This window comes from Bos grunniens, chromosome 1, assembly GCF_055505025.1.
Source record: "Bos grunniens cultivar Pamir isolate PY7600 chromosome 1, Bosgru_T2T1.0, whole genome shotgun sequence".
Taxonomy (NCBI): Eukaryota; Metazoa; Chordata; class Mammalia; order Artiodactyla; family Bovidae; genus Bos; species Bos grunniens.
This window is the reverse complement of record NC_141165.1, coordinates 22,132,581-22,274,986: the sequence shown is the minus strand read 5'-3', so window position 1 is coordinate 22,274,986 and position 142,406 is coordinate 22,132,581. Positions and strand designations below refer to the sequence as shown.

At 49.7% G+C, this 142,406-nt stretch overlaps 1 protein-coding gene and 2 pseudogenes across 3 annotated transcripts; all 3 read left to right on the top strand.

Annotated features, from left to right (window-relative positions):
- Nucleotides 1–41,293: 41,293 nt before the first annotated feature.
- On the top strand, nt 41,294–132,340 carry SLCO2A1 (solute carrier organic anion transporter family member 2A1). Of its 3 annotated transcripts, none has more exons than XM_086316112.1 (14): nt 41,294–42,125; nt 87,291–87,428; nt 92,180–92,342; nt 109,710–109,937; nt 110,974–111,072; nt 112,905–113,041; nt 115,216–115,294; nt 115,787–115,951; nt 117,425–117,614; nt 119,216–119,381; nt 121,911–122,074; nt 126,175–126,239; nt 128,651–128,774; nt 129,655–132,340. In XM_086316112.1, exons 1-14 carry the CDS (start codon nt 42,030–42,032, stop codon nt 129,773–129,775), a joined length of 1,935 nt encoding a protein of 644 aa, XP_086172238.1. In that variant the 5' UTR covers nt 41,294–42,029; the 3' UTR covers nt 129,776–132,340. The 3 variants fall into 3 exon arrangements, with proteins under 3 accessions (XP_086172238.1, XP_086172246.1, XP_086172257.1); XM_086316120.1 differs by having other exon boundaries at nt 41,705–42,125; nt 117,521–117,614; XM_086316131.1 differs by lacking the exons at nt 41,294–42,125; nt 87,291–87,428; nt 92,180–92,342; nt 115,216–115,294.
- LOC147379114 (KAT8 regulatory NSL complex subunit 2 pseudogene) lies at nt 56,096–56,955 on the top strand (annotated as a pseudogene).
- LOC147379113 (KAT8 regulatory NSL complex subunit 2 pseudogene) lies at nt 57,746–58,554 on the top strand (annotated as a pseudogene).
- Nucleotides 132,341–142,406: the final 10,066 nt, after the last annotated feature.

Sequence of the window (142,406 nt, the reverse complement as noted above, 5' to 3'; positions counted from 1 at the left end):
CTGTGGGCAGCCCTGGTAGGGTGATCCCAGACACAGGCAGGATATCCATTCCTGGCTCCAGGCCCTCCAGTTTATCACTCTGATGCACGTGGGTGGGTGGGGGGTTGATCAGACCAAGCACTGGCCAATGGGACGTTCTCTCCTGGGACCATGATTCTCTAACAGAGCTGTTCAAGGGCTGAGCAAACGTGTGGACTTAAGGCCTCTTGGGTTGCCGTGGAGTGACTGGCTCAGAGGCAGCCTGGCTCCCCAGGCCTCCCACTTGCCTTCCAGCCTTGCTGCTCTGTTGCCAGTTAATGCAATCTCATGGTGTGCCTGGGGCCACAGCACTTTTGTCGGCACCAATGGTGAGGAAGGCCCATGGGCCACCTTGCTTGGGGACTTGCTTGTGAAGCAGTCTGGCTCCTCAGAACCTGGGAGTTTTAAAAATGTTTAAAAATTAGTTTCTTAAGTAATACATAGACATAAACCTTATACAAAATTTGAAATGTGTAATAAAACACAGTAAAAGTGAAACCTCTCTCCCACTCCAGCAACCCCACCCCATGCTGCCAGCATCTTTGTTTCCCCCAAGGCTAACCTGCTGTGCTGTGCTTAGTTGCTCAGTCGTGTTGGACTTTTTCCGACCCCATGGACTGTAGCCCACCAGGCTCCTCTGTCCATGGGGATTCTCCAGACAAGAATACTGGAGTGGGTTGCCACGCCCCGCTCCAGGAGATCTTCCCAACCCAGGGATCGATCCAGGGTCTCCTGCATTGCAGGCAGATTCTTTACCAGCTGAGCTACACATCTATTATTATGGTGGCTTTTAAAAACTTATTTGTTTTGTTTTTTTTTCTTTTTTTGGATGTGGACCAGTTTTTAAAAGTCTTTATTGCATGTGCTACAATATTGCTTCCATTTCATGTTTTGGTACTTTATTTCTTGTTTTTGGCTACTAGGTATGTGGGATCTTAGCTCCCCTACCAGGGATCGAACTCAAAAATCCTGCATTGGAAGGTGAAGTCTTAACCACTAGACCATCAGGGAAGTCCCCACAGTGGTCACAAATGGAATCCACCTACTCATACCCTGCTTTTCCCCACTAATAACACCTTAGAGTCTCATTGTTTTGGATGGGAAGGAGGAGCTGGGTGCTTTTACTAAGGAACAAAGGTCACTTAAGAGATTTGTTTGGAAGTTTTGGCCACAGCAATCAGAGCAGAAAAAGAAATAAAAGGAATCCAAATTGGAAAAGAAGTAAAACTCTCACTGTTCACAGATGACATGATCCTCTACATAGAAAACCCTAAAGACTCCACCAGAAAATTACTAGAGCTAATCAATGAATATAGTAAAGTTGCAGGATATAAAATCAACACACAGAAATCCCTTGCATTCCTATACACTAATAATGAGAAAACAGAAAGAGAAATTAAGGAAACAATTCCATTCACCATTACAATGAAAAGAATAAAATACTTAGGAATATAAAGAAACTAAAGACCTATATATAGAAAACTATAAAACACTGGTGAAAGAAATCAAAGAGGACACTAATAGATGGAGAAATATACCATGTTCATGGATCGGAAGAATCAATATAGTGAAAATGAGTATACTGTCCAAAGCAATCTGTAGATTCAGTGCAATCCCTATCAAGCTACCAATGGTATTTTTCACAGAGCTAGAACAAATAATTTCACAATTTGTATGGAAATACAAAAAACCTTGAATAGCCAAAGCAATCTTGAGAAAGAAGAATGGAACTGGAGGAATCAACCTGCCTGACTTCAGGCTCTACTACAAAGCCATAGTCATCAAGACAGTATGGTACTGGCACAAAGACAGAAATATAGATCAATGGAACAAAATAGAAAGCCCAGAGATAAATTCACGCACCTATGGACACCTTATCTTTGACAAAGGAGGCAAGAATATACAATGGATTAAAGACAATCTCTTTAACAAGTGGTGCTGGGAAAACTGGTCAACCACTTGTAAAAGAATGAAACTGGAACACTTTCTAACACCATACACAAAAATAAACTAAAAATGGATTAAAGATCTAAATGTAAGACTAGAAACTATAAAACTCCTAGAGGAGAACATAGGCAAAACACTCTCTGACATAAAGCACAGCAGGATCCTCTATGACCCACCTCCCAGAATACTGGGAAAAAAAGCAAAAATAAACAAATGGGACCTAATTAAAATTAAAAGCTTCTGCACAACAAAGGAAACTATAAGCAAGGTGAAAAGACAGCCTTCGGAATGAGAGAAAATAATAGCAAATGAAGCAACTGACAAATAACTAATCTCAAAAATATACAGGCAACTTCTGCAGCTCAATTCCAGAAAAATAAATGACCCAATCAAAAAATGGGCCAAAGAACTAAATAGACATTTCTCCAAAGAAGACATACAGATGGCTAACAAACACATGAAAAGATGCTCAACATCACTCATTACAAGAAATGCAAATCAAAACCACAATGAGGTACCATTTCACACCAGTCAGAATGGCTGCGATCCAAAAGTCTATAAGCAATAAGTGCTGGAGAGGGTGTGGAGAAAAGGGAACCCTCTTACACTGTTGGTGGGAATGCAAATTAGTACAGCTACTACGGAGAATAGTGTGGAGATTCCTTAAAAAACTGGAAATAGAACTGCCTTATGACCCAGCAATCCCACTGCTGGGCATACACACTGAGGAAACCAGAATTGAAAGAGACACGTGTACCACAATGTTCATCGCAGCACTGTTTATAATAGCCAGGACATGGAAGCAACCTAGATGCCCATCAGCAGATGAATGGATAAGAAAGCTGTGGTACATATACACAATGGAGTATTACTCAGCCATTAAAAAGAATACATTTAAATCAGTTCTAATGAGGTGGATGAAACTGGAGCCTATTATACAGAGTGAAGTAAGCCAGAAAGAAAAACACCAATACAGTATACTAATGCATATACATGGAATTTAGAAAGATGGTAACGATAACCCTGTATGTGAGACAGCAAAAAGACACAGATGTATAGAACAGTCTTTTGGACTCTGTGGGAGAGGGAGAGGGTGGGATGATTTGGCAGAATGGCATTGAAACACGTATAATATCATATAAGAAACTAATCACCAGTCCAGGTTCAATGCAGGATACAGGATGCTTGGTGCTGGTGCACTGGGATGACTCAGAGGGATGGTACGGGGAGGGAGGTGGGAGGCGGGTTCAGGATGGGGAACATGTGTACACCCATGGCAGATTCATGTTGATGTATGGCAAAACCAATACAATATTGTAAAGTAATTAGCCTCCAATTAAAATAAATTTAAATTTAAAAAGAAAAAAGAGATATGTTTCAAGGTGAAAGCCTGGCTCTAGGGGACTGCAGGAGGGGAGCTGGGTGCAGCCTGTGAGATGCTAGGTGGATCTTCTGGCACCACTGCCTATTTTCTGTTGGGAGAAATCATTTTGGAGACTTGACAAGGGCCACTGAGTCAGCTCTCATCCAGGTGCCTCTTTTCTGTGTATGTGTGTGAAAGTGCAATATGTATACGCATGTTGTGTGTGTGTGCTGTGATGCTGGCTGCACATGTATTTCTGACATCCACCACCTTATGCAGGGTGTGACAGGGTGGGGGAGGTTGGGCCTTATTCATCTTCTAGCACCGAGACAGGGCCTGGCATAGCAGGTGCTGGAGAAACCTGGGGTCATTTTTTCCTGGCCCCCAGCATGAAGCCTACACTTTAGCCCATCTACAGAATCGATTTCCAGCTTCTCAGTCCCTGCTCAGGAAACCAGTTTGCTGTTTCTTATATTGTTTCTTTTACCTGGAATATCCTCCCAAGTTCATGATCGCTTGTGGAAGTTGAGATCATGCTCTCTGGCCCTCCTTCTCTGGAATGATTTTCCTGACCAATTGGACCAGCCAAAAGCCACCAAAGGCATTCCTCTGTCTCACACAGAACCACCCTGAACCCTAACACTTTCACACAGTGACCCTCCCTGACCCTGCTCCCAATCCTGACACCGACACCAGTGGCATGATGTTATATGTGTAGATGGAACGTTCTTCGCCCAGGCCTGTGGCTTCCGATGACACCTGGAACCAGAGGGCTGGGACAGCCTGGGGCCTCATCCGTGGATCTGTGGGGAGCCATAGTCTTTGCAGCTGGGAACCCTTGGCAGGTAACTTCTCTTTCTCACTATCTCCTGGCTAATCTCTTTAAACTGAGAAAGAGGGAGGTGGAGACCGATGAGGACTTGACCCACAAATCCCCATGATGCAGGAGGGCTGAGCGTTCTCCTCCTGACCTGTCTGGGTGCTGGTTCACCTGGGGATTGGCGGTCCCTGGCCCCATCAGCTGTGGGCAGAGGAGAGGAATCACAGCTGTCTGGGGCTGCCCTCAGAATTCACTCACCTAATCATCACTTACTCAGCAGGTATTGGTTGAGCTCCTGACATGGATGGGGATGGTGGGGATAGAGCTGTGAACACCACAATGTCCCGCGCTTGAGGAGTGGATCTTCAGGGAGGGAGACCACCAACACACAAGTAAGTGATGAGCAGAGAGCGAAGGTTAAGCAATGCTGTGAAGCAAATAGAGGAGGAAACCTGGGTTTGCAGTGGGGTGGACACTGGCAACTGTCAGGATGGTCAGGGAAGGGCTCTCCGATGAGGAGACGCCTGAGCAGGAACTCGAAGGAAGTCAGGGAGGCCATGTGGGAGCAGAGGGAATGGCAGGCTGTGCCAGGGGGTGTTCAGGGGAGAACAAGGGCCCCGTGTGCCTGGGAGGAGTGAGCCAAGTGGTAAGAGAGGAGGCCCAGGTGAGTATGCGGGGGTGGGAGCACAGCATACAGGCCACAGAAAGGACTTTGAATTTAACTCCTTGTGAGCTGGGAAGGGTCCTCTGGACTCGAATGTTCTAGAAGAGTGACATCAGACTTACATTTTAAAATGACCTTTCTCCGGGTGATAGTTTGTAGAGGGGCCATAGCAGAAGCAGGGAGACCAGGGAGGGGCCACAGCAATGACTCGGGCAGGAGACGGCGGTGCTTCAGCCAGGGTGGCGGTGAAGCTGATGGGAGGTGGTCTAGTTCTGGACAGATGCTGAAGGAAGAGCCAGAAGATGCTGTGGGAAGAAGGGAAGTCCTGGAAGGAGGAGACAGGGAAGGCACTGAGGTGTTCAGGACAGACCTAGGACACCCCCAACCTTGCCGACTGGCTCAGCAAAACAAACCTTCTCCAGAATGGGCTTCAGCATCTTCTTAATGGCTATAACTTGTGGGGGTTAGAGACCCAGGTTTGAGGAACACAAAGCCTTGCTCCCCTTTGGGATCATGGTGCAGGGGGCCTCCTCATAGGTAGGGCGACTGAGGGGCCCTTGCTTTCACTCCAACAGCTTGACCAAGCCTGGCTATTCTTTGCAGGAAAACCATGTGCAGCAAGTAAACCCATTTGTCACATTTAGAGCAAATTCTCAAATTTGATACTGGAAGATAGCTTTTAGTAAATCATTTTGGTAAAGTGATGCTTTTTGCTGTAAATAAACAGCCCAGCCAGGCTGGTCTCACTGCAAGATGTGACAAATTCTGACCCCATTGGCCATTGCTGTGGGAAATGGCTACTCTGTGTCCTTTCAAACAATAGAGTTTGCAGAAATGTAAACACCGCCTTTTTCCCTTGGTGTCCTGGTAGGACACTCCCCTCCCCTCTGCCAAGGTTGAGTAGCTTTCCCAAGGAGGCTCTTCACCAAAATTAAAGGTCAGGGCTGAGCCTGAACCCTAACTGTCATCCCCCCTCCCCCCGGCTCCTCTTCAGCCCAGTAGGACTCCAGCTTTCAAAGAGGAAGTGGGGAGGGGGCTTTGTGAGTCTGGGCATCAGTAAGTTTTGGGGTCAGAAAAATCCTCAAGTGTCTGTGTCTCTGGACACTGCTGCTTAAAGCTTTGTTCTGGGGAGTGCCTTCCAATAGACTGCCCCCACTCCCCACATAAGGCCACACCAGGGCTGGGCTGTGAAGAAAGACAAGGACCCTCGAGTCAGGGAGGCAAACAGGGGTCCTCCAATGGCCAGTTCTTACCTGCAGGCTGCGGGAATTTGCAGGAATCATGATGGTGGTGGCTAACACTGATTGTGTGTTTGACACTGTTCTAAGCACTTGGCATAAATGATACCATCTAATCCTCACAACTGCCAAATGAAACACATGATACTGTGGTGCCATATTGTAGTTGAGGAAATCTAAGCTTGGCGAGACGAGGTACTGAGCCTGAGGTCACATGGTCTAGGAGTGGTGGGCCCAGAGTGGGAGCCCTCATGGCACAACTCAAGACCCTGCATGGTGACGGTAGCCAATAGTCACTGGCCCTTCCTCCAGAGTCAGGTGTCAGGAGTAAAATCACCCTAGCTGAGAACCACTGCCATCTATTTTGATTGTACCAGATTAAGAAATTCTGTTTCACATGGAGAAGTATTTGCAATTGTCAAAAGTGTAGTTTTTGTTTTTTAAATTAGCTCTCTTGCTGTTCCTAGAACAACCTTTAATTAAATAAAATTCTTGCTTTGAGATCTGTACAAAAAAATGCGTTCTTGCAGCAGTCCAAGTTAATGTGTTGGTAGTTTTCAATGTACTGAAATTTACATGTAACACATTTGTGTGAGTGTGTTGTTTTCACTACAATTTTGATGAACAGGAAAATTTTCATGTTAAAATACATTCAGACCAAATGTTGGCAGATCCTCTAAGTCTTTCAGAGGCGGGTTCAGAGAGGTTGGTTTCACATTGGAAAGCAGCCGCAGCGAGAAGCAAGGATTTGACGACAATGCAGGTCAGGCAGGAGAGCAGGGTCACCCTGAGGCTTCATTAGACAAATCCTGCAGGAGGCAGGGAGGGCGTGTGGAGGAATGGGTCCAGGCAGGAGAGGATCCAGAATTGAGGGAAGGAAAATAAGACTGATTCGGGCAGCAAACAGAAGAAAAAGAAAGGCCTCTTGCCCCATGCGGTTCTAACAAAGAGCCCCCAATTCTCAGTGACGCAGGGCCAGGAGGTTAAACCCAGAATAATCATAATGAAAACAGTCTGTTTGCACCATTTTATGCTTCCAGAAATTCCCTGGAGTGAGTCCAAGGTGGAGAATCCCAGAGGAAGTGCTGCTTGTTGGAAGTGAGAGGGGGGTGGTGGGAGGGAAGGAGGACAGTGTTCCCAGGTCCCAAGGATTCAGGGGAGCCAACAACTCTGGGGATGACAGAGTGAGGGGCACCCCCGCAGGCCGCAGAAACAACAGCTGTCTTAAATGTTCCAGAAAACATATTCTTTCCCTGGAATCAACTTGTTCTCCCTCCTCTGAAAATGGGAGCCAATTTCAGGGCTCCCTCCTAGGAAATCTGCCTTGGATGCAGGGGGACAGCTGACCTTAGGCCAGGACTCGCAACACAGCAAAATACAGCAAACCTGACCAGGGGCGGGATACCCACCCTCTGGCAGTGTCCTGAGCTCCTGGGCAGTCCCGGGAAAGAGGGAGACTGGCCCCGGTAGACAGGGGGCCCTTGAGCACATACTGCCCCCACTCCTTTTCCAGCCACTGTGGGGAATTTCCTTCTTGGGACAGGGCACTTTCAATGTGTCAGAGTTTATGAGATGTGGTCCAGCTCTTCATTTCACAGACGGGAATCTGAGGCTGTGTGTGTGACTTTTCCAAGGTCACCCGCCCAGGCGTCCTGACCACCAGCTCAAGGCTCTTCAAAACCACCACTTCCTTTTGGTGGAGTTGGTGACTGGTCCAGAGCCTCTCGCTTTGTCATCCAAAGACACACAGACATCCTCTCCTGTGTCTTCTGAGAAAGGGTGAGCGCGTGAGGGGGCGTGTCCTGGCCCCGAGGGGAGAGCGGATGGATACACTCCCATCGCTACGTGGCTGACTTCTTCCCGGCAGGACAGACCCTCAGCTGGGTGTTGGGTTGAGGTGAGGGCTAGGGAAAGGGTTAGGACTGGGAGTGTGGTGAGTGTTGAGAGCCTGGCAGTCCCTTGTGGGATGAGGAAAGTCCTTGGAGGACTTTGGGTGGTACCGAGTGGAAGTCAGTCTGGTCAGAGAAGGCCTCCTGGGAAAGGGGGCCCACAAAGGATGCTCAGAATGTCAGGTGGTGAAGAAGGGCCTGGGACGACGCTCCCACAGAAGGAACAGGGGCTGAGAGGCTGGAGAACAAAAGACGTGCTTGGAAAAGCTCAGGTAGTCCGTATTGAGTCCAGGGCAGGGTTTACTGGGGAAACAAATAGCCGCTAGACATATACTGAGCACCAGCTGAATGCAGGTGCTGTGCTAGATGCCAGAGACAAAGGTAGTTGAGAGTTTACCAAGAGATGTTCTATTCATTTTCCCAGCACACGTACAGAGGCCCTTCTCTTGGCATACTCTGTGGCTCTAAGGAAGAAACTGTGGTCTTCACTCTCAAGAACTCACCACGGGGAAGGCTTCAGGAGCCAAAGGGCTCTGGGAGCTTCCTGGCAGCGGTTCCTGCCTCCTTCTAAATTCCCAGTCTAATCCTAACTCTTGCACACACACCTCTAGGGGTTCTTAGCTGGGATCCTTGTACATCCCTGCCCTACCCACCTGGGAGTCTGTGTTTTCCCCTCCCATCGAGGATTCTCAGAGGACTCCCTTAAGAACCACCAGCCCCAGTGCAAGCCCATGTCTTGGCTTGCCAGGAGGGTTCAGAGCCCAGTTCATCTGGAGAAAAGAAACCCAGGGCTCTGCATTTCAGGATGAGGGGTGCTGAGAGTCTTCAGACCTTGCTTGGCCCCTCAGGCAGCAGAACCCCAGTTTTGCAGCTTCTCAGCTCCACGTTGAGGGCTGTCGCTACCTTAACTCAGTATCCTCCCCTTGGGTGACTGGAGCCTGATAAGAGGCTCACCTCGCACTTGGAAAGCACCATACAGTTTCCCGTGACCTCAAAGCTTTCCTTTGGCATTGGCAGAGCAGCCATGGTTTCCATGTCACAGATGAGGCCACTGAGGCTTGGAGAGCGCGAGGCTGGGCTTCCTCCAAGGTTGATCTTCTTCCCACGCCCAGGCCTTGACCTGAAGCCCCCGCCCCTTCCAGCTGCCCATGACTTCCCTCCCAACACAGGCCACAGAGCTCTGTTCCTATGTGACGGGGGTGAATTCCAAAACCAACTGTGAAGTTTCCTGAAAGGAGCTCCAGGGCCGCCAGTTTCAAGGGCTGTGGCAGGGCCCTGCCCAGGAAGCGCTGAGCCAGTACTGGCCGGGGTATGCTGTGCTGACCCTGGCCTCAGGGGCCTTCCTCTCCTCATTAGGGAAGGAGGCTGGGGATGCTGAAGGAGACCCTTCTGGGAACCATCCTAGGGGAAATGATTCTCCTGCTTGGCCTGCCCCATGCTGGGCCACACCTACCCTTGGCTTTAGCAGGGCTTTGGCACTGGGAAGAATGGGACTTAGCTCCTGGACCTTGCAGGGGGCAGAGGTCAGCACATTCCAGGGTTTGGCCTTTCCGCCTCCATCAGAAAACTCACAGCAGAAGGAAGGCCCGGGCCTCCTGGTCTGCTTGGAGCCGACAGTGGACAGGCAGTGGGGACTAGCGGCCCCCTCTCTGCTGGGCAGAGCTCTTGGAGCTACTTGGCCTCTGCTGAGCAGGAACTGAAATGGGAGCCTCCCTTTGCAAGGTGCTATGAGGCCCAGGGCCCCTGCCTGCTCCCAGTCCCTGAGCCACTCTAGGGAAGGGCGTGTGTCTCTGCTGGTGGACAAGACACACTGCTTCCGGTCCCACCTGCCCTCTGGACATCCTCAGCTGATCTGAGGTGTCCTCTCTTGAGGCACACAGGCTTCCTCTGGCCCTCACAGCTCTGCCCCCTCCCTCCTCTGCCTGGAATAACCTCTCCTCCATCTTCCCCTGGTGACTCCTGCTCTTCCTTCGGCCCCAGCTCCCCACTCCCTTCCCCAGAACCCCTTTATGGATCCTGGAATGGTTGGTCCCCTGTCCTATGCACTGACCCTTTTCTTCAGAGCACACATGCCTCACAGTCAACTTTAATGACCTGAGGTTGACCCACGGACCTCCTGTCTCCAGGCGCAGGAGGATTAGGATAGTGCCTGCCTCTTGTGTGCCTGGCCAGACACAGTGAAAGCTGCTCAACTGTGTTTATCAGTTATGTCGAATATTCTAGCCACATGGGGGTTTCTGGAAGATACTGCCATGAGGCCTTGCACACACCTGGAGTATGAGGCATCACGCATGGCCCAGAGAAAGCCCTTTAGGACAGGGCAGGTGGGAAGTGTGGGCTCACACTGACAGGCCAGGGTGCGGTGCCAAGGTATAGGGCTGGTGGGGCAGTTAGTCCAAACAGGACAAAATGTCTTTGCAGAGAGAGGGGAGCCCTGGGGAAAGGGCAGTGACCAGCTGGGGATGGCCCAAGGCAGATTTGCTCAAGCCTTCGTGCCCCCAGGGACCACCGAGGAGGCAGTGGGTCCACATCTGGTGCCATCTTCTCTCTGGAGCCCACTTTCCTCTTCTGTAAAGGAGGGACCTAGCTGATGGGGTTACTGGGAGGTCAACTGAGGGAGTGTTTGCGAAAGGCGAGTCAAATGTCACTTTGCTTTTTCCTTTTCTGCAGCACCTCTGGCCAGAGGTGAGGCCCATGGAAAGTGGTCGTAATTGTCTGGGTGCTTGCCCTCCTCTGACACATACTTTTTGCCAATATTGCAAATATTGGCAAGGTAAAGGGAGTTTTCCTTGCCCATTCAGTTGCTCTTCCCAGGGCCCAGGCACTGTGTGGCCACCAGGCAGATGCAACAACACTCTGCCCTTGGAGGACCCACTTCCCTGGGCTCAGGGATGCCAGACCCCTGGAAGGGGCAGATGTTTTGTAGAGAGCTGGCCCTGACCAACTGCCCAGTGGGAGACCAGGGCCCCGCTGTCACCACACTCGTTCTTTGGAGGTCTGGCCGGTCCTTGACTTCCCGTCCCTCTCTGCAGATCTCCAGTCCAGACTCTGGAACTCCAGGCTCCTGTGCCCAACTGCCCCGGAGCCTTCCCCGTACGAGGATGACTAGACAGGTCACCTAAGGCCTAAGGCTAAGCTCATGAAGCTCCCTGACCCTCACCTCAAAGTATGGCTGCCCCAGCCTTCCAGTCCTCAGGCCGCAATCCTGGTGGCCCCTGTCTTTCCCAGGCCACACCCAGCCTGCCCACCAGCCCTATCAGTGCTCCCTTAAAACAGATGCAAAAATGCGTCGGTAGTGGCAGAAAGCAGACTGGAGTTTGCCTGGAGTGTCAGTGAGGGAGACAGGACAGAGGACCATGAGGAAGCTTCTGGAGGCGATGGGAAATTTTTTTAGCCTGATTTATTTGGCTGTGCCTGGTCTTAGTTGAGGCATGCAGGATCTTTAGTTGTTGCCTGTGCCCTCTGAGTTGGGGCATGTGGAAACTAGTACCCTGACCAGGGATCGAACCTGGGCCCCTGCATTGGGAGTGAAGAATCTTAGCCATTGGACCACCAAGGAAGTCCCCACGTGATGGGAACGATAAGTATCCTGACTGTGGAGCTGGATGATGGGATGTATGTGTGTCAGAGCTCACCCAACGCCACTTCATGTAGAGTTTAATAGATGCTACTTATACTGTAATAAGGCTGTTTCTTGTTTATTAAAAAACAAACAGATGTTTCCAGTGACCTCTGTGAGATCCTGGGCAAGTCTCTTCCCCTCTGTTACCCTCAGCTTCCCCGCTGTAAGTTGAGGGCCTCTAAGAGACCTTCCAGCACGACCTTCATGAACTTCTATCCACACATCTCCTTAGAGGCAGGGCCCACCCTCAGGGGAGGGCATGAGGCTGTGTGGCCCAGGTCTGTCCAGCACTTTTCTGATCCCAGCTCAGCTCACCAGCTTTCCCCGCATAAGTGGCTCAGACCAAGTCATTGACTGGGTAGAGGTGGAAGCCAGGAAATAGGGCCAAGTCATGTAGGAAAACAAGGAAGTGAGTAACTCTGTGACTCCACAACTGCCCGGGCTCCTCTCAGGCCCAGAAAACTCCCAGAAGGCTGGAGAGAAGCATGGAAATGTTATCAACATGTGCATTTGTCAGGTGGGGAAACAAGCCCAGAGAGATGTCGTCTCTCAAGTCTGCTGAGTTGGGACATGGCAGAGTTGACGAAGAAATGCAGGTTGCTGCTAGCTAGACTTACTGTGGTGACCATTTGCAACATAAACAGATATTATGTTGAACACTTGCAGCTAATATAGTGTTGTATGTCAATTATACCTCAATTAAAAAAATAAACAAATGCAGGTTGCTGGACTCCTGATCCAGTGCTCACATACAGCCCCCTCCCCTGAGGATCAGAAGACATGAAGTTCATACCTGGATTCCTGGGCCTCTCTAAGCTGGTTCCCCAGTGACCACGGGCTCTGCCTTTGATGTTCACAGCGGACTGTACCCTTCTGTGAGCCCCATGTCTGGAGGGTTCCCATTTGGGGCAGGGGATCAAGGGCTCAGAAACCCAATCTGAGGGGCCTTGACTGAGCTGGCTGGAACTGAATGCCCCAAAGAATTGATGCTTTTGAACTGTGGTGTTGGAGAAGACTCTTTACAGTCCCCTGGACTGCAAGGAGATCCAACCACTCCATCCTAAAGGAAATCAGTCCTGAATATTCATTGGAAGGACTGATGCTGAACCTGAAACTCCAATACTTTAGCCACCTGATGTGAAGAACTGACTCACTGGAAAAGACCCTGATGCTGGGAAAGATTGAAGGCAGGAGAAAGGGACGACAGAGGATGAGATGGTTGGATGGCATCACCAACTTGATGGACGTGAGTTTGAGTAGCTCCAGGAGTTGGTGATGGACAGGGAAGCCTGGTGTGCTGCAGTCCATGGGGTCGCAGAGTCAGACATGACTGAGTGACTGAACTGACTGAAACGCCCCACATCTATCCATCCATGGGTGATTCTCCAACTGCTCTGTGAGGCTGACATCATTAACCGTGTTTTACTTCATTTACTAAAGGAGAGATCTGATATTCTGAGCATGGAAGCAGCTATCTCTGGCCCCGGAGAGCTGCTCACTGGGGACACCAGGACTGGACATTCCAGAGACTTTCCAAAAAGAAGGAGGCAGAGATGGGGAGAGGGAGAAAGAGCAACAAGAGCAGCAGAATCTGTCAGCATCAGGGCCATCTTGTCCACTCCACTGTCCTATTAATTGGTATCCCCTCTTCCTCTCTGTTCCCCTGCCAGGTATTCTCAACACAGCAGCTGGGATCCCACTAGAAAGCGGTCAGACCATGCCTGCCTAGTCTGCTCAGAGCCCTGCTGAGGTCCCGCTTCTAGACCAAGCCCAGGTCCTGGCAGTGGCTGTGAGCCTGCCCCCGGAGGCCCTTTTCCGCTCCGACTTCCCCTCCACGCCGTCCTCACCCTCGTCCCTGCCTGTCTGGCCACAGGGCCCCGTGCTGTCCCTACGGAACACCAAGCACCCTCCGGGCCCAGGGCCTTAGCACTTGTTCTCTCTGCTCAGACCTTCTTTTCCAGGCATCCTCATTGTCTAACTTCTTCCTTCCCGAGTCTACGCTCCAGAAACCTTCCCTGAGCACCCTGTTCAATACTGCAACTTCTTCTCCCCAGCCCAGTGTTCCTGATCACCCCCACTCTGCCGCATAGGACTTACCACTTTCTAACATATATTACAATTTGATTGTTGTTGTTTAGCCAGTCAGTCGTGTCTGACTTTTTTGCGACCCCATGGACTTTAGCCCACCACGCTCCTTTGTCCATGGGATTTCCCAGGCAAGAATACTGGAGTGGATTGCCATTTCATCCTCCAGGGGATCTTCCCGACTCAGGGATCATACCTGTGCCTCCTGTAAGTCTCCTGCATTGCAGGCATATTCTTTACCACGGAGCCACCAGGGAAACCATAATACAATTTACCTATTTCCTATATTTATTGTTTGTCTCCCTCTGGACAACTCTAGCTCCATAAACACAGGGCTCAGTGTCTCTTTTGTAAATAGATTAAACCCAAACAACTAGAGTGGCACCTTGAACAGTGCCTGGCATGGAGCAGACATCTAATAAACACTTGCTGAGTAACTGAATTTGTTGAGGGTTGCTACCCTTGAAAGATAAGGGCTTGTGAATCACCCTTTCCTGGTTTCACTGCACCCTTCCAGCACTGACCAGCAGCTCAGTTTTGCCTCCTTAAGCTGCCATTTCTCATCTATGAAATATGATTAATTTTTGATATAATACATATGAGGGGCCTTGCAGAGCGCCTGGCTCACACCAGCTGTGTGAGAGCCAAATGTAGGGAGAAGTGACTTTATTTAGCAAATAAATGTTAACTAGAAGAAGCTCTGGCACATTAAATAGGACGAGGAGCCTGAAAGCCTGCAAACTTGACTTGGGTGTTAAGCTCTTATCAGAGGAAATATTTTCTTCCTTCCTTGAAGGGAAATGTTGTAGTCCCCGAAGCAGGGAGTTTGAAGGAACAGTGCCAAGGAGTGAGGAGCCCAGTCTCAGCCCAGAACATTCACTTCCTGGCAGGGGGCTTGGGGACACTAACTTTAGCTCTCATGACCTGTGTTCTCATCTATGAAATGAGATGAGGATGCTTCTCTGCTGACTCCAGGGGAGGTTATAGGGTTTGAAGCAGAAAGCACTTGTGAAACACCCGGTGGGAAACATGGATTGCCTTTACGGAGGGAGCACCCAGATGCCATCAAGAAGTAGATGCTTGCTGCTTGGGCAGGTGTTATAGGCTGGGCTACACCATCTCACATTCACATGTTGAAGCGCTGCCCACAGAACGTGACCATACTTGGAAGTAAGATCTGTAATGCTGTTGTCCAGTCACTAAGTCGTGTCTGACTCTGCAAACCCATGGACTGCAGCACGCCAGGCCTCCCTGTCCCTCACTATCTCCTAGAGTTTGCTCAAATTCATGTCTGTTGAGTCAGTGATGTCATCCAACTGTCTCATCCTCTGTTACCTCCTCTTGCCCTCAGTCTTTCCCAGCATCAGGGTCTGTTCCAATGAGTTGGCTCTTCACATCAGGTGCCCAAAGTATTGGAGCTTCAGCTTCAGCATCAGTCCTTCCAATGAGTATTCAGGGTTGATTTCCTTTAGGATTGACTGGTTTGATCTCCTTGCAGTCCACGGGACTCTCAAGAGTCTTCTTCAGTAACAATTTGAAAGTATCAGTTCTTTGGTGCTCTGTCTTCTTTATGGTCCAACACTCACATCTGTACATGGCAACTGGGAAGACCATAGCTTTGACCATATGGACCTTTGTCAGCAAGTGACGTCTTTGCTTTTTAATGTGCTGTCTAGGTTTGTCCTTGCTTTCCTTCCAAGAAGCAGGCATCTTCTAATTTCATGGCTGCAGTCACCATCTGCACTGATTTTGGAGACCACGAAGAGAAAATCTGTCAGTCTTCCACTTTTTACCCATCTACTTGGCATGAAGTGATGGGACTGGGCCCTGATCTTAGTTTTTTGAATGCTGAGTTTAAGCCAGCTTTTTCACTCTCGTCTTTCACCCTCATCAAGAGGCTCTTTAGTTCCTCCTCACTTCCCGCCTTTCAGTTTCAGTTCAGTCGCTCAGTCATGTCTGACTCTTTGCGACCCCATGAATCGCAGCATGCCAGGCCTCCTTGTCCATCACCAACTCCTGGAGTTCACCCAGACTCACGTCCATCGAGTCAGTGATGCCATCCAGCCATCTCATCCTCTGTCGTCCCTTTCTCCTCCTGCCCCCAATCCCTCCCAGCATCAGAGTCTTTTCCAATGAGTCAACTCTTTGCATCAGGTGGCCAAAGTATTGGAGTTTCAGCTTTAGCATTATTCCTTCCAAAGAGATCCCAGGGCTGATCTCCTTCAGAATGGACTGGCTGGATATCCTTGCAGTCCAAGGGACTCTCAAGAGTCTTCTCCAACACCACAGTTCAAAAGCATCAATTCTTCGGCGCTCAGCTTTCTTCACAGTCCAACTCTCACATCCATACATGACCACTGGAAAAACCATAGCCTTGACTAGACTTCCTGCCATTAGGGTGGTGCTATCTGCATATCTGAGGTTGTTGATATTTCTCCTGGCGATCTTGATTCCAGCTTATAATTCATCCAGCCTGGCATTTGGCATGCTGTACTCTGCATATAAGTTAAATAATCAGGGTGACAATATGTAGCCTTGTTGTACTCCTTTCCCAATTTTGAACCAGTCCATGTAGAAGCCTAACTGTTGCTTCTTGACCCATGTATAGGTTTCTGAGAAGACAGATAAGATGGTCTGGTATTCCCATCTCTTTAAGAATTTTTCACAGTTTGTTGTGATCCACATAGTGAAAGGCTTTAGCATAGTCAATGAAGTGTAAGTAGATGTTTTACTGGAATTCCATTGCTTTCTTTATGATCCAGCAAATGTTGGCAGTTTGATCTCTGGTTCCTGTGACTTTTCTAAATCTAGCTTGGACATCCAGAAGTTCTCAATTCAAGTATTGCTGAAGCCTAACTTAAAGGATTTTGAGCTTGACCTTACTAGCATGGGAAATGAGCGCAATTGTCTGGTAGTTTGAACATTCTTTAGCACTGCCCTTCTTTGGGATTGGGATAAACATTGACCTTTTCTAGTCCTGTGGCCACTACTGGGTTTTCCAAATTTGCTGACATATTGAGTGCAGCACTTTCACAGCATCATCTTTTAGGATTTGAAATAGCTCAGCTGGAATTCCATCACTTCCACTAGCTTTGTTCATAGTAATGCTACCTGAGGCCCACTTGACTTCACATTTTGGGATGACTGGCTCTAGGTGAGTGAGCACACCATCGTGGTTATCTGGGTCATTAAGACCTTTTTTTGTATAGTTCTTCTGTGTATTCTTGCCACTTCTTCTTAATCTCTTCTGCCTCTGTTAGGTCCTTACTATTTCTGTCCTTTATCATGCACATCATTGCGTGAAATGATCCTTTGATGTCTCCAATTTTCTTGAAAAGATCTCTAGTCTTTCCCATTCTATTGTTTTCCTCTATTTCTTTGCATTGTTCATTAAAGAAGGCCTTCTGTCTCCTTGCTATTCTTTGGAACTCTGCATTCAGTTGGGTATATCTTTCTCTTTCTCCCTTGCTTTTCACTTCTCTTCTTTCCTCAGCTATTTGTAAGGCCTCCTCAGACAACCACTTTGCCTTATTGCATTTCTTTTTCTTTAGGATGCTTTTGGTCACTGATTCCTGTAAAATGTTACGAACCTCTGTCCATATTTCTTCAGGCACTCTGTCTACCAGGTCTAATCCTTTGAATCTATTCATCACCTCCACTATATAATCATAAGCCATTTGATTTAAGTCATTGCTGAATGGCCTAGAGGATCCCCATTTTCTTTAGTCTAAGCCTGAATTTTGCAATAAGGTGCTGATGATCTGAGCCACAGTCAGCTCCAGATCTTGTTTTTGCTGACTGTATAGAGCTTCTCCATCTTCAGATGCAAAGAATGTAATCAGTCTAATTTCAGTATTGACCATTAGGTGATGTCCATGTGTAGAGTTGTCTCTTGTGATGTTGGAAAAGGGTGTTTTCTGTGACCAGGGTGTTTGCTGTGAAAAGAGTGTCTGCTTACAGACCAGGTCTGTAAGGAAGTAATTAAATTAAAAAAAGGTCCTTAGGACCATTCTAATCCTATATGGCTAGTGCTATAAGAGGAGGAATTTTGGTCATGGCCACACAGGGAAGGAAGACCATGTGAAGATTCAGGGAGAGGACAGCTGTCTACAAGTCAAGGAGAGAAGCCTCAGAAGAAACCACCCTTGCCGTCACTGTGACCTTGGATTTCTGGCCTCTAGAGCTGTGAGACAATAAAGTTCTGTTGTGTCAGCACCCCATCCTGTGGAACTACAGTTACAGCAGCCCCAGAAAACTAAGAGAGAAGGTCTGGATGAGATTCATGGAATGTTAGGAAGCCCAGGAACTCACTTCCTCTCCAACTTAGAACCCCTCCCCAAACCTACAACTGATGACGACCCCAACATCAGTCTTCTGGGGCCCTGAGTTCACCCGCTGCCTCCCTGGGTCCTGGAGTTGTCCAGTTGAGTCTCTCAGGGAAATATTCAGTGATTTAAGGGGAGTCCTGGTGGCACCATGGGGCTGCTCTGGGCAAAGACCCTCAGGAATACACCCCATTGAGGTTTCAGGAGGAGAGGTGTCTGGGAGGGTCTTGGTTACATTGACTGAGAGGGGAAGGGCAGCCTCTGCTCACCTTTTTCCTCTTGGCAGTGCAAGGAGAGCAGGTGCGTGTTCGTTCTGGAAAGGACTGGCACCACCTAAGGCCCTGTGCCCACCCACTCGGCCCTCTCATGCTCCTAGGCCCTGCCTCGGGTGCTGGGCTGTCGGGTTTGGGAGAACTGATTGTGTGGAGGGATTCCCTCTGGGCAGAGATGGCTCAGACCCCTCCCATGAGAGTGCAGGGCTCTGGGAACCTGTCGTCAGATGGTCCTCACTCCTCTCTGAGGTCACTTCCACTGGGGCAGCGCATCTCCAGACCCTCCTCTCCTGTAGTGGACTAATTTAGTCATGACATGCAGTAGGTCCACTCACCTCCCCCAGAATCACCCACCTCTGTCCCCGTTCAGATCCCACACCCCTTTAAAGTGCTTCTGTCAACAATGCAGGCTAAAGTCAGGGGACTGAGACCCACACATCAACTTTGTGAAGGTGGACCCTCTTGGAAAAGTTTCCAAGTCAGGTGCTGGGCTAGGAATCCTGTAAAACCTTGGTAGAAAGTTGCCTATTTCTGCTGCAGAATAAGAGGGGGGAATCAAGGTTTTTCTTGCCAAGCAAGGCCACTGACATGCATTCCTTTAAAAAATCGAGGTGACTGTGAGTGTTGGTCTGTTGTCGGGTAACTGTCAGCCTGCAGCACATGGTCTGAAGCCATCTCCTCATTTGGCTCCTGACTTAGGAAAACAGGAGCCTGAGGCCAGGCCAACATTCCCCCAGCCACCCACACCCATGCGCCCAGGCCCGTGGGGAGAGAGGTCTGAATTCCAGCCCCACAGCCTCGTGCCTAGCTGCTGCCTGGGCTGAAGGAGACTAAAGGTCAGTCATTCTCGGTCAGTTCAGGGCACAGCTCCCAAGGAGATGGCTGTTCTGGAAAAGCCCTGCTTCCGCAGTAGCTGCTAGCATGTGGGGTTTCAGATCCACAGGGAATACTGTTTGACGTTAGGCAGAGTCCAGAATCCAGATTGTAGCTTTGGGTGTGAATATTCCCTCCCACTCAGTCATTTTCAGTGAAGGATTTGGGACTTTTGCTCCTTCTTTTAAGCTTCTCTATAAATACGGATATTTTCTAACAGGATCTGGACCACACGCTGACATGAAGTCTGTGGCCTCTAATGTTTTTATGGAAAGGATCAAATTGAAATGGGCTGCTCCTGACAGTCCCAAGGGAGGGTGGCTTGGTGGCCTGTGCTTGAGGGTGTTATGGGCTGAGTGACCCGAGACCCCCACCTCTGTCCTCTATCAGTGGAGGAGGCTCCTGGGAATGCAGATGACTGAGGAGCTGGCCCGGGACCCTCCACGCCTAAGTGCCCCCAGAGGCCCCTTGATGTGGGCGGCCTTCTGCAGCCAAGGCTGAAAGGTCCCAGGCGAAGGAAGCTGCCTGACCCAGGGACCCTGCCTGCATCTGCAGCCACGACGCTTAGCTCACTGAACCTGCTGCCAGGGAGTTTCCTCTTTGTTGCCTTTAAATTAACATTAAGGCAAAAAACTCATCAAGAATGTTTAAAAAGATGTTTAGGGAGTTTCCTGGTTGTCACCACCATCCGCTCTCCATCCCTTCTGCTTTGGCTGCTTGATGCACTTGGAATGCCGAAGGATGCTCCAGGAAATCATAAAATCCTGACTAGTTTTTGTAGATACTCAATTATGCTTACTAGATGAATCTCACCAAGTCAAGACAATGAGAAATATGTTCAGAAAAAGTTTCCAATAACAATATTTGAAACCACACTGGACAACCTGGGGTTGGTAGTGTGTCTTGCCCCGTCCCCAGGGCATCTGAGAGTGACTAGCTGTCCTGACCACAGCTAAGCGCCTCGCCCCAAGGCATCTGCTCACTGTGGGAAGGAAGGGAGTGGAGCATGGGTCCAGTCTGGCTGAAACTTTGCTCGTTTTACTTTCAGAGTGGTTCCGCACTGGCTAGAATCTGACTGATGCTAAGGGTCCCCTCTCGGAAGTTTTAGATAGAGACACACAGAGTAGGAAGCAGAGACAGACAGACAAACATCCAGAGACGGGGGAAGTCATCTCAAGAGAAAGGCAGATCCACCAGGTCGAGAGCCACAGACACCAGCTTCTGGGAGTGGCATTGCGGGGCCTCCTTGGTACGTGGACGGGCCCCTGACCTCGGGGCTCACGTCCCAGCCCAGCACTCACTAGCTGCAGGACTTCAGGCAAGCCACAGACTATCTCAGCCTCACCATCCTCTTTGAATGGACAGTGACGGGAACTCCTGCATAAGGCTGCTGTGAGCGCCCCTTGATAACACACACTAGGCGTCTGGTGCTGTTTCCGGGATCCAGGTGGGGCAGACACTCTTCTTAGGGTTAAACCCAAACTCAAGTCCCAACTGCAGGACACTGCTGTGGTCCTGCCCATGCATCTCTCTCTGGCCCTCTTTTCTTCCTTCCAATGAACAGCCACCATTCCAAATAACCCGAGTGTCTATGTTTCTGTGTTTCTGACAGCTTGGAATAGCCTCTCTAATACAGAGATAAGAAGAACCGTATTGATTTGCTCCAGAGTCCAGGTAGCCAGGATGCCAGTTCCTCCAGCACTGCATGTTCAATGTGTGGGAAAAACAGCTGGCAGGTGTTGGCTTGGCCTTCGAAGGGCGGGGTCTCAAAGGGAGTGCCCTTTGAGTCAGTGCAAACAGAACCAGATGCAGTTATGGGGCCCTGCCCAGTTGGTTGAGCTCAGGAAGGTGGTGGAGACCATTCCTAGATGGCAGTGGAGGGAGGGGCTGGTGTCCCTGCCCTGTGCACAGAGGAATAGCCACCCAAGGGCTTGATAGCCATCAACAGAGAGGCCCTTGCACCTGTCTGTGTACTGGGCATGAGCACATGTAGGGAGACTGGATATGCAAGAATGCAGGGTTTCCCAGATGGCACTAGTGGTAAAGAACCCGCCTGCCAATGCAGGAGATGCAAGAGACGCAGATTCAATCCTTGGGTGGGGAAGATCCCCTGGAGGAGGACATAGCAACCCACTCTAGTATTCTTGCTGGAGAATCCCACGGACAGAGGAGCCTGGTGGGCTACTGCCCATAGGGTCACAAACAGTTGGATGTGACTAAAGTGACTTAGCACGCACAGGGTGCTCCGTGTCTGTGCTCGTGAGTGTGCTTCTGCCAGGATGGGTGTGTGAGGGCTGAGCTGGGGGAGGGGTGTGTGCAGGCTTGTGTTTGGGGAGAGCTGCGGGGGTACCTGAGGACAGGTCCTGTGCACAGGTGTGAGTTCTGTGACAGCCACATGCAGAACCACATGCTCGGTTCTGTGTGCGGCTGGCATGTGGGGAGACGACCCTTTGTCAGCTCAGGGTTGGGTGGAGCAGCCATCTGGCTGACAGGGCTATGATGACAGCCTCTACAGGGCTGTGTGTGCCAGGAAACAGAGCCACGCAGGAAGTGCGACGGAAGACAGGAATGCGGAAGTCACAAAGGTTCCTCTGGGTCTCATTTCAAGGGACACGAAGCGACCTTTGCCTGCCCCTTTGGGAGGTTTCACTTTTCTTCCCGTTGTTTTCACTTTCAGACTCCCCTGATGAAACACCGGGGCAGGATGGTGGGACAGCTGTGGTGATGTGTGCCCGGCTCAGGTGCCAAGGCTGGCCATCCTGCGTGGAAGCCACATGCCTGGTCCACACCAGTGGCTGTACTGGGCCAGCCTGGTTGACCCGACATGAAGCTGTGACTTCCCAGAGCACATGAAGGGGGTCTCATGTGTTGCTGTGAAAATAGCTTCTGAGAGGAGACATGGTTTCTCCAAAGAACACGGAGTTGGTGCCAGAACTGGGACCAGACCCGCTGTCAGGCTGTGGTGGAAGGCACCCGGCCGATTGGCCAACAGCAGGTAAAGGCAGGAGCTGAACCCCTGACCCATGTCCTAAGGGTCTAAATCAGACCATGTATGTGGCTCCTTTCAGCCCTGTCCACTCCGGCTGTGTGGGTACCGCTCTCTGTGGTCGCTCTGTCACCATCCTCACTGCCCCCTCCTGCTGATGTGCCAGGCAGGCCCCAGTCACTCCCACTTGGGCCACACTCACCCAACAGCCTCTGAGGTCCCCTCAAGACTTCTGCCAGGATAATAAACCTGGGCTTCTCAGCTCTAGTCTCCAACCCTTCAGACAGACTCCCCCTGCCACTCTCAAGAGGGTCCCTTCTGTGTGGCAAGCCAAGAGCAAACCTGGACTTCTCTCTGGTGGCTAGCCTCCCATGCCACCTTCCACTTATGATACTGAGCAGAGCCCTGTGGGGCTCCTGGGCACAAAGCCTTTCTGTGTCCACTATTTCTTTGGTTATAGGAAGCAGTTTTCACTCAGCCTCCAGGACCTTCCTGGGTTCCAATGGACAGATTTCAAGCAGTTACAAATTAGGGAAGGGAGAGTATGTGAGACTAGTGAGAAACAGTTAAGAGCAGCCTTGGGGCAAGGTCCTGATTCCCCATCAGTAGATACACCACAATATATTTGAGCTATTTTGCAGATACTGAAACACCCTCTGGGTGGGAGAAGTCAACAGTTAACAATGGTATGCTGCCCACAAACATGTAGATCCCAGACCAGTTGGAACCAGAAAGTTGATGATGCCGACTCCCGCTCACCTCCACACCAACCAATGAGAAGAATGTCCACAAGCTGACCATGTCCTCTTTGAACAATTACTGTAAAACTTCTCACTATTGTCTCCCAAGTTGGGACAGATGGTTTTGAGGGCATTGGCTTGCTGAGGGCCCCTTTGCCTGGCAAAGTAAGAAAGCTATCCTTTTCTACTTCACCCAAAACTCTGTCTCCAAGATTCAATTCAGCACTGGTACACAGAGAAGCTGAGCTTTCAGCATCACTTGGGGTCTGCCTGACTTGCCCCTGCTCACTGCCCTCCAGGGCCTTGGGCTCTAGTGGACAGTCATCTGGGCTCTGCATTCTCCAGAGTGCCCCAACAACAACAATGCCACACACATGTGGGAGCACATGGTCCCCAGGTGGCCGTGTGCTCCCACAGACACCATGCATCCTTAGGGAACACCCCCTCTCCCAAAGCACTGCTTGCCCCTCTTCTGGCCCTTGTGAACCAGTCCAGCTCTGCCTGAGGCTTGCTTTCCTGGCTTCTTCTCCTATCATCTCTGGGGTCTCCATTTGGGTTGTGAATCTATTAACAAGCAGTGTCCTGATGGGTCCTTGACAGTCCTCAGGCTGGAGTATGTATGTTCTCCATGTCAAATAAAATAATGGCAGTCTTTCTCCAATTAACAGAAAAAATTCATAAAGAGAACTCTCTGTTAAGTCCTGCTGCCATTAAACTTTTGACATCTGTGACCTCAAAAAGAAAAAAAGAAAGAATAATACATTCGACATAAAGCATCTAGATTCTAGCATCAGTTTGCCACCCTTAATCTTCACATTAAATTTGCTACTGTTTATTTTGACCCCACTGACATATGTCAGAAGTGAAATGGTGGCATGGGGACCCTCCCACACTGGTGGAATGGATTCAGTGGGCCCGTCCTCTCAGAAGTCATTCAAGAGCAGCTCTGCTGTCACCTGACCGGAGATACGCCTGGTCTCAGTGTCTGGGGAGGCCTGGCCAGGTGGATGCCTGTCCCCAGCACCTTGACTTGATCCAGAAAGGCCCTCAGACACCTAGTATGGCGAGTTGCTAGATTTAATGTGTAAAAATAAAGAGCACACAGTTCAATGTGAATGTCCAGTTAACAATGAATAATTTTTTAGTACAAGCGTGTCCCATGAGATATTTAGGACATACTTATGCTTAAAAAAAAAAAAAAAAAAAAACCAAAACTGTTGTTTGCTGGAAATTCAAATTGAACTGAGCATCTGGCATTTTTCTGGAGAACCCTAACCTGGCACTTACATCTATGATGTGTGCCACCCAGTGTCAGAGACTCTGCAAGCAGCTTGTAACCGGCAGTCAGAACTGAGCTTGGTCAATGATCCATGTGTGTGGGCAAGTGGAGGCCTCTCCTGGCATAATGCCCCTCTCTGGGGTTCTAGAAAGTGCATACAGCCTCTAGCCTATCTTATGGATGCCCAGATCCTCAACCCCCCCAGAGGTCACTCCAGCATATCTGTTTATGCAGTGGTCACCAAACACATTGTGCTCTGGGTGTATGCTTCCATCATCTTTCTTGCTTTTCTTTCTCTTCTTTGTGCATTGCTATAGATTGAATTGAAGAAGGAAATGGCAACCCACTCCAGTATTCTTGCCTAGAAAATCCTGTGGACAGAGGAGCCTGGTGGGCTGCTGTCCATAGGGTTGCACAGAGTTGGACATGACTGATGTGACTTAGCATGCATGCATGCATAGGTTGAATGCTGTGCCCCTCAAATTCATATATTGACACCTAACCCTGACAGTGATGATATTTGGAGGTGGGGCCTTTAGGAGGCAATGAGGTCATGAAGGTGGAGCCCTCAGGAATGGGATTAGTGCCCTTATATGAAGGACCCTAGAGAGCCTCCTTTCCCCTTGTGAGGACACAGTGAGAAGACGCTGTCCACGAACCAGGAATCTGCCAATGCTTTGATCTTGGACTTCCAGACTCTAGAAGTATGAGAAGTAAATTTCTGTTGCTTATTAGCCTCAAACTATGGTATTTTGTTATCACAACCTGCTGCTGCTGCTAAGTCACTTCAGTTGTGTCCGACTTTGTGCGATCCCACAGACGGCAGCCCACTAGGCTCCTCTGTCCCTGGGATTCTCCAGGCAAGAACACTGGAGTGGGTTGCCATTTCCTTATCCAATGCATGAAAGTGAAAAGTCAAATTGAAGTCGCTCAGTCGTGCCTGACACTTAGCGACCCCATGGACTGCAGCCTACCAGGCTCCTCCATCCATGGGATTTTCCAGGCAAGAGTACTGGAGTGGGGTGCCATCGCCTTCTCCGTATCACAACCTAGACATCCTTTTTTTTTTTTTTTTTTTCTGAGCACATTTTTTAGAAAGGAAGAAGGCATCATGGCAAAAGCCCTCAGCTCAACATCATAAGCACAATAGACATGGAGAGCATCTCTGTGACTGATTCCCATGTGAGCTCAGAGCTGGACATTGTCGAGGTTAACAACACTGCTGTACGTAGCTGTAAGTGAGATAAACATGTTTTCTCTATTCTTCATCTTCAATAGCATTTCCAAACCTTCTCAATAATACTTGTGGATTGGAGATATACAAATAGAATCAACATTTATTGAAAAATATTCAGTATTTGAAACTTAGATTAATTACTCACTTTTCCTCTGAAGAGTCACACTTTAGGCTGGTGTTTACTCATACACTTGTAAAAATACTTTGGGATGATTGCTCCCAAAGCCAATGTCTGCAGCAAGGTCTGCCCCATGACCTTGCATGGGTTTCTGGGGAGGTGTCCACGCCCCAGTCAGCCCTGGGAGGGGTGGAGGACTGGGTTCCTGCCCCTCCCCAGCTTCGAGGGGCAGCAATCACATTTCTCTCCACATCAGTCTGGGCTAAAATTGCTGGCAGGTTGACTCCTATTTCTTTTTGTCATGAGTTCCCTGAAGATGCCAGGTCATGAAGTGCATTGGATGTTGACAGGAGGAGTGGGAGAGAGTGGAGCTGGACAGCCTTTTATTTGTGGAGGCAAAGGGCCAGGATGGGAGGGTGGTAGACCCCGGTCTTGGCTGAGTGGTGAACAGACTTCCTGCTTGCTGTGCTCCAGGGCTCTGCTCCAACAAGTCACTTAGGCATCTGAGCCCAGAGAGGAAAACCTGGGCTCTGATTTTGGGTCATATGGCCCAGTAGGGCAGCGCAATCCAGCCTCATCCAGCATGCTCCATGTCTGCCTGGCTGGCCTCGGGGGCAATAGTTATCTGCTAGAGCCACATATGGGGAGTCTTCTTAGGCCAGGGGCTGGAAGTCACACTGTCCAAGGAAAGGAGCACATTCGGTGGGGGGCACTTGGTGTGAGTTTAGCCACATGGACTTTAGCATTTTTGTAAATGGCTATAAATTTTTTTCTAACTCATTCAAAGCTAGAAAAATGTGACACCAAACTCACCAGTAATCATTTATGATACTGTGACAGGCTGTAGAATGATTTCTTTAACCTCTGCCACATTGTCACATTGTGTGGCTATTTGATGAAGATGGCTTTGTCTGCCCAGCAACACTGTGACCTTACGGGGAGGGCTGTGTGGTGACAGCTTGGTCCATAAGGGGAACCAAGCATGAAAGAAGCAGAGTTGAGCGAGATCTTCCCAACTCTTAACTCCAAAAAGCAGGTTTATTTTACAAGTTGGAGATCAAATCAATTCATTAAAAACATCTTTCATCTGCCTTTTATTGACACCTGGCTCACCTCCCTGACTCTTCTTTGTTCTTAGTCCTCGTTTGAGGCCCCAAATCTCCTGAGGCCTGAGAATGCAGGGCGCATGTCACGAGGAATCTACAAGGGGAGAGACACCTGCACAGTTGCCAGGAGACACCTGCCCTGGCAGATTCCAGGAGCTGCAGATCTCCAGAGAAGGAGAGGCAGCTTTATGTTCATTTAGGGGGCTGCCATGGGCTCGCTCTGTGGTGTGGCTGCTGGAGGGATGGCTGGGTTGGCTGAGTGCACAGGGAGCCCATGGTCAGGGATTTTCATGTGTGTGTTGGTTCCATGTTCCATGTTCCCTGGCAGGATGAAAGAGGATTTGTTTTATGCCCCATCTGAGAACTTTAGAAAGGGAAAGATGAAAAGAAACAGGAAAAACTCAGTTTAGATGAGAGCAGCCAGGATCGCGTCAGATTTCTTGGAATGAACAGATTATCCTGGAGTGAACGCATTCATTCACTCAACAAATATTTATTGAGCATCTTTTGAGTGCTAGGCAAGGATCCAGGGACTGTTCTACAGGCTCTAGTAAACTGTGGCTGTTTTGAGTGATTGAGTAAGATCTGGGTCAACCCCTGCCTCAGACACTTCATACATTCATGAGCACAAGCACGTCAACCCTCCTTCCTATGCAGATATGATCAGCCCATGCTGCTGTGGGAAACAGGCAGACCCTTGGCAAGGGCCCAAGGTGAAGTTCGTTTATTTGGCCCCTTGGGCAGATGCAGGGCAAAGAGGAAGGAGCCTAGCAGCTCTGAGGCTCAGCCCTGCGGAATGACCCTGGCCTCGGTATTAAGCTGTCCTTATGTTCCTATAAGGGGATTCCCTGGTGGCTCAGAGGTTAAAGCGTCTGCCTGCAATGTGGGAGACCCGGGTTCGATCCCTGAGCTGGGATGATCCCCTGGAGAAGGAAATGGCAACCCACTCCAGTACTCTTGCCTGGAGAATACCATGGAGGGAAGAGCCTGGCAGACTACAGTCCACGGGATTGCAAAGAGTTGGACACAACTGAGCTACTTCACTATGTTCCTATAGCAGGAACACGTGCATTCTGTTTCCTCTTTGGGGGACATCTGTCCTGCTTGGAGAGTCCTCTGACTCTCAACCCAGAAGTGGGTGCTGGGGATGGAGCTCAGGGAGTCAGAGGAAACTGAGGGAGAATTCTGAATGCAATTACTAGATAACATTTTTTAGGTCTCTGTAGAAGTATGGCTTGATGTGCTCTTAAAACACGAAAGATGGGGCAAAGAGAAAATGCAGCAGAGAAAAGAAAGGCCTGAGTCTGACCTGGGAGCAGGCAGAACACCCTTTGATGGGCATCCCTGCCACTTACCTCCACTTTGAGCACCAATAATGACCCTCAATGCCTATGTTCTGTTCTTTAGCCACAGCAACAATGACTAAGAGTAAGTTGGAAAATGAGCCAAGAGTCAGTTCAAGCCAATGTCAAAGGCCTCACTGCTGTGAGCTGAGCCCAAGTGGAGCCAGAACCTTCCCCAGCTTGGGTGGCAGGGGCCCACTTTGCGATGAGCCTGCTATATTCACTGAAGGGCTCAGGCCAAGGCTAACTTTCCTCTATAAAGTGGTGGTTCTGAAGCGTGGTCTGTGGACCAGCAGCAGCAGCATCACTCAGGAACTTGTAAGGGATGCAAATTCTTGGCCCTTCTCAGACCAGCTGCATCAGAATTTCCCCTGGGTGTTTGAGGAGTATTTACCATGAGGATGCCAGGAGGGAGCCTGAGAAGCAGTTAAGGTGGGGACAAGGGAAGCAGGAAGGGGTGGTGTGTAGACTGGACTGAGAGCAAATTCCCATGAGTACATGCTCGAGGCTGTGGAGAGCCTGCCAGGATCAGGCATCCAGGGAATAAGTTAACAAGGTCCCTGGTGCTCTTGTCAAGAGCAATCCATTGTGATGGTGTAATCCCCAGGCCAGCGTGCAATGGATTGAGAGAAAAATAGAGACAATCTCAGGAAGCTTGACCATAAAAAAGGACAAAAGACAGAGCAGGGGCAAGAGGAAGCCAAGAGGTGGGTGATTGTTCTGTTATTAATGTCGGAAACATGGACACATAAGCAAATTTGCTGAAGGAAGAGGTTCAAAAGAGAGAGTTGAGGCTGCAGGAGGGAGGGGAGCAAATCTGAAGGAGCAGATTACTGCCCAAGGGAGCAGAAGGGGATGGACTCAGGGTGCAGCCTAAGGGTTGGTCACTCTTGGTCAAGGAGATGGATAGCCCTTGCTGGAAATTCTCTGGGTTCTAAGCTAGAAGGAGATAGAAGCAGGTGGGGACAGAGAAATGGGAGAATCGAAGGTGTTAACGCGCTGTGTGATGGTGAAGTGTGAGGTCAGCTGCAGTGGGATGTGCCAGCATAGAGTGTGGGCGTTCCAGGGGTGCAGCAGCGCCCAGTGGAGGGAGGCAAGGAAGGGGCCGAGGGGGCCTGGGCTGGATGTCTGAGCTTACAGGAGGCAGGGCTCAAGGAACAAAGGCTTGGAAGTGGCTTCAGGGACCCAAGAGAAAGCCTCCAGCTGGCCCCATGGCCACCACCTGGCCTTGGATTTTGGAGAATGAGCAGCTTTTCTCAGGCAGTGCATCCTGAGGGCAGTCAGTTCCACAGGATGCAGGTGGAAGGAGCAGAGGAGCAGAGGCTGAGCAGGTGGGGAGTGGGGACCGCAGACCCAGGGTTCAAGGTGGGCTAGGCTGGGCTGAAAGGGGTGGGATGAAGGGAGCAGTTGGGTCTAAGAGGAAACATGGAGGGCTCTTGGAATAGGGGAGGAGGAGGATCTGACTCCAAAGACCTTGAGTTTGGGGCCATGTCCTGGGCCAGGGTGGGAGCCTAACTGCTGGACTAGGTAGACACAGGCTGAACCTCAGGGGCCCAGAGGTTGCCAGGGCCAGCCAATGCTCTTCAGGCTTTGAGCCTGAAGGAGGTAGCAGGGACGAGGGGGCCGACATCCCATTCCCTGAGTCAGCAGGACCCATCCCCACCAGGCTGTGATGTCGCCTTTGATGGCCTCTTCTCTCACTCTGCCCAGATTAACCCATCCCAGTGCAGCTCCCACCTTCTCCCCAAGCCTTCCCTGATCACCGTGATGTATAGTTTCATGTACATGGACGCATGAACAAGATCATATGCCAATCAAAGAGTTATCACCTATGTTTTATAAGGATGTCACTATAGAGTATGGGCTTCCCTGGTGGCTCAGTGGTAAAGATTCCATCTGCAAGGCAGGAGACACGGGTTCGATCCCTGGGTGAGGAAGATCCCTTGAAGGACGGCATGGCAACCCATTCCAGTATTCCTACCTGGAGAATCCCATGGACAGAGAAGCCACAGTCTGAAGGGTCACAAAGAGTCGAACACAACTAAGCCACTGAGTACACATGCTGCTGCTGCTGCTAAGTCGCTTCAGTCATGTCCGACTCCGTGCGACCCCATAGATGATAGCCCACCAGGCTCCCCCGTCCCTAGGATTCTCCAGGCAAGAACACTGGAGTGGGTTGCCATTTCCTTCTCCAATGCATGAAAGTGAAAAGTGAAAGTGAAGTTGCTCAGTCGTGTCCGACCCTCAGCGACCCCATGGACTGCAGCCTTCCAGGATCCTCCATCCGTGGGATTTTCCAGGCAAGAGCACTGGAGTGGGGGAGTACACATGCAGTATGCAGTATATCATATGTATTATAAATGCTTAAAAATAGAAATGAAAAAATATAAGAAAACAGCTACAAATAGAAGTTGGGATGTATTCTGCCTGCTCCTTAAAAGATGACCCAGCATCCCCAGGCTGCAGACATCCCGCTTTGAGACAATAGGGCTGCAGTGTGAGCTGCTGGGGTGTGTTGATATCTCAGATTTTCTCCCTGTGTCTCCTTTGTAAATAATAATTGTGTCATGGGCATAGTAGGTGGTCAGTAAATATTTGTGAAAGGGACAAAGAAACAAGTGACCCAGGAAGGTTTTATTTTTTTAATTTTTTTTCTTTTATTTTTTTAAATTTTATTTTATTTAACTTTACAATATTGTATTGGTTTTGCCATATATCAAAATGAATCTGCCACAGGTATACATGTGTTCCCTATCCTGAAACCTCCCCCCTCCTCCCTTCCCATACCATCCCTCTGGGTCGTCCCAGTGCTCCAGCCCCAAGCATCCAGTATTGTGCATCAAACCTGGACTGGCGACTCGTTTCATATATGATATTATACATATTTCAATGCCGTTCTCCCAAATCATCCAACCCTCTACCTCTCCCACAGAGTCCAAAATCATCCCACCCTCTCCCTCTCCCACAGAGTCCAAAAGACTGATGTATAGAACAGGAAGGTTTTAGAATAGAGGCTGTGTCACATCATGGCCAGAGGTGTGGACTTTGGAATCAGATGGATTGCAGTTCAAGTTCCAGCTCTGCCCAGCCCTGACACTGAGGGCAAATTCTTAGGTCCCCTGGACCTTGATTTTCTCCCTGGCGAAAGGGGCACAATGCCCAGAGTTCCCTGTAGGGTGCTGTGGGTTGGAGCTCACCACGAGGGGGGCTACTGCCAAGCAGCGGTGTGACATGAGCCCCCTGAATAGCCAAGCTCTCATAGGAGGGCACAGGGTGGGTGTGAATTTCGGCCAAAGTCAGTGACTGGAACTTGAGCGCCAGGGGAAAGTGGTCAAGGCAGGACTGAACCAAGAGTAGCTTCCCTGATGTTGTTCCAGACAAAGGATTGGTTTGTTTTCAATTCTGAAAATGGTACTTATGGAAAACTGCTATGTGACCAAGCGATTTTCTGTTTTTTTCTTTAAATAAAGCTTATTATATTTGCTTCATTATAAAGCAAATTTATCAAAGGAATGAGAAAGATGTAGAAAAAATGAGATGAAAAAACTCACGTTTCCACCACGGAAAGATCATCTTTCTAACATTTGCTGTATGTTTAGTCTTAAAAAAATTCTATACCTTTTGAAAAATTGTGAATATTATATAAATACATATATGTGTGTGTAATCTATAAGTTTGTCCTATTTTGTATTTGACATTATGACATAGTGTTTTCCTCATTATGACAGATTCTTTCTGAGCATGAATTTTAGTGACCATGTCCACCCCTGGAGCTGTTTCCCCATGTGTTTATGGAGCCTCTGCAGCTCGGCTGTCTCCTCCGGTGGTGGGCAGTCCAGCCTCCATCCTTGTGTCTTCAATGGGCAGAGCCTGACTCCAGCATGGCATGGAGCTCCGTGGCACATGGACCCAGCAGCAGGATGAGGTCTGTGTTCAGAAGACGCAGGTGCCGAACCACACTCACCTCTGACCTTTACTCCTCTACTTCTTCCAAGTAGTAACCACGAGACCTGCCGAGCAAGGCAACTTTGAGGTTATGTGAGATTCTGGCTCTGAGGCCGCTCTCTGAATTGCCTGGTGTTGTCCAAACCTTGGTTTATTGGATTCATCAGCGTACTTTACCTGTGAGCAACAGGAAGCCAAGGTCAACACAACTGCCTCACAGACCTGCAGAGTCCAGATGCTGAGGTCCAGTGGGACCCAGAGCCTGAGGGACACAGTCACAAGCCTCAGTGACCTTTGTCCCACATTCCTGCTCCTTCAGTGGCCACATCCTGGGACAGATTCACCCAGCATCTGCGCCCTCCCCCACCCCTGCATCCAGGAAGGCGTCCCCACTGCTGGCAGCCCCCGAAGAAAGCATGCTCTCCCGACTGCTCCAGCAGAGGCCCAGGCCCCATGCCCTCTGCCCCAGTGGGGCCCACCCACCTACACTCATAACCTGAGAGTGGGAAGGGGGGAACCAGGAGATGTGGGGAAGGCTCAGCAGGAGATGTCCACTTCGCTGGCCATCACTCCTGCCACTGTGGCCAGAGTGAGGTTCTCAGAGCACCTCAGTGTGAGGGAACTGTGGATCTCCCGGGTCTTGGGTTCGAACACTCCCGGTGGCCCTCCTCCTCCTCCCCCATTGGCTTCACACGGAAACAATCAACATTCTCTTCCCGAATTCCCAGCAATGGGGCCACACCCCCCAGCGCTCCCGCCTGGTGACCCATGACCAGGGAGGAGGCCTCACGGAGAGGAGATCACTGGAAAGTGACCTCATCAGGTGACTCAGCACCCGAGGAACACAGGCCAGGGTGTGTTAGGGACCCCAGCCCAGTTGAAGGACCCCACAGAGCTCTAGAGGCCCCAAAGTTACCGCTGAGAAATCAGAGCTGTTTCTTCCTGGAAGGGTGGGGGCGGCAGAGGACAGACTGGGGAACTGTCAGAGGAAGGGTTGGCTGCATCAGGTCAGGTGCCCCAGAAGGCCCAGGTCTGTTTATCTGGGAGGTAAGGTGTGATCAGCGCACTGGGGGATCCCAGGTGTGGTGGGGGACTCTGCAGACAGCAGGGCTCCTGTTCTGTCTCCCGGGGCATCCTGCTATCTCCGTGTATTTGTCCTTGGTCCCTGCCCCGAAAGCTCACAATCCACCTGATATGGGGTCCGTCCAACAGCACAGAGGGTGTGTGCACAGCCAGGTAGGACCCATTCCCTCTAAGAGGAGGAGAAAGAAGCAGGCCTCAGAGAACCTTTTGGAGCCCTGGTGGGTAGGAGGGGAAGGAAAGAGGGAGCCAGAGGCCTTTCTGATGAAGAGGCCCCAGATCTGGACAAATACAGGAGGAGGAGATTTGGGTCAAGAAGCAAGACTGATAAAAGAACCGACTGCCTTCAGAAGCCAGGTGGGAGCATGAGGCCAGACCTTGACCCAGAGCCTTACAGGGAGCAGAGGAGGATCCAGTGCCCCCGGGGGACAATCAAAATTGTCCAGGCTGGGTGGGAACTTTCAGAAATTGGAAAAGTGCTTAGCACACCCTCCGTCGGGGCTCCCGTGGATTGACCCTGCTGTGGAAAATGTGAAGATTCAAGGAGAGGGCGGGGTGAGGACATGTCTCTGTGTTTGTGTTGCAGCCCAGGCCTCCAGCTCCCAGGCAGGGGGTGGTGGGGGGGTAGAATTCCAGGGCGGGGACCGGGACGCCCAGCTTCTCCTAGTGCACGTGGAGGGAACGAGGCGACGCTTCAGTGGGGAGAGTGGAGAGGGGACCTGGGAGGGTGCCTCACTCTGCGGTGCCCAGCTTCTCCTAGTGCACGTGGAGGGAACGAGGTGACGCTTCAGTGGGGAGAGTGGAGAGGGGACCTGGGAGGGCACCTCACTCTGCGGCGCCCCTCCTGGATCCCCAACTCCATCCCCACCATCAGGAGAGGGGGGGCTCCAGTTAAGCTCCTTAGGGACAGGCAGGTTGGGCCTTTCATGCCTTCAGCCACCTCAGGCCTGGGTGACAGGTGACCCCCCCCACCCCGCACGCAGCTGCCACAGTGGGGGCTGGATTAAGGGTCTCCTTGGAGAAGGAAATGGCAACCCACTCCAGTGTTCTTGCCTGGAGAATCCCAGGGACGGGGGAGCCTGGTGGGCTGCTGTCTATGGGGTCACATAGAGTTGGACACGACTGAAGTGACTTAGCAGCAGGCTCCCTCTGGGAAGACATTTCTGGAGAAAGGAGGCCTCCTAAGGAGAAAAGCAGGGAACAGCTGAGGATGGAACAGGGCCTAGGAGGGAGCACTGCTGAGCTGGCAGAAAACAACCACGCTACCAGTGATGATTGTATCGAGGGTTGTATCGAGGGCTTGTGAGTCCCGCTCACTCCTCATGCAGCTCCGAGAGGCCGATGCTGCACCAAGAGGTTGAGCGACTTGCCTTAGGCGACACAGCCAGTAAGCTGACAGGGCAGAGAGAAAAAGGGGTCCCTCTCTGGACCATACAGGTGCGGATCAGCTCTTTCTGGGAAGGTGCCTACCCGAGGCCTCTGACCTACAGTTCTTTCTCCAGAGCTGGGGGAGGGGAAAGAGCTGCAGATCAAGGCAGCCACATCACCTGGCACCCGTGGGTCAGCCTGGAGGTGTCTCTCTGAGTTCTGGGGCTCTGTTTGAGCCACTGGAAACAAGAAAGACCTTAGGAGGTCCCCAGGACCTGGGTGGACTTTACAGCAAGTCGGGCCATTTCCCCTGGGGGCCGGCCACCCTCTGCGGGAGCCAGGAGGGATGTCATTGGTGAGGAGAAGAGACCTAAATGGTAGAAATATAGCAGGAGGCATAATTTTGAATATCACAGAGAAAAATATCTAGCAGTGTTCAAATGACACTGCTGGCCATCAGTCCTAAGGCAAAGAGTTTTTTTGCAAAAAGTTATCCATCAAGTCTCTGTGTATAAAAGACAAAAGTTAGAGACACCCCCAACATTCAACAGCAGTGGAGCTTATATAACTCCTGGCTGTCCACACAGCCATTCAAAGAATGGTGACAAGCCCCTCGCAGCATGGAAAAATGCTTATTGTAAAAAGTAGGAGCCAAATAGTACACTGTGATTTTTCTAGGTGAAAACATGCTTATTGGAAAGAAACAGGAAAAATAGAAAAGTCAGTAAAGGTTTAATAGCGGTGCCAAATGATGGGTGGAGTAGAGTTCAAACACAGTTAAATTATTTTTGAAAGACTATAACCTAAAGATTAACAAACAGTTCAAAAACAAATGCCATGGCAAAGAGACAAAGCACTGGTTTTCTGGTTACTTGGCAACATCCATAGGACAGGATCCATGGGCCTGGGGCCCTCGCACGGCAGGATCAGGAGGTTGAGGTGAAGTCCGTGCGCTGCAGGAGGCTGGCTGGTGATCACACAGGAGGACTGGCTGTGATAACACCGCCTGGGGACAACCCGAACCTGGCTGGATGGAGCACAGAGGATGGGGGCCAGCTGGGGCTCCTTGCCCAGGGGGAGGAGTGCAGAGTCAGGGCTGTGGGGGTCTCTCTTCTTCCTGCCTCTGCTGAATCTCCTGCCATACCTCCTCTCAAAGCAGCAAGTAACCTGCACTGGGTGAGCCCCAGAGCTGGAACGACATCAGGCCGTGAGAAGCCCTTCCAGGAAGAAGGCAGACATGCCATCAGTGTGCCCACCCTGAGCAAACACTGGTGTCCCACAGGTAACACGCAATGCAGCTGGGGTCCCAGGAGTGGGACACCCTGCCCCTCCCTCTCTTTGCTGCATTTTCCCGTGGGGAGAGGGGAGCAAGGTCAGCCCCGAGTGAGGCCCAGGTGGGCTGCTGCAGGTGCCGCAGGAGGGAAGGTGCGGGTAGAGAAGAAAGGCGTGAAGGGCCCTCAGAGCTGGACTGAGAAGGATCCCAGTGGCCCCAGGCTGTGCTCAAACCCCCACTCAGGCTGGTGTGCTGCTGGCAGCGGAGGTCCTGAGGGGGCAGGGATGGGTGAGGCCCAAGGTGGGTTTCAGACCCCTGAAGGGCCCTCTGGTGGGGGAGGGGGGAGCAGGGGATGCACTTCGGAGCTGAGACTCTGCTCTGAGTGGCCAGGGTTTGAATTTTGGCTCTGCCACCTACTGGTTGTGTGGCCGTGAGCAAGTTATTTTAACCTCTCTAAGCCTCAGTTTCTCCAAATATGAAATGGCACTAATAAAAGTAACTCCTCTTATTGGGTTGTTCTGAGGATTAAATGAATCAGCTTTGTGCCAGTGCGAGGCAAGGACTGTCAACGCTGAGCGTTTGTTCAATAAAAATATAAACTAGTGGCCAGAGCTTCACAGGGGACTAGGTTGCCACACCAGAGTCAGTTGGATGCAGAGATACCCTGCACCTAGTGGGGTGTGTAGTCATTGGGGGACCCCTGCCCCATCCCAACCCCACCCCACCCCATGCCCATCACCTTGGCACACAAGGAGCTAGGTGGGCGATGAAGTGAAGTGAAGTGAAAGTCGCTTAGTCGTGTCCAACTCTTTGCAAACCCATGGACTACACAGTCCATGGAATTCTGCAGGCTAGAACACTGGAGTGGGGAGCCATTCCCTTCTCCAGGGGATCCTCCCAACCCAGGCAGAGTTAGCCCAAAATCATAGTTAAGTCCAAACTGTCATAGATCTCCATCTGTGGCTGCAGGAGTGGTGGGTGTGGCCCGGGGACCGATAAACACACCAAGGGGCCCCTGGCCACTCAACAGTGACAACAAGGCCGACTAGGGAGGCCTAGGGTAGGGGGTGGAGGCGGCGGAGTGGAAGGGAGGGCAGCGGGAGGGGGGAGCCTGGTATGCAGGCAGTAGCGGCTTGGAGGCCTCTGGAGCAATGAGGCCTTCCCCAGTCACTGGGTCTTTCTGGGATTCATTTCAGCTCAATTCCACTTAATAAACATCTTAAAGCTACAGGATATGGTTGGCGAAGAGAATGAACACAGAAGCTTTGTCCCAAAGGGCTCACAACTGACTTAGAAGAAGAGACCAAGCTCAATCTTGCCAACCACCGGCGCCCACTGGGCACCAGCAACTCCCACACCAGCACTGGGAAGTTAGCACGGCCTCATGCACACTTACAACAGCCGGGAAGGGGCACAGAGGCACCGAGAGGTGATGCAGGCCTCTTTATTAAAGTAACACAGCTTGTGAGGAGGGGCAGTGGCGTTTATGTGTGACTCGGGGGTCTGTGCCCTCAGCAACACATGTATCGTCTCCACTGCTACCTGTGATAATAAAGGCAGGAGGAACACATGGAGTGTGTTAGGAAAGAGCTCCAAGCCTCAGTTTATTCACCTGTGAAATGGGCACAATGACCTTTAGTTTCCTTTAGTTCTATTGTTGTTATGGGGGCCCAGCACAGATAGTAACAGGAGCCACCCTTGAAGGGCAGAAACCAAGTGCTACAAGGCAGGGGGAGGAGCATGAGCCAAAGCCCGAGAGGAACGTAACTGCTCCAGTTTCAGGCGGAGAGGAAGTTTCAGGGCTAAGATGAGAAGCTGCTTGGCTCCTTTGTTTTTCTCCTCCCCTCTGCACCCCTAGAGCAAGTTCTACTGGCCCCTGTTTGCACTTTCTCCCTCTCAGGTCTTCCTCAGGCCACATAGTCTGGCCTCTGCTCGTATCACCCATCACAAACACTCCTGCCAAGGTCCTACTGCCAGTCCAATGGCCATCCTTGGATCTTATCGTCCCTCCTCAGCATCCCAGGCATGCTCCTGACCTCCTCCTCAGAACACTGCCCTGGGGCTCTATCAACATGCGGACGTGCGTTCTGGGGTTTGCTCCTCTCCATGTTGGACTCTTCCCCTCTGTCTCCTTTGCTGGCTTCACCCCCTGTGCCACCTGGGTGTTGCTGGGGCTGCTCCCGGACCTACTTCTCCAACACATGCTCACCAGGAGACACATCTGTTCTAGAGGGTTATCCACTGCCTCCATGTGGATACCCAGCCCCCGAGCTCTAGCCCAGCATACCCTCTGAGCACGGGACCCCTGTGCCAAACTGCCTGCTGGATCTTTTCCCTGCACTAACTCCAGGCAATCTGAACTCAAATGAGCCTCAGGGACTCACCACATTCCCCCAATTGCTGCAGCTCCTGGGCCCCTCTTCAGCACTCGGCATCACCAATGCAGGTTGCCCAAGTCAGACCCTGGGAGTCATTCCTAACATCTCCCTCATTGACACTTGGATGCCCAACATCTTTTGTGCCTTTCCTTCTTCCCCAGAATCATCCCCATTGCTGCAGAGCTCCTGGGATGTCTTCCAGACTGCCCCACTGCACACTGACCCAGCTGCCCCATAGGCCCAAGTAAAATGCAAACCAGCATGGTCACTCTCTGTTCAGAAGCCTTTAAAGGCACTCTATTATGTTGGGCAGAGAAGGCAATGGCACCCCACTCCAGTACTCTTGCCTGAAAAATCCCATGGATGGAGGAGCCTGGTGGGCTGCAGTCCATGGGGTCGCAAAGAGTCAGACACGACTGAGTGACTTCACTTTCATTTTTCATGCATTGGAGAAGGAAGTGGCAACCCACTCCAGTGTTTTTGTCTGGAGAATCCCAGGGACGGGGGAGCCTGGTGGGCTGCCATCTATGGGGCCGCACAGAGTCGGATACGACTGACGCAACTTAGCAGCAGCAGCATTATGTTGGAAATAAGACCTGCACTTCATTGCATGCCACTCGGTGTTCCACCTTCTTCACTGCACACCTCTCACTGTCTTCTGGTCTCAGTTCCAGCCAGGCTGAAATCATGGAGTAGATTTACCTTCCTTCACTCTAATCCTCCCGATCCTTACAGACCCTAGGGCTCAGCTTGAAAGTCACCTCCTCCAGGCAGCTTTCTTGTTGCCCTTCTTTTGTGTTCCCACAGCCAATGTACGCAACAGCTCTTTCGCTACGTTACGCTTATGCGTTCTCTTCTTGCTCCCCACCCTGAGACCTGAGAATCTTTGGAGTCAGGAACTGTCCTTGCGCTTTGTTTTTCTAGTGCTGAGAAGTATTTGCTGAAATCACAGGATCTGAAAAGAATCTTAGAAACAGACGCTGAGGGTGTTCTTTTAGGGGAAATGGGTTACTGTAGACACTGAAAGGAAGCAGTCAGATATTAACTACAATTCTTAGCCTCCTTCTAATGGGTGACCGTGTGACCCAGTTTGGGCCGACAAAATTTAAGGAAAAGTAGTTGAGCATGCCGGAGAAGGCAATGGCACCCCACTCCAGTACTCTTGCCTGGAAAATCCCATGGACGGAGGAGCCTGGTAGGCTGCAGTCCATGGGGTCCCTAGAGTCCGACACGACTGAGCGACTTCACTTTCACTTTTCACTTTCCTGCATTGGAGAAGGAAATGGCAACCCACTCCAGTGTTCTTGCCTGGAGAATCCCAGGGACGGGGGAGCCTGGTGGGCTGCCGTCTATGGGGTCGCACAGAGTTGGACACGACTGAAGCGACTTAGCAGCAGTAGCAGCAGCAGCAGTTGAGCATGCACAGGAGAGATCTGCTTCCCTGATGTGATCACAGCCCCTTCCTATTTTCCGTATTCCACCTCCTCCCTGGAATTAGGAGAGGAAGCTGGTAGAGGAGCCAGCCATGAGGACAAGAAAGTGAAAGTGTTAGTCGCTCAGTTGAGTCTGACTCTTTGTGACCCCATTCACTGTAGCTCTCTAGGCTCCTCTGTCCATGGGATTTTCCAGGCAAGAATACTGGAGTGGGTTGACATTCCCTTCTCCAGGGGATCTTCCCAACAGAGGGATCAAACCCAAGTCTCCTGCATTGCAGGTGGATTCTTTGCCATCTGAGCAACCAGGGAAGCGCACCACACTAAAGAATCTTGAAGGGACCTAGGTCATGATTCTGGACTACCTACTAGCGTCTTCTTGTTATGGGAGACCAGTAAAACTCATTTAAGTCCCAACTTCAGTTAGCCCAACTGTTGGGTCTCCACTACATTTAGGTGAACTCCCCCTAGGAAAGGTAGATGATGGCAGATAACCATCTGTGGGCATCTGAATAGACCTTTCCTTTAAAGATGATGCTAGTCCTGAGAATGGGCAAAGGCAAGATTAATGGAGGAGGAAAAGGTGGGGTTGGAGAGGCTGACCCTGCCTGGGATTCTATCAGAGGACCACAGCAAGGCCTCACTCAATGTGTGAGGAAGATGCTCTAGTGATGCAGCCCTAACATGACCATAACCTTGACCTGGGCCTTCTCTGCTAACTGCTTGGTCTCACTTGTGAAATGAGGCTGTTAGAATAGATAACTTTTCAAAGGTACAGCGCTATAAGTCTGGACTTTGGAGTCAGGAAAGCAAGGTCCATGTTCATGGCTTACTAGCTATATGACTTCCAGGCAGTCTTTGTGGTTGACCTCATCATCATCTGTAGAATCCAGGTTATAACAGTGCTAATAACTGTTGGGCTAATGCTGGGGTTCTGTGGCGTCACATCTGGGAGTGCTAGCAGAATGCCTGGTGGAGTCCGCCATGGCTGCTAGAGCCCAGTGCCCAACACATGCTGAGTGCTCTGTAGGGGGCCATTTTTGTGTTTCAAATTCTCCAAGCTGGCTTACTAACCACTGACGTTTCGTGTTTCCTCTGGGTCTGGGCCTGCTGCAGGGCTCCCAAAAGCCTCTCTGGTTGACTCTTGATCTGTGGGTGAGAGAACTGGCCCAAAGCCACTTACAGTCCAATGGCTTTTCCTCCAGCACTCTGTGCTGTTGTGTCCAGGGTCCTGGGGCCACAGGTGGAAAGGAGAAGCCCCTGGACACAGACAGCCCAGACCAGGCCCAGAAAGGCATCAATCAAGCCTTGGGTAGAAATAAGAGACCTACTTGGTCCATCTGTCCTGTGGCTCCTGTCTTAGCCAAATCTCCCTGGGAATTGAGGAGCGTCTTTTCCTGGGAATAGGTGGGAGGGGGGATGTGTGTGTGTGTGGGGGGTGGCTTGAAAACGTTGGCTCTTCAAGAATGACAGGAATTAGGCAGCTGGAAAAACACCTCCAGAACTAGATTTCTTAGTGCAGCTGCTTTGGGCAGAACCTTCTTACCCTTCCCTTGGAAGTCTCACCTTCTTTCTCTTTCCAGCACTATGTATCTTGGTGGAAAAAATCTTAGGGAAAAAAAATTAAGCGTCTGTTCTATTCCAGCCCTGAAAAGGAGATCAGTGGGTGTACCCCGTTTGTCCACGGCCCCACTCTCACCGCTCCTCCCGACTCCCACCCTCTTGGCAACACTCCAGGCCAGAGCGAGCCAGGCTGACACTCGACAGCACCTCCAGTTTACCTTGGCTCGGGTCCAGCCCGGGGCGGCCCCCACTTCTCCACCTTTGTTACCCGGCCCCTCTCTAGTGCAAAGAGCAGTTTAAATATAAATCAGTCCTCGACACAAACAGAGCCTCAGCGAGTCTCAGAGCCATCACCGGAACTGAGAGCCCAGGTTTTCGGCGAGTGCAAACAAGCAGAGACCGGCTCTGTAAATCTCCCAGATCGCATCGGGAGGGGCGCGGAAGCTCCCCCTCCCTTCACAAACTTCGGCTCCCCTCCAACCACCCTGGCTCCCGTTGGTTCCCTCAGCGCCCCTCGCCCCCGCCTCCTGTCTTCTAGCCTCGTAGCCCTGCCGATCCCTTCTCTGGCCCCCTCGAGTCTGCGGGCCCGCGGCGCCCACCCTGCCACGCCAGCGCCCCGGGTGCCCCCACGCTCTGCAGCCGGCCGCTCCCCCTGCAGACCTCCCTCTCCCCGGCCCGCCACCCCCGCCCCCACCCTCCGGCGGGCGGGACCTTCTCGAGGGGCGGTCGAGCCTTGCGGGTCCCAGCCCAGCTGCGGACGCAGAGACAACTTCGGCCGGAAAGAGGTCAAGCGCCGCCGGCCACCGCGTCACACCTGTCTGAGGGGGCGGCGGCGGCCGGGCGGGGGCTCGCAGCGCCTTTGACACCGAAGGGAAAGAGGGAGGAGGGAGTGCGCGTTTCATCATCGGCGGCGGCGGCGGCCACTTATAAAACTTCTAGGCGCGCACCCTCGCGCTCAGTCTCCTCCGGCCACCGACACGGCGCCCGCCACCCGCTGGCCGCCCGCCCCAGCCCAAGCGCCCCGGCCCCGCTCTCCCGGCCTCCCGCCCCGTGCTGCCGCCTCCATGGGGCTCCTGTCCAAGCCCGGCGCGCGCCAGGGTAGCGCCGCCTCTACTGGCCAAGCCGGCTGCAATCCCCGCTCTATCTTCAGCAACATTAAGGTGAGCGGAGAAGCGGGAACGTCGAGCCCGAGCCGCACGGGGCGCACCGTCGGCGCGGTCCCGGAGTCGGTGCTGCAGGCGCCTGGGAGGCGCTGAGGGTGCGGGCGCCCACCCTCGCAGTCCCTCGGTCGGTGCTGCGCTCCCCAACGCATCTTTGCGGACCCCGCACCTCGGGCAAGGGGGCGCCCTGCCAGGCAAGCCGGTGCTGGCCGTGTGTGCGTGTGCGTGTGTGCATGCGTGTGTGTGCATGTGTGTATGCATGCGTGAGTGTGTGTATGTGTGCGCGTGCGCTTACTCACACGCCCTCCTCAGGGTAGGAAACGGCGATGCAAGTTACCTGCTTATTGGGCCAGCTCTATTCAGGTAGTCTTGGCACTAGGGTAGGGAATTGCCCAGTTCTTTGAACAAGAACATCTCCGGGACACGGTTTTGGGCTCCTGTGACAGTTACTTTGTTAAGGGCGTGGGCTTGGAAGTGCCTGGTCTGGCGCCTTGAGGGAACAGGCTGTGGTCCCTCTGAGATGAAGATCAGAGCCCGTTTCAGCTTGAGTGGGTGGCAGAAGAGCCATTCTCCACTATGCTTTCCTCGTCCCTGAGGGCGGCAGCCAGCGCGTGGGCTCTGCTACCTGATCGGGCTGCTGCCTGCAATGTTAAGAATTCCCCCGAGGCTGGCAACCTACACTGCAGCTCTTGGACCAGCTTTCCAGGTCCGGAACTAGCCCCCGGAAAGCAGCGGCTTTTGGTCTATGCAATAAAGTCTAGGCAGGTGCCTGGCAAGTTGTGGGGAGTGGGTGAAGAAAAGCTGGGTGTAGGCAGTTGTGTGGTGAGGTTGCTTTCCTCCACTCACAGGTCCAAGAGGACTGGAATGGTGGAATCCACACTCAGGCTTTTTTGCCTCTTCTGGGAGGGCAAAATGCACCTCCTGTGGTAAGGATGTGGGAGGTAGTGGAGCCCAGGTCAGGTTTCCTTGGAGTCAGGGCAAATGGTGCAGACAGGTTGTTTATGGCAGTCACACAGTCAGATTCGGGGTGGTAAAGCCTCCAGTGGTACAATTAAGGGGGACCCAGAACACACGAAGGGAGGATAAAGGTCTCTCTGGGCTGGTTTTGTGTCCAAAAGAAAGGGATCTGGAGGTCACATTGTTAGCAATAGAGCTGGGCTCCCCACTCCTGCTTCTCTTCTTTCCCCATACCACACTAGGCTGAATTGATTCCATGGTTGGATGTAAGTAAGACAGAAATTTTGAGAGAGTTTAAAATAATACTCAAATCTCCTCACCTTTGGCCAGACCCTGATGAGAACACTGTGTGTGGTTTTGGTCCCATCATTTTAAGAAAGTTTAGAAAGGTTTCAGCAGAGAATTGTGGAAAAATTTGGTGTTTATAAATTAGGAATTGGGAGGAAAGGGCCAGAGTAATCATCAGGTGGTCTGAAAAGAAAGAGGCCCAGAAGGGAGCCAGACTGAGGCTAAGTCCTCTATTTTCACCACTCGTAGTGTTGGGAGCAGGAGGGACAGCTCATAACCAGGGTATCCCCAAATGAAATTGATCTGTTTAGACCCGCCCTGAGTCTCTAAAATAAATGAGTTTATGGCAGCAGTTTCTTTGAAGATCTATAAAAATAAGATAATTTATCACATGCTGATGATTTAGTCACACGTGCCCGAGGCCTGGGCCCAGGCCAATTGGCCTCCTTAAGACTCATACCAGTTAAAAGTTTTTCTGATCTCTGAAAACCAGAATTTTTTCAATCATTTCCTCTCTTAATCCATAGTAATTCTAAGGCCAGAGTTAGGAGCAGCTTCCACTTAGCTTCACTTACCAGCTTGAAAACAGGTAGGAAATTTGATATCTCAAGGCAAATCTGGGGGCTGGAATTCCATTAGTTAAACTCCCTGAAGCCTTTTCTTCCAGGGGACATTGCTGACATGTGGGGGCTTTGCGATTTGATGAGAGATTTCCTCCTCCCAATAAGAAGGTTGGTGGCTGCCCTGCACCTTCCCAGGGGGTGTGGACTGCACATGTCTTGTGACATGTGTGATATGAGAGGAACAAGGGACACCCAACCTAAGGACCCATCATTTTTCCAGGTTCCTCATTGTTGGGACAGATTGACCAATAGGCTTTAGGTGTGCACGTGTTTAGACGCTCAATCATGTCCAACTCTTTGCAACCCCATAGACTTTAGCCCGCCAGGCTCTTCTGTCCATGGGATTTCCCAGGCAAGAATGCTGGCATGGGTTGCCATTTCCTCCTTCAGGGGAACTTCCTGACCCAGGGATCAAATCCTCCTGCACTGGCAGACAGATTCCTTACCACTGAACCACATGGGAAGCCCAGTAGGCTTTATGACATTCCTGCAATACCCCACATACCATATGGGTTGGGAAAAGGCATGAAACAAGGGGACTAAGACCCAAGCCTCATGCCATCCCCTTACTTAACTAGGTGACACAGGAAAGCATTCCTGAGCCTCAGAGTCCTTAAGTGAAAAATACTGGGTAATATGAACAATGCCTACCTCCCGAGGGCTGGTAGGGGAGGGCTTCCTAAGAATTATGTGGAAAGAGGCAGAGGAAACAGCTTTGTAAATCATGCTGGGCTTTCTGGTATTGGCATCACTGTGAGGTCAGTTCTTGCCTCAGCAAACAAGACTCAGCATACAAACGTCATTTCGGATCTATTATTCCACCAATTACACCTCATTCTGTGAGACACAGTTAATAGTTAAGAGAAACTGCCGTTTATAATAATAATATCCCCAAAATAACAATAGTAGCTAACAGCAACGGATCTGTCTGAATGTACTTGAACTATGGAAATAGTTTACCCACATGCAATCCTCATTACAGCTCTATCAACTTTATACTGTTACTGTTCCCATTAGTGATGAGGAAAACAAGGCTTTGTGAGGCTGGTCTCTTGGGTGTGGATACATAGGAAGGGTGGTGTGTAGAGGAACCAGGAATCTGAGCCTCCGGAGTCAGAGCCCCGAGCCCTAACCCCTGTGTGCCTGGCCCTGTCTATTGCACGGTGCTGGTTAGCTCTGTATAAGCACGTGGAGATACCTTGGATGTACTTATTCCGAGCAGTCAAGGGTTTCCCCAGACTCTGGTGACACATCCAGTTGTAACCAGTGGCTGCAGCTCAGATGTGTAGAGGCACTAACAGGTTCAGATCTCTTCATTCTCCCTGGTCTCATTTCAAGAGCCTGGTGACTCTCAGGCGTGGGGTGAGTTTTTGGTACCTCCTTCTGCAGGAGTCAATACAATTGTTATTTACTCTGGAGAGTCACTGTTGCTTCTGACTTGTGTGCATGCCTGCATAATTGCTCAGTTGTGTCCGACTCTTTTGTGACCCTGTGGACCGCAGCCCACAGTGTTAGTGAACAAAATCTTGTCTTTCGCTGCCCACTGAAGCCAAATAAAAATTACAGAGACAGAGTCTGGAGGATATAAAAAGGTGGCTTTAATCCTCAGCTGGCTGAGAGGGCAGCATAGTAGGCTCATGCCTCAAGAACTGTGCCATCCCTCCTGAGGAGGGGCCTGGGGTTTATATGCAGTTAAGGGTCAGTGATGAGGAACAAAGGTGTTAGGATCTTGTCATCTTCCCTCTTGCCTTGTTTCAAAAATAGCCGTAGGCTGGCTTCAGGTAGCCTCTGGCAGTCTGGTGGCCCAATAGTTGGGTCCATTGTGTATTTTTACTTGGGCCTTCTTTCTGATACAGAAAAACTTCTGAGGGTTGATCTGCCAAGAGAGTGCTATAAAGGTGAACACCAAATACAGGATGTAATTGGCATAGAACCAAAGGATAATAGGTGCAAAATGTAGCTTATGCAGAATTTGGGGGCAGAAAACCAAACTTATTTACAGACATGCAGAGTTAGGGGGCAAAAAAGCAAGCTTAGTTACAGAGTACAGATTAGGAACAGTTAAAAGTAAAAACTAGGAAAGTTTGGGACTGTTCACTGTTCTCTTTATCTTCTTTGTTCTCAGGAAAGAGAAAGAAAAACTCATTCCTCATTTTTCCTTTTCACTGCAATACCAGGCTCCTCTGTCCATGGAATTCTCCAGGCAAGAATGCTGGAGTGTGTTGACTTTCCCTCCTCCAAGGGATCTTCCCATCCCAGGGATCAAACCCGCATCTCCTGCATTGGCAGACAGATGCTTTAGCACTGAGCCACCTTGCTTACAGCATTCTTTTTTTTTTTTTTTTTTAACATGTAATGCTTTTTAGTAACATAAGGCTAATTAGAATGTTACTGAATACAAATTATAAACACATGTTTTTAGAAATAATTACTGTGTGTATTATATTTTTTAAACTTCTTTTCTTATTAAATAATTTTTAAATTAAGAAGTAGAGGACCTGCTCCGGAGAAGGCAATGGCAACCCACTCCAGTACTCTTGCCTGGAAAATCCAATGGGCGGAGGAGCCTGGTAGGCTGCAGTCCATGGGGTTGCAAAGAGTCGGACACGACTGAGCGACTTCACTTTCACTTTTCACTTTCATGCATTGGAGATGGAAATGGCAACCCACTCCAGTGTTCTTGTCTGGAGAATCCCAGGGACGGGGGAGCCTGGTGGGCTGCCATCTATGGGGTTGCACAGAGTCAGACACGACTGAAGCGACTTAGCCGCAGCAGCAGAGTACCTGCTCACCAGCTATTGTCAGGGGGAGCAGTTCAGCATCCAGAACTCCTAAGCTTCAAATTAAGAACAGGTTCATTCAATGTTTATGGGGCACGAGTCGGGGAGGTGAGGGGAAATCTTGGTGGCTAACATATCCTAGCAACCTCAAAGAGATCTGTTGCTTCTTAAAATGAAACTTTTGGAGCCAAACTGGGGTTATCTTATAGAAGGAGTGGTTGATTTGGTAATTGCTGCCCACGAACTTTCACGCCCAGGGTCCCAGCCTAGCGAAATAATGGCTGTCCTGTCAGTGGGGGTGAAAGGCGGGGGAAGAACAGTGGGAAGAAGGAGATTTCACAGCTGGGCCTGAGTGGCTCTGGTGATTCCCCCCCCCCAAGTGAGGGAGGGGTGCTTTGTTCTGGCCTGTGTCCATAATGTCCGGAGGCTTCTGATCCCCAGCCGTGGGGCAGCAGCTTGGGCCTAACCTCTCAGTTTCCAGAGGAAAGTGCTACATCCCCACAACCTGCAATCCATGCCTGGGGAGACTCTGAAGAGAATCCCCTGGGCCAGAGAATGCCCTCATCCCCCTATGAGTTGACATGCTTTCCTTCCTGGGCTGTTTCTCTGACACAAGGGACAGCATATGTTATTCTCTCCAGGGTGTCTATCCCCTGAGAGGCCCACCTTGCTCTGCTTATGGGTGTATTGGGGGTCGAGGAGGGAGAATTATGGGACTGGGTGGGGTGGAGGTCAAAGGTTATTCAGATCCTTTCCTCCTGTGATTGTGCCTCAAGCCCTTTCCTGGTTTTCATTTTGTCTCCTGGTGATGAATTTAACAAGTGGAAAGTGAAAGTGAAATTCGCTCAGTAGTGTCCGACTCTTTGCGACCCCATAGAGTATACAGTCCATGGAATTGTCCAGGCCAGAATACTGGAGTGGGTAGCCTTTCCCTTCTCCAGCAGATCTTCCCAACCCAGGGATCAAACCCAGGTCTTCCACATTGCAGGGGGATTCTTTACCAGCTGAGCCACCAGGGAAGCCCAAGAATACTGGAGTGGGTAGCCTATTCCTTCTCCAGCAGATCTTCCCGGTCTAGAAATCAAACCGGGGTCTCCTGCATTGCAGGCGGATTCTTTACCAACTGAGCTATCAGGGAAGCAAGTAGAAGAAGGATTTATTTTGAAATAATTACAGATTCATAGGAAAAATGGTGCTGAGAGGACCTATGTACTTTTTACCTGGTTCCTTCCAAGGGTTTCACCTTACATAGCTGCAATGTAAGACCAAAAATAGGAGAGTGAGATTGCAGTAATGTGTGAGTATAGTTCCAGGCCATTCGATCATGTGTACAGGTTTAGGGAACTGCCATCCCTCTGCTTTAAGACTGTCCCATTGCCACCGAGATCTCCTTCTGACAACCCTAATGTTCTCTAGCACTGTAACTTTGTCATTTTGAGAACATGATATAAATGAATCATGAAATATGTGTGTGACCTTTTGAGACTGCTTTTTTCATTCAGCATAATGCCCTTGAGATCATTCCAAGTTGTTCCATGTATCAATAGTTTGTTCCTCTTTATTGCTGAATACTGTTCCATGGCATGGATGTTATCATGATTTGTCCAGCCATTCACCTACTGAAGGACATCTGGATTGTTTCCAGTTTGGGGCTATTACAGATAAAGCTGCTATGAACAATCATGTATAGATTTTTGTGTGGGCATAAATTCTCATTTTGTTAGGGTAAAAACCCTAATGCTGGGAAAGATTGAAGGCAGGAGGAAAAGGGGATGACAGAGGATGAGATGGTTGGATGGCATCACTGACTCAATGGACGTGAGTTTGAGACAGCTCTGGGAGTTGGAGATGGACAGAGAAACGGCGTGCTGCAGTCTCTGGGGCCGTGGAGTCAGACACCACTGGTCGACTGAACTGAACTGAAAAACCCAGGAGTGCATTTTCTGGGTTGCATGGTGGTTTCCTGTTGATTTTTTTTTCTTAAAGAAACTGCCAAACTATTTTCCAGAGTGGGTATAACACTTTACATTTGCACTTGCAAGGTTTGAGAAATTCAGTTCCTCTACTGAATTTGATGTTGTTACTGTTTTTTATTTTAGCTATCCTTTTTTTTTTTTTGAAAGAATTCCTCCCCTACAGAAGGGCACTGCCTTCTGTAGTGAAAATAAACTGGAGGACCCCATTTTTATACAACAATAGAATGTCAACACTGGCCAGAACCTCCTCCAAATGAAAAAGGGACCCAGAGAGGGGTGGTGACCCCTGCAAGGTCTCAGGGAAGTAGGAGTATTTTAGCTGTTTGAATTGGTGTGTAGTGAGATCTCAGTGTGGTCTTTATTTGCCTTTCCCAATTGGCTGGCGCTGTTGAACATCTTTTCATGTGTGCATTTGCCATGTGTATACCCTCTTCAGGCTTCCCTGCTGGCTCAGTTGGTAAAGAATCCGCCCACAATGCAGGAGCCCGAGGTTCAATCCCTGGGTTAGGAAGATCCTGTGGAGAAGCAAATTGTAACCCACTCCACTATGCACGCCTGGAGAATCCCATGGTAGACAGAGGAGCCTGACGGGCCAGAGTCCATGGGGTTGCAAGGAGTCAGACACGACTAAGCGACTAAACAGCAACAGCAGCAATACCGTCTTCACTGAAATATGTGTTCATATATTTTGTCCCTTTTCTTATTGATTTTTGAATTATTGTTTTGAGACTTTTTTTTTTACATAAATGACATACAAGTCCTTCATCGGGCATATTGTTTGCAAACATTTTCTCCCAGTCTGTAGCTTTTCATCCTCTCAGCAGAATCTTTCACAGAGAAAAAGGTTTTGATTCCAATAAAGTCTAATTTATCAATTTTTAAACTTATGGATCCTGCTTTTATTGTTGTCTAAAAACTCTTCACCAAATCCTAACTCAAAAAGAGAAATCCTGTGTTTCTTCTAAAAGTTTTATATGTTTTTTTTACATTTCAATCTGTGACCCATTTTGAGTTAATTTTTTGTATAGGTGTGAGGTTTAGGTCAAGGTTTCATTGTTTTGCCTGTGGTTAGGAACAAATAAATGGTTCCTACACTGTCTATTGACAAGACTGTCCATACTCTACTGGATTGCCTCTGGGTCTTTGTCGAAGATCAGTCGGCCATACTTGTGTGTGTCCGTTCGGGCTTTTCCATCATGCTTCATTGATATATGTGTTTATCTCTCTGCCCACACCACCATGTCCTGATTACTGTAGCTAAACAGCAAGTCTCACTGTCAGGTTAAACTTGACTTTCATCCTGCAATGGTATGATTACCAAATCTTATCACCCACTCAGTTTCCCTTCTCCTTTGCCTTTTACGAAGACTTAAGAGCAGATTCAAAGCTTGCTTTTAGTAACTGGATGGAATCTTATGTATTTACATGCTCCAGCTTTTCTTCTGGCTTGAGCTGAATGGTTGTCTTTTCCCTTGAATTTGATTTTTCAGTATATGTTTCTAAACTTTTTCTATTCGTAATAACAGCCCCGCAAAGGAGGTATAAGCATTTCCATTTCATGCTTGAAATCTAGGTTCATCCAAGGCCACATATCCAGTCAGTGGCAAAGCAGGAATTCCCACAGGTGTCAGCTCACTCCAACCCTCTCCTTCCCATGGCCACAGAATGCCTCTCAGTTCCAGATACTCTTGTCCATGAGCATTTGGGTCTGAGCTTAGTGATCTCTGAGGTCCTTTTAGGTTCTCAGATTCCCACCTCATGCTAACAAGTTGCTGATTGAGATGAAACCAGGAGTAGGGCCAGATGGATCTGAGCTTTGCTGGCAGATCTGCTCTCAGTTCAGTTCAGTTCAGTCACTAAGTCGTGTCCGACTCTTTGCAACCCCATGGACTGCAGCACGCCAGGCCTCCTTGTCCATCACCAACTCCCAGCGTTCACTCAAACTCATGTCCATCGAGTCGGTGATGCCATCCAACCATCTCATCCTCTGTCGACCCCTTCTCCTCCTGCCCCCAATCCCTCCCAGCATCAGAGTCTTTTCCAATGAGTCAACTCTTTGCATGAGGTGGCCAAAGTACTGGAGTTTCAGCTTCAGCATCAGTCCTTCCAATGAACACCCAGGACTGATCTCCTTTAGGATGGACTGGTTGGATCTCCTTGCAGTCCAAGGGACTCTCAAGAGTCTTCTCTAACACCACAGTTCAAAAGCATCAACTCTTCAGTGCTCAGCTTTCTTCACAGTCCAACTCTCACATCCATACATGACCACTGGAAAAACCATAGCCTTGACTAGAGGGACCTTTGTTGGCAAAGTAATGTCTCTGCTTTTCAATATGCTGTCTAGGTTGGTCATAACTTTCCTTCCAAGGAGTAAGCATCTTTTAATTTCATGGCTGCAGTCACCATCTGCAGTGATTTTGGAACCCCCAAACATAAAGTCTGACACTGTTTCCACTGTTTCCCCATCAATTTCCCATGAAGTGATGGGACCAGATGCCATGATCTTTGTATTCTGAATGTTGAGCTTTAAGCCAACTTTTTCACTCTCCTCCTTCACTTTCATCAAGAGGCTTTTTAGTTCCTCTTCACTTTCTGCCGTAAGGGTGGTGTCATCTGCATATCTGAGGTTATTGATATTTCTCCTGGCAATCTTGATTCCAGCTTGTGCTTCTTCCAGCCCAGCGTTTCTCATGATGTACTCTGTATATAAGTTAAATAAGCAGGGTGACAATATACAGCCTTGATGTACTCCTTTTCCTATTTGGAACCAGTCTGTTGTTCCATGTCCAGTTCTAACTGTTGCTTCCTAACCTGCATACAGGTTTCTCAAGAGGCAGGTGAGGTGGTCTGGTATTCCCATCTCCTTCAGAATTTTCCACAGTTAATTGTGATCCACACAGTCAAAGGCTTTGGCATAGTCAATAAAGCAGAAATATATGTTTTTCTGGAACTCGCTTGCTTTTTCCATGATCCAGCGGATGTTGACAATCTGATCTCTGGTTCCTCTTCCTTTTCTAAAACCAGCTTGAACATCAGGAAGTTCACGGTTCATGTACTGCTGAAGCCTGGCTTGGAGAATTTTGAGCATTACTTTACTAGCTTATGAGATGAGTGCAATTGTGCGGTAGTTTGAGCATTCTTTGGCATTGCCTTTCTTTGGGATTGGAATGAAAACTGACCTTTTCCAGTCCTGTGGCCACTGCTGAGTTTTCCAAATTTGCTGGCATATGGAGTGCAGCACTTTCACAGCATCATCTTTCAGGATTTGAAATAGCTCAACTGGAATTCCATCACCTCCACTAGCTTTGTTCATAGTGATGCTTCCTGAGGCCCATTTAACTTCACATTCCAGGATGTCTGGCTCTAGGTGAGTGATCACACCATCGTGATTATCTTGGTCATGAAGATCTTTTTTGTACAATTCTTCTGTGTATACTTGCCACCTCTTCTTAATATCTTCTGCTTCTGTTAGGTCCATACCATTTCTGTCCTTTATTAAGCCCATCTTTGCATGAAATGTGTTCCCTTGGTATCTCTAATTTTCTTGAAGAGATCTCTAGTCTTTCCCATTCTGTTGTTTTTCTCTCTTTCTTTGCACTGATCACTGAGGAAGGCTTTCTTATCTCTCCTTGCTATTCTTTGGAACTCTGCATTCGATGCTTATATCTTTCCTTTTCTCCTTTGCTTTTCACTTCTCTTCTTTCCACAGCTATTTGTAAGGCCTCCCCAGACAGCCATTTTGCTTTTTTGCATTTATTTTCCATGGGGATGGTCTTGATCCCTGTCTCCTGTACAATGTCATGAACCTCAGTCCATAGTTCATCAGGCACTCTATTTATCAGATCTAGGCCCTTAAATCTATTTGTCACTTCCACTGTATAATCATAAGGGATTTGATTTAGGTCATACCTGAATGGTCTAGTGGTTTTCCCTACTTTCTTCAATTTAAGTCTGAATTTGGCAATAAGGATTTCATGATCTGAGCCACAGTCAGCTCCTGGTCTTGTTTTTGCTGACTGTATAGAGCTTCTGCATCTTTGGCTGCAAAGAATATAATCAATCTGATTTCGGTGTTGACCATCTGGTGATGTCCATGTGTAGAGTCTTCTCTTGTGTTGTTGGAAGAGGGTGTTTGCTATGACCAGTGCATTCTCTTGGCAAAACTCTATTAGTCTTTGCCCTGCTTCATTCTGTATCCCAAGGCCAAATTTGCCTGTTACTCCAGGTGTTTCTTGACTTCCTACTTTTGCATTCCAGTCCCCTATAATGAAAAGGACATCTTTTTTGGTATTAGTTCTAAAAGGTCTTGTAGATCTCCATAGAACTGTTCAACTTCAGCTTCTTCAGCGTTACTGGTTGGAGCATAGGCTTGGATTACCGTGGTATTGAATGGTTTGCCTTAGAAACGAACAGAGATCATTCTGTCGTTTTTGAGATTGCATCCAAGTACTGCATTTCGGACTCTTTTGTTGACAATGATGGCTACTCCATTTCTTCTAAGGGATTCCTGCCCGCAGTAGTAGGTATAATGGTCATCTGAGTTAAATTCACCGATTCCAGTCCATTTTATTTATTTATTTATACCTAATAGCTCCTTTTTATTTATTTATTTTAATTTTATTTATTTATTTATTTTTTAAATTTTATTTTATTTTTAAACTTTACAATATTGTATTGGTTTTTGCCAAATATTGAAATGAATCCACCACAGGTATACATGTGTTCCCCATCCTGAACCCTCCTCCCTCCTCCCTCCCTCCAGTCCATTTTAGTTTGCCGATTCCTAGAATGTTGACGTTCACTCTTGCCATCTCCTGTTTGACCACTTCCAGTTTGCCTTAATTCATGGACCTGACATTCCAGGTTCCTATGCAATATTGCTCTTTACAGCATCGGACCTTTCTTCTATCACCAGTCACATCCACAACTGAGTATTGTTTTTGCTTTGGCTCCATCCCTTCATTCTTTCTGGAGTTATTTCTCCACTGATCTCCAGAAGCATATTGGTCACCTACTGACCTGGGTGGGGAGTTCCTCTTTCAGTATACTATCATTTTGTCTTTTCATACTGTTCATGGGGTTCTCAAGGCAAGAATACTGAAGTGGTTTGCCATTCCCTTTCCAGTGGACCACATTCTGTCAGACCTCTCCACCATCTAAACTGCCCGTCTCGGGTGGCCCCACACGGCATGGCTTAGTTTCATTGAGTTAGACAAGGCTGTGGTCCGTGTAATTAGATTGACTAGTTTTCTGTGCTAATGGTTTCAGTGTGTGTGCCCTCTGATGCCCTCTTGCAGCACCTACCTCTTACTTGGGTTTCTCTTACCTTGGGTGTGGGGTATCTCCTCACGGCTGCTCCAGCAAAGCGCAGCCACTGCTCCTTACCTTGGATGAGGGGTATCTCCCCAGGGCTGCCCCTCCTGACCTTGAATGTGGAGTAGCTCCTCTCGGTCCTCCTGTGCCCACGCAGCCACTGCTCCTTGGACGTGGGGTTGCTCCTCTTGGCCTCCGTCCTGCTCTGAAACCTGGCAAAAGAGGAGGATGTGGGCTCGTTGGGTTGTCTGCAATTAATCCCAGCTCTCTTTGTTTAGAGGACCTTGATTCCCTGGAATGGATTAAATTTGATCAGGAGTGATGGATGAAACCAAGGCCCAGAGACTCAGACTACACTGCAGGCTGGATGGATGGGATGATGCTGTGCAGTGATCAGCCCTCTCACCATCTCCCCGGCCTCGTCACCTTGCTGGGTGGAGGTGCAACTGAGGCTGTGGGTTGAGCAGAGAGCACCAGCTGGGGCAGTAACCCGAGGACTGTGACCTGTGGGACACTCAGTCTGGTCAGCATCGGCACTGACCCCTACAGGGTTGACCTCTGCCTCTAGAAATGTGGGAACATTAACCCTTTCTTGAAGATTTAGTGTGTACCCAAGTCCTTTAGGACCCTGAGAGTCCCGATGATGAGTTTTGTTTACCCAAACATCAGCCTTAACTATATATGTTCTGAAGTGTGTCCCATCCAACACCCTTGGGAGGTGCTGGCCTGGAGCACAGAAGGCCTCAGTTAAAATGCAGATGGCACCAGGGGAACTTCAGTAAGCTAGTGGCTGGCCCTGAATTCTAAAGGAGTGACCAGATCTCCACACTGGAGGAGGACAAGGGGATGAAGGTGGGCTCTGGAGATGTGGTTTAACTAACAGTGATTATTACATTTCTGTGGTAGTTGACATTTTATCCTAGAATCAAGTGAATTTTATATTTTTCTCCCACACAATGTATCTGTGTGCTTCCAAATAATATGTTGTGTCTACCTCCAAATGTTGTAGTAACGCTGATGCTCCAGGAAGCCACACCATGTTTGGCTCAGGTCGTCCAGATGTGACCCCAGGTAAAGTTTGGGAAATGATACCCCAGGCCTCAAGTTAGAACTGGTTTATGTGATTAACTCACTCAGCCGGCTTGTTGGGCATGGAGGGAACGATACCTAGGAAATGTCAATGGGACAGGTATGGGGTGCAGATGCAGGCAATTCCTGGGCTAAGCCCATGGGACACCCCAGGAGAGGAGCTGGCTAGAGGGTGCATGAGGTCCCATGGGCTTCGGGAGAGGGGGTGCCTGGTTGGGGGCAGACAGCAGGCAGCAAGGGCCACACTGGTCCTGCCCCACTGGCTGCCTGAGAGATTGCAGGATGAATTAAACTGTTTTAGAAGTCCTTCCTGCCAGAGTCCAGGCCCTTATGAAATTGCCCTGCTTTGCCTTCTATTCACAGTGCATTTGAGGGAAGTGGGGGGAGCTAAGCATCACTCGCTCACAAGCCTGTACAGCATGTCTACGGTGGAGGCACGTCCCCAGACGTCACTGGTTTCACTCAGCTCCTTAAGAGGCCCCCATGTTTCCAAGAAACAATGATCTGTAGCGCCCTGCCTCTCAGTGTGATGCACGGCCTCAATTTGTGTAGGACCGAGGGGGTTCCCAGCATGTAGACTTTCAGTTTTTTTTATATATATAAATTTATTTTAATTGGAGGCTAATTACTTTGCAATATTGTATTGGTTTTGCCATACATCAACATGAATCTGCCATGGGTGTACAAGTGTTCCCCATCCTTCAGTTTTAAAACTGAAGATGTTCTGGGCAGATGGGGATAAGTTGGTCACCCCACTGCCTCCCTTGCTGTGACATTTTACAAGAATGGACTTCCAGCCCCTGACTATAGGGTGGGAGAGGAGACTATGGCAGGTCAGGGATGGTACCCAGGATGGAAATAAGCCTCACGGCAGGAAGGAACTGGAGGCTTCCAGGAGAAGACGGGTGGTAGGGCCCACTTCTCCCTCTTGTTTGTACGTGGAAGTCCTCCGGTCTGGCCCTGCCTTCGTTGCCCGTTATGACTTGTACAACATTTTAAACTTACTGTGTAGAATCCATACAAGTAATGATAAACCTGAGCTATAGAAACACAGCGCCAGAATGGAGCGGCGCAGTGGCAGAGGTTTCGGTATGACCAGGATGCAGATCCACATCTTGCTAACCGATCGAGTGAGGATCACCCCAGTGCCCAGGGCTCAAGAGCCCCTGTGCTGTTCACTCATTCATCGCCCATGCTCGCAACCTTATCTGGTGGGGCAGGAGTTTTGCTCAGCATATCCTCGAAGACAAGAATGCGCCTTGCAAGAGGCGAAAAATGGAAAAAGATGTCCCAGTGCTGCCCTAAAGCCTGAGAAGAAAGATGGGGTGTCCTTCTGTGCTGAACATGCCCGTGGGAATGCCCTGGTTCTTCATGCTCAAGCGAAGAAGACCAGTCCAGGGCTTGTGGGTGAAGCATTCTTGTGCCAGCTGAGCTCACATGCTAGGACAGAGCTGGGTCTTAGACTCCAAAATGTAGCTGCAGTGAGGCCAGCCAAATTTCGAATGTGCTGGCGTCTACATAGCTGAAGAAGTGGCCTTGATTATGCCTGAGAAGCTTATTTGTTTGCAATTTTTGTGCACTGACCAGGTCAGGAAGCAACAGTTAGAACTGAACATGGAACAACAGACTGGTTCCAAACAGGAAAAGGAGTACGTCAAGGCTGTATATTGTCACCCTGCTTATTTAACTTATATGCAGAGTACATCATGAGAAACACTGGGCTGGAAGAAACACAAGCTGGATCAAGATTGCCAGGAGAAATATAAAAAACCTCAGATATGCAGATGACACCACCCTTATGGCAGAAAGTGAAGAGGAACTAAAAAGCCTCTTGATGAAAGTGAAAGTGGAGAGTGAAAAGGTTGGCTTAAAGCTCAGCATTCAGAAAACAAAGATCATGGCATCCGGTCCCATCACTTCATGGGAAATTGATGGGGAAACAGTGGAAACAGTGTCAGACTTTAATTTTGGGGGTTCCAAAATCACTGCAGATGGTGACTGCAGCCATGAAATTAAAAGATGCTTACTCCTTGGAAGGAAAGTTATGACCAACCCAGACAGCATATTGAAAAGCAGAGACATTGCTTTGCCAACAAAGGTCCCTCTAGTAAAGCTATGGTTTTTCCAGTGGTCATGTATGGATGTGAGAGTTGGACTGTGAAGAAGGCTGAGCCCCAAAGAATTGATGCTTTTGAACTGTGGTGTTGGAGAAGACTCTTGAGAGTCCCTTGGACTGCAAGGAGATCCAACCAGTCCATTCTGAAGGAGATCAGCCCTGGAATTTCTTTGGAGGGAATGATGCTGAAGCTGAAACTCCAGTACTTTAAGGGCCACCTCATGCCAAGAATTGACTCATTGGAAAAGACTCTGATGCTGGGAGGGATTGGGGGCAGGAGGAGAAGGGGACGACAGAGGATGAGATGGCTGGATGGCATCACTGACTCGATGGACGTGAGTCTGAGTGAACTCCGGGAGTTGGTGATGGACAGGGAGGCCTGGTGTGCTGTGATTCATGGGGTCGCAAAGAGTCAGACATGACTGAGCGACTGAACTGAACTGAACTGAACTGAACTGACCAGTTTAAATGGCTTCAGCATCTGCTCAAAGAGAAGAAGCAATGTTACATAATTACAAAGTGGAACATGCAGCTCTAGGTAGTCTTGTGAGTGGCCCGGAGAGACTTCTGGCCAAAGAACGAGAGAAGTTAAAGCATCTAAAATGTCTTCAGTGGTATTGTCAGCGCTGTGGAGTGGAAGCCTTACCACACAGGCAAGCCGAAGGAGCGCAGAAAGCTGGCTGCACACAGTGCTGCCTGACAGGCTCATACCACTTGCTCCATTCAGAGGTGCTTGGTCTTTGTGGATTCCAGTGACCGGACACTGCCTTACTTCTGTATGTCAGGGCACAGATCAGGCTCTCTTCAATGCTGCCAGGGGTGTGAACAGGTACCGTGCAACAAACCAGTTCCCATCAGCCATTCTGAGGCTCCTTTTTGCTGTCCACTGCATTTCAAGTTGCCTCAGACGTATAAGCCCGAGCTGTGGGTGATGGTACACAGTGCCCTCCCTCACCCTTGCGTTTTGACCCTTCACTAACCCTTGAAGATCATCTGGTGAAAGAAATTGCTGAAGGTCCAGTGGACATTTTGGGCCACATGCAGATTCCTGGAGATGGCTGCTGATCACAGGGATCTCAAAATTCTGAGACAGCCTCTGCAACCTTTGCCTCAGAGTGGCCAGAACCCACCCGTGTCAGTTGATACTGTGTTTTGGAAACCAGTTGACTTTGGGGGATTTGTATTTCCCATTCTCTAAGGCAGTATTTCTGACCCTCTCTCACTAAAGGACAACCCAGGCTACCTTGTTTTTCTTCTGGATTATTGAATGCTATATAGTCTAACCAAATGTTGGGGGCAGGGGCCAATAGTGTCTTTAAATTGTGATGTTTTCCCACTCTAGGCAAGGAAGAGAGTAGGTGATTCCTGTCATAGCTGCCGAGACTGGGGCTGTGCCTAAGGGGAGAGGGATTTTTGTAATGCTCTTTCCCAAGTCTTGGGATAGCGATAATCCCCTGGCTCATTATCTCTGTCTAGCAGCCTATATTTTAGCCTTTCCTCACCTTTTCCCTAATCGAGTAATCTGAAGCTCCTCTCCTCAGTGATCTCTGACCTATAGCCTCAGAAAATAGCCCACAGGACTGGGCCCTTCTTAACCATCTATTTTGCTTCTAAACTATGTAAATTTCTGTTGTGGCTATCTTATGTAAGATGCAATAAAAATATTATATATAGTTTCTGTTAAATGTTAAAATGTTATACATATATATATATATATATATATATATATATATATAAAGGAAACACAGTGCCCTTTGCACTTTTCAGAATTACTGAATTTCAGAATTGAAAGTGATGTGAAAGCTCATGTGTTCAAAGAGGCTGGAATCTTCCTGGCAATGTCCTTGCACAGCCCCAGTGATGGGGACCTCACCACATCACAAGCAGGCCCAACAGCTGTGGCCCCACAGGCAGTAGGCAGCTCTCTCCCATGTGGGGTCATGTCTGCCCTTCTATGTCTATCCCCTGGAGCCAATCCAGCAGAGCCCCTCTTCCTGGTCACTTTCCTCACTGTGTCTGATAGAAGGGCAATCTTCCTTCTCCCACAGGTCCTTCTAACTGGGTTGAAACAGAAAGCCCCAGGGGCCTGGGATACCCTCTTTAAAAACCTGTTTGGCCCTGAAGGTGGGCCTTGCTGAGGGGCAGATGTGGCCTCCAACTGCTCTTGTCCCGGGTCACAGAGCTGTAATCAGAACCTCACTGGTTCTGGTCATCACTCACAAGGGGGTCTCAGGCCCTGTGGAGGCTGGTGGGCCTGGGATTTCCTGGAACCAGCAAAAATCTTCCTATGATGGGCATCCTCACTCCATCAGGCCCTGCCAGTTTGTTATGCCCTCAGGAGCCCAAGGCCTACTCACAAGCTGCCTTCTCTCCACCGTCTTCTCTTACTTCTCCCTGACTTGGGAGCTCTTACGGAGAATCCTTGCCAAGCATGGAAGAACCCTGGAAAGGTCGTTGGGTCCATTCTCCAGGCTCCAGCTGGGCAACATCTCTCTGGAGCAAGTAGACGAGGGGCTTGCTGGGACCACACTCCTTGACTTTATCACCAGGGAGTGGGACAGAGACCCTTACGGAGGGCATCTGCCCTAATGCCAGTGGGAACACTCCTGTGGATCCCTGCCTGTACCCTAGACTGCACCCCCACATCCCACCCACCCATGGCCAAGCCAAAGTGATGTAGAACTGGCCTTGCTAGTGGGCCATCTGCAGCCCTGGACTTTGTCGCTGACTTGGACAAGTGAGCCTCAGGGCCGTGGCTGCTGTTGGGACGCTGCCCTGCTGGACTCGCTGCTGCTCCAGCCTCCCTGTCCTGGGAAAGCTTGGGGCCCATGAGTCAACCTGTAAGTTTAATACACAAACATGTATATACAGTTCATAAGGAGTGAAGAGGATATGCCTGAACAAAGGTAGTTCTCTGAGTGGGAAGCCTATAAATGGTTTTGTTCTTCCTCTTTGTGACATTCTGTGTTTCCTATATTTTTACAATAAATGTGTCCCGCATTTATAATTAGAAGAAACTACCAATTAAAAGCCCTGAAGTTTGTGATGATACCCCCATACCCACCTTTGCCTGGTGCAGTGAGGTCTGTCATTGTGGTCTGCGAAATGAGATGTGAGGAGGGACCTGCTCTCCAGGTCCCCGAGGATGGACCAAGGATGCGGCCAGGAGGGCAGCCAGGGGATGGGGTTGTCTGCAAGGACCATTCCTATGCCAGTCACTGTTCCCGCTGCAATTTTTTTTTTGGTTGCACTGGGTATTCGTTGTTGCATGCAGGCTTTCTCTAGTTTCAGTGCTAGGGCTTCTCATTGTCATGACTGCTCTTGTTGCAGAGCACAGGCTCTAGGCACGCGAGCTTCACTAGTTGTGGCTTTCAGGCTCAACAGTTGTGGCACATGGGCTTAGTTGCCCCATGGCATGTGGAATCTACCCAGACCAGGGATTGAACCTGTGTCCCCTTCATTGGCAGATGGATTCTTAACCACTAGACCACCAGGGAAGTCCTCCCACTGCATTTTTTTTGTTGTTGTTTTATGGCTCCTCAGGGATGGAGGTGAAGTAAGATAATAATACCTTAGTTCTTAAAGAGAGGCAAACCTATGGAACATTTTCTTTTCTGGGAAGATTGAGAAGTGTCTCTGTCCAGGAGGCCTCTCTGCTGTTCTGGTGCCCACTCCCAAAGGCTGGCTTAGAGCTTGGGAATCCAGTCCTAAGGGTTGGCCAAACGTCTTAGGGAAGTGAGTGTACCTGATGGGTTCTGTGCCATTTAGGAAGAGTGGGCCTGAGCAGTGAGGACAGAGGCCAGGACAGCATCTGCTCAGGGGTGCCTGGGATCCAGTGCTGAGTCTGGAGTTTTATACCTGGAAGGATGTGGTGACATCCCTGGGTGGGCTTTCATGCAATCATTTTGGTTAGCCCTGAGTCATTTGGTGACCACTCTTTGCAAGCTGGCACTCTGCTAATGTCATAAACAGCAGGGGTTTCAGAACTCTGAGGCCAGGAATGGTGTCAGGACGGCTGCCTGAAATGCAGTCATTCATTCATTTATTCATTGTTGTTCAGTAATTCAGTCATGTCTGACTCTTTGAGACCCTATGGACTGCAGCATGCCAGGCTTCCTTGCCCTTCACTATCTCCCAGAGTTTACTCAAACTCATGTCCATTGAGTCAGTGATGCCATCCAACCATCTCATCCTCTGTCATCCCCTTCTCCTCCTGCCCTCAACCTGTCCCAGCATCAGGGGCTTTTCCAATGAATCAGCTCTTCATACCAGGTAGCCAAAGCATTGGAGCTTCAGCTTCAGCATTAGTCCTTCCAATGAATATTCAAAGTTGATTTCTTTTAGGATTGACTGTTTTGATATCCTTGCTGTCCAAGGGACTCTCAAGAGTCTTCTCCAGCACCACAGTTTGAAAGCACCAATTCTTTGGCACTCAGCCTTCTTTATGATCCAACTCTCACATCCATACATGACTACTGGAAAAAACATAGCTTTGATGATATGGACCTTTTTAAGCAAAGTGATGTCTCTGCTTCATGTAATACGTAATTATTGATCACCTAGGCTCAACCATTGAAGGTACAATGATGAACAAAACAGAGTGGACCAAGCCCTCCTGAGAGACATAAACAGTAGGCAGATTCACAAATAGATGCAAAGTAATGTGTCAAATAAGAGGGGAAATAATTGGGTTTTGTGAGGAAGGAGGAGGTAGAAACAGAGCTGGATTCTGCTCAATACATTTGGGGTCATGTACTCTGAACCCTAACATGCCACCTTCATGCTTCTGCTATTTAACCTCTGCATGGGGAACACGAATGTGAATCGGAAGGTGCCTGTCTTCCAAAGGCTTTTGTTTGTTTGTTTGTTTACAGGTTTATTCAACATAAAACAACCCCTTTCCAAAGGCTCTTGTTAGTTGCAGTAAGATGAGAGAACTCTAGTGAATTGTGGTTTTCATCAATATGACAGGTTTACATAACATGGGACCCTCCTATTACAAATAATTAAGAGTTTCTGGATACAATAGAATACCATCAAATATTTGAATACAGAGCTGAACTTATAAGAAAGGAAGTGAAATCTTCAGGGGCAGGAAGTAAAGAACAGTGTATCTGCTGACTCTGTAGCAGGGATTAAGGGGAAACTGTGTAAAGAAACTCGTGATAGAGATTGGGTATTAGTAATCTCACAGGCACCAAATATGACATGGGGTGTTGGCACACAGACTCATGCATGAAATTGGGTCCTTGATGAGAAAGTAACCAGAAAAACTCTGCCCACCACCTGGTTAGAGGCAAGAGGCATATCTCTAACTGGACCTCTAGGTGAAACAATTCTGAGAAATAAAAATCTCATGTCTGAGCCACGTGAACTTGGAAGCAGAATGTATACTATCCACACAGTATGGGGATCTCTAATCAAGTAAATTAGCATAAGAAATTGGTTCTGGACTGGTGCTAACTCTTTGCTATCTGGTAGACATGGAGGAAAACCACTCTGGAGGGATACTTCTGCAATCCAGACCAAAAGTATCCCAAGAGAAGACTGTGCTCATGGAAGAGGAGCTTACGCTAAACAGTCACACAGAAAATGACCCACCATAAGCCACAGACAGCACATACATCATATATCATTGAGGAAGACTAGCACCTCAAGATTTTGAGATAATGGTACACTTTGAAAGAGACTATAAAATTATATTGAGGGCTTCCCTGGTGGTCCTGTGGTTAAGAATCCACCGTGCAATGCAGGGCACACTGGTTTGATCCCCAGTCTGAGAAGATTCCACATGCTGAGTGGCAACTAAGCCCGTGTAACACAACAACTGAGCCTGAGCTCTAGGAGCCTGGGAGCCACAATTACTGAGCAGTGGGCAGCGACCACTGAAGCCCATGTGCCCTAGAGCCCATACGCCACAAGAGAAGCCACCACAAAGAGACGCCCATACACTGCACCTAGAGGTAGGCCCACTCCTGGCAACTAGAGCAAGCCCACGTGCAGCAATGGAGACCCAGTGGAGCCGATCAATAAATATAAATATATACTGACATGTTTAAAGAAATGTAAGAAGAAATAGAAAACACCAGGGAAGAACAAACACTATAAAAAAGGAACAAGCAGATTGGAGAAACACATAGAAATTTTATAGCTATAGAAAGTAAAAAGTGAATGGTTAGGTAGTAGGTTAGATGCGATGACTGGTTAATTAATAGAGTAGATAAGTTCCCAATTTGAAGTCCTTAACTTCATGACATCTGCACTAAATGATACTGAGTGGAAGACAGGGTTGAAGAGTCACCTGAACGCAGCACAGAGGAATAAAGAAGTGAAAACTGTGACGCTTCCAGAGGAGAAACCTGGCAAGCTCAGCCTTGGCCAAGTGACCAAGTTTAGCATCACCAGTGATAAGTTATCTTGAAAATATATACCCTTTAACTAATAGGGTGAGAAGAGCGTTTCACCTCTGTGGTCTTCCTCCCTGAAAAATATATCCCCTGTCTAACCTTGAGAAAATCATCAACAAACCCAATATGAAGAGCATTTTACAAAATATCTGATCAATACTCCTCCAAACTAGGAACATCTGAATGTCTTGTCACAGTCAAGAGGAGCCTAAGGAGACCAGACAGCCAAATGTGGTGTGGTGTCCTGGCTGGGATTCTGGGACAGAAAAAGGACATGAGAAAACCCAATGAGATCTGAATAAAGTATAGTTTCATGAGTTAAAAGAAAAAAAGAAGTGAAAAGTATAAAAGGCAGTTTAAGACACATGGAAACAGTAAAAACAAAGTCCAATTTAAGTCTGAAATGAGTCCCAAAGAAGAGAACAGAATGAATAGGTGAAATAGACAGTATTGAAAAAAATGACCAAAAAATCTCCAGAATTAATAAGACATATAGTACCTCAAAAAAAAAAAAAAAAAAAAAAAAAAGCATAGTAATGTCTAACAGGAATTTACAAAAAGAAAGTATCCCTATACGTATCATGTATGGCTTCCCTGCACCAGCTTCCCTGGTGGCTCAGTGGTAAAGAGTCCGCCTGCAATGCAGGAGACCCTAGCGTGATCCCTTGGTTGGGAAGATCCCCTGGAGAAGGGAATGGCTACCCACACCAGTATTCTTGCCTGGAGAATTCCATGGACAGAAGAACCCGGAGGGCCCTAGTCCATGAGGTCACAAAGAGTCAGACACAACTGAGCAACTAACAGGCTGATTTGACTTGAGTCCCTTACTTCTGTCTCCTACCCAGACTCAGGAAAAGGGAAGTAGCTCACTTCTGGGCTCTTTCTTCAGCAGCATCATTTCTCTGATCTACAATTACAATTTCCCCCCTGGAGAAAGGAATGGCTACCCACTCCAGTATTCTTGCCTCAAGAATCCCATGGACAGAGGAGCCTGGTGGGTTACAGTCCATGGGGTTGCAAAGAGTCAGACACGACTGAGCAACTAAGCACAGTGTCCGTATATAGGGGTTGGGAGGCTATTATTTTGTCTACTGCAGGGTTTAATCACACCAGAGCCAATAGCAGATACAAACACACATACGTATGTATTGATATATGCGTTAAAAGATTTATTTCAAGGAGTTGGCCTATACAATTGTGGGGGCTGAATAAGCAAACCCAGAATTCACAGGGCAAGCAGTCAGGAAAGGATGATCACAGGCATTGGGCCAAAGCTCCTGTTGAGGGGAGTCAATCTCTCTCTCTTTCCACTGTGCTTTTAATGTCTTCTGATTATTTAAACCAGGCCCACCCAGGTTATCTAAGATAATCTTCCTGAAAGTCAACTCATTATATATTTTAATTACAGCTGCAAACTTGCTTCACAGCCAACACCTAGATTAATGTTTGATTGAATAACTGGAGACTGTAGCGTAGCCAAATGGACACATGTAAATGCTGTCACAGGGTCAAAGGGCAGTGACATTCAGGACAAGTATGGAACAGAATGTGGCAGCAGGGAGGAGAGGTGAGGACCCCTGGGCAATAGGCCTGCAAAAGGAGAGATTTGCAGAGGGCTTTGCTGACATCACTGATGGGAGGAATGGGTACGTAGGGGTGAGCTTCTGCAAGGGGGCCTGAAATGGGGCATGACATTTTCTCCTTCCCACAGTGAAAATCCCATCATCAGTCTGTGCTTCCCTCCCCTCCACAGAGCAGACCCCCAGTGTATCACTAACATCTTGATGACCCTTCCTACTCTGCCCACTGGTGTTCATCTTTGACCTGATGCTGCAGTCATAGCCCCCTGGGCTGCAGACATGAGTTGGTCAAGATACTGGAAAGGGGGTGAGCTCATGCCTGCCGCCCCCAAGGCTGTGGCTTGTAGGTGTCAAGTATTCACTTAGCTAATCTTTCTCCATCTACAGATGCCTATTGATGATTTCATTCAGGAGTCTTGAAACCTGCTGGGAGAGAGCACATGTGGATGATGAAACCACATTGCCTTGCACTTGCCGTCCAGAGCTCCAGGCGAGGCAGCGGGGGTGTTCCAAGGAGCTGAGAGGCCAATGGAAGTGCACAGTCAGAGCTAGTTGTGGGGTGCTCCTGGCTGCTGCCATGACAGTGCTGACAGAGCCTTAGCATGCAAACAGACCCCATACCCAGATGGGCAGATGGCCAAGGGGAGGGCAGAGGAATCAAGGGTGTGCCTCTCAGTTTTACCCTCATTCCTTTGTAATGGGTTTACAGAGGTTAGGCCTTGTCTCCAGGAAGGAGATGTTGGACAGAAGGATTTGGGTTAGAGTTCAGGGGGACCTACTTGAATCTGAGGCGATGGTTCCCAAAGTGTGGCCCCTGTACCAGCAGCATTGGCATTACATGGGAGCTGGTTAGAAATGTGAGTTCTTGTGCCCTATTGCAGATTTACTGAATCCAAAACTGGCGGTGGGGCACACCACTTTAACAAACCCTCTAGGCCACTCTAGTGTGCCCTGAAGTTCAAGAACCTCTGCTCCGCCTCACTGAGGCAGCTGTGGTAGTCTTGTCCCCACAGTATTCGTTAAAGTGACTGATGGGAAGTAACCGTATTAAACCAAAATGGTTGCCAGGAATGTGTCTAATGTGGAGTCGTAATTGATGGGAAGAACGTTGGGGAACATTCCAGGCAGGCCAGTGGAGGCCTCCCAGGGCACACCGTGGAGAGAGGAGGTTGGGGAGGGGAGGGTGGGGTGGACAGAGCCTTCTTGGGCTTGACAAGCATGGTGGCCACGTGTTGGAATTGGGAGAATCTCCAGGGGAGCTTGGGTACACAGGCATGCTGTGCGAGGCTGAGTTCCATTTTAACCTCTTTCTTCCCACAGGTGGTTTGGAAATGGCAAATTTTCTCGGAGGTCAAGATCAGGGGTGTTCTAACTAGTGATATTTATAGCTTAAAGCTTACTGTAGGTAAACAAGGAATTTGAGAAATTGGCTTGCTTTCCCCCTTGCTCTTGCTCCTGCCCTCATTTCCTGTGTTTAGACTGGACATTTCACGTCATAGAAAAGACCTTGATACCCTGGATGACCCCTCTGGACAACAGGGTGACAGAGGAGGTCCCTGTGGCCCACTCCCCTGAGCACTCCCTGGGGCCCTGGGCGGCGGAGGTGGGAGGAAGCGGCTGAGGGTGCGGGTACCAGGGAAGGATGTTCGATTGCTTTTATATAATGTACTTTCTGATGGGAAGGAGGCTAGCATGCCTTGCTTGGCCTCCTGCCTTGACCTTTCCCGTAAGAGTTTCCTTTCCTCTCTCAGTCCAACCTAGCACCCGAGGAAATTTTCTAAGAAAGGTTTTCAGCATTTTCTGCAGTGCTGATGGTCCTCTCCTATCAGCTGAAGGCTGGATCCCACCCAGTGTCTTCTACCTTGCCCTCTCCAGACCCTGCAAGTGTTTCTCCCTTTCCCCTGCTCCTTGCTGATCTGAGGAGTGGAGTGGGGAGGAAGGCAGACAAAGCGGAGGACAAGTGGAGGCATATAGGAGTCCAAGAGGTGAGGCCGTGGAAGGGGAGGCCCTCAGTCCAGACAGGGCCGGAGATAAATTGAAGTGGTGGAGAGAGGGGAACTGGAATAGAGGCTCCTTCTGGGGCAGAGATATCCTGGGCCACTGTGCTGGCCAGGGGTGACCAAAGAAGACCAAGCAGATGTGCTGACCACCTGCATTCGGATGTAGCCTTCAGTGACAAAGCTGCCCACCCCTGGAGCAGGGGGCCAGACAAGCAGACTCTTACCCATTTAAAGACTAGACACAAGACTGGACTTGGATCAAATCATATATGTTGTTAGAAATCAGGTCGCCTCTGTCAGGCACCAGATCCTTTATCTTTCAAGTCAGAATTCCCTTGTCCCAGAGAGCCTCATCAAAGGCCCGTTTTCCCTCCAGATTCTTCTGCAAATTTAGCTAGTGACATTCTGTTAGGAGAAATCCCTGGGGCCCCACTGCAGGCAAACCTTACATCCATAGATGGTGTCATGCATCCGTGTGAAGTCTAACATGGCACGAGGCTCTGCCCTCGTGGAACAAAAGGTAACAGAGATAATCAGACAAGACATCTTCCCACAGCTGCCTTCTTGCTCAAAGACTGTCAACATAAAGCCCTAAGGGGATTGATTTCAAGACCCCAAATAGTGGCTACTGAGTCACCATTTTAATTTAGTGATTAGTCCCTGGATTCTATATGGTCCCGAAGGGATCTTCTTTCTTCCGGGGTGTGGGGTTCAATAGCTGTCAGAAGTGAGTCTCTTTTTCCCTACGGGCACCTGCAGCTCTCCTGAAACCAGGGATGGCTCTATTAATATGCACTTGGGTCTTTCCCTGCCCCACAGCCCACTCTGCTTCCCACCACTTACCCTGCTCCCCATTGTCTTTGGAGCCCCCTGCTTCCCTTTCCTTGGTCTACAGATGCTCACCCCACCCCCACCTCTCCTTAGTCATCAGGTCATAACCTTCTCCCTTGCTGACGTCCCCTGGTCTACTGACACACCCTGACTGGAGACTCCTTCAGTCTTGTCCCCAGATCCTTCACTGGCCTCCCTGCCTCTACTCTGCTACAGGTTGTTGTTTTTCAGTCACTCAGTGATGTCTGACTTTTTGTGACTCCATGAGCTGCAGCACACCAGGCTTCCCTGTCCTTCACCATCTCCTAGAGTTTGCTCAAACTCATATCCATTGAGTCAATGTTGCCATCCAACCACCTCATCCTCTGCTTCCCCCTTCTCCTCCTGCCTTCAGTCTTTCCCAGCATAAGGGTTTTTCCAGTGAGTCAGCTCTTCGCATCAGGTGGCCAAAGTATTGGAGCTTCAGCATCAGTACATTCAACGAATATTCAGGGTTGATTTCCTTTAGGATTGACTGGTTTGATCTTGCTGTCCAAGGGATTCTCAAGAGTCTTCTGCAACACTACAGTTCAAAAGCATCAATTCTTCAGTGCTCAGCCTTCTATATGGTCCAACTCTCACATTTGTATATGACTACTGGAACATGGGAAATAGATGGGGAGACAGTGGAAACAGTGTCAGACTTTATTTTGGGGGGCTCCAAACTCACTGCAGATGGTGATTGCAGCCATGAAATTAAAAGACGCTTACTCCTTGGAAGGAAAGTTATGACCAACCTAGATAGCATATTCAAAAGCAGAGACATTACTTTGCCAACAAAGGTCCATCTAGTCAAGGCTATGGTTTTTCCTGTGGTCATGTATGGCTATGAGAGTTGGACTGTGAAGAAGGCTGAGTGCCGGATAATTGATGCTTTTGAACTGTGGTGTTGGAGAAGACTCTTGAGAGTCCCTTGGACTGCAAGGAGATCCAACCAGTCCATTCTGAAGGAGATCAGCCCTGGGATTTCTTTGGAAGGAATAATGCTAAAGCTGAAACTCCAGTACTTTGGCCACCTGATGCCAAGAGTTGACTCATTGGAAAAGACTCTGATGCTGGGAGGGATTGGGGGCAAGAGGAGAAGGGGATGACAGAGGATGAGATTGCTGGATGGCATCACGGACTCGATGGACGTGAGTCTGAGTGAACTCCGGGAGTTGGTGATGGACAGGGAGGCCTGGCGTGCTGCGATTCATGGGGTCACAAAGAGTTGGACACGACTGAGCGACTGAACTGAACTGAACTGGAAAAACCATAGCTTTGACTATATGGACTTTTGTCAGCAGCTTTACTTCCAAGGAGGAAGCATCTTTTAATTTCATGGCTGCAGTAACCATCCACAATGATTTTGGAGCCCAAGAAAATGAAATCTGTCACTGCTTCTACTTTTCCCCCTTCTGTTTGCTGTGAAGTGATGGGACCAAATGCCATGATCTTAGTTTTTTTTTTTTTTAATGTTGAGTTTCAAGCCAGCTTTTTCACTCTCTTCTTTCACCCTCATCAAGAGGTTCTTTAGTTCCTCCTCATTTTCTGCCATTATAGTATCATCTACGCATCTCAGTTTGTTGATGGTTCTCCTGGTGATCTTGATTCCAGCTTGTGATTCATCTGGCCCAGCATTTTGCATAATGTACTTTGCATATAAGTTAAATAAGCAGGGTGACAGTATACAGCCTTGTCATACTCCTTTCCCAATTTTAAACTTGTTGGTTGTTCCATGTCTGATACTAACTTTTGCTTCTTTACATGCCTACAGATTTCTCAGGAAAGATGTAAGGTGTTGTGTGTGTGGTGGTGTATGTGTGTACACATACCTCATCGTATTTACAAACTGCTCTAGAGGGGTTGAGCCCTGCTTAACCCATAATGATATTCAATAAACATTTGCTTATCACATTACTTCAAGTGTTCCTTCTGGGAGAAATTAGCAATAATGTACCCCTGTATCCCCTGCCCCCTCTAGCCCCCACTAAGATTTGTTAAAGCAAATAGACCAAGGGAATTGTAGACTGTGTCTGCACCTTTGCCAGAGGGAGGCACCGTTTCAGTTTTCATAAGGAGACACGGCATCCCATGAAGGTTAAGTCTTGACTTGTGTGTTTTTTGAACTAAGCAAGGTCTTTGGGAGCTGATCCGCTGTATAACCATGATGGCCCTGGGGTCACAATTGTGATGGTGTCAGAGAGAGAGGTCCACAGCTTCCTAAGGGGATGTGTCAGCAGGGGAGTAGCCTAAATAAGGGAAGCCATGTTCAAACAGAGCTTGACAAGGGGAATCAGGCCAGCAAGGAGGCAAGGGAAGGGGTGGGAGAATGTTCTAGGCATAAGGAAGCATACACAAGGACTCTGAACCTGGATGAAAAGGACCACATTCAAAGAGTAGATACAAGTTCAGTGTGTTGGGGCTGCTGAGCCAGGAGACCTCTTAAAGGTTTGCAGGCTGTGGGCTCTCATTTAGAGCAAGTCTAGAAAAGCCAATCAGTCTGGAGTTCGGTCCTTCATAAGGTCCAGACAGATTGGTGGGTAGACGTTTCTGGCCTGTGGAGAAATGCCTGGAGACTGACCCTGCTACTTGTGAGAATTTGCCCTCAGTGAAGGCGGCAGGACACCCTGCAAGACAGCTTCGAAAGGCAGGAGGGGAGGCAGTTTCACTTTGTGGAGACAAGGAAGGTCCCTCCATTCCACATGGGCTTCCTATAACTACTTGGTTTCCACAGAGGAGAGGTCCACACGTTTAGGGAAAATTCTCATGGAACGTGAGTCAGGTCCCTCCAGGAATGGAGAGAATGTGGGAGAGCCTGGGGATAAGAAGGAGACACCCAGGTCAGGGGAGTGGAGCCCAGAGGCAATCAAAACAAGGGTGGGAGGGGAAGAGGCATAGGAGGCTTTGGCTGTCATGGTGTTTGTCCACAAAGGAAAACCATGAGCAATAAAAGAATTAAGAAAACAGCTGGGTGAATTGGGAGGGACATGAACAGCTAAGAAAGCAACCTGCTTCCTCAGTCACCTGAAGAGTGGGTGAGTGCAGACTCTCTGAAGCTGGAGAAGGAAATGTAGTGGGCCTGAGAGAGGTTAAAGATGGTTTCTAGTAGGGTCAGCTGAGGACATCTGGGCCAGAGGGACAGGATTCTGTCATTTAACAGAGTGAAGAGGACCAAGGGAGTTGCAGGCATGCTTCTAGTGATTGCCAGAAATCCTTGGCTTGTAGCCACATCACTCCAGTGTCTTCTGCCTCCAGTGTCCTGTGTCTCTGGATCCAAATTTGCTCTTGTAAGGGCGCCTGTCATTGGATTAAGGCTCACCCTACTCCAGGATGACCTCATTGTAACTTGATTATATTTGCAAAGACCCTATTTCCAGTAATGTCACATTCACAATCACCAGGGGTTAGGCCTTTGACATATCTCTTTGGAGACACAATTCAGCCCATAATATCCAGCAAAGAGGCTGGGGACAGCACAGGTCATAGAAAGTGTCCCTAGCAGAGGCAGAGGGTGAAGAGAGAGGTAAGATCAGTCATGAAGATCATAAGATGCTGGGGGACATAAAGATCATAAAGATGCTGGGGGACCACATGGGGGACTGGAGGGGAGAGGGGCTTGTGGGGAGGGGAAGTGGAGGCCCATGGGGCATGATGGCGACAGATATTCTGGGTTCCCTGTCAGAGTTATCTGCAGGTAGCGTGGTTCCTTTGGGTTCATATCCTTGATATTTTGACTGTCATCAATCAGTAGGGAATGGAGACCATCAGCTTCCACGTCCCTCTGGGGATCCCCAGGAGGTCAAGGGTGGGATCTGGATTTGTGCTCAGCACTTACAAAGGACACGTCATCCTCCTGATGCATCTGACAAAGCCTTTTCCTCCTGCCATGCTTCTACTAGCAGCCAGGAAAGCAGAAGGAAGTCATGCCACAAAGTGTAGCAATTGTGCTGTGTTGGGGCATCTGCCCTGAACATCTTGTCCTGCTGGCAGGGGCGGGCTGGAGTTTCCAGGGGGCTGCTGTCACTTTCAGATTGATGGGGTCTTGGAAGGAAATGGGCACGTGTGAGGACCACTGTGGTTGGGAATGGGCAGGGGAATGCTGGAGTGAGCAGGATGGGGCGTGAAGATGCTTCTATGCAGGAGAATGTTGCTGCCAGGGGCGGCCCATCGCAGGGGAGCATGCCTTTCTGTTGCTTGTGTACGGCTCTGGAACACTACAGCCTCAGGAGACGCTCTAACATCAGGTCAGCCAGTGAGGTGGACAGTGACAATGAGCAGACCCGGAGTCTTGGCGTCCATGCACGCCCATGTCCTGGCCTGTCCTGGTGGGCGGCCGGCCCACTCTTGTATCAGGCGTGTCTGCTGTCTTTGACTCTATTACAGGTTCTTCAAGCTTGGTTCTCAAATTTCCAGTGACTTTAATTGGGCGGGGTGTGCTGTGGTTTATCAGGAACTCGGCGGCCTCTGAGAGGGTGAGCACAGGCTTCCAGGCAGGGCTTCCCTGAGCGAGGATTCCTTCCTCGGCCTGCTGGGGCACCTACCATTCCCTATAGAACCTCAAACTCCTCGAGGGGCAGCCTCGGGGGGACACTCAGACCTGCCCCCTTCATTGCTCAGTGTGACTCCAGTCTTTCTGTTAAAAAGCCTGGCAAGAGGTGACCATGAGTCCAGGGTTTCATTTTTCCAAATGGAGATGTTTGGGAGCTCTGATGTGCAGCTGGCCCTGGGTGTCACCCTGCTGACAGTGAAAGAATTAACAAGAATTTGCTAAGTAATTGATTTATCTCCTTGGGAGATAAATGGGCACAATAGAAGGAGAAAAGGAAAAAAAAAACCCTATATCTTCAAGGAATTCACAATCTGCTTTAATAATTTTACATCTTCCTACTCATGGCTTACAGGTGCTGATGTAACCGGTGGTTACATTCCCTGAAGTTCATTCTTTCCCGTTGATTTGTTTATCGTCAGATATTTGCCAAGCAGATCACCTCCTTCTCATAAAGTAGTAGCCAGCCGTGCTTTGCGGTCATTTCCCTCCTCCGCCCACTGGCTGGCGACGGCTCTGTGCTGGATGCCAGGATTGCCGTAGGGCCCCAAACACGCAAGGTCGTTGTAATTGCAGTCTGGGCTCAGGGCCATGAAGGAAGAATGGAGAATGTGTGACAGGAGAGACATTCTTCACCATCATATAGATATGTGAGTAGAGGCTAAACAAGGGAGGCGGTGGGAATGAAGAGCCCCCTGCCCCAGACCCTGGTAGACAGAATGGGCCCCACCCCCAGAAGCTCTAAGGTAACACGTCATCTCACACAGGTGATGAGTTTTCCAGCCAGCTACAAATTTTACGCCTGTTACCCCAGACCGTAGCTAGGGTAGTACGCAAGGAGAGGCCGTGGTGGCGGGAAGCTCAGCGAGGCCAGAGGTGGACGTGAGCTGGAACAGGGAGGCCCTGCAGGCTGGGGTGCTCTGTTTGATCTTGATCTGAGCTGGTGGAATTCCACTGGAGGGATTTTTCATGGGTCATGAGAGGCTCTGATCTCCATCTTCAGAAGATCACGCTGACACTCCATGCGATTGTACTTCTGTAAAGTACAAACCCGGCAAATTACGTGAGCTGCTAGAGGACAGGCGATCACTACCCTGGAGGGGAAGCTGACTGAGAGGGCGCCGGAGGCTGTCTGGGAAGCTAGAAATGTTCTGTTTCTCGGTCTGCGTGCTGTCCCTCTGGCACTGTATCAAGCTGACTTGTGCCTTTTTGTGGTGAATGTTATCCATTCTTCAAAGATCACTCTGGCTGCTGGCTAGAGAATCAATTGGAAGGAGGAAGGAGTGGGCTTCAGGAAAGCATAGACCCACCTGACCAGTAGTGGCCAAGTGGGCCTGCCAGCCTCTGGATGGAGGGCGGCAGTGGAGGCGGAGACACAGCATGGCCTGGAGCCTTGGTTTGAAGGTGAATCCGCAGGAGGCAGTGTAGGGTAACGTGGTCGTTTGAATTTCAGATACTGGTTGTTGGGAGTAAAGTCAAACCGTGTGGGAAGTAGGGGGTTGAGGTGGGAGGTCTGCAGTCTAGCATGGACTGGAGGCTTTGGCATGCCACAAGGGTGAGCTGTTTGGTGGATGAGCAGGATGCCCATGGGGTGTGTGTGTGTGCAGAGAGACAGACAACGGGGCTAAGGATGGAACAGAAAGAGCTCCCACAGGAATTTCTACGGAGGAACACTTACAGAGACTGCATGAGCTCGGGAAGCAATGGCATCAGAGATGCTGAGGGAAACAAGACTGGCAGGTGCTGCAGGACTCAGGTAAACCTGTCATCGGATTTGGCACTGGGTTTGGCAGTTAGGTAACCAGCTATCTTGATGAAGACAGCTTCAGTGGTGCCATTTTTGCCCAAACTCTCATGCGATCAGGGTGCTGGGTGGAGCAGAATGATGGTGTCACTTGGCGTACCTTGGGTGCTACCATTTACCAACTGTATGATAAGAGCATTTTGTAAGCTTAACTGAACCTCAGCTCCCTCGTCCTTAAACCAGCAGAATCGTATTTGCCTCTCAGGGGTATGAGGATTCACTGTATGCAGCAGGTATTTATTAGACATCTATTATATGCCAGATGGAGAAGGCAATGGCACCCCACTCCAGTACTCTTGCCTGGAAAATCCCATGGACGGAGGAGCCTGGTAGGCTGCAGTCCATGGGGTCACGAAGAGTCGGACACAACTGAGCGACTTCGCTTTCACTTTTCACTTTCCTGCATTGGAGAAGGAAATGGCAACCCACTCCAGTGTTCTTGCCTGGAGAATCCCAGGGACGGGGGAGCCTGGTGGGCTGCCATCTATGGGGTCACACAGAGTCGGACACAACTGAAGCAAATTAGCAGCAGCAGCAGCAGCATGTGCCAGATACTCAGCCAGATGCAGAAGATACAGATCAAAAACAAGCAGACAAACTAATCATTACACAAACAAGGTGATGTGAGGAGAACTGCCCTTCATGCTTCCCTGTGGCCGTGAACCAGTCTTCTTGGGCAGAGGGGTCCCTCCTTCCTGGCCAGCTTCCCAGGATCCTGGGCTCTTCCAATACATGCTTCCACACCCTACTTTCTCTCTGAAAAACTCACTTCCCCTTCCTTGAGAGCAGGAAGGGAAGGGCTTAATCTGCAAACCCTTCAGGGAGGTGAGGGAAAATATTAACATCCCATCTTGTTTTACAAAGAATAGGAAGAATATAAAATAGGTGAAGTTTCTATATTAATACAGTATGAGTGGTGTTTTCCTGCCACAAATGGATTCAAAGTTTCCCGAATGGCGCCTTATTTCACCTAACAAATTACTCTTGTGCCAACTTCCAAAAAAAGACAAATGGTACTTGTTTTCCAAGAAGGAAAGCTTTTCTGACTTAAAAAATAAAAGTGACTTTGGAAATTTCTAGAGAAGAATTTGGACACATACTTACATAAATGTCAATGATAATTTTGTTTCAAAGTTTTTATTTTTCTGGGAACCCTTGAGCACCATGGTTCTAGTTAATCTAAAGACTAAATCACAGACTAAATTCATTTAGTCTGTGTGCTCATGTTTCATCTCTTCCAGAATTTTTTTAAATCTACGATTTCTGAAGCCCACGCCACATGTCCTGGTCACCTTGGGCCATCTCTCGCCCTTCGCTCTTTCATCCTCCTTCACAAATGCCACCAGGAGAGTCTAGACATCTGACTTCCTCGTGGCTGGGGCTGAGCTTCAGACAGTCACCACCAGGGAAAAGCCAAAGGAAATCAACTGCAGCCAAAAGTGTTTGAAGATTTCTGGTATCACTGCAGTGTCCCTTCCGCTGCCACGGAAATCCACATGTTTCTTTATAGATAGTGCTGATTTTTGTACATCCAAGGGCCCTCAGGATTCAGTCCTATCAAAGGCCTCTCCTAGTCACAATAACAACAAAAACTAGAGAATTATGTGGCTTGGGGCTTGCAGTGTCCTGTTCAATTTTCTCTTACCTAGAGGCCTTTAGGCGAGATTTTTTTTTCTAAGCGAGTGGACTAAACTAAAAAATGGCTGGAAGATCCTGATCTAACCCAATTCCTTGGCGATCTGGATTGGAGAGGTCCTTGGCCCACCCCACACCCCCACCAAGCAGTGTGACCCATGGGAGAGACCACTGAAGTGCTGTGGTCCTCTGGGCTTGCTGTGGCATCTGGTGGACTCCCGGCCTCCACTGAAGCTCCAGTCCTCCGGAGAGCAGCTCCCACAGACCTCCGATGGCCGTTTGCGGTCGCATGAGGAGAACCTGCCAGACAGTAAGATCATGGTGTGGAGAGCAAAAGCTAGTGAGAGGGTGCTGGGCAGAGACGCCTAGGGGCCTCCCCGATGGGCAGAATCAGAGTCTCAGCTCTCCAGACTGGCCACTGCCCTTTTACGGAACAAGGAAGCCATGAGGGGAATCTGTGTTGTTCTTTTTAGATTGTTCTGATTTTCAAACTTCCCAGAGCACCCAGGACCATGTCTTATCAAAGGCTTTGTCTAGTTTATGATAATACGAAAGATACTACTACAGGTACCTTCCGTGACTACCTCCTGCTTGGACCCTGGGCTGGGCTGGCTATTTTGAATCTCTGAGCTTTATCTTGTTCAGGCATTCTTCCCACGTGGGAATGTACCTGATTTCCTGAATCACTTCTTAAAAGACATATTCCCCTTTGGGGCCACTGAACCATGGTTTGGATCCAAAGTCACACCCTGCTGAAGGTACAGGAGGGTAAGCAGGCGGATGGGGCTGAAGGAGGCCTTCACTCCATGACCCATCTTTGCTTTGCTTCCCTTCTTGGCAGGACAGGGGCAAGATTCCCCTCTCCCCTCCAGCTCAGAGGAGCCAACCCACAGACCTCCTTTCCTTTCAGATGCTGCCTCTTTGAGGTCATTGGGAACAGCCGGAAGTCACCTTTTCTGAGTTTCCTTCTTTGTCCCTATTGCATTAGGACCTCTTGAGCCTGGAGTCTCACCTCCCAGATCTTATCCATTGGGTGAACTTCCAACCAGGACTGAGAATGGGCTATGAGAGTAAAGACACTAAAAAAAAATAGAAATATTTAGGTGGAGATGGAGAGACACCCTAAGCCAGCACCACTTTCCAGCCATGTGACTTCTGTTGGAGATAGACTGACCACTTTGGAAAATCCTAGTCAAATGAATGAGGTGTCAGGATGCATGAGTATCCTAGGGGTGAGGGAGGGAAGGTTTTGGAGAAGAGCCTGGGCACACTTCTTGGCTTGACTACTTAGGCCCCTGACAAGTACATATGCCTTTTTTTTTCCCTTTGAAAAAGTGAGGACAGAATTATTAATTTGTTTACTGGACTTAGCATCAGGAGGTGGGTTTGGTTCATAATTCAAGATGGCAGGCTCAGCATGTGTTTGTCTCCCTTCATCTCTAATACCCTCGTTAGGATAAGAGCAATGAATTAAAAAATTATGAGAACTAATAACAGAAAAAAGAAAAGTACAGGAATTATGAGTGGATGAAACACCCCCAAAATTTCAGTAAGATGGAGAGTGGTTGGAAAGTATCAATAGATGAGACAAAGTGGAGGAGAGTGGACTCTGAAGTGCATGTGTGGGGCTGATAGTGGGGGAGCCCCTGGACTTGGAACTTGGCACAGTCATGGAGAGCTGCAGGTTCAGAGTGGGCAGGGATGGAAGAAGGAAGAGATGACAGACAAGTGGAGCTGGACCTGAGGGGTTAATACAGCGCAGCCCTTTACCTTAGGCTTCTCTCCATGCCTTGAGGGATCGTCAGCTGGTGTGGGTGGGCACCCAGAGGGTAAGCCCCACTGCTGGCTCCAGGCTTGCTTGCCACAAAGTGAAGTATTTATATCCAATAAGGATATAAATACTGATAGAACTATTAAAAGTTGGGGGGAAGAGGGAGAGAGAGGGGACCTGAATAAGTGAGCTAAATCCTCTTCTATCGTGGCACACAGTCAAAAGTGATAAATCAAGAAATTGCAAAACAAGAATATTATTTTGAGATATGTGGATGTAATCGACAGAAACACTAAAAAGAGTATGTCCCTGGACTGTAGTACTTGAGGTAGCCTACAGTTGAGCATAGGGCTGGCCTTGTCATTCTTAGTCCTTCCACGTGACAATTAAAAAAAAAAATGTGCATGTGATACATTGAATTCAAAATAAAAGAAAAAAGTGAAAATAAATGTAAGTGGATTGTGATTAAGTAGGAGGGATCCCAGCTGACCATGAAAAGGGGCTTCTGAATGGCAATGTGGCTCAAACCCAGCTGGGTTGTCACTGTGGCTGGGCAGCTCTCGTGCTGCCCAAGGGATGTGCGAGCCTCCAGCTGTTCCTGCCTCCCTGCCCCAGTCCACTTCAACCTGGTGAGGAGGATCAACAAGGATTCTGGGGCCAGATCTTATCCCACACAGGTTGGAGGGACTAAAGCAAGTGGTACCTCTAAGACTCCTCTCCGACAGGAGAACTGTGAGCAGCCATCCTCTGAGCTCTGCCTGCACTGCTGGGCTGGGCCAGAGTAAGGTTTCCCTGAGCTCTTCTTTACTCTTTCTTCTCAGTCTTCCTCCTTCCTTCCTTCCTTCCAAATAGCTCCATTTAGACTACTGACATCTGCTGTTTAAGGATGGGAACATCCTTGATCTAAACTGGGAGGTCACAGCCAGTGTCCCAGTCCAGTCCCATCTCCTGCTCCTGAATGGCTTTCTTCCCACTCCTGGTTCCCATAAGTGTGTTAAACTATCTCAGAGACATCACATCCTGGTGAGCCTAAGGCATCGGCTGAATTTTCTAGAGTTTTGCCTTCATCGGGATGCATGTGGACAAAATCAGACTTGGTTGACAGCAGAGTCAGTGATTAGATGGGTAGTAATCCTGTGAGGACCACATTTCAGAAATTCTTCTAGTGTCCCTATAATTCCAAGTAGGTGCTTCAGATCATAGTTCTCTGTTTAGTTCAGAAAAGAATGTCATGAACCTGCAGAGCAGAAGAAACAATGGCTGGGCTGCACTTTGACCTTTTCTTTTCATCCCGAGCTCTAAGGGTGTCACTGTCTGTCCTAACAGTTTACCCTCACAGTCTGATTATTTACTTACACAGAGCTCTGCAGTTTGGCTGGGGCCTGGGGTTCCACTCTGAACCTTCACTTGGTGTCTCAGCATCTTTCAGCCATTCTTAGCTCTTTGGCAAAGGTGGTAAAAAGAGTCATCTCTGTTAGAAGAAAGATCTTCATGACCACTCCAATCTCTCTGCTTCCTTCCTGTCTGAATTTCCTCTCCATGTTTGTTAAGATTGGAAAAAGAATAGAGCTGTGAACGTGAACAGTTAGATGTTTTAGAGCTTCCTGTCCACCACACCCTGCAAGAATGTTGTTCCCTTGCATTAACTTTCCTTTCGTACTTCCTTCTACAAGATGTGCCTGAAGACTTGTATAGTTTTAACACACACACATTTAAATATCTACTTGGATTTTGATGGTTTCAAAGTGAACTCTTTAACAGATTTATTCCAATGACACTGCCAACGCTCATAGTTTAAAAAAAAAATACTGTTTGTGGAATTCCCTTCAAAGCCTCAGAAGATTATTTTGAATACCTTGCTGGTTGCAAATCATTTTGAAATTAAATTTTCCTTAAATCAACTTTATTGAGGTATAGTTTTCATATTATAGGGCTTCCTTGGTGGCTCAGATGGTAAAGAATCTGCCTGCAATGCAAGGGACCTGGGTTTGATCCCTGGATTGAGAAGATCCCCTGGAGAAGGGAACGGCAACCCACTCCAGTATTACTGCCTAGAGAATTCCATAGACAGAGGAACCTAGTGGGCTACAATGTGTGACCCATGAGGTCACAAAGAATCACACACGACTGAGTGACTAACACTTCATTTCACTTTACATAATAAAGTGCACAGATTTTAAATGATTGATGAGTTCCTTTAGACTGATTAAAAGCAATGCTGAAGGGGAATTTTATAATGATTGAGGACAGACCATTGGAACAAACCTGCAGCTTCCCAAATGGCTCCTCTGATGGACATATATTCTGGAAGAGAGTTCATCAGTTAGACTATTTAAAGACCTATTCATTCACTTGACAATGAATGAGCCCCAATTAAGGACTAGGCATTGTTCCAGACAAGAAGACATGGCATCTTAAAAAGCACACATCATTTTTCCTCTGTGAATTCTTCTGGATTTTGGTGGGGTGATGACCATAAGTGATAAATGTGTGATGTAATTTTAGGAAGCAATTCCGTTCACTTCAGTTGCTCAGACGTGTCTGACACTTTGCGACCTCATGGACTGCAGCACACCAGGCTTACCTGTCCATCGTCAACTCCCAGAGCTTGCTCAAACTCATGTCCATTGAGTCAGTGATGCCATCTAACCATTTCATCCTCTATTGTTCCCTTTTTCTCCTGCTTTCAATATTTTCCAGCATCAGGGTCTTTTCTAATGAGCCAGTTCTTCGCATCAGGTGGCCAGAAGTATTGGAACTTCAGCTTCAGCATCAGTCCTTCCAATGAACATCAGGGTTGATTTCCTTTAGGATTGACTGGTTTGATCCCCTTGCCATCCAAGGGACTCTCAAGAGTCTTCTCCAACACCACAGTTCAAAAGCATCAATTCTTCAGCACTCAGCCTTCTTTATGGTCCAACTCTCACATTTATACATGACTACTGGAAAAACCATAGCTTTGACTAGACGGATTTTTGTTGGCAAAGTAATGTCTCTGCTTTTTAATATGCTTTCAAGGTTTATCATAGCTTTTCTTCCAAGGAGCAAGTGTCTTTCAATTTCATGGCTGCAGTCACCATCTGCAGTGATTTTGGAGCCCAAGAAAATAAAGCCTGTCACTGTTTCCATTGTTTCCCCATCTATTTGCCATGAAGTGATGGGGCCGGATGGCATGATCTTAGTTTTTGAATGTTGAGTTTTAAACCAGCTTTTTCACTCTCCTAGGAAGTAATAACGCTATAAAAAGGAAAAAAAAGTGGAGTGAGGAGACAGAAAATGCTGGTGGGCTATTTTAAAAAGATAATACAGCCATGTAATAGATATTTATTTTCTTTTCCTTTTGTGAAGAAATCTCAAGACCCAGATTCTACCATTAGCTACTTTTAAAAGGGATGTGGAATCCTTCCATAAACTATATTCTGCAGAATGCTAGAGTCTGTAGACATTTCATATATATACAGGGGGTCACATGGCTAAAGAAACCATGGAGAAAGTTGGGTAAAACAAAGCTAAAAGCAAGTCTTTACTGAAGGTTTTCTTAGAGACTTTAATATTCTGATACGAACTGTAAATATTCACAAGGAAGGATGGTAGCATGCAAAGTTTTCCAAACTTTTTTGTCCTGGGAATCCTTTCAACTTGGAGCATCTCAAACAAGTGGTGACCTGCCTAACACATTGTGGGAAACTCTGTCCTAGAGTTTTCATGCTGCAGGAGATGGGAAAGCAACAGAGAGGTTCAATTATTTGAGCAGGAGGAGTGAGAGGTGGAAGCCTGGGCTTATTAGCTATCTCTCCAGAATGTGGAGCACACGCTGTGGGTCAAGCAGGTCTCTAGGGCTTTAAACACAGACCCTTTTATGCAAACCTCCCAAGACAGCAGGAGTAGGTATTGTCAAAGCTCCTGTTTGCCAGTGGGAAAACTGCTGTCAGAGGGTCAAATACATAGTCAGAGGTCACACCATTCATTACAGAGTCAGGATGTGAGCTTCAGCTTGTTTGAGTCCCAAACCCCAACTATCAAATCCCACGACACCATGTTGTCTAAATGGTAGTGGAGGATGGGTTGCAAACCCTTGAGCAAAGCTTTCCTTCTCCCACCAGTCCGTCTCCTTATGCTCATAAGCCCCACAGTCTCACAAGGGATGGATTTCTATCTGCCCTGTATGGTGTCAAGTGTTTGCTGCTCCATATTACACTGGCCATGGAGCTGCTACTGCTGCTGCTAAGTTGCTTCAGTTGTGTCCGACTCTGTGCGGCCTCATAGATGGCAGCCCACCAGGCTCCTCCATCCCTGGGATTCTCCAACCAAGAACACTGGAGTGGGTTGCCATTTCTTCTCCAATGCAGGAAAGTGAAAAGTGAAAGTGAAGTCGCTCAGTCATGTCCGACTCTTCGCGACCCCATGGACTGCAGCCTACCAGGCTCCTCTGTCCATGGGATTTTCCAGGCAAGAGTACTGGAGTGGGGTGCCATTGCCTTCTCCAGGCCATGGAGCAGGCACTTGATAACTTCCAGTAGCCTCAGTCCTGTCCATGTAAGCTCAGTAGTGAAACCAGATGGCTGTGACCTTGAGCAGCTCTGGACAGAAATCTACTGGAATCTTCTCTCCACTTCTATCTCTTTACCCGCATCTTCTCCCCACCTTTCCTTCCCTTGAAGCCACAGATCTCATTCCTCTTCATCTGCTGAGTCCACTGGAACCTGGGGTCTCAGATACACACCAGCACTTCCACTGGGGCACCTGTAAGGGACCCCAACCCGACAGGGCTGCAGTGAGTGAAAGCTGGCAGTGCAGTAGGCTCTGCTGGGGTGTGAAGTGAGAAAGGCGCCCTCTAGCTCTAGGTGGAGACTTCGACGTCGTGTCTGAAGGGATTTTTGTATTTACTGGAAAAAGCAAAGACGTATCTTTCAGGAAAAGATCTGAGACAGATTTTTTTCTCCACCATCCTCACCTTTCTCTCCTCAGACTGCTAGGGAACCAAGTAGAGATTGTGTGTGCTTCATCCCTCAGTCAGGTCCGACTCTGTAATCCCATGGTCTATAGCCCACCAGGCTCCTCTGTCCATTGGGGTTCGCCAGGCAAGAATACTGGAGTGGGTTGCCATGCCCTCTTCCAGGGGACCTTCCTAACCCAGGAACTGAACCCAGTTCTTCCGCATTGCAGGCAGATTCTTTACTGTCTGAGCCACCAATCAGCTGCTCGAGTAGAGATCAATCAGTCCTGTTAATTCATTACTGATTTGCTTAGAGGGAGACTGGTGTTTTTGAACTTTATCTGCAGTAACTTGGGTGTTCCAAACCTGAACTCCTGTCCTCTCTCTCCATCTGCACCTCCTCCTGGGCCCCCGTCTCACGCACAGCCTTGACCCCTTCCTGGCCCTCAGGCTGGAAACTCTGCCCCTTTTCTTCCACCTCAAATCAAGAACAAGAGCCTTGTCAATTTAACCTCTGCAGGAGCCTCTAAGCTGCCACTCCCTGCCTCCCCACTGCCCTGGACATTGGCCCAGCCTTCAGTGTCTCTCCCAGGCTGCTCTGACAGCCCTCAGCCCTCCGCTGGATGCCACCCTGAATGCCAGTCACATGCCAAGCCATCCGGAAGCCTCTGCGCAGAAGTCAGCATCAGGTGCCAGGACTTTCGGAAGCTACTTTGAACTGGACACATAGCTGAGCCCTGTGCTGGGCAAGGGAAGCATTGAAGGGTTATCCAGACAGAGATGGGAAAGATGATTTTGTGAAGACTGAGCAGAGATGCAGACAGTGAGTGTGTGCTGTGGGGTAGTGTGTGACCTTGATGAAGTTTGAAGGACAAGAGGTTCTAGCTCTAGTGTACATAACAAAGCAGCCCTAAACTTAGTGCTTAAAACAAAGGCAACATTTAGTTTGCTCATGGATCTGCCCTCTGTGGAAGGCTTGGTGGGCATAGCTCACCTGTCATTGAAGGCTGGAATCCTAAGCTGGCTACAGGCTGAAACTTTAACTGGATTTATGGGCTGGAACATCACCATGTGGATTCCCCCATGAGTAGGTAAGAGGGGCTTCCTTATAGTGTGATGTCTGGAGTCTAAGTTTCCATGAAAGAGCTGGGGGATTCACTATTAACTTTCAAGACTTAGCCACAGAGGTCACAGAGCCTCACTTCTGCTTCCTTCTCTTTTTCAGAAGCAAATAGGTCAGATTGACCCATATTGAAAGGAAGAGAACACAGATGCCACTTCTTGATGGATGAATGTGATTGTCACATTGTAAGGGGTGTATGTGGGACAGGAGACATTGGTGTAGCCATCTTTGTAAAACATGATCCACCCAGCAGACTAGGGAAAAGAGGCAGTCAGAGTCCAGGACCCGTAGCATCATGGATGACTCTCCAAAGGGCATTGGTTTTCATCTTGTGAAAAGTGGGGAGCCAGTGAGAGGTATTAATCTGGGTGTAACTGGCTCACATTGCTGTTTGATAAAGCTCTTCCTGGAGTGATGAGATGGAAGACTGGAAGGCGGCAGACAGGAGATCTGTGATAGGCTGTTGAAGGAATCTGGCGGAGATAAGAGAGGGAGGGCCTGAAGCCAGACATAATCTGGAGGTGAGGGCAGGTCAAATGCCAGAGGCGCCAGATGAAATCACAGTGGCACCAAATGTCAGAGGTGAGGACCGTGCATCCAGGAGGATTTCCGGTTTCTGGCTTAGGGCACTGAGCAAACATGATGGGCAGTGAAGGAAAAACTGGAGAGGTTTCTGGGGGGAGGACATTGGACCCTATTTAGGAAGTGATTAGTCTGGGGGAGGGGTTTGAGAATGTCCATATGGACACGTCCAGCACAACGTGTGATGCCCTTGAGTGTAAAAACCCTGGGGGACATTCTGGAGCATAGTCTGAGATGTGGGCACCACAAAGGGGGTTTCCAGTGCACATGCACAGAAAGGGCACCGTCCAGGGACAGTGACTACAGACAATTTGAGTGGGGCAGGTTGGGGGGCGTTAACCTTCAGGGAGTAATCAGAAGAAGATAATCTGGTAAGGCATCCAAGACTAAATTGCCTGTATCCTGGACGTAGCAGGTGCTGCGGGCTTAGTGCCAGGCTCTCCAGGTGCCTGGCATGCCCGGTTCTGGGCCTGCCTCTCACACAACGGAGTAGCCATGGCAGGTTCCTGCCCTCGTGAGCCCTTGGTCTCCCCAGCTCTGAGGCGCTAGGATTTCCCGCCTCTCTCCCTCTCTGAACTTCTATTTCCCCATTCGTAAGAGAGACTGGATCATTTTCCAGAGTGCCTTTATCACAAAATGTGGAGAATTCCAGTACATGAAAAGAAGCAGAGCTGAGCCTCCCTGAGGAGGCAGGGGTGGTGAGTGGACAGGCTTCCTTCTGCCACCCATGAGGCAAATGGCTGTGACCTTGAGCAGCTCTGGACAGAAATCCACTGAAACCTTCTACTCACTTCAGTCTCTTTACCCGGCAGTCTCTTTACTTCTGCCCACCTTTCCTTCCCCTGAAGCCACAGATCTCATTCCTCTTCATCTGCTGAGTCCACTGGAACCTGGGGTCTCAGATATACACCAGCACTTCTGCTGGGGCACCTGTAAGGGACCCCAACCCAACAGGGCTGCAGTGAGTGAAAGCTGGCAGTGCAGTAGGCTCTGCTGGGGTGTGAAGTGAGAAAGGCGCCCTCTAGCTCTAGGTGGAGTCTTCCACGTCGTGTCTGAAGGGATTTTTGTATTTACTGGAAAAAGCAAAGACGTATCTTTCAGGAAAAGATCTGAGACAGATTTTTTTCTCCACCATCCTCACCTTTCTGTCCTCAGACTGCTAGGGAACCAAGTAGAGATTGTGTGTGCTTCATCCCTCAGTCAGGTCCAACTCTGCAACCCCATGGACTGTAGCCCACTAGGCTCCTCTGTCCATGGGAGTTCTCTAGGCAAGAATACTGGAGTGGATTTCCATGCCCTCCTCCAGGGGATCTTCCCAACCCAGGGACTGAACCCAGTTCTGCATTGCAGGCAGATTCTTTACCAGCTGAGCCACCAACACTGCTTCTGCCCTCTCTCCCTGGCTTCAGTGTCTCCTAGCTGACCCTGGCTTCTGACCTCTCAGCCCATCCTTCTTCCCTCTAACTTTGATTTGCATCACTGAGGGACAGTGTAAATTCCACGAGGCCCGCTGTTCTGGGGTGGAGGCCACAGCCTCCTCCTCCCGGGAGCCCAGGTGCAGTTAGATCTTCCCTTGACTTAGCGAAATTCAGGCCGACACAGGCAGCTTCTGAGATGGGTTGAAAAGACGGCAGACCAAGAGGGGAGTGGCAGTGCTTGGACAAGTGTCTGGTTTTGTGGTGTGTTGGCCACCTTGATTTGGATGTATGAGCAGGCAGCTTGGGCTGCACCCTGGGCTTCCAGAGGCTTCCCTCCCCAACATTGACAGGTTGGAGAGGAGACGTCAGTTCTGACCCCGAAGCCTAGAGTGGAGCCCCTGTGGATGGCTGGCTTGGCTTAACAAGGAAATAGAAATGAGGGTGGATCCCTGTTGCTTTCCTGAGATGCCAGCCCTTCCAGTGAGGGAAGAGCTTTGGCAGACTAGGAGACAGACTGGCACCCCGCCCTTCCCTGAAGGACAAGTGCTGTCCTCAGAAGGGGCACCTCCAGGGGGTTTGGGGCTCCGAGCCTGCTCTCAGCCCAACAGCCAAGAACCCAGGAGCGCTGAGCGTGCAGCCAACTCCAGATGCCACGATCCCTCTCCACCCTTGCCACTGTGTATCTGCCCCGGTCAACCACGGAAAGCACATTTGCTTGTCACATTTACTCACACCCACAGGACCAGGCCTATGGGACAGGGTGGGATGCCTTTCCCAGGCCTTTATCTTCATCCAGAGGAGGAGCCAGCATCGGCACAAACACCTCGTACAAGAAGAGGTGGTAGCAAGCTGGGCTGGTGTGTTCACTGAATCGGCCTGGGTGAGAGCCCACCTGCAGCCTCACTGGGGTATGAGAAGGGAGTCTGGGGGGATGGGTGTCGATGGGGAAGGGGAATGGAGGCCCGGTCAAGAGGTGTGGAGCAATGTGACCCCCCTGCTTGTTTGTGACATGAATGGGCTGGGAGGGGGACCCTCAACCTTCATGGGACCCAGGAGGAAGGGCAGAGCTATCAGAGAAAAATCTGATCAGTCAGACCTTTAAGGATGCTTCTCCAACCCTGCGGTTTTCCTGCTGTGTGAAAAGAATGGCTGAAATGATGGGAATGACTGCCATGCCTTGACCAAGGTCAGAGATGAAACGGGTCTGAGGATGACAGCATTTCACTGGGACCACCTGATGGAGAACGTGTTCCCAACGAACAAGGGAGGGAATGGGTCAGGCTGCTGGGCCTCTGTGCCCCAGAGGGGAGAGTGGAAGTGGGCAGCAGGGCTCACTGTCCAGCGGCCTCACTGCCCAGTCTCCTCCCAGGTGTTCGTGCTGTGCCATGGCCTCCTGCAGCTCTGCCAGCTCCTGTATAGTGCCTACTTCAGGAGCAGCCTCACCACCATCGAGAAGCGGTTTGGCCTCTCCAGTTCTTCGTCAGGCTTCATCTCCAGCTTGAATGAGGTAAGCAGGATGCTCGAGTCCATCGGAACCTACCCAAGCATGACTGTGCTCACGGGACCCAGCAGGGGGCTCTGGAGGAGCAGGTCAGGGCAGGGGGCACACGGGGGATGGAGACAGCCAGATACACTTCCCCTGGCACCAAGCACTGAGCTGAGAGCCTCCAGAGTTACCTGACCTCCTCACCACTCCCCTGCGAGTGGGTGATCTGCACCTCCTCCAACAGGTGAGGGCACTGGGGTTCAACAAGGTCAGCAGCTTGCCCGAGGTGTGCAGGCCTGCTGCCTCCAAACTCCGTGCCTCTGGTTGAGTTCTGCGACCACCTACCAGTTTACATGGCCTCCGTCCATCCCCATCCAGGGGAAGATGAGCCGCAGGATGCAGGTGGGGAGCAGCTCTTGGAGGCCAACTCAATGGCCTTGACTCCCAGACGGGGTCACAGGTCTATGACTTCCTGTCTTTCCTTTCCATGAGGCCCACTGTTCTGGGGTGGAGGCTACAGACTCCCCCTCCCAGGAGCCCAAGTGCAGTTAGGTCTTCTGTTGACTTAGTGAAATTCAGGCCGACGCAGGGACTCTCATGGGCAGCTTCTGAAATGAGCTGAAAAGAAGGCGGGAGGTCTCCCAGCGGCCCCTAAGCACCACCTTCCGGCCAGCTCATCCCCCAGCCAGCTCCCTGCTGGAAATGCCCCTTTACCCTTCAGTCCTGTGCCCCCCCAGGCGCTCACAGGAGAGCCCCTCAGGAACCCTCCCCACCACCCCAGGGCAGATCCCCCTGCAGTCCTCACAGGAGGACTGCCTTCACAGAGGTCATGTCTTTTAGGCAGAAAGCCTACCCGATCCTGGTGGCCACACCAGATCAGAGCCCAGGTCTGTCTGACAGCCACCACCCCAGACCTCCCTCTGATCCCCAAAGCCCCTCTTCTACAACCCCCGCCCTGCCCTTTGTCCACCAGCCCTGCTCTGCTCAAAAGCTAGTCCCCAGACACACTGCTGGAATCTCTACTGCTGCCTCTCTTGACACGCGCGCTCTGCCTCCCTGGACTTCCTCCACTGTGATGGGCACACCCTTGCACACATGCAGCCCTGGGACCCATCAGTCATGCCTGCTGGCCTCATGGGCCTCAGATCCTTCTCTGAGCTCCCAGGCCCACGTGATATTTTCACTGTTTTCTGGATGTCTAATTTCTCTTTCCCAAACTCAGATGAGTTTTTCAACAATCAGGTTTTAGATATCCCTATGGGCATTGTTCGAAGCAAATATAAGAAAGTTAATTCCTTGAACCTAACAATCCTGTGTGTGTGCTTTGTATGAAAATGTGCATCTCTCTGTGTGTATATCTGTTTCTACATGTGTCTGAATCTTTGTGTGTGTCTGTGTATGACTGTGTGTGTCTGTGATCTGTGAGTATATTTGTGTATCTGTCTGTGTGTACTTGTGTATCTGTGTGTGTCTGGATGTGTATCTGTGTGTGTTGAAGGCAAGTGAATGGGTGAATGTGTGGAGTAGGTAGGATAGGAACTCAGCCAAAGGGTCTTCAACAATCCCACTGATTCTTTTTTTTTTAATTTTTTGAAAAATTTATTATTTACTTATTTGGCTGCACCATATCTTAGTTGTGTCATGTGGACCCTTTGATCTTCATTGCAGCATGAGGGATCTTTATCTGTGGCATGTGGAATCTAGTTCCCTGATCAGGGATCAAACCCAGGCCCCCTGCACTGGGAGTATATGGAGTCTTAGCCACTGGACCATCAGGGAAGTCCCAATCCTATTGATTCTGACCCCAGCATTTAAAAACAGACTAGGAAAGTAGGGGTCTTACTGGGAGAGCAGAGGGCAGCCAAATAAGACGGAGCTTCATGGTCAGGCTCGAGGCTCCCAGCTATTGGGATGGGCAGCAAGGAACTGGCCTGGCTTCTTCAACAGAGTCAGGGCTGGGTGTATAGTCAGTGAAGATGAACCCTCTGGAGAGGAGCCTGGGAGACACCTGAGGTAGAAGACGGTGCATCCTGAAGTCAGATGGCTAGGAGGCCTTCACTAAGCCTGGCTTGAGCAGCTAGGGGAGAAGAGGGCCCTGGTGATCCTGCAAAAGAAGAAAAGACAGGATTTGGTAGCTGCTTGAGCACAGGATTGAAGGCTAAGTGAAGTGAAAGTTGCTTAGCTGTGTCTGACTCTTTGCAACATCATGGACTACACAGTCCATGGAATTCTCCAGGCCAGAATACTGGAGTGGGTAGCCTTTCCCTTCTCCAGGGGATCTTCCCAACCCAGGGATTGAACCCAGGTCTCCCATATTGCAGGCAGATTCTTTACCAGCTGAGCCACAGGGGGATTGGAGGCACCACAGACCAAAAGGCAGCTGCCTATCAGAAGCATGAGGGGTGTGAGAAAGAAAAGGCCTGGTGGAGGGGAAGGCAAACCCATCTGATTGCCTGGAGTGTGCAGCCAGCTTCCAGAGGTGGGAGCCTGCACGCTGCAGGCCAGTCTCCAAGCCAGTGGGGCCCAGCGGTGAGGGGAAGGGGAGACAGGGTTGGTCGGACCAGGCCGGCAGCAGGAGGAGGGGCTTGGCTGGCAGGGAAGATGTGAGCATCTGCCAGTGAAGCACCAGCTTCACCTACAGTAGCCCTTAATGCCCGCTGTGGTTTGCCCTGGGTCCCTTTGTTCTGAGACGTTAATGGGCAGGGATGTGTTACAAATGCTCTGACAGGAAGCCCACAGAGCTGTCTGGGGCCAGGTCAGGGCTGAGGGATGTGGCCTGGGCTGCAGAGCCCCTCCTCTCCTCAGCTAGAATTGCTGCTGCTGCTTCTTTTGTTTTTGTATTAAAGAAAGTAATTTTTTTCAAAGGAGCTCCACTGCTGAAGGGAAGATTGGGAACCAAGGGCTTAAGCCAGTCATAAGAGCCATAGAGGCCCAGGTCCCTCCAAGAAGCCAGCCAAGTCTGCTCCCAGTGCTTAGGGCTGGGCGCCCCCCAGTCCTTCCTGAGCCTCCCTTTGGGGCCCTCCACCATTCTTCTCCAAAACCTTGCAAGTCAGCCTCAGTTAGCTTAGCTGATATGGTCTGAAATTTACAATTACTTCCTGCAAAATGATAGGGAAACAAGAAGGGAATAAAATCTAAGAAGCATAACAAAGCTTTGTTTCCAGGTACTGGTTACAGAATGTCCTAGAACCACATCTGGCCGGGAACTGGCGCAACTTCTGAGTCAGGCTAGGCCTCCTCACCCACCTTCATATTCCCTTTCTCTGTGTGTCACAAACCATTCTTTTTCTTGGCCACACAGGAGGGGTCTCCTGGGTAATCCTTCCTCTTCTTGAAAAAGCCTACCATTTACTCCGTCATCCATTCATTTATTCAACAAACCTTTCATGAGCACCAAATGTGTGTCAAACACCATTCTAGGTGCTGGGGAGACAGGAATGAACAGACAGAAAAAATATCTCTGCTCAAATATCATTCTAATGATAAGTGTGACATTTACTTGTAGAAATGTGCTTCTAATCTCCTTATGGGGGTTAGAAGCATATACAGAACAAGGAAAGCTGTGGGCTGGCTGAGCTCCCAAGACAAGAGCTGAGGTGCGGAGACTGAGCTCAGAGAGTTGAGACATCAGAGAGGCAAGAAGGAACCAGCCAAGGAGACTGAGAAGGAGCAGCCAGGGGCAGCAACTAGGAGACGGTGGTGTCAGGGAAACTCAGTGAAAGGAGGGTTTTAGGAAGAGAGCAGTGGTTAACTGAATCAAAAGGTGCTGAGAGATCAAGTGAGAAGAGGATTAGCCAGTGGGCTTGGCAATGAGGAGGTCACTGATGATCATGGGAAGAGCCACATACCAAGCCTCTGGTCCCTATTTCCTGAGACAGGGGCACCTGCTTTAATAGCCAGAAGGAGACTGTGGCATGGACAGGGCGGGTGCTATGCGTGCTGACATCCAGGGCTCCTCTGGCTCAGGCGAACTTACTTTCTGGGGTAGATGACCATCTTGGAGTCAAGGTCAGATCTGCCAGCCCCTCTTTTACCATTGAGGAGCCTGCTCCCCAGGCTGGGGCCTTTGATTCCCCTCTTTGGTGGGGCTCAGAGAGCACGCCTTCCAGGGAGCACCAGCTTGAGTTACTGGTGTTTCCAGTTGGGAAGGGACTTGGGGCACTTTAATCCTCATCCCTTATTCACGAAAGTGGAAACCAACCCAGGGAGAGCCAGGGCTGATTAGAAGCAGAGCTTCTGGGGCAGAAACCCACTTCTGCAAGGGGCAATAAACCAGGGCAGTTAAGACAGGGCACTTTAAACTCAGGTCATCCTGGTTTGAGCCACCTCTTGACCTTATGGACACAGCAAGTTACTTAATATACTGAGTCCCAATTGTGCCATCTGCAAAATGTCTTGCTGCATGCTGAAATGAGATAGTACATGTTGCTTGGTGGTTATTCTGACTATGCAATCAGAGTCCTTAGGGACTTTAGTTAGAGAACATGCACTGTTTCTAGGAGCCAGCCAGAATAGGAGGCTTTCTTGAATTTGGCCCCAAAAGGTTTGGCCCTAAGATGGTTGAACTTCCCGTGGTCTCTAGATACTTCCTTTGGTCTGGCCTAGAAGGCTAAGGCTGGGAAGGGTTTCTGACAACAGGGAGAAGGAGCTCTGCTTGAGCCCTTAGGTCACACCAGGCAGCTTCTTGCCTCTCTTTTTTGATGGTCAGGTCCACTATGGGTGGGTGAGGACATAGCCTGTGGTCTCACTCGGCTCCTCTGCTCTCTCTGCAGATCAGCAACGCCGTCCTCATCATCTTCGTCAGCTACTTTGGCAGCCGGGTGCACCGTCCAAGGCTGATTGGCATTGGGGGTCTTCTGCTAGCTTTGGGGGCCTTTATCCTCACCCTCCCACACTTCCTCTCAGAACCTTACCAATACACCAAGACCATCATGGGTAAGTGGCCTCCCATTACTGCTTCAAGGGAATGAGGGTACATAGTTCTGTGTGTTCTGACTGTCAGATACAGTCTGGGGAGGAAAGCCAAGGAAACTTTCTGGTGGGATAGGACAGCAGAGCTCAGAGTGGTATCCATTGCCCAGAAGTCCCCCTGCCAACTTTGTGAGACACTCCCTCAATCCTCCTGTGCTTTTGGTGCACATTTAAGAATTTTTTGCTACATTCCAGTCAGGAAAAACTTCTACCCTGTGTTTTTATAAGTTTCATAGTTTCACATTTACGTTTTGAGTTAGTTTTTTATAAGGTTCTTTTTCTTCTTTTTGCATATGGATGTTAAATCCTTTAAGCTTCGTTTGTCAAAAAGACTCTCTTTTCTCCATTAAATATTTTTTGCATCGTTATAAAAAATCAGTTGGACATTTTTTAAAAATAAAATAAGAGACACATTTTTAATTTATTTTTCGCTGTGCTGGGTCTTCCTTGTTGCATGGGCTTTCTCTAGTTGCAGTCAGCAGCGGGGGCTCCTCTTTAGTTGTGGTGTGCAGGCTTCTCATTGCGGTAGCTTTTCTTGTTGCAGAGCATAGGCTCTAGGGTGTGCAGGCTTCAGTAGCTGTGGCCCGGAGGCTCAGCAGTTGCGGCTTCCAAGCTCTAGAGCGCAGGCTTAATAGTTGTGGTGCGTGGGCTTAGTTGTTCCATGGCAAGCGGGATCTTCCCGGACGAGGGTTCAGACTCTTGTCTCCGGTACTGGCAGGCAGATTCTTTACCACTGAGCCACCAGGGGAGCCCTCTGTTGGACATATTTGTAAGGGTCCATTTCTAGACTTTGTCTTCTGTTCCATCAGTCTGTGTGTCTATTCCTTTGTCACTGCCACACTCTTGATTACTGTAGCTTTACAAAGAAGTCTGAAAGCTGGGTAGTGTGATTCCTCCAACACTATTCTTCTTTTTCAGAATTGCTTCATCTATTCTTACTCATTTGTCATTCCATGTACATTTTATAATCGGCTTGTCTATATGTTAAAAAAAAAAAAAACCTTCTGGAAGTTTGATTAGACTTGTATTAAATTCGTAGGTCACTTTGGGGATAGTTGACATTGAGTCTGCCAGTCTGTGAACGCAGTATGCATCACTGTTCAGTTCAGTTCAGTTCAGTTGCTCAGTCATGTCTGATTCTTTGCGACCCCACGAATTGCAGCACGCCAGGCCTCCCTGTCCATCACCAACTCCCGGAGTTCACTCAGACTCACGTCCATCGAGTCAGTGATGCCATCCAGCCATCTCATCCTCTGTCGTCCCCTTCTCCTCCTACCCCCAATCCCTCCCAGCATCAGAGTCTTTTCCAATGAGTCAACTCTTCTCATGAGGTGGCCAAAGTACTGGAGTTTCAGCGTTAGCATCATTCCTTTCAAAGAACACCCAGGACTAATCTCCTTTAGAACGGACTGGTTGGATCTCCTTGCAGTCCAAGGGACTCTCAAGAGTCTTCTCCGACACCACAGTTCAAAAGCATCAATTCTTCGGTGCTCAGCTTTCTTCACAGTCCAACTCTCACATTCTTACATGACCACTGGGAAAACCCTAGCCTTGACTAGACAGACCTTTGTTGGCAAAGCAATGTCTCTGCTTTTGAATATGCTATCTAGGTTGGTCATAACTTTCCTTCCAAGGAGTAAACGTCTTTTAATTTCATGGCTGCAATCACCATCTGCAGTGATTTTGGAGCCCCCAAAAATAAAGTCAGCCACTGTTTCCCCATCTATTTCCCATGAAGTGATGGGACCAGATGCCATGATCTACGTTCTGAATGTTGAGCTTTAAGCCAACTTTTTCACTCTCCTCTTTCACTTTCATCAAGAGGCTTTTGAGTTCCTCTTCACTTTCTGCCATGAGGGTGCTGTAATTTGCATATCTGAGGTTATTGATATTTCTCCCGGCAATCTTGATTCCAGCTTGTGCTTTTTCTAGCCCAGTGTTTCTCATGATGTACTCTCATATAAGTTGAATAAGCAGGGTGACAATATACAGCCTTGACGTACTCCTTTTCCTATTTGGAACCAGTCTGTTGTTCCATGTCCAGTTCTAACTGTTGCTTCCTGACCTGCATATAGGTTTCTCAAGAAGCAGGTCAAGTGGTCTGGTATGCACATCTCTTTGAGTATTTTCCACAGTTTATTGTGATCCACACAGTCAAAGCCTTTGGCATAGTCAATAAAGCAGAAAGAGATGTTTTTCTGGAACTCTCTTGCTTTTTCAATGATCTAGCAGATGTTGACAGTTTGATCTCTGGTTCCTCTGCCTTTTCTAAAACCAGCTTGAAGATCTGGAAGTTCAGTCTTCACGTATTGCGAAAGCCTGGCTTGGAGAATTTTGAGCATTACTTTACTAGCGTGTGAGATGAGTGCAATTGTGCGGTAGTTTGAGCATTCTTTGGCATTGCCTTTCTTTGGGATTGGAATGAAAACTGACCTTTTCCAGTCCTGTGGCCACTGCTGAGTTTTCCCAATTTTCTGGCATATTGAGTGCAGCACTGTTACCCTTACATTTTAACAACGAACCATGATTTAGCAAACTCTACAGCTGATGAGTGAGCTTTCCAGGTTGGTCAGTGGTAAAGAATCTGCCTTCCAAGGCAGGAGACATGAGTTTGATCCTTGAGTCAAAAAGATCTCCTGGAGAAGGAAATGGCCACCCACTCCAGTGTTCTTGCCTGGAAAACCCCATGGACAGAGAAACCTGATGGGCTACAGTCCATGGGGTCGCAAAGAGTCGGACGTGACTTAGCAACCGAACAACAACAAAAACATCTGATGACTATCTCTATTCTCCAACAGAACAAAGTAAGGATCCTGTAATGTTTGGATTCCCATCATCTTCTGCCATCTTCCATGTTATTGTTGACTAATATTTTAGTTTTGCCTGTCTTTAACTTCCTCCCAGTGGTCATTATTACTATAGTTGTTATTTATAAATAATTCAGTACTTATTTCTACTTACCCACAAGCTTACTGGTTTCTTTGCTCACCATTGCTTCTTGCACTTCACTCACCCTTATTGATTTAACTTTGTTTTTCCTGAAGTACATTCTCTGGTATAACTTTCAAATAGTTTTCCAAATTACCTGCCCTGTTTTCATGGTTTCTTGATAATCCCTTATGATTCCTATTTTCATTTTAGTTTCATCAGTTATTTTGAATGTACCTATTTTTATAATCCCTTTCAGATTGTTTTATTGGCACAGATTTTTAGAATGCTAATCCTCCCACGTTCTGTGTCTGCTTGTTCTTGTTCATGGTGGAGTGTTTCCTTTCTGTTATGTAATGTTTGATGGCGGGGTCACTGATAGTGGGAATTCTTCCCACTGTGGACATTTTTTGTGGTCGAGGTAGGAATTGCCCCAAGAGTGGCTTTATATTTGCATTTACTTGGTATCCTGGGAATGCCACTGCTTTGGAGCTAAATGTGTGATAATGTACTGGCTTGGGATAAATTTGCACTTGTTTTAAGGGATGTGGTATGTGGCAATGGTTTTGTGAGGAGCAGCCAGTGAGAGGCCAGTCCCTAAGTGCTCATCCTTGGTCCACTGTATTGGAATTCAAGATGTCTGAGGATAGATGGGCCACCGAGGGGTGCACTGAAGGGATAACTGATTGCTGTTTGCTTAAATACCAGGCTTATTGTTAGTCATATGTGCAGATCGGGTCCAAGAGATGAATCACTGTCCATGCCAGGAGGGAATCCCTTGTAGATTGTGAGACCTACACTGGGGAGGTAGGCTGTGAGACCTAGCCTGTGGTGTGGGGAGGTAGGCTGTGAGACCTGCAGTGGGAAGGTAGAGAGCTGGAATGGGAAAAACGTGAATCAGGAACAGCCACGTCTAATGATGAAATGTTAGTTGAGTTCTGGCCGTGGGACTCTTTTCCCCACCTCCATGGTAGTCCCCAGTGAACTAATTGTTTCTTATAATTCATTGTGGCCTTGGATCTGTTTGGACTGTTTAAGCCTGAGTCTTGCTTCAAGTAGGCGCAAGAGGAAGACAGACCCAAGCCTAGGGGTCTAAGCTCTTTCCCTCTCCTTGATCTAGACAAAGGATCTGAGGCCAGCTCAGAAGGAGAGTCAGGATTTGCTGGCCACATCGGAAAGCCTTGTGCCATGCCCGCTCCAATGCAAGATCCCAGTCCTTCCCCATCGGCAAGAAGAATGGGGTAACGAAATCAGCAGGGGAGCCCCAGACCCTGGGGCCAGGCTGCAGGGAGGGCATCCTGCCAGGCGCCACATGGTGGCCTGCCTAGCCTAGGGCGGGCTCCCCCAGCCTCCCCTAGCCTGGGCCACATACCAAGGGCAATGGCTCCGCACAGAGCAGCCACCAAAGAGGGTGGGTGGAGATGGGCGGGGCTCTGAAAGCAGCCCCTCTGCCCCTTGTTAGGGATGGTCAGGTGGCTTGGGTCCTTTCCACCACCATCCTCCCTGCTCCTAGGCAAACACTCCAGCTTTTAGCCCACCTCTAGGGAGAGAGGAAAGAACAAGACTTGCCTCTCAACCTGCAGGAAGGAAAAGCTGGCCAAGAGAGTGAGGTCCTTGTGTTTTTGTTTGTGTCGATTCTATTTGCAACAATAGGACACAGTCCCTCTCGTGCTGGCTGGGATCAGAGCAGCAGCTGGAAGTGCTCAGGGCTGGGCTACCTTCAGAGCATCTTCATGTTGCCAGGGTCTCGGGCTAAGGAGGACTTTGGCCCAGGAGCCACACTGTGGGACCTAGCTGAGGCTGTGGGTGCCAGTGCAGCGAGGGCATGTACTATGCTAATATGTGCAAACAAAAATATTTATAAAGTTTCACTTCATGGGAAAATTTTGAAGTATGATTCTTCAAATGTATTCCTATGGGAACTTCAGTTTTGAACTATGCAAGACATCAACAACAAATCAATTTCATTAAATGCACCACCCTGAAGGGTGACATGCGTCTGGACAGTCCTACGTCCAAAGCTGGGCTTTGAGACCCCTTAACAGCATGGCCTTGGGCCACTTCCTTTGCAGCTAAGTCTCAGTACCTCCCTGTATAAAATGGAGTCTCCCTCGCCCGGCTGCAAGGACTGAAGGATGTGTGCTCTAAGTTTAGCCCAGTGGCTGGCACATGCAGCAACTATTCAGTGGTGGCCTTTATAACCAGCGGTGGTGGGGACAATACACGTATTATGCTGGGTAAACAAGGGTTCCAAATGAGGAAGCGCCTGCTTCCTATGGAGTGTCTGACAGCTCCCGGCCAACAGGCTGGGCATCCTTAGGGTATCTGACTGCAGCTTCTCCCTGGTCCTCACCGTCCATCCGTCCTCTGCTCTAGCTGGAGCATGGCCCCTCCTGGGCATATCCTTGCCACACCTTCACATGTGAGGCCATAGGATTTCTCTTTCCTGAAGCTTAGGCTGCTGTTCTGATCCGTTCCTAGACCCTTAAGTTGGAGGTACCTGGTAATGGGGAGAGAGAACAGAGACTTTCAAATCCCAGCTAAGCCATGTAGGTGCTAAGTCTCCTCAAGCAAGCTGCTGTTCACCTTTCTGAGCCTCAGTTTCTTAATCTGTAAAGTGGGAACAATAATTTCTCCACTTTTCAACATGTTCTAAGGGCAAAAGTAAAATTAAATTGTGTAGATAAAGTGCTTGGCCCACAGTAGCTGTTCAGCACACTTCTCTTTGCCTGCCCTTGATGTGGTATGTGAAATCTCTTACTCATCAGCAGTGACCCCTGGACCTGGTATCATGTGTTGCCTGCTGATTCTTTCCCTTTGGAGCAGAGCTGCTCCAGAAATGGACATGGGAAATGAAAAGTGTTTTAGGAAAAACAAATTAGAGATGGAGCCATTGTGGGAATCGCAGAGACCTTTAACAACTAATTGCTAATTCTAAAAAGGCCATGCAGACGTTTTTGAGTGTTTAGATTTTCTAAATGTCAGTGGGGTCCGGAAATATGCCTGGCGCCTTTAGAGAAAAGACTAGCCACCGAGCCAAAGCCTCTAAGACCACTTCTGGAATGCGTGGAGAAGTTGGGATAGGTGGGAGACAGGCCAACAGGAGACCATTTCCCCCGGGAGACAGAAGTGTCTTCGGAAACCAGTGTCTGGGAGGAGTAGGTGTAACCTGGGAGAGGTCCTGAGCCAAGGCCAGAGGGAAGTCAGCTCCTCGCAGACAATGGATGCACACGGGAGGGGGTTTCCTGTGGGAACTGTGGGGTCGGGGGAGTCAATGGTATTTTTGGAGCAGTCAAGAAAAGAAAGGGAAGAGTTGCTTTCTAGTCCCCTATTTGTGAAGTTGCCAGCTCCTCACCCATGCTTGTTCATCAAAAGTGGCAGGAGGGTGGTGGGAAGGCCTGGGGACAGGAGCCTCAGGCCCCTGAGTGACTGAGCCCCTTCACTGGAGGATGCTCAGCCCCGGAGCAGAACCCATGGCACTGAACCCCAGAGCCACGCAGGGTCCTGGCACTGAGGGAACTGCTCAGGGATGCTGAGCTCAGGGCTGTTCAAGGGGCAGCATCTGGCCATGGGGTGAGAGGGACGTGGTGGGGAAGGAGTGTGTTTTGGGGGTGTATGGGAGTGTGTGTAAGGGAGGCTGTTCTCTGTGGTGGTAGGTGGCTGTACGTGGAGGAAGTGGGTGTGTAAGGGAAGAAGTGCATGTGTGTGTGTGTGTGTGGGGGGGGGTGGGTGTGTACCAGAGGTGTGGAGAGGGTGGGGGTCTTATGGGTGTGGAGGTGCAGACAGGGATGGACGTGGGGGAGCAGCCTGGCAGGGGTTGGGGTCCTACACTTACATAAATGTCAGCGTGTGTGTTGCGGGGTGTAAGTGGGTGTATGGTCGCACAGCCTGGCCAGTTGGATCTATTTAACCTGAAAAGGAAGAGAAAACAACGAGGGGAAAGTCACAAAACACATGAGTGTTATTAAGTCAACTGAGAGGAAAATATTCCCGAACTGATGAGCACAACGAAGCTAATGAGACTTGATGTGGAACACATTTTCAATACACAGTATAGGAAGGACAAGAAATGAGTGTGGAGACACGACAGAAAACACCAGGCTGCTGTGTTGCCTGTCAGGGGATGGCCGGGAAAAGAGCTGGGGCCACAGAGAACGGGCCTCTCTGAGAGATAGCCCCAGCAGCTGACCGGAGAGTGCTTGCCTCTGTTGTGTGGCAGAGTCACAACCCTTGTTCTTCTGGGTCTCCAGTACAGGCCCCAGTAGAGACCTGAGCGTCACTCTGCCTCCCCTGGAGGCTTGTTCATCACTTCCCTTGCTCAGGAATGAGGCTGGGGGTATAGGCCTGCTTGGGTCTGGAGGGGAGGGGAGGGACGCCTGTGAGCCAGGCTGCACCCTGCATCCTGGCTCCTCTGGGAAGAGGGCCTCTCGGGGACCCGTTGTGGACTGTCTGTCTTGGGCCCACCCAAGGCAGGGAGGTGGTTTCCTGAGGAGAGTCCACACTCAGACTGGAAAGGAAGACTGGTTACTATTCCAGAGGCTGTGATCACCCCAGGAAAACTGTCAGGGGGATGGCCCCACAGAAGTAGGGTGCCAGCCCCTGTCCTGCAAAGCACTATGGTTTGAAGAAACCATCGAGGCCGCCTCTGAGGACCCCCCAGGGGACACAGGGAGGAGCTCCTGCTCTTTTTCTAAGGGAACAAAAGGACTGCAGGACCCAGAGCTTGGATTGGCCTCCGTCAGGGAATGTAAGTAAGGCTCAGAGATCTAAAGGGGGAAGCAGCCAAGAACAGTCAGGTTTTTGGAGGCAGGGAGCTCATGGAGGTGGAGCCCCCTGGTGGGGTCCATGCCTCTGTGGAAGAGGCTAGAGAGCTGGCTGGCTCTTTCAGCCCCGTGAGATTGCAAGAGAAAGTCAGCAGTCCAGCTCCCACCGGAACCCCAGCATGCTGGCACCCTGATTTTGGGCTTCCTGTGTCCAGAACTGTGAGAAACCATTCTGCTGTTTGTAAGCTGCCCAGGCTGTGACCCTTTGGTATAGCAGCCCCCATGGACTCCCTTAGATTCAGTCCCTTTGTTTGGAGCCCCTCCTCATAACCTTGGGTCTTAATTTTGAATTTTCAACCTTTGGACTGTCTTATTAACCACTGATACCAGCCTCAGGCCATTCATGTCATTCACAAATATGTCAGCTGTTCTCAGCCGTGCCCAGGGCTGAGTTGCACGATGGACCCGAGAGCCACTGTCTTCCAGGTCACCCTGGCCCGTCCGCGCCTGCACCGGGCACGCTTTGAGACGTTCTCCCCAGAGGACGCTCAGCCACGCGTCTGCATCTAGTCTGTATATCAGTCAGGATATCATGACTGGCTTTGTTAAAAGGCTTCCTCCAGTCAAGTAACACCGTGTTACGGCTTCCTGCCGGTCTCGGAGCCCCATTAACAAAGGAAATGAGGTTGGTTTGGCATGACTGGCTCTTGATGAACTCATGTTGGCTCAGCTCATCCCATTTTTTCCCCTTCAAATTGCTCCTCATCAGCCTGTTAATAAATCTGTGAACAATAAATTCTGCTTCACTCCCAATTGGGAGTGTGCAAATTAAGCACGCATTCTCTTTGAATACTAAAATTAAATGGCTCTGAGCCTCCCTCCTGTTCCTTCAGGTGTGTCTTCTTCCCTTCCTATCCACTAAGAAACAGTTTTGATGCAAGATGAGCCAGGCAATTCCTCTTTCCCTGGTCTGATGGCAGTTCCTCAGGAGCAGGTGGGTATGCAGGAGGGGGGTGACAGGCTGGAGGCACGCCCCTTGTCTGCAGCATCACCCTGTGCATAATGGACTTGCCCTCTCACACCGACCTCGCTGGTTATGGCCTTCTCAGTACAAGTAGGCATTTCCCCATGGCCTCTTTAGTACTGAAAAGCTGTGTGGGAAAGGGTGTCCAGCCTCAGTCTCAGCCTTGGAAACCCAGTCTTGAGAACAGAGCAAAGGAACCCTCTTCTTCCACTCCCCTAAGCTCACTCTTTCCCTGCATGGATGTGAATCCTTGCAAGCAACCCACTTGCCCTCAACTCCTTTATTATATCCATTCATTTCTAGTGACCAGCACTGATCTTACTTGTTTCTGGTTTCTGGACCCAGTTCCCAAGTCTTAAAAACCTGGGCAACAATGCCTGTCTCAAGAGTTCTGACATCTCTCTCATCTGTCTGAATTTCTCAAAGTTTCTGGCTTGAAACTTTGAATGAAAATTGATGTTATTGTGTAATCACCATATCCCAGGTTTTGTTACTGTTATTAGTTTTAATCTGAATAAGAGGATTACAAAGTCGATGTTAGTATCTATATCTGTTTCAGAGATGAAGAGACTAAGGTTCTGAGAATTCTCATTTGAACCTGGTCTGTCTGATTTCAAAATACGATTCCTTGCACTGCTCAAGCATGTGACTCTGGCTGTCAACCCCAACTCTGTTCATTTCTGCTGGTGCAGAAGAATGTTTTATCTTAATTTTTTTTCTCTTAATGTTTTCTCTTAGATTCCCAAAATGAAAGTCAGAAGGCACATGCCCATAGGAATTGTTGTCTAAGGGGAGGCTTAGTCTAGTTGGAAAAGAACACGTGTTGTCACAGGGGCATGATGAATTGACAAGGAACCCAGCCACTTCTGCTCTGCAAACAGGTCACTTTATAAATGACTTGGAGATCTCCATCATGAGTTTGGACAGCCTGTTCCAGGCCTCCTGGTGGGTGTTGCCAGAGTTCCAGGAAGAACTGTTGAGTAGCCGAATTTAGGAGGATGAGGAAATAGGTCCTTCAGAGTGGAACATTCTGAATGAGGGTCCAGGAGCTTACTGATAGTCCAGTGAAGCTTGGCACATTGGGTGTGCTTCCAGGAAACTCTCCGGAAGCACCACTGCCTTTTTCTGTTGTACTCTTATGGGCTGCTTCTGAGGTCTTGCTAACCTCCTCCTCGTTTGGCCCTACTCACCCACCAGCAGTGCCCCCTTCTGAGTGGGGAGGTAATGGGTAGCTCTAAAGGTGCTGCCCTCCTGTTTCCTGGCAAGAATTCTCTCCTTCCTCTACTAGAATGACAAGAAAGATTAGTCAGAGGAAAGCCCGCTCCTGCCATGGCCTTCCTGTGTTGCTCAAACCTTCTAGCATCCTCTCATAGCCCCAGGGCTGGATTTTTGTGCAGAGATTCTTATTTAGACCCTTGATAGCCTACTACCTCAGCCTGGCCACACTGGACTGTGTGTCCTTGAACAGTGAAGAGGCCAGACCTTGGTCTGCCCAGATCCGCCCATCTCTGTGGGTCCTGCTCCAGGAAGGTAGCCCTACTACGTCCCCTCTTTCTAAACTGGAGGAGCTGTTTAGAAATTAGAGCTGAAATTCTGTGTATTTAAATTGTGGGGTGAGTCAAAGGGTTGACTGGCATGCAGCTGGGCTGGTATGGGGGGTAGCTGAAGGAGGGGAGAGGTCCCGGCCTGTTTCTAGTTAGCATCTCGAAGCCCTGTGAAAACTGGCACAGCTAGATCTCTGGTGTCTTGTGGGAAGAAGAATGTGCTCTGATAAGCTTGAGCCTTCCAGAAGTGGGCCTCAGGGAAGATGGGAAATAGACTGACAGTCAGCTAATGAACACACCTCCCTCCTTCCCTTTCCCAGGCCCCTCAAGTTGGAGGCAGGCAGCCCCTGAGACTGTGGCTGGAATTGGTGGGCTTTTCTCTGACCTTATCACAGGATCTGACAGTTGCAGGTCTGAGGAGGAGGAGGGCAATGAGGTTCTGTAAGTCAGTAGAGAAGACTGGGTGCCTGGCCTTTGCTGAAATGCCCAAAAAATGAAGAGAGGCTGCTCTTGCTTCTTCACATGGGCTGAGCTCCTGAATTCGCTCCAGGGAAGAGGAGGGGGTGGGCTGCAGAAAGTTGAGCCCCCCAGTTCTGCCAAAGGGTCTTGATACGAGGTCTTGTCACTCCATCACTGTCTTCTTTTTAAGAGAAGAGCCTAATATTTTAACTTCTAGAAGACTGTCTTCACCAGAGTGAGCTGGCCATGGCTGCCCACTGCAGGGAGGCCCAGGCATGGGCTCTTGGAAGGCCCACATTCTGTCTCTGATGCAGACACCTTTTCCACAATAAGTCAGGAAGCAGTGGTCTCACCCACCACCACACGCTACTCTACCTGGGTCCAGGGCACCCTGCCCCCGGGACAGACAGCTGCCGCTTCCCTTCCTGAGGGTGGTGCTCCCAGGTGGAGGAACTTCTCGTTCCCTTTCACCTGTGTCAGAGCCTGGTCAGGGTGGGGTGGCCCCATTTAGGGGTGGCCCCATTTAGGGCTGGCATAAGGAAAAGAAAGTTTGTTGGGAGACCTTGAATCAATTTGGAGTGCAGAATGCTCCAAGAGGAACTCGGTAGACTTGGATTTAACTGGGGCCGATTGATTATTTTTGAAAATGCGCATGTTTAATAAAGGCAGTTTCTGACAGGTAATCTAACATTCTAAAAGTTAATGTAAAACAGTTAAAAGATCCCCAGAGAATTTTGCTTCCTGGACACTTCATTAGGTGAAATTTCATGAGGACTTTTGTGGCCTTGGTGCACCGTGCAACATGCTATGTAAAGGCTTAATAAGCCAGTCAACATTTTTATGAGCTTTGATCACTGTTAAATGGCTCACAGAAAAATAATTTTGCCAGCAACAATGTTCTAATGAATATGACTTTAGTTGAATAATAAGAATCAGTAAAATTAAAAACAAGAACTCTTAAAAGAAGCACTTTTTCTCTGGCCCTTTGTTTCTCAGGCTCCTGCTCCCATACAACAAGCCTGGCCTTGTGTATCTGCTGCACACCTGCCCTGGGCTGAGCAATCCTGTGCTCACAGCCGTGGATTGGACCAGCAACCCCTGCCTGCCTCTCACGTAGCACACAGCCTCACCTGTTTTACTATCCAAGTAGCTCTTGGCTGGGTCAATTCCACTGTTTCCACATGGGTCTTGAACACTGGTTAATCTCCCCTTCATGATCATGACCCTCTGGGTTCTCATTAGGATATAATCCAGGCCCCTTCATGGGACACAGCAGCCCTCCAGGGCTGGCCAGGCCTCACCGTAGTTGTGTTTGCACACTGACCCCACCAAACCTCTGTGCTCTTACCTTCTGTCTCTTCCTATTGAGTCTTCTCAGTGCAGAGCCCATGTCCTCCAGGAATCCTTCCCAAATCCTCTCCCCAGTGAGCCTGGGTTTGGCGCCTCCCCCACATGCTCCCTGTACACTTTCCTTTCCAGCTCAGTGGATGTGAGTGTGCATGCTAGTCGCCCTAGTTGTGTCCGACTCTTTGTGACCATGGACTGTAGCCTGCCAGGCTCCTCTGTCCCTGGGATTCTTCAGGCAAGAATACCGGAGTGGGTTGCTGTGCCCTCCTCCAGGGTATATTCCCAACCCAGGAATCAAACCCACATCTCTTGCATTGGCAGGTGGGTTCTTTACTGCTACTGCTACCTGGGAGCCCAACTCAGTGGATACCAGGCTGTATTTTTTTATTGTGGTAAACTATACATAACATAAAATTTGCCATTTTAATGTGTCCAGTTCAGGGCATTAAACACTTTCATGCTATTGTACAACCATTCTTACCATCCATCTCCAGAACGTTTGCATCTTTCCCAACGGAAACTGTACTCCTTAAACACTAACTCCCTCTTCCTCCTCCTCCCAGCCCCTGCCTGGCAGCCACCATTCTGCTTTCTGTCTCTATGAATTTATCTATTCTAGGGTCCTCATGTAAATGGAATCATGCAATATTTGTAGTTTTGTGTCAGGCTCATTTCAGTGAGCCTGACTTCAAGGTTCATTCATTTGCAATGGAGCAGGTGTATAAGGCTCAGTGTTATTCCACTGTATGTGTGTGTCACATTATGTTTATCCATTCATCCGTTGATGGACATTTGCATCATTTCCCCCTTTTGGCTATTGCAGATGATCTTGCTATGAACATTGGTGTACAAATATCTCTTTAAGTCCCAGCTTTGATTTCTTTTGGGCAAATACCCAGAGTGGTATTTGGGTAAAATACTATTTACCCAAAGTGTAAATGCTGGATAATATGGTAGTTCAATTTTTAACTTTTTGAAGAACTATACCATTTGCCACAGTGGCTGCGCTATTTTACATTCTTACCAGCAGTGCCCAGCATTTGTTTTCTGTTTTTCAAAGGGTGGCAAGTGGTATTTCAATGGGATTTTTATTTGACCAATATTTTGACAATATTGTGGTTGCTTCTTTGATGATGAGTGTCCCACAGCAGTCAGAGGCTTTGGAATGGCAGCTCCTGGGCTTGTCTCAGTCACCCCAGCAGAGTGCCTGCCCCCAGTCACACTTGACCAAGTAACTGAACAGCCAAGAGTGAGGCAGGCATCGTCCACGGAAGCTGACAGGCCTGGGTGTGGTTCTTCAGTGGCTGCACTGGGAGCAGGGGCCAGTGCTTTGCACCTCTTTCCCGGTGTGGTCATTTGCCACCTAGCGCAAAAGGGAGGCCTGGTCCTGCCACCCCATAGCTGATAAGACAACACTGAGAGGGAGCTTTTGTCACACCTAGACAGGGACAGGCAGCTTAGCCAATCACATTTGCAAGTGATAACAGCCCATGGTTTTAGGGAACTCCAAACTTTACTCATTTCCTCATGCAAAATCTACTTGAAATTTGTTTGAATCTTCTAAGAACAAATGCCCATTTGAGAACTTGGTGGCAGCTTTTTAATTTATCAGTCCTTTAGACATGCTTCAGCTCAAAATTGGCAGAAGGAGGTGAGCAGGGCGTGTGTGCCGACTGAGTGACCACAGAGCTGCACCTGGCCAGTTGGGTTAGAAGGCCACCCAGGTCAGGCAGCCTGCTCTGGCCTCATTCCTGAACCTGTCCAAATGGTCTTGAGAAGGGTAGTGGGTTCTTTTTCTAAAGATTAGCACAGCCCACCGTGTGTAAATGCTCATCAGCTGGGGTGTCCCAGTGGCTGCCAAATTGAGGGCCCAGAGCGAGCTGTGAGCTCACCAGCAACCACCCACCTCTGTGCATGGCCCCTTCCCTGGAATCCTCTGAGGTCTTTAAAAGTCAAGGTCACAGATGTAGGGAGTCAGATTCAGGACTAGGACCCAGATCCCAGGCCCCCAATCCAGCCATTCCAACATCTGTGGGTCTTGCCTGTCCATGGCCAACTGGGCCTCCTCCTGGGGGTGGGCATGAGTCTGCCAGAACCACACCTCTGGTTCTGAGAGCTGGACATGGGGCAGTGTTGGTGACAGGGTTCCTGAGGGCAGTGAAGGGCTTTCCTCCTTCTCAGCAGGAACATTTCACAGTTTTGTGCTTCCAGACTAAAGTGAGAGTCAAGCCTTGCAGCACCGCTGGGTCATACCAGCCTTCCTACAAGGGGGCCAGCACATCTGTCAGCCATGCTGACTGACCAGTGGGTCTGACTTTTCATGCCTGCTCCCTTCTGGAACTATTGCCTTCTAGCCCTTTAGTGACCCACAGGAGCTGTCCCTATCTAGCCACATTATGGTCTCTGCCTAAAGGGAAATTGAAGCTCAGAGAGGGTCAGAGACTTGCTTAAGATCACACAGCTACTTAGGGCTAAAATCAATTTTTCTTTCTTTAAAAAAAATGCCTTTATTGAGATGTGATTGACACGTAAAGTGCTATACATATTAATATATAAAACTTAATGAGTTTAAGTATACACCCATGAAATTGTCATCACCGTCAAAGCATATCCATCATGTCCCCAAATTTCCTTTAATAATAATAATTATTATTGTGTGTGTGTGTGTGTTAAGAACACTTAAGATCTACCCTGTAAGTAAATGTTGAGTCTACAGTGTGGTATTGTTATCTATAGGCACTATGCCATCTAGCAGATCTCTAGAACTTCTCTGACAGAACTGAAGCTTCTTACTCTTCACCATAGCCTCCCCTTTCTCCTTCCCCTGGTCCCTGGCAACCACCATCTGCTCCCTGCTTCTATATATTTGACTAGTTTAGATTCCATGTATAGTGAGATCATACAGCATTTGCCTTTCTGTGTTTGGCTAATTTCACCAAAACCAATTTCTTCACTCTTTATACTCTGCTTGTTTTGTCTCTTTGTCTCGGATTTCAGCAGAACTCCCAGCAGCCAGCCCTTCCCAGGATACCTCTTTCTGGGAGGAGGTTCCCAGCCACCTACAGAGATCAGAGGGCTCATGTGCTTGAATGTAACTAGGGAGGAGCAGAGGAATCACCCCAGACCTGCCTCCCCCATCCCTGCAAAACCTGTGTTGGATCTTTTCAGAGCTGCCATTTCAGACTTGATTTCATTAAGGACTTTGAATCAGGCACACATGGGTTCAAATGCCAGCTCTGCCCCAAAGCAGCCAGTTAGATGGGCCAGTAACCTCTAGGCAGGACACAAAGTACGTCACAGCCTTGGCAGTGTCTGCTTGTGCAGTAAGGGGAAGTTTTAAAATTCTGGTGCTGGAATTTGGGTCTCTACAGGAGAGCATGTAAGTCAGAGAAGAGCCCAGCACTCCACCAAGGAGAGGCCTCGGGGAAGATGGGTGTCAGAGAAACTTGGCTCTGGTGTGAAGCACACCTCTGCAGGCCCAGGGCAACAGCTCTGGAACCAAGAAATAAGAAGTGAGAATGATTGTTAAAGTTTGGCTATATACTTTTTATGAAAAATATTTTTAATTGAAAAGTTTTCACTGTTGCTTCATTTCAAAAGCATCATGTGTTCCTTATAGAAAAAGTAGAAAGTACACAGAGGCAAACACACATGCATGCAAAGATGCCACAATCCCATCACCCTGGGACAGCCATGGTCTTCCAGTTTTTCTCTGCATATTCAACGAGATCACATAAGTTTTATAAATTAGGGATCATGTTCTTCTCCAAACTACTAGGTAGTTTTTGAATCTACAAGATGTTATAGCTTCCTTCCCATGTCAGCAAAGCTACCTCCCTCTAAGAGTCTGTCTCCCACCTACCCTTGTGGTTGGACCACTCTACCCAAACCCCATACCCTGCACTGAAAGGCAGGATAATGGGTGGGATGGAGGGACACTAACCAAAGGGGCTGGGTGCTAGGCTGGGTGCACAGAGCTTCCTTGCATGCAGCTACTATCAGGTCTGGACGACCTTGACCAGATGACATCTTGGCCTCCTTTGCTTTTACTGAGCAGGCCTCCCTGATTGATGAGGGGACCCCCAAGCCAGCAGTTTTCACACGTGTTCAACACAAACTCCAGTGAAGAGGAAGGGAGATGGGGAGGCCTGGCTGGATGAAGCATGTGTGTCTGGTGAAGAGGAGGGGAGATGAGATGAGGAGGGCAGACCCCTCACCAGCCCCACCGCCCAGAGCAGCCCTGAGCTCAACAGCACCAGGCAGAGTCGAGGAGGATGGACAGATCTTGTCCACAGCCCTCATGGTTCCTCTCCATGGGACTCTGAGGTCCACCCAGCTCGGAGCTCTGTCCTCTCTGAAAGGACAAATGAGAGTGAAACTGAACCCCATGGAGCAGGGTCAGGGATGTTAGTGGTTTCCATTGGCCTCTTCAAGGCTGGGAAAGAAGGCATCTCGTGGAAAGGAGCCCTCAGGGCCTTGGAGAGCTGGCAGTGCTGTCTGTTTAGTGTGGGCCAAATTGGAAACAGCGCATGGGAACAGCAGGCCAGCCTGGCCAGGTCCCCAAAGCCATGGGCACTGGTGCCCACAGGCCACGATGGGGCCTCTGGGGCCCTCACAGTAGGTGCAGCCTGGCTCTTCTTGTGGGTGCAGCCTCAGCCCCTATCTGGAACAGGAGGTTTGAACCAGAGGGTGTCAAAATCCCTTTAGCATCCCAAATTCTTGATCCTTGGCCAGACTGGGTAGCACGTTCAATGCCTTTGGCAGTAGGGCTCCTTAGTGTGACCCAATGTGTGGCTTATCCAAGAGGGAGAATTCTGGGAGTCATGACCCCTGGGAGCCTTCCAGGCTGGAGGCAACACCATCTTCTGGGGTACAGAATGACTTCTGTCTTGCTAAAGAGAAAACACATCTTGGGGGCCTGAGCCTGAGGCTGCCCACAGGGGCGCTGAAGGCCCACAAGCCTGGATGTGGATCTTGGCTCCCCATTTCCCCGCTGGATGGCCTTGCCTCCAGGGCCGAAGCTTCGTGTTACTAACACCACCCCTCTGCCAGTACCCAGACAGGGGAAAGAATGGTCCCCCAGAAGAGGAAGATGCCTCTCCCACCCAATGTGGGCTAGGTCCCCTTAGAGCAGGGAGTCCACCTCTCCCGTCCTCTCACCATTGTTTCTAGAGCCACTCCAAGAAGGCCTGGGAGAAAGGCCAGGTTTAGAGGCCACAGCAGGACACCAGGGTGGCAGTGACGGGTGTGTGCTCTCCCATTGCAGGGAACAGCAGCCACCTCCAGACCGAGCTCTGTCAGAAATCCTGGCAGGGCCTGCCCCCCAGCAAATGCCACAGCAGCCCCCAGGACTCTCAGAAGGAGACCAGCAGCATGTGGGGCCTGATGGTGATCGCCCAGCTACTGGCAGGCATCGGCACGGTGCCCATCCAGCCATTTGGGATCTCCTACGTGGATGACTTCTCGGAGCCCAACAACTCGCCCCTGTACATCTGTGAGTCAGGCTTGAAGAGGGCTTGGGTTGGGGGCGGGTCCTCACATGGCACAGCCAAGGCATACAGACGTCTGGGGACCTGACGCACCTTGTTTGAGTCCCAGCCCAGGCTGCAGCTTTTCACCAGAAGGACGAGGCCCACGGGCTCTGGGTGCTGGAGCCGTGGGAGTCCCCGAGGGTATCTGCATGACCCCTTGGTCCTGGGCCAGGAACAGGGCAGCTCCTTGACCAGCAGTACGTGGTCAAGTATCGGGTCAAGCTACTGGTCAGGAGCAGCACCACTGCTTTCCAGACCAGGCACCGGCCAGCACACGTGTCTTCTGAGCCACCCATGGAACAAGTTGGCCTCATAGAAAAACATGCAAAATAGATAAAGTGAAAGTGACATCGCTCAGTCATGTCCTACTCTTTGCAACCTCATGGACTGTAGCCTACCAGGCTCCTCCATCCATGGGATTTTCCAGGCAAGAGTACTGGAGTGGGCTGCCATTTCCTTCTCCAGAAGATCTTCCCGACCCAGGGATCGAACCCGGGTCTCCTACATTGCAGACAGACACTTTACCATCTGAGCCACCAGGGAAGCCCAAAATAGATAGCAAAATAGATAGCAAATGACCAAATTCTTCCCTTAGAACAAGCCACACTGAGCATATCCTCAGGGCCCAGACCAGACAGGCCACATCCAGAGGCTCTGTGGCCCACAAGCTCCCACCACGGCTGCCACATCATACCTGCAAGGAGCCTTGCCCCCAGCCCACGCCTGGGCCTTCATCTGTAAATGCCCAGGAGGCCGCTTCTCTCCCAGCAAGCAGATTGCTCTGGCATCTAGCCAGAGGAGAAGCAGCTTGGGTTCCACACCTTCCAGGGTCTCGAGTGGCTCTGGCGTTGTCTGTGGGAAATGCTACAGGTGTGGACTTGTCAGGGCCAGGGGACAGACTGGCGAATGTCCCGGGAACCCCTTGGTGAGGGAAAGAGCCTGGGTGCCCCCCTCAGTCCTCTCAGCCCCCTCAGCAGCCTTTCTCTCTCCCCTCTCCAGCCATCCTGTTTGCCATCGCCGTGTTTGGACCAGCTTTCGGGTACCTGCTGGGCTCGGTCATGCTGCAGATCTTTGTAGACTATGGCAGGGTGGACACAGGTGAGTGTGTGCCAGGGCTCCCTCGCTCCCCACTCCCTCCCTCCCACCTGCAATTGTCAGCCGGCCTCAGATAGTGGAGAGCAGACAGCATGTACCTCCTCTCTCCAGGGCCAGGCTTTATCATGGAGCGGGAGTTGCCGCTGAAGAAAACACACTTTCTTCCCTAAGAAAACATACTTTCTGCAGTGGGAAACCTTGAGACCTGGGCAGGGCTTCAGGTGTTGCTATCACAGCTGCCTTCTGAGGTCATGGTGTTAAAAATAACTCTATAGTTCTTTGATTCTAAGATGTTCTATAATTCTTTGATTGTTTAAAAAATTTTGAGAAGACTTCTTTAAGGGAAAGGAAGAAGCAGTATGTGAAATATACACATGGCTTATGACTCCCACCCAGAAGCGTGTAACAGAGTTTAACCATGTGGACACAGATAGCAGGGAACCTGTGTCTCATCCTGGATCCACCTCTACTAGCTGAATTCTACCACCTCTACTGATCTTGGGCACAAACCTTCATCTTCCTATGCCTCAGTTCCTCATCTGTAAAATGGGGCCAATGATAGTGAAATAAAGTTGCTGTGATGTTTAAAAATGGCCGATATATACTGAGGCTGACAGAAGTCAGCTATTAACAAAATGATATGGATTAAGCCTCTCTATCTCAGGATGAGAAAATACAATCCACAGACAAGAGCACATGTACTGAGTTAACCATTCAGGGAGCCGACCCCGGGATGAATCCTACAAGGGCATATGGCTGTTGTAAGCCTGCCTGACACCCCCCAGCCTCCTGCAAGGCAGAGAGGGCCAGCACCTAACAGAGGGACAGGCAAAGTGCTTTGGCAGTTCCAAGGCCAGAAAAGTGCTTCTGCATGAGATGATGAGGGAGGGCCTCCCAGGGAGATGATGCGTGTCTCCATCCCATGTGAGTGGAAATTCCACAGCTGGTGGTGGCTGGTGGCAGAGGCCTTCCCAGGTAGAGGAAACCATCTGGACAAAGTCAAGACAGGGAATGCACGGGGAGTGTGTGCGTGGTATGTAAATTCCCGCAGGCCTGATGTGGCTGGAAGGCAGGTCTGCCAGACCCTCAGAAATAACATCCCCACCCCAGTGCCAGGCACTCAGATCAGAGCCTGCCTGTCTCACAAAGAATGTGGGCAATCATGCTGCCAGACACCACAGACTCCTGACCTTGGGACTGTCAGACCACAGTGTCATCTGCTCAGTGTCATCCACCTGTACTTCAAATCAAAGGGCAAAGCTGGAGGAGCTGTCTGCTCGGGGTCAAGCCATGCTTGCCCTTCATTGGCACTTCCTGAGCTGGGTCCTAGCTCTTCATTACCCAAAGAGACCGGCCCCTGAGCTCCCAGTCCACCAGGGACAGGGCCCAGGACAGTGTTCTCCCTCTTCTCCCTCCCTGCATGCCCATGTGGCTTCTTTATTTACAAAGAGAAACACAACAGCAGACCCTTGGGTGTGGATGGGAGACTGCACAGGAGAAAGCATCTGCTTACCCAAGAGCCTACTCTGTTCATGGTGGTTTTTTGAGTTTCTAAGAACTGCGAGGCCTCCTTCTTTAGGGGTTAACAAAAGTGGGAGGCAGAGCACTCAGTTATTAAGAGTGCAGGTCTGGAAACCAAGAATGCATGGGTTTGAAACTGGCCAATGAAATGGTGCTTGCAGGGCAAGGTTAACCTCGCTGATCCTCCCACAGGCCTCTGTTCTCTGGGAAGAGAGAGAGGATGTTGTCTTGACCAAGGTGCTAGTTCCCTTGATGAGTAAAGTGAGATCATGCATTCATCCAACAAATACTTGTGTCCTGTGCTTTCTCTTCAGCTTCGGTTAACTTGAGCCCTGGAGACCCCCGATGGATAGGAGCCTGGTGGTTGGGCCTGCTCATTTCCTCTGCCTGCTTGGTTGTCACTTCTTTCCCCTTCTTCTTCTTTCCTCGAGCAATACCCACAAAAATGGAGGTAAGCTTCTGAGAACCCACAATTCTACCTATTATAAGAGTTTCCTAAAAGGAGGTACTGTGTCAGTCATTTAGTCCTGTCTGACTTTTTGAGACCCCATGGACTACAGCCTGCCAGGCTCCTCTATCCATGGAATTTTACAGCAAGAATACTGGAGTGGTTTGCCATTTCCTTCTCCAGGGGATCTTCCTGACTCAGGGATCAAACCTGGGTCTCCCACACTGCAGGTAGATTCTTCACCATCTGAGCCACCAGGAGGTATGGAGGGGTAGATAATAAAGCTGAGAAGTTTCAGTAAGTTAATTCTGGGTGAAATCTAATCAAGTTTCTTGATGCAGGACTTCTCAGAGGCTTTGAAAGGTGAGCGTGCTTGTGAATTTCCCAAAGATGTGATTTCATCAGTGTTCCCTCACCATGGTAGCATCTCAGGGATTAGGAGGGCTCCAGGGAATATAATCTGGGGGAAGTTCTGAGTTATGTAAAGTGAGATAAAGAATTAAGAGTCAATAAAAACTGAATATGTGACCTGGAGCAGTTGACTTTTGCATGTAATAGGGCTGGTCATGTCTAATCCTAAAGGACTGAGTAAAAAAGACATTCCTAGTGCTGAAGAGTGTGAGATTGGGCTGAGAGTGGAGCATACTTTGAGCAGACTGACCTGCATGCATCTTCCAGTCATATCTGTTGGGGAAAGAAATCAGGGAAGGATGAGATTGGAAAACAGTGGGGAGAAGTCTGAGTGGGGGCCTTGACATTAGCCTGAAGGATCTGAAACTTGTTCTGATCTCGTGAAGTTCTAAGTGACTGGAGCCCACTTGGGTGACAACTACATGAGGTTGTGGTTGGGGAGTCGGGAAGGAATGAAGCCTGGAGACGTGATGCAGCCAGTGTAGACATGATACAGCTGAGGACCAGGGCTGTGGCTGCCAGGCACCTGGAACAGGGCAGTATAGATGTCCTCGGAAGGGTTGCTCAGAAGGACTTAGCCACGAGCAGCTAAAGTTTGTGCCAAGGCTTAAAGCCAGAGGCTGAGCTGGACGTTCTGCAATAAGGTGTGTGAGACTGGGTGAAATCTAGGCCCGGCTGGGGTGGGGGTGGGGCAGGGATAGATGGCCTCAACTTGTCTTGAAGAAGAATTTCAAAGTGTGGCAGCACATCATCACAATGCTGGAGTCGGACAAACCTGAGTCTGAATCTAGCTCTGCTACTTCTAAACTAGCTGAGAGATCCTAGACAAGTTTTCTTACTCCTAAGTTTCCTCTACTTTAAAGTACTGGAGATAGAGACTTCTCTGGGGGTCCCATGGCTAAGAATCTGTGCTCTCAATGACTCCTGGTCTAGGAACTAAGATTCGACCTGCTGCAACTAAGACCTGGCACAGCCGAATAAGTAAATAAAAATAAATACAAAAGTACCAGAGATAAGAGCACCTCTTTGAGGAGGAGGTTGTGAGGAATGGGACAGTGTATGCAGAATGCTGGGCACGGGGCCCACCATGGAGGAAGCATGACATAAGTGGGAGCGCCTGCACCTGGTGATGAGTCTGCTGGGGGATCCCAACAGTGTCTGAGCTCGGGGGCCTTGCATCTGTTTAGTGGTTCAGAGCTGGGCCTTGGGCTGCAGCTGACAAGTTCAGAAGTGGAAGGCGAGTTCACTGAGGGGGTTTGCACAGAAAGTGCAGGCTAAGAGGCAGGTCGGAGCCTTGGACAGGATCCAACTTTGGGCCAGAAGAACGAAGGGACTCCACAGAGGAGACTGAAAGAGAGAGCTGGGAACAGAGGTCATTATAGACCAGAGCGTCCCAGAGGCCCATAGCTCCTGGAACCTGAGGACAAGGAAGAAGTGTAGCCATGACAGACAGACAAAGGCTGATGTTCACTCATGCCTCTTGGCATCAGCCAACAGTTAGACATGAAATAATATGCACAGATATGAAATCATATCTGGGAGGCCCTAGTGTGGATGCATTCTGGCCAGTGGCCAAAGCACGAGGCTCACTGACATGCATGTGGTGACTGCTTTGGACACCCTTCCATGCACTTCCAGGGTGGCTGAGCACCGCCCTGCCGTGAGCCACTAAGACCAGAAGGATCAAGGGCCTGGGAAAGATGGCTGTAAGGAACCTGTTAACATTCAAGGATGTCGTTAACACTCACCCCCTTTGCTGCCTTCAGAGGACTCATCCCATGGTGGATGAAGCAAGGAATATGGAAGAGGTCAAGTCAAGAAGATCCCTGGTGGATTTCATTAAAAGTAACTGAGTGACCTGGCAGTCCTGGGTGGGCTGGCTTGGGGTGGGGGTGGTCTAGGGTCACCTGGCCCATGTGGGATTGGGTGTGGTGAGTGGCAGTAAAAGCAACACTGGCCCATCGCTTCATGAGAGGTTCTGCCGACTGCTGCTTTGCAGAGAGCAGGAGACCCAAAATCAGGCAGAGGCAGGCCCGCCCTCACAGTCTGGCCCACATCCTCCTCTCTCTTCCCTTCACATTGATGCGGCTGTCCTGTGTAATCACCCGCCACCTGATTTCTTCCAGGCCTGTCCTCATTTTATTTAGCCCGTGAGCATGTTGAGTGGATCCTGAGTGGCTCTGTGTCCCCAGCTGGCCACTGAGCAGCCTGGGGCCTGGGTTTCTGTCCGGAGGAAGAGAGGGGAACTGCCGGGGGGGCAGGAAGGGCAGAGGTCAGGCTTGCGGAGCCCAGTGACCACTGCCTGGAGGCGCAGCCCTGAGAGCAGTCTGTCCACAGGGTTCCCCCGCATCTTCCTGAGGCTCCTGATGAACCCACTCTTCATGCTGGTGGTCCTGGCTCAGTGCACCTTCTCCTCCGTCATCGCCGGCCTCTCTACCTTCCTCAACAAGTTCCTGGAGAAGCAGTACGGCGCCTCCGCAGCTTATGCCAACTTCCTCATCGGTGAGTCCCCAGGGCTGCCGCAGTCGGGCCTTCCCCCGTTCATCCAGGGAGGTGCGCCAGCAGACCGGATAAGGGCAGGAGCCAGCGGGTTCTTGCCCAGGAGAAAGGATTTTAAGGACATTTTTCCTGGTTGGCAATCCAGAATGTTCTTGGCAGATTTCTTGGGCCCCTATAATTCTGGGCAGGAGTGGGTGGAGGTTGGGGGCTGCTTCCTCCCTGTCAGAGGGGCTGAAAGCCTGACTGTCTCCCAGAGGCTCTGACATCATCAAGGACAAGAGAGGAAAGAGCACAGATTGAGCTGGGGGCTAGGCAAGATGCCGCTGGGTGTTTTTCTTCTCCAAGGGCTTGAAGACATTCACCTGGATAAGGACTGTGGGGCCCAGTGATTCTCAAGCCCCTATACTTTAAGCTCCCCAGGAGAGCTTTAAGAAATACAGATGTCCAGGCCCCACCTTCGAGCAGTGAGGGCAGAATCTCTGGCAGAGGGTGCCAGCATCCAGCACGTGTGTTTTTGGCAGCTGAGGTTGCAAAATACTGATGCAGTCCCATCAAGTACCCAAGGGAATGATGGGGGCCAATTCACTGGTGAACTTGACCATGTGGATGTGGCAGGGTGGTCAGGGCATGACCCCTGACCTCCTGTGTGGCTCTTGGCTGTGACTTCACCCTTCTAGCCTTTGGCCTCTGACTAGCACATCAAGCAGGAAGCACCACCAGAGCCTTGCTAACCTCCTGTGGTTACAGTGCAGTAAAGGGCCAGGTAATGAAAGGCTTAATAAGGGCTTCCCAGGTGGCTCAGCTGGTAAAGAATCTGCCTGCAATGCAGGAGGTGCAGGAGACTTGGGTTCAATTCCTGGGTCCAGAAGACCCCCTGGAGGAGGGCATGGCAACCCACTCCAGTATTATTGCCTGGAGAGTACTATGGACAGTATTGTGCCTGCCTACAGTCCACAGGATCACAAAGAATTGGATGCAACTATGCCCGCACAGAGTTCTTCGGGCTTCCCTGGTGTTCAGACTATAAAGAATCTCCCTGCAATGCAGGAGACCCAGCTTCTATCCCTGGGTAAGGAAGATCCACTGGAGAAGGGAATGGCTACCCACTCCAGTATTCTTGCCCGGAGAATCCCATGGACAGAGGAGCCTAGTAGGCTAGAGTCCATGGGGTCACAAAGAGTTGGACATGACTGAGGAACTAACACTTTCACTTTCTAATAAATGCATATTCAACCCACATCTCTGGTTGTAAGGGTCCCACTTCTTTCTTTACTGTTTGCACCGGCAGGGCAATCCTCCATGTCAAGATAACTCTGTCAGTATGCCAGGCAAACAGTAAGTGCTCAATTAATGTCATCTATTACTGTTGCAATTAAACATATCGAATGTCCCTTCAGGAAGCCATGCCCCCTTCTCGGTGGTCCACATAAGCACTCCAAGGCCTATGCGCCCAGACCAGCTTCTCTCTGTCTGTAGGTGCTGTGAACCTCCCTGCTGCGGCCTTGGGGATGCTGCTTGGAGGGATCCTCATGAAGCGCTGTGCTTTCTCTCTGCAAACTATTCCCCGTGTAGCTGCCACCATCATCATCATCTCCATGATCCTTTGTGCCCCTCTGTTCTTCATGGGCTGCTCCACCCCGCTCGTGGCGGAGGTCTACCCCCCCAGGTAAGGGGAGCGAGGGTGAGGAGTCCAGAACCTGCAGATGGCTGCCACATCTTTCTGCTTCTTCAACTGTCCTCTCTCCTTTTCCCTTGTTGATCTGATCTCGTATGTGGCGACTGAGAAAGCCAGGTCTTAGCGTGCTCAATTATGAGAAGAAATCAGAGAGTGCTAGTGGGCCACTAGCAATCAGGATTAGCGTTCTGCGTTTTAAGAAGCAATAGAAACTGATTTGTTTGGTTTCAAGATGAATCTGTAGTGCTGTGAGCCTCAGGAACCAGGAAATAGCTATGTTTAGCATCTGCTCTCTACCAGCTAGAATTACAGAGTCTTATTGAGCTGCTGAGGAAAGATGAGAGACAGAGACTTGAAAAGGTTTGGAGAAGAACAATGAAAGTGATGGCAGACTTAAAAAATTAGGGCAGGTGAGGAAGAGGGCAGGTAAAGGATACCTGTCGGCTTGCATAAAGCGACATGGTTTTAAGTTCTAAGTTTGGCTTCATGTTCAGGAAGGGCTTTGAAGCCAAGGAGGGGATGTGCTTTTTTGCTTTTTTCCCTCAGAGCCACCTTTCCACACCTCTTCTTTTAGATTTTGCCCAGTGAGGTTGCAATACCGGAAGATAGCGTACTTTTCAGTTTTGGTGCTCTATCTTTGCCTGTGAAAGGACCTCTCCTGTCTCCAGAGGGTGTGAAGGAGGGGGGGGTTATTCAGGATGGAACTGCCCCTCCCCACACGCTGGCCCACTCCCAGTTTGTACTGCTCTTCTGGCTGTGGTTGACAGAGGCCAAGAATGCTTTCCTGGGTGTTTAGCACAGGGCTTTGTCATCAGACCAGGTCCGAGGTCTGGCGCTGCTCTTTCCTAGTTGGGGAAATTTACTTCAGGTTTCTCATCCACAAAGGGAGCATCATTATCAGAACATTTACTGTGGTGTCAGTGCATGAAAAGCCCTAAGGCACAGTGCCTGGAGCATGGAGATGCCCCATTACTGTTAACCAGCACTGGAATAATTATTTTAGCAAAGTTCTGAACTGTGGTTTATCAGCCCCTAACCCCCACCCTTCCCAGAGGAGATCATGAATATTGGATATGGAGGGCGGAGAGACTGGTGTGACCAGCCAGTGAAACCCCTGGGTTAAAGCTCAGGTGGATGCAGTAACCTGGGCGATGGCTACATAGACCCAGAGACAGGAGCCATTGAGACCCTAGATGACCTCAAGGGGCCTCAGCCGAGCCCACATGAAAGAGAAAGGAAGGGAAATATCACCTGTGACTTTCCCATAGCATCTGCCTTCTCTCTCATCAGAGTCCTGGCAGGTTGTTCGTCTCGACCCCTTCTGCAGTGGGGGATTTGCCAACCAAGTATTCCCAATGACTAGTTGGTAGGTTTGGGCTCCTACTGGCAGAAGAAGCAGAGGTGCCATGAACACCGGCCAAGTTGACCCTTGGCTCCAGTAGACATGATTCAGATCTCTGGGTGGCGCTGGCCCAAGACAAACAGAGAAGCACAAGCACGCTAACCAGGCGGGGAAGTCACGCTGGGCTGGAGTGGCGAGGCTTTCCTTTGGTCTTGCTTTGTTTGATTCCCATTTCCTGTTTTGCTGGCAGCACATCAAGTTCTATACATCCACAACCTGTCCTCTGCCAACGGAACTGCTCGTGCCCAGATTCTGTCTTCCACCCGGTCTGTGGAGACGATGGGATTGAATACCTCTCCCCTTGCCACGCTGGCTGCAGTGAAGTCAACTTCAGCTCCATAGCTCTCAAGCAACCGGTAAGGGCCGGAGGGGCCCCAGGTCTCTGCCTAGTGTGTGCTCTGACAGCCTGCTCCTCCACTTGGGATGGGCAGGGCTCCACCCCACTCATTCCCAGCATCCTGGCCTCTGGGCCACACCCACCTTTTCTCCACCTCCCGTACCCTAGGGTCATGATCAGATGCTTATAGCCCAAAGTCAATTAAAGACTGGCCAATGTCCAATGAATTCACATTCCTTAAGCCTAACAATGCTCAAAGCAGAAACAAGTCAGAGCACTCCTTCCGCTGAAGCCTGCCAGTGTCACCCTGATGGGTCCTTATTGGGCACACCAGCATCCTGCAACCTTGTTATGTCGCAAAGCCATATGGACAGGCCCACAAAGATTGAGGACAGAGGGCCTCTGTGATGTGGACCTGGAAGGTTAGAGCCGGAAGTGGTGACGGAGGCCCTTTGGTTCAACCCTTCTGAGCACTCTCAGCTGTGGCCACACGACTGGCTTGAAGGCTGTAGCTATTCATGGTGCAGATCTGGGACTAGAACCCAGGGTGCTGCCTCAGCCCAGGGCATGTCTGTGCAAGATCAGGTGTCTCCCAGCCACAGCCTCCCACTCACACAGCTCACATTCACGATACTCACTTGGCAAGGTCCTGGCCAGCCCTCAGAGTGCTCCCTGCCTCCCCAGATCAGACAGCAGCAAACCAACTCCAGTTGTCTGTGTGGTTATTCAACAGACACGTAGTGAACACCAGACACATTCGTGGGTGCTGAGGATTCAGTGGGGATCCCATCAGCCCATGTCCCCACCCTCATGAACTTGTATTCACCAAATAAAGGCACAAGAGTGTTTTTAGAAGGTAACCCATTCCACGAAGAGACTTAATGAGACAGAGAATATCTGGGGACCTCCCAGAGGAGGTGACGTTAGGACTGAACCACCAGAGGAAGAAAACCCTATGAAGACCTGGGAGTGAAGCAAATGCAAGAGCAAGACCCAAGGGCATGAATGATCTGGCAAATGGGAAGAGCGAGAAGGCTAGGGCTGGCACAAGGTGTGGAGGAGGGTCATACCCAGCTAGGCCTGGGAGCAGGCAGGGCTCAGGCTTCAGACTTGGACATTCTTTATCCTAAGAGCACGGGAAGTCTATGCAGCTCCCTAGGGAGAGGATGCAGCCTGTTCCTTTAAACCTGTGTGGAGGGCATGGGCAAGGCTAGCCATCTTCCCTGAGAGGACAGGCAAAGCTGCTTCCATGGCCACCTCTGCTGGCAGAGGAGCATGGTTCTCAGGAGGTGCAAGGACCAAGAGCTTGGACAAGATGCCTTCTCGGTTGCCTTCTTGTTGGAGGAGCCTGTGGTGGCTTCTGTGGTTTTCTTATCTTTATTTACTTACCTCTGAGTTGTCTACCTCCAGAAATAATCTTGACAAGTTTCCAATAACAGCACAAGCACATCAAGACCAAGGTTCATCAGCATAATATCAAGAAAAAAATAGCAAATTACAAGGGAATATATGTGTAAAAAATCCAGACTGAGGAAGGTAGCAGCAACATTGTATACAACTTAATTATGAGCTTCCCAGCAGCCCAAGTAAAGAAGGTCCATAGTTCCAGTCCTTGGGAGAAGGAAGCATACCAGTTTATTAGTTCCAATCTCTGCCCTCTAATGGCTTTGACACTTAAAGCAGTTGGACCATAGGCTGGTCCATCAGATGATGTGAGAGGGAAGATGAAGCCACCTGACAGACAGGGTCCACCAAGGTGAGCTGTACAACAATGTTGAGCTGTATGGATTTATAGACTTGGGACAGAGACCTTTAGAGGAAGGAGGAATTTATCTCAGGCAGAAAGTTCAGTGGATTTCACTGTGTTTCCTCTGGTGCTGTGCTGCACTGCGCTTAGTCGCTCTGTTGTGTTGGGCTCTGTGCGACCTCATGGACTGTAGCCTGCCAGGCTTCTCTGTCCATGGGGATTCGCCAGGCAAGAATACTGAGTGAGTTGCCATGCCCTCCTCCAGGGGATCTTCCCAACCTAGGGATTGAACCCAGGTCTCCCGAACTGCAGGCAGATTCTTTGCCAGCTGAGCTACCTGGGAAGTCCATTCCCACTGGTATCTCCTCCTATTTTTATCTTCCTTTAATGTCCCTGCAATAAACACACAAACAGCAAAAACAAAAACCCAGAAAACCACTACTGCTGGGCAGCAGGTGGCCTGGCCCAGAGGAGGGCCCTCCCAAACCCAGGTCCACAACTGGTGGACCATACCTGGCAGCGGGATCCTGCAGACCCCCTCGTGGTGTAATTGCAGGAGGAGTCCAGCGCACAACGGACGACTGGTTTTGGTGAAACAAACACTGTTTGTTGCCCAGTGATCAGAAGCGAGATCCCCGGGGCACCTGAAATCCCCACCTCATCTCCTCTCCAGTCTCTGCATCTAGCATCACCAGGTCCCCAGGGAGGGCAGAGGGGTGACCGTTGGAGCAGGCATTTAAAGTGTGTGGACTCGAAATAATAACAGCAGGTTTCCCCTGTTCCCCTCCATCTCCTTCCAAGATCTACTTGAACTGCAGCTGCGTTAACAGGGGATCTGCTTCAGCGAAGACAGGCCCGTGTCCCGTCTCCTGCGCCCACTTCCTGCTCCCGACCATCTTCCTCATCTCCTTTGCGGCGCTCATAGCCTGCATCTCGCACAACCCCCTCTACATGATGGTGCTGCGGTGAGTGCACCTCTCCTCCCCAACGCTCCCCTCACTTAACGTCCAGCTGCCCCCTTCTCAGCTCTCCTGCCTCTCCTGGTCCTCTGAGTCCTCGGACATGAGATATTCTTGGGGTGATGCAGGGAGATAATACTAGTGCGCCAGTGTCAGGGCTTTGGTGCCAGCCCGTGTGGAGTTCCATACTGCAGCCTCATTTGGTGGGTGTCTCTGCCTCTCCATCCTGTATGAGGAGGGAGGAGGAGGCGGAGCCTGGAGAGGAGGCGGGGCCTGGAGAGGAGGCGGGGCCTGGAGAGGAGGCGGGGCCTGGAGAGGAGGCGGGGCCTGGAGAGGAGGCGGGGCCTGGAGAGGAGGCAGAGCCACGTGACCCCTCCAGGCTTCCAGGCTCCACGCTGACTCCACACCTATAGATTCACCTATCTTTAACTCTCAAAAGAACAGAGAGGAGGGAGGAGAATTCAGTTAGAGGCATAAAATCAGAGAAGGAAAACGAGAAAAGTTCCAGAGACAGAATAAGGACTGTGGAAAGGATGACAATGAGAAAAGCCCCCGTGTACTAGGAGCCAGGTCAGAAGGGAGGACAGGACAGGCGGCAGGCCAAGGCAGGTGTCCTGTTACAGTGACACCAAGCTGCCCCTGAGGTGTTGACATGAAATGACCCTCCATTCACCTCACCCTCTGGAAAGGAGAAAATAAGGTTTCAACCAAGTTGGCATAACTTACCCCTGCCTACCTCCCTCCTGTCCTTATCAGTCTGGCAACAGAGATGGAAAAACAGGATTTGAAAGACCCGGTCCAGGGTCAAAGGCCTAGCTCTACCATAAACTGGCTAAATGTCCTTCAGTGTTGTCAAGTTCACCAAGTCTCAATTTCCTCATGTATGTGTGTGCTTAGTCACTCAGTCGTGTCCAGTTCTGCAACCCCATAGACATAGCCTGCCAGGTTCTTCTGTCCATGGAATTTTCCAGGCAAGAATCTGGAGTGGGTTGCCATTTCCTACTCCAGGGGATCTTCCCCACTCAAGGATCAAACCCACATCTCTGTGTCTCCTGCATTGGCAGGCAGATTCTTTACCACTGTATCACCTAAGAAGCCCTTCCTCATGAATGAAAGGGCATTAATGATATTGGCCTCAAAGGATTCATGTGGGGGTTGTATGGTAAATTGCTTTGCTCTGCATAATGGTTCATTATCAATATTTACCAAATTATTCAGTTCAGTTCAGTTCAGTTCTCAGTCGTGTTTGACTCTTTGCAGTCCCACGGACTGCAGCACACCAGGCCTCCCTGTCCATCACAAACTACCAGAGTTTACTCAAAATCATTTCCATTGAGTCGGTGACGCCATCCAACAATTTCATCCTCTGTCATCCCCTTCTCCTCCTGCCTTCAATCTTTCCCAGCATCAGGGTCTTTTCCAGTGAATCAGTTCTTCACGTCATGTGGCCAAAGTATTGGAGTTTCAGCTTCAGCATCAGTCCTTCCAATGAATATTCAGGGCTGATTTCCTTTAGGATGGACTGGTTGGATCTCCTTGCTGTCCAAGGGACTCTCAAGGGTCTTCTCCAACATCACATTTCAAAAGCATCAATTCTTCAGCGCTCGGCTTTCTTTATAGTCCAACTCTCACATCCATACATGACTACTGGAAAAATTATTACCACCAAATTATTATTACTATTCTTATCAACAGCTAGTTTCCCCAGAAGACTAGGAGTTGAGGGGTCTGGGGTTTTATCCTATTTACAAGTTAGCTTGCAAACTACCGAGCTCCTGTTTCTGTTACTGTTTCATAAGGATGCTGGCAGAAGCCGGAAGACTCCTAGGTCAAAGGCAAAGGACTTTGTTGCTCACAGGACAGCAAGCAACGTGAAGCTCATGCTGCATCATTTATTTGTGACCCCATGTCCTACTGGGTGACGTGGAGGGCTTCAGGTGTATGTGTCACTGCAGTGGGTGTAGGGCACAGCTGAGGAGCCCTGAGCTTGGGAGAGCCACTGCTTCTATAGACCAAGCCTGCAGCAGGTCTAGCAGCCTTTACCTCATGCCTTAGGTCTGTTCACTGCAACCACACCCTTGGGAAATGACCCAGGAAGCACACAGTCAGGCCCTTACATTCTTAGCATACTCCACGAGAATGTGTAGGGGTGCTCAGAGTAGGTTGCTTGTCTCAACACCGTCGCCACCCTCTCCTCTACCGCTCTGCATCTGTGCATTCCAAGTACTCATGCTTTCACTCAAGGCCCCTGCGTGTGGGTCCCTTCTTGCACTCCAGGTCAGATGGACCACAGTGGACCCAGTAATTCTGAGAAAGGTACGTGGGTGGCCATGACAAAGAGAGGGAATAGAATAAAGAAATTTCATAGGGAAGCCCCCAAACATTGGAGAAGGGCATTGCTGTTAGATTGCCTCCCAGAGGACTGCCACTATCAGGGATGAGGAAGTAGTGGAGGGAAAGCACCATTTGAACCCCAGGGTGGGCTTTTTTAGAAAAATCTCTCCCTTCCAAGTTTGGTCAGGAGCTGGAGTGAAATTGAAGAAGAGGCCGCAGTATCCCCAAATAATTTAAAGATAAATTCCCCTGGGAACGATGAAAGAATGGATGCTATGTAGTGCAAAGAAGGTGAGGGGTAAAGCCAATGTTGTACGTGGCCCAAACCTTATTTGTATCACTCATGGCCCTCAAGCAGGCATGGAAATACAGTCTGGGAGTGAAGATGTGCCAATAATGTATCACAAGACAGAGGTCAGAGAGCCAGTGTTAGTTCAGGGGTGAAGGGGCAGAGATCACAAGGAACTCAAACTCTCTGTTAGAAGCCAGTTTGGGGTTCCCAAGTCCCATTTAGTTGAGAAACCAGGAGAGTCTATCCAGAGATAAGGACCAAAACATGGAAGCAAAGGACCAAAACAAATCCATCTATTGTGGATTGGCCCATTGAAGGGACTTATTTCAATAAAGGGAGTGTCCATTAGATTGGGATTTGAGGCACTTTCCACTGGGGGCTCCCAGTGGGTACCTCTCCCCTGCTTCACCCCAGTGGGGATTCTGAGAAGCTGAAAGATGGTCCCTTTCCAGTTTGCTAGCAGAACTGTGGAAATAAAACAATATGTGTGTGGAGATCTGAATTCCCTTCAGCTCTGAATGCTTTCCCCCAACCAGCTCCCACTCAGGAGTGTGCGCTCAGGGCACATGGAAGCCTGGTGCCCTGGCTGGCCCACTCCTGACTCCCCATGTCGTGGATGGGGGCCTTCCTCTCTGCTCCCTGCCTAGCTGGCATGGCAGGGCCCAGCAATTCCTCCTCCAGACAGCCTCCCTCTCCTCTCTCAGTCTCCTTCCTCAGGCAAGTGCTTTCCTCCTCTAGAGGGAAGAAGGGCGGGGGCAGGACTGGCTGCATAATTTGCAGGACCCAGTGCAAAATGGAAATGCAAGGCTCCTGGTACCAAAATTATCAAGAATGTCAAGCCAGCCACAGCAGAGCACTGAAGCGAACATGGGGCCTTTCGGAGGGTGGAGCCCGGCAAGGCCACACAGGTCACATGCCCACCGCCCCAGCCCAAAGTGGAGGATTCTGTTAGCTGCTCAAAGGAGCCCTCAGCCCAGGGGCTCTGGCTACACTTTGCATCAGGGCTGTCTTCTACTGCTGTAAAACACCACCAGAGCTATTCAGACCTGTTGCCATAAACACAGCCTTCAGTATCCTCTGGTTCCCAGATGCTCTGTCCTCTGCCTCTTGGAGGGAGCTCTGGGCAGCCCTGAAAATCACAGAGACCAGTGGTTCTCAAACCTGAGTGTGCACAGAATCTTCTAGAGGGCTTCTTACAATACAGAGGGCGGGGCCTCACCCCCAGAGCATCTGCTTCTTCATCTGAGGTGCACCCTGAGAATCTGCATTTCTAACAAGTTCCCAGGGGATGCTGATGATGCTGTTGGTGCAATGATCACACTGTGAGATCCACCAGAGGAACAATAGGAGCACAGGGCCCAGGGGAACCCAGGGGGGCCTCTCGAGGGCAGGTCTGATGCGCCCTGAGGCTGACTGCATCAGCAGAGGGAAGGCTCAGCCCTGAGTCCTGCCCCGGCTGATTTCCTGTTTGCCTTTTCAGTGTGGTGAACCAGGATGAAAAGTCCTTCGCCATCGGAGTGCAGTTCTTGCTGATGCGTCTGCTGGGTGAGTATCAGGGACGCCCCCTTCCTGGTGGCCCCAGATTAAGGGAAATCAGAGGGCTGTGGGGTGTGGGGTGCGGAGGGGAAAAGCCCCATCTCATCTCTGTCATAAGAAGCTGTACATAATAAGTACAACAGCAAATGCCAAATCCCATATGGACTGTTTCCGCATCACTTGAGATTAGGAAAGTTTCCATCTATGGCATTAATTCCAAACAAAACTGTGTAAGAAGGAAAAGTGGACACAGCTGCGAATGCCTAATAGAATGCTGAGTGTAGGTATTTTTTCATCTCTCTCCAAGAATTCACTGTAGGAATAAAACCTCGCGTTCCTGCCGCAGCCAGAACAGCAGCAGAGCCCAGCCCTGGCTTCCCTTCCATTTTACAAAATCCACTCCTCCTACCTCTATTCAGCAAAGGGGGGCCCTCTGCTGGCAAACCCTGCCAAAGCAGTGAGAGCCCGAGGAGGAAGGGCGCTGTGCCCAGGGATCAGGACTGGCTGTGAATGCGCTGTCTGCAGGCATCTGCAAGCACCCAGCTTGCCCCAGGTGTGAGGACGCTGCAGGTCCTTTCCCAGACTGCTCATGCTGGACTGTCCCCTCTGGCTGCCTCCAGGCACTGGATTAAACACAAGGCACTCATATGGAGACTTGCAGTGACAGGTACAGGAAATAAAGGCACTGATTGAGGAGGGATTTATTAAGGACCCTGGGGGTTCCCACTGCAGTGGGGAATATGCTGACTTCAGTGACGAGACTTCAGTTGGCATCAGAGTGCACTTTCTGACCTTAAATGCTGAAATCCCTGAAAAGCCTGCAGTGCATTATTATTCGGGAGCCTGGCTGCGCTTCACTCTGTAGCAACTTCCATGATCACCCTGGGGTGTGTGGGTGATGTCTCTCCTGGGCCTAACCAGCGGGGGCCCTCTCCTACCAAAGTTGGGTGAGTGTGGGATAAGGAGGAGTGAGCCAGTTCTGTCAGTGGAATTTCTTGGTCTCTGGCCACTTGCTCCGAAAGCCCCCTTCTTGAGACTCTGCTCCTCTGGCCTATATTACGAGGACACAAAGCACCAGGGTCTACCCTGTCCTAATGGCAGAGGCACAGTTGTCACCACAGTGCCTTTCCATTTATAACTTATCATTTATAACTTGCTCTGAAACCTCCACTGGGAAGGAAACCTTACATTCTACCCAGCTCAACAGCAGCTAGGATAGGCTCTGGAGCACCTCGCCCTGCTTCTTCCCACCACTGTGAAAACACCCCCTCCTGTGCTCAAAGCACCTGCTGCCTTTGTTTTTTTCATTCAAGCTCAGATAACTCAATGTGAGATCACAGATAGAAATTGCAGGCTGGAGGGATCCATTCATCACCCAAGAATGCAGTTCCACCCTGGGTAGAGAAAAGGACTTGGCCAGCTTCAAATTACCCACTGGAACTTAGTTAGAAATTTTTGTGGACTTCATTTCTATTCAGGGAACATCATTTAGGAAGGTCATTCCTTGTGGCCAACTTCCATCCCCCATTCACCTGGAGATTTGGGAGCAAGCAGGTCTGATACAGAGGCTGGTTCTTAAAGGTCCCCACTTCACAGCAGAGCCACAAGCAGAACATTGCCTGTTTCTTTCCCCCAGAAGCAGCTTCTCACAGGGCCCTAAACAGAGTCTGGGAGGCTGTTTTCAGTGGGTCTGAGAATGGGGTGGCCTGACCGGGGTGTGGATCTGGCCAAGCCTGCCCCTGTCTAGACCCGTAGCTAAGGATGCAGGACTGACCTGAATATTCAGCAGCCATAGGGCACGGCCCCTGCTGGACCAGTTCTCAGCACTCACCTTTGGGGCAGAAGCTCTGAACACCCAGGGTGTTGGGGGCCTGGAGGTGGTGCTTGCTGTCTAAGGGCAGCTTGCCATTGTGGAAGAACGCGGGATTCGAACCTCCGAGAACTAGGGTTCCAAGTCCAGCCCTGACTCTGCTTGGCTATGCAAAGGTGAGCCAGCCGAGCCCACCTTCCTCCCCATTAAAATGAGGGCACCTGCTTGCCTCTGGGTTGCCCTGAGGGCCTGAGGAGTCGGTGTCCTCAAGAGCCTTCTCCTGCCACCTGGTGAGCCCAGCAATCCCAAGCGTGGGAACTCTGGTACCTGTCTGAGCTGGTACAAGGGGACACCTGCAGCTCACTGTCCTGGAAGGATGGCTCAGGTCCCTCTTCTCTTCTGAGCCTCCAGTGAAAGAGTAATTCAGGCTTCACAGAAAGCTAGTCTGCTTTCCAAAGTCACTGTGGTTCCCAGGGGTGGGGCAGAGCTGTTCTCATGCCTGTGAGCTGTGTAGGGGCCCCAGGCACCTGGCTCCCCACCCTGCCCTGGTGCCTCTGCTGACAGCTCCAAGTGACCTGAGCTCTCTCAACTCTCTTCCTGCTGATGCTAGCCTGGTTGCCGTCTCCAGCCCTCTATGGCCTCACCATTGACTACTCCTGCATCCTGTGGAGCGCAAAGTGCTCGGGAAGGAGAGGGGCCTGTGTCTACTATGACAACAATGCTCTCCGGAACAGGTGAGAGCCTGCACGATGCGCCAGGCCCCAGGCCCGAGTAAAGGGCGGTCATTACTCCAGTGGCAATTGTGAGGCTCTCAGGCCTGCGAGGGAGAGCTGGAGGGGAACTTGCCATGGGCAGGAGTGGGGGCCACCACTGACCAGCAAGTCAGGCTCACAGAGAGCCATCCAAGTAACAAGACCCAGAGGCTGCTCTGATGTGTCCTGGCCCTCGTCTTCAGGCCCCCCTGGCCCTCGAGAGGGACAGCATCACAAAGAGGGTTATTAAAGGAAGAGGTCATGGCTGTGGAACGATGATGCCAGGCCAGCCTCCTATTGCTCGGAAAGAGGTGGCCCATCATAGCTCCTGGCAGAGACCAAGGGCAGGTGGGACCAAGCCCAGCTGCAGCACCACTGAGCTCTGCACCCCTTCAGCCACCTCACCTGCTGTCTTGTCACAAACAAAGTGGGGAGAGTGGGCTTCAGGGGGCTGGACGGGGTCTGGAAATGCTGTGGGAGGGGCATAGAAGTCCAGGAGGAAGGCAGACCAAGAGGGCAGGGAGAAGGCACCCTTCCTGGCTGTGCTGGGACACAGCACCCTCCCAGATGGCTGGTGCTGCAGTGCTTCACTGGCCCTCTGGGGGGTGAGGGGCACCAAGGAAGGTGGCAACAAGGAGCACTGGACTGGGAGTCCCACGTAGCTCCCACGTCCTACAAGCCTCTCTAGGCTTGTGTACAAAAGGGATGAGGAAGGTGGCTCCCACTCAGCTGGGGACGGATCCTTACCTGAGTGGTGATGACACATGACCCCGGGGCCACTGTGACAATGATTCTGCTCTGCTCAGTGGCCCTGGCCTCAGAGTCGCCATACCCCTCACGTGTCCTGCCTCCTGCTTCACAGGTACCTGGGCCTGCAGGTGGCCTACAAGGCTCTGGGCTCGGTGCTGCTTATCTTCATCAGCTGGCGGGTGAAGAAGAACAAAGAGTACAATGTGCAGGAGAAGGCGGCCAGCCTCATCTGACCCTCGGCCTCAGCTGCTGCCCTGCTCCTGAGAGCGGACCTGCCCCCATACCTGCCCATATTTACTAACGTTACCACGGCGCCTCCTTTCTGTTTCATAAATGAGAAAGAAAACCCCATCACCATTAGCTTTCCCTGTCTCCTCCTCCCGGAGCACCCCCAGCGTGCCCAGGGGCCTGGTGGGCACAGAGCTGGAGGGCTGGGTCTCTCCTGGCCCCTTGGGCGAGGCCCCCACAAGCCCAGTTTCGTCCTGCGCGATGGGGATGCTCACTGACGCAGCCCCGCCGGTCCCTCACCAGCCCTGTGGTTTCTCTGGGTAGAGACCTCTGGGTGTCTGCCCAGAGGAAAGAGGGAGGGGGGTGAGTTATTACTGACCAGAGCCAGGCTAGGGGAGGGGAGGCTGGCTGCAGTCCCTTTTGTATCTGGGTTCAACACCAGCACAGAGCCTAGGAGGAGCGACTTGCTTCCCCTCCGATCCTTGCTTCCTGCCCAAGAGGCTGCTTTGGAAGCTCTCATGGGGAAGTATGGCCAGTGGGTCCTCTCAGCTACCCACGCTCAGGACCAGAGCTCGGACTAACACCTGAAGACAGGCCATCCAAATGGTGTTCACGTTAACTGTAGACTCTTCTGTACACAGCTCTGTGTAGGTTTATCTCCGTCTTTCCAGGAGTATGTCTCACACTAAGAAAGTCACATGGTGGTGAAGACCTGTGGCTGGCTGTGGATGGCCATGACACCTGGCCCCCACCCCACAGTGGGGAGACAGGACTCCTCATCTCAGAGTGATGGGAGGACCACCCTCCCCAAAGCTGACTCGGGTGCAGATGAGGTGGCTTCACATGGGCTTCTCCATCTGGACTTTAGCCTGTGGGTCGTGGAGTAAAGAGAGGCTGTCAGGGATGTCAGCAATCAGGTTAGGAAGTCCAGCGAATGTCAAAAGCCGTCAAGCTGTCTGGTCTCCTGTAGCCCACAGAGTAGAGGCCTGAGAGGTTGACTTTCCTGGTTTTGAACATGCTTGTGCTTATTAGCATTTTCTCAGCCTCTTCTCACTGCCTCCAGTGAGGTGGGTGCCTTCCCTGGGCTTGGGCTGAGAGGTACTGCTGCCCTGGGTGGAGGTTCAGAGTCAGAAGCCAACGAAGGACTCCTTTCATCCACAAATGTTTATTGGAGACCAACTTTGTGCAAGGCAGCACTGGGGGGGCATGGTTCTCCCTGGAGCTTCCCTGCCCTCCATCTACACTAAGGCTGCCTCCCAGAGCAGGCTCACTGGGCGGGGAGGGACACACAGCAAGAACCTGGAGATTATCAACAGAACCTTGACCGTCCATGCCTCAGCATACTGAGTCTGCTCCTGGCCTTTACTGTATAGGGAGCTGACTTACCATGTCCTCTGGAGTTGCTAGACATTGGTCATGGTCACATGCAGATCTCTTGAGTGCCACTGCTCTTAGAAGACCCTTCCAGAAGCCACCTCTGGAAAGGCCTCATATGATGGAACCTCAGTGGCCACAGTGCCATCGTCTGAAGTCTTTGTGAAAGCTACTGACACTGTGACACAGACAGCCTGATTCCAAAGCCACCAGCTCTATTTCCACAGATCTCACTCAGGAAGGGAAGCTCCATGCAACCTCAGAAGCCAGTTTCAGCCCTTTCAGTGGTCTTGCTTGGAAAATGATTCTCTGCAATTAACCCTGGTTCTTCTCTCTGCAGTTTAACCAAATTCTGAAGGCACTGCCTTTAGCCGAGCTCATGAACAATGAATGCCAGCCTTCAGATTCTAGAAGATGGTTGCTATTCCAAGCCTTTTTTCTATTTTGATATTTCTATTAATATAATGTAACTTGGTCATGAATTTGTACTGTCATGTATATTTGCTAGAGAGCAGACAGAACCTATATGTTCTGGCCAGAGACTGTCCCTTGCCCAATCCTTGGGGGCCTAAGACCATGGGGATGGGAGGTAATGCGACTCCCAACTTATCATGCTGGTACAGAGAAGCAGCAGGTGCCTCTTGTCCTTTCAGTGAAGTCCCTTCAGTCAAGACCCCACAGTGCTGGGCTCTCAGAGTCTCTGATCCCTGCCCTTGAGTTTATATGCAGAAGTGGGGTAAGACACAGACAGCTAAGTCCATGATATGATGTGGAACTAATATCATAGTCATCACTGATCACTTGGTCACAGCCAGTACAACTACCCTACAGCAAATCTGCCTGCAGGACCTGTAATGATATCACCTTCATTTCCCTTCAGGTGCAAAGCTTAACAAGCTTCCTTGAGTGTTGGACTGTCATAGAGCGTGTCGTTAAAATGCAGATCTCTGGGACTTCCCCGGTGGTCCAAGGGCTAAGACTCTGCACTCCCAATGCAGGGGTTTGGGTTCGATCCCTGGTCAGAGAACTAGATCCCACGTGTCGCAACTAAGACCCAGCACGGTCAAATAAAATACCTGTGGAGGATTCATCTCGGTATTTGGCAAAACCAATACAATATTGTAAAGTTTAAAAACAAAATAAAATTTTAAAAAAAAAGATAAATAAAATAAAGTGCAGATTCCCAACCCTCTCCACCCTGCCCCAGGTGCTATTTATATGGGGCTGAAGGGAAACCAGGAGTGGCATTTTTAACAGGTCCTTTGTGTGAGGCTGATGTGGGTGGTTGTCAAACCCTGTGTGAGGGTCATCAGAGCCTTAGGGATGCCCACTTAGGCTTGGACCACTGAGAAATTGACAATAGGCCTTTGGTCCACTCAAATGTGAGTGGAGGTGACTGATTTCCTGGGTGGCTCCAATCAGGGGCTAGTGGACATGGAAAACAATGCAAGAGCCCACATTTATATTAGGTTCTATCAGTCCTGAGAGTGGACTTCTCCCTCTGCAAGCCTGAAAGTGCAAATGCGGCACAGTCATTTCTTTATATTGGTTGTGTCTCACTTCAGGCCTTCATGGTGCTGCCTGGCTGGAAAGTCAATATCAGTCAGCCTTGGTTTGGCTCTCAGAGCCATCCACATGTCCTTGGGTCCTGCCACTATTGGTTTTTGGTCCTTTCCTGGTCTGAGGCCCCTAGAAGCCCGGTTTCTCCCCTGAGCCTGGAAACTCTGCAGAGGCTGGATCCCAAGACTAGGGTCCTGTGTACCCCAGTGATGCCCCCTCCACCCCCATCCAGTCTAGGAAAACCACTCCCCTGCCAGCCCTTCAGGGGCTGGATGAAAAAGCCAGAGAAGGAAGGGTCTGCAGGAACCTTTTTGTCTTATCCTTCTTTGAGCCTTCTTGGCACAGGAGAGGGAAAATGCAGTAGAATTAAATGCCATATCTCCATAAATCATCTTTTGGCCCAAAGCCCTTTTGGGTGATCTTTGCCATAGCCCCATGTTGGAGGCCAGATTGGTCTTAAGGCTCCATTTGAAGATGAGGAATCTGAAATTAAGGAAGTAACCATGTGATCAACTTTATGCAAATAAAAACTGGTTGGGCCTGGACTCCAATCAGGCTGTCCAGCCCTCTCTGCTCCAGCTCCCCTACTGAGTCAGTTCCCATGGAGGTCCACCGGACCACAAGACAGGGGTGGGGAAATCTACTGAGGGCCAAGTAAAGTTGTTAATGGAGGTGGAGAGAAAAGGTAATATTTCACTTACCCACCTTCTATTCAAGTAACAAGAACATTATAGCTGTTCATTAAGCAGGACCACGTCAGCCTTATAGCACCACGAGTTTAAAGAGAGTCACAGAGAAAAGGGACAAAGAGGAAAAGGTTTTAAAGAGAAAAAGCCTTGGAAGAGCTACAGGCAGACAGACCTTCAAGGAGACACCCCCACTTGGTGACGAGTCAGCAGGGTTTTGCTTAGGAAACAAAACGACATTGTGATTTTCTCCAGCTGCTTCCAAAGATGGAGAGATACAGTTAATCTGGGGGCTGAATCCGGTCAGTATCAAACTGTTATTAAAATATTATAGATTCCCAGAGATTGACAGGGGCTGTGTGTGTGTGAGAGAGAGAGAGAGAGAGAGAAGAGAAAGAAAACAAACAAAAAAACCTGTGAATCCAACAGAAAAACACTATCTTTTTACAACCATAAGAATTAAATACCTGGGAGAAATGTCCATCTCCTGCCAACAGCACAGGATTCCTTGTAACCTTTCATCAGAGATTAAATATGTATACAGGTTGTGGGCAAGCCCTTGGCAAATTATGAGTGAGAGAAAGTTTTTCTCCCACGACACACCCTGCCCACTCATCCGCTGCGATCCACCCTGACCCTGCCGTGTTGTTGCCACACCACACAGGGGGTCACCGCAGTTTGATGAAGTCCCTGCCCTGCGGGCACCTGTTGCAGCTTGATGACAGTGGCCAAAATGTACACAGATCTTTACAGCTCACAACACCATCTGCTCATTTAACAAACTCCTTTAACTGGGAACTCGGGATAGGCTTGGCTGTGCTGGGAAACAAACAAATCTCACCAACTGTCACATGACGCAACAAGAGCTCACGTCTTGCTCACCCAAAGTCCACCGTCAGTCTGGGCGACTCTCAGGGCAGTGGCTCGGTACCTCCTTTACATAACACACTGCCACGGCGGATGAGGCAGTGCCAGGGAGTCTTTGAAAATCTTGCACCGCTAAGTAAACTTCTGGCACAGAAGCTACACGCTTCACCTCCGCTTCCTGCCCCTTGGCCAGAACTAGTTGCTGTTGCTGCCTAACTGCCGCAGAGATGGGGAAAGATAATCCTTCTGTGAGCTCAGAAGAGACAAAGCAGATATGATGGACAAGCTCTAGGCTCCTCCACCACTGGGGCAAACCTAGATGGAGACAGGTGCTCACTGCAACACGTAAGCAAAGTTTGCCAGGTGCTGGGGGAGGGGGCGCAGCCAGAAGAAAGTTTTCTGAAGGCGGCGACATGAACATTGGGTCCCCGAAGGCGAGGAGATGAATTTGAGGCAAGGCTGAACCTGCAGGCAGTTTGCAGAAGAACGAGGAGATGAGGAGGGAGGTTGGCTCAGAGGAAGCGGATGGTGTAGTGGCAGAGGGAGATGTGGGGTTTGGAGAGGGGTCTCCTGGGGTGAGACTTGCTGGGGCAAAGGGCCAAAGACTCAGGGAGGCTGAAGAGCCAGAGAAAGGCCCTAAGGAGGAAGAGAGGGTGAGTCGATCCTCAGTGGAGGAATCTCAGCCAGAGCTCCCACCAGCCCTGAAAGGCCAGTAGGACTAGTCCCCTCCCAGCCGTCACTTGTGCCTTATTTATTTATTCACTTAGTCCCCGATGTAGATGAGGACAAAAGATTATGCACATATGGTTCCTAACCTCCAAGGTCACATAATTAGAAGCAAGAATTAGGTGCAAGGGCTGAGAGCACATTCAACCAAGTGATCAGAGAAGGGGCTTGATCCATCCTTACAAGATGGACTAGATTTCAAGAAACTGCAAGGTGCAAGAGAAGACATTCCAGGAATTCTGAGAACTCACTGGACATAGGGTGCATGAAGGAGAGCTGGGGTCACCTCTGGCTCCTGGGGCAGTGCCCAGGCCCCCCTCTTCCCACTTGGGCCCGACAGAGGGCCTCAAGCCTCAGCCAACAATCCCAGGAAGGTCCTCCTAACTCAGGCCCCCTCCTGGACTCTGTCTACACTGGGAAGGGGCTCCCGAGTGGGCCCTTTCACCTTTCCAGGAGTGGTCCTCTTGACACCCCAGCCATGCAAGCCTGCCCACCAGTTCCCAGGAAGTCCCGCCTCTGGAGCTTGGAGGAACTGCCCATTTGCAGTCCCCTTCTTGGCCAGAGTTCCAAGGCTGCCCCAGCCCAGGGTGGGATGGAAGCTTCTCTATGCCCTCTCATCCCCTCTCCTGTCTTCCCACCCAAGCCCTAGAAACTCAGGCTTGGAGCTGGGAGTCAGAAAGGTTGAGTCTCAGGGCACAAAATGGCAGCTAATTTAAAGGAACGTCCATGCAGTCCCCAGTGTGTTGCTGCCCGCTTCTCCCTTTTGTGGTCCATGCATGTGCGATAGGACAGGAACCCCCTTCTACAGACACCAGATCCATAACGTGACCTCAGAGATTCCAGACGGGGCCCAACATTTGTTTAAACCTTGGCCCTCATTACACTTCACTGACTTTAACTTACAGAAGAGGGAGCAGTTGAGTCCAGAAGAGGCAGAAGCTCTCCCCTGGGTCCCCACTGGGTAAATCTGAGGTGTGTTTCACACTCTTCTTATCTGGCTCCTTGACCTCAGCTTCCTCTCTATTCACTCTGAGATTCCAGAAGGGCTCCTGCAGCCCAGCATTCAGCAGTTCAGGGTATTGAGCACTCAGACTCTGCCCTAAGAGCTTCACATAAGTTTGCACCTTCATTCATCACCAAAGAGATGCAATTATCATGCCATTTCCCATGAGGAACCTGAGGCATAGCCAACTGTGGTCAGTTCAGTTCAGTCACTCAGTCGTATCTGACTCTTTGCAACCCCATGGACTGCAACAAGCCAGGCTTCCCTGTCCATCACCAACTCCCGAAGCTTGCTCAAATTCATGTGCATTGAGTCGGTGATGCCATGCAACCATCTCATCCTCTGTTGTCCCCTTCTCCTCCTGCCCTCAATCTTTCCCAGCACCAGGGTCTTTTCCAATGAATCAGTCCTTCGCATCAGGTAGCCAAAGTACTGGAGTTTTGGCTTCAGCATCAGTCCTTCCCATGAATATTTAGGACTGATTTCCTTAAGGGTTGACTGGTTTGATCTTGCGGAGAGTTCGAGGGACTCTCAAGAGTCTTCTCCAACACCACTCCAACACCAACACATCAAAAGCAACAATTCTTTGGTGCTCAGCTTTCTTTACGGTCCAACTCTCACATCCATACATGACTACTGGAAAAACCACAGCTTTGACTAGACGGACCTTTGTTGGTGAAGTAATGTCTCTGCTTTTTAGTATGATGTCTAGGTTGGGCATAGCTTTTCTTCCAAGGAGCAAGTGTCTTTTAATTTCATGGTTGCAGTCACCATCTGCAGTGATTTTGGACCCCAAGAAAATAAAGTCTCTCACTGTTTCTCTTGTTCTCCATCTATTTGCCATGAAGTGATGGGACCGGATGCCATGATCTTCGTTTTCTGAATGTTGAGTTTTAAGACAACTTTTTCACTCTCCTCTTTCACTTTCATCAAGAGGCTCTTTGGTTCTTCTTCACTTTCTGCCATAAGGGTGGGGTCATCTGCGTGTCTGAACAGCTGTGGTCAGAGCCTCCTGTCTCTCCTTTCCGCCAAAGGCGGGCTGGGCAGGCACCAGGGTAGGCGCCGGGGTCTGCAGAACTGCACCTCGTGGGAGCCACCAGGGGGCGCCACCCGCCACGCCGGCCCGGGTGTGGAAGGGGCGCGAGGAAGACCGGATTTGCATCCCCACTGGGCGCGTCCTCTGCGCCCCCGCACCCCCGCTCCCCTACCCCGCCGCCAACTAGCCCCACTTCCTGCAGCCCAGCGTACCCGCCCTGGCGTCCACTCGCTCACCCCACCCCAGCGTGCATCCACCGATCCTGGCCACCGCGAATCTGTCCGCAGTCTGAGTCCGCCTGCGCCAGCCTTGCGTGTCCTTGAGAAGATGTCCCACCCGCGCCGCGCGATAAAGCACCGTTTGGTCTGTTTATTTGTATTTTTAGTACGAGAGTGTAATAAACACATTCAAGAACGAGGAAGGTAGAGGAAAAAGTACCAGGAAGCCCGAGAGGGTCGGGGAGCACACACTGCTTCCCTACGCCCTCCAAAGTGCGGTGGGCGGGGGAAGGGGAGTGGGAGGGTGTCACAGCCTTCCCGTGGAGCCGCCGCCTGGGAACCATCGTTCTGTGGCTGCAGGGCGCTCAGGTATCCTCCCATCCCTCCTTCCTCCGGCTGGCTCCCAGAGCACCTCGTGGGACCTGACCCTGAAACAGAAGCGGGCATCAGAGAGAAACCGCAGATCCAGGCCCTGTCCATCTCAAGGAGTGCCGATTGCCCATCCTGTCGCAGACTCTAGCATCCGGCAGGTGCTGGGGTGGGGGTGGGGGTGGGGGGCGGCAGGCAGTGAACAAGACAAATAGAACCCATTCCCTGGGGGAATTTACGGTTTGGGAAGGAAAGCATAACCAAGACATATCCAAGAAGGCACACAAACTGTGTGGTTGAGATTGGCTAATCATTCCAGATGCAACAGTGCCATGGAGGAGAGATGCAGACAGATGCCTGCATCAGAATGCAGAGGGGAGAGGTATGTGTGGTGATATCACAAAGGTGATAGAAGCCAGTTTCTTAGTGCGGTAAGGATCAGTAGGGAGGGGAACTCCAGCTGCATCATGAAGGATGGCAGCAAGGACGGCGCAGGGGCCTCAGAATGAAGGTGTTCTGGGCAGAGGGAACTTCAGGCTTGGAGTCTCACAGGTGAGATGCTTGAGGTGTGTTTGCCTGGAGGGCAGCAGGGAGGAAGCACGGTTACAAATGGCTGGAGGTGGAGTGTAGTGGGAGGCAAGCTCTAGAGGGAGGGTTACTGTGTATACACCTCCTTCAGTGGCTGGATGCTGCTGTGGATAATGGGGAGCCACCAACAGGTTTTTAAGAGGCTAGATGCCACCCGATTTCTGAGTTTCAAAAGCCACTGGGGCTGCTTTGTACTTGGGAAAGGGAGCCTGGCTGGCACAGGTAGGTTCTTAGGAAGATGGCCTCCTTCTTGTCTTTGTGGCTGCTGGGGGGCTCGGGCACAGGAGGAGATCCTAGCCAAGGGGCTCCAACAGGTCAGAGCGGAGGGCAGGACCAGTGAGCAGCAAGAGCCTCCCAGGCGCCTCCCTGGAGCCAGGCCGAGCTGCCCAGAGTACTGGGAGTTAGCGTGAGACGTGCTGGAGTAGATTCTTGCACCAGAATGTGCCTTGTTAAAGAGCAGATGTTGGGAACTGGCTGTCTGTGGGCCCAACACATGGGGTCTAATTGGCCCACTTGACACGTTTTTAAATTATCCGCAAACACTGAGAGAGTTTGAATCTTGGGATTTTTTCTTTGAAAAAACCTGGACCAGCACTCAAGTCCTACAACAAGTCACTGCAGCTGAATAGAGACAATCTTGGGAGCTGGTCCCTGTATTCTTAGGGTTACTGAGGATCCCCACATCACCTGCTCAGCCCCTTTGGGTATTTAAATTTCCACACATATCCACACCCTTAAAGAATCAAGCTAAGCCACGGAAATCTGGGTGAATGTTGGAAAGGGCCAGTCCAGAAGCAAAAAGTTGTGTTTGAGAAATAATAGCTGGATAGATGACTGTCTGGGAGAAACTGTGAGGGACAAGTGACTGCAGGTGCCTGATTGGGCCCACTGGAGGATGAAGTCCAAACAGAACGCCCATATTTCTCCCCAGACATCCTTTCACTGACTTTCCCATCTCACTTAACAGCACTCCAGCCTTCTAGTTTAGTTTAGTTCAGTTTAGTCGCTCAGTCGTGTCCGACTCTTCACGACCCCATGAACTGCAGCACGCCAGGCCTCCCTGTCCATTAACAACTCCCGGAGTCCACCTAAACCCATGTCCATCAAGTTGGTGATGCCACTGAACATCTCATCCTCTGTCGTCCCCTTCTCCTCCTGCCCCCAATCCCTCCCAGCATCAGGGTCTGTTCAGATGAGTCAGCTGTTCACATCAGGTGGCCAAAGTATTGGAGTTTCAGCTTCAACATCAGTCCTTCCAATGAACACCCAGGACTGATCTCCTTTAGGTTGGACTGGTTGGATCTCCTTGCAGTCCAAGGGACTCTCAAGAGTCTTCTCCAACACCACAGTCCAAAAGCATCAATTCTTCAGCATTCAGCTTTCTTTATAGTCCAATTCTCACATCCATACATGACCACTGGAAAAACCATAGCCTTGACTAGACGGACCTTTGTTGGCAAAGTAATGTCTCTGCTTTGAATATGCTATCTAGGTTGGTCATAACTTTCCTTCCAAGGACTAAGCATCTTTTAATTTCATGGCTGCAATTGCCATCTGCAGTGATTTTGGAGCCCAAAAAAATAAAGTCAGCCACTGTTTCCACTGTTTCCCCATCTATCTCCCATGAAGTGATGGGACCAGATGCCATGATCTTAGTTTTCTGAATGTTGAGTTTTAAGCCAACTTTTTCACTCTCCACTTTCACTTTCATCAAGAGGCTCTTTAGTTCTTCTCCACTTTCTGCCATAAGGGTGGTGTCATCTGCATATCTGAGGTTATTGATATTTCTCCCGGCAATCTTGATTCCAGCTTGTGCTTCCTTCAGTCCAGCGTTTATCGTGATGTACTCTGCATATAAGTTAAATAAGTTAAATAAGCAGGGTGACAATATACAGCCTTGAGGGACTCCTTTTCCTATTTGGAACCAGTCTGTTGTTCCATGTCCAGTTTTAACTGTTGCTTCCTGACCTGCATACAGGTTTCTCAAGAGGCAGATCAGGTGGTCTGGTATTCCCATCTCTTTCAGAATTTTCCACAGTTTATTGTGATCTACACAGTCAAAGGCTTTGGCATAGTCAATAAAGCAGAAATAGATGTTTTTCTGGAACTCTCTTACTTTTTTGATGATCCAGCCTTCTAGTGATTAGACCAAAAACTTGAAGACAGTAGAAAATAAGCTTTTCTAAAAAAAAAAAAAAAAAAAAGTCAACTTTACTGATATGTAATTTGCATATAACAAAAAGCACTCATTTTAAGCCTACTTAAATGAATTGTGAATTCATTTAGTGAATTTTGAATCCAGATACATAGTTTCCACAACTGCCAGAAAGCTTTTTGATACCCTTCCAGCAGTACTCCCCTCACCTCCCTAACCCACCCTCCCTCCTCATGCCAATCACTGCTGATCTGCTTTATTTCTACAGATAACTTTACTTGTTCTACAATTTCATATAGTCTTCTGGGTCGGGCTTCTTTTGCTTAGCATCATATTTCAGAGAGGCATTCATGTGGTTGTGGATATGTAATAGTTTCTTCTATTTATTGCTGGTTAGTATTCTGTTGCATGAGCATACCATAATTTATCCATTCACCTGGGCATTTATGGAGAAGAAATGGCAACCCACTCCAGTTCTTGCCTGGAGAATCCCATGGACAGAGGAACTTGGCGGGCTACAGGGCATGGGGCACCAAAGGGTCAGTCACCACTGAAGTGACTTAGAATTCATGAATGAACTGGGTATTTGTTTTCAGTTTTTTGCTTTTGTTTTGTTTTTGCAATAAGGCTGAGCTCCTTATTGCAAAATTCAGGCTTAAATGGAAGAAAATAGGGAAAACCACTAGACCATTCAGGTATGACCTAAATAAAATCCCTTATGATTATACAGTGAAGGTGATGAATAGATTCAAGGGATCAGATTTGGTAGACAGAGTGCCTGAATAACTATAGACAGAGGTTCATAATATTGTATAGAAGGTGGTGACCAAAACCATCCCAAAGAAAACTAAATGCAAGAAGGCAAAGTGGTTGTCTGAGGAGGCTTTACAAATAGCTGAGGAAAGAAAAGAAGCAAAAGGCAAGGGAGGAAAGGAAAGATATACCTATCTGAATGCAGAGTTCCAGAGAATAGCAAGGAGAAATAAGAAAGCCTTAAGTGAACAATGCAGAGATAGAAGAAAACAATAGAATGGGAAAGACTAGAGATCTCAGGAAAATTGGAGATACCAAGAAAACATTCATACAAAGATAGGCACAATAGAGGACAGAAACAGTAAGGACCTAACAGAAGCAGAAGATATTAAGAAAATGTGGCAAGAATACACAGAAGAACTATACAAAAAAAGTCTTCATGACCTGAATAACCACAGTGGTGTAGTCACTCGCCCAGAGCCAGACATCCTGGAGTGTGAAGTCAAGTTGGCCTCAGGAATCATTACTATGAACAAAGCTAGTGGAGGTGATGGAATTCCAGCTGAGTTATTTCAAATCCTAAAAGATGATGCTGTGAAGGTGCTGCACTCAATATGCCAGCAAATTTGGAAAACTCAGCAGTGGCCACAGGACTGGAAAAGGTCAGTTTTCATTCCAGTCCCAAAGAAGGGCGAAGTCAAAGAAGGTTCAAACTACCATACGATCGCACCCATTTCACATGCTAGCAAGATAATTCTCAAAATCCTTCAAGCCTAGGCCTCAACAGTATGTGAACCAAGAACTTCCAGATGCACACGTTGCATTTGGAAAAGGCAGAGAAACCAGAGATCAAATTGCCAACATTCATTGGATCATAGTAAAAACAAGGGAATTCCAGAAAAACATAGACTCTGCTTCACTGACTTTGCTAAAGCCTTTGACTGTGTGGATCACAACAAACTGGAAAATTCTTAAAGAGATGGGTATACCTGACCACCTGACCTGCCTCCTGAGAAGCCTGTGTGCAGGTGAAGAAGCAGCAGTTAGAACCAGACATGAAGCCACACACATGTGTGCCAAGTCTCTTCAGTCGTGTCCAGCTCTTTGTGACCCCATGGACTGTAGCCTGCTAGGCTCCTCTGTCCATGGGATTCACCAGGCGAGAATCCTGGAGTGGGTTGCCATTTCCTTCTCTAGGGGATCTTCCTGGCCCAGGGATCGAAGCTAAGTTTCTTATCATCTGTATTGGCAGGCAGGTTCTTGGCCACTAGCGCCACTTGGGAAGCCTGGACTAGGTCAAA

What these genes read in the sequence shown, in the direction of transcription:
- SLCO2A1 (XM_086316112.1), top strand. Translation starts at nt 42,030, where the DNA reads ATGGGGCTCCTGTCCAAGCCCGGCGCGCGCCAGGGTAGCGCCGCCTCT. An exon ending in CAACTCGCCCCTGTACATCT is followed by an intron (nt 109,938 to 110,973) that starts GTGAGTCAGGCT and finishes TCCCCTCTCCAG; the next exon opens with CCATCCTGTTTGCCATCGCC. An exon ending in CCATAGCTCTCAAGCAACCG is followed by an intron (nt 119,382 to 121,910) that starts GTAAGGGCCGGA and finishes TCTCCTTCCAAG; the next exon opens with ATCTACTTGAACTGCAGCTG.